Source organism: Lynx rufus, unplaced genomic scaffold (genome assembly GCF_022079265.1).
Source record: "Lynx rufus isolate CCGP_SWC_20201006 ecotype Redwood Valley unplaced genomic scaffold, mLynRuf1.p SCAF_36, whole genome shotgun sequence".
Classification (NCBI taxonomy): domain Eukaryota; kingdom Metazoa; phylum Chordata; class Mammalia; order Carnivora; family Felidae; genus Lynx; species Lynx rufus.
This window is the reverse complement of record NW_025814852.1, coordinates 932,731-1,063,883: the sequence shown is the minus strand read 5'-3', so window position 1 is coordinate 1,063,883 and position 131,153 is coordinate 932,731. Positions and strand designations below refer to the sequence as shown.

Below are 131,153 nucleotides of genomic sequence, written 5' to 3'. Positions count from 1 at the left end.
CCTCCAGCAATACCAGGCAGGGGGCCGGGGGGACCCAGCCCTTGAACGATGGCCCAGTTTGTGCTGAGAGAATGGGAGAGTCTGGGGCATGAGGAGGAGCGCAGGGAACAGCATGAGGAACAGCGCAGGAAACGGCAAGGCCGAGGAGAGCTGGCGTGCAGGGCCAGGGGGTGGTAACTGACAACAGGGCAGCGGTTCTTACCAGGAAAAGCAGGATCTCCCCAAAACATCTATTTCTGAGCCCACTATGTTTTCTGTCTCACAACTTCCTGAGCTGGAAGGGAGCAAAGGGCCCGTTAGGGAAAGGCCAGCCTGCGTTCTTTCTGCCGGGCCCATCACAGGGGTGCGGAGAGGGGAACGCGTCTTCAGAAAGGGCTCCAGCAGCAGATCCATACCCAGGAGAGCCTGGGGCAGGCTGAGGGTGGTGGAGGGGCAGAGCCGGGGCCCTGCCAGCCTCTGCCCCCCTGGGTCTGTGACCCCCAGGAGCCCTAGCACTGTTTTCTCTCTTTTCAGTTAATGGGGTTTTTTCAAAACTCTACGCTTATCTTCAGATCTAGGAGCAGATTGACTTGTGGCAGCTGTGGGAGCCTGGGGGTGCGGGGCTGGGGAAGCGGGTCAAGGTCTGGTGTTTTGGACACAGCGGGGACCGGTCCACCAAAGGGACACCGTCCAGCTCCTGCAGCTACAGCCGGTGCAGCCTGGGGCTGGCCTCACGTGCCTGTTCCTGCCGGAGCTCCCGGGAACCCGCCTGGGGCCCCTCACCTATCGTACGCAGCCTTCCCCGTCAGCTCATCTCCACTCAAGGTCAGGAACAAGGCCTCCAGCCTCTTTGGGGTCTTTAGCGCCAGGTTTTGGCTGGAGGCCACACCAGCTTCTCGCCAAAATCCTACAATCTAGACAGAGAAGCCAGAGCCCCGTCCAAGGGAGCAGAGCCCACACCACCCGGGGAAGGGTCAGGGTCAGGGTCAGGGTCAGGGAGCAGGCCCACACCACCTGGGCAGGTCTGAAAGGTCAACAAGCCCTTGTGGCAAAGCGACGGTCACCACCCTCCTGACAAGCCCCTCCGGCCCATCAGACGGCGATGCCCTGTCCTTGGGGCCAGGACGCCAGGGGCAGCGGTGGCTGGAGCCCGAAAGACAGGAGGGGGCAGCCAGCAACCGCCCCCCGCAGGAAGGGCACAGCTGGGGGAGGGGACTTCTGCCTTCAGACACCCGCCCGGAGCCCAGGACTTCCATCTGAAACTCAGAAACTGTTTTGCAAGAGAAAAGAATTCGTGTCCCCAACGTCTGTCCTCTCTGTGCCTTCTGGTGTGCTCCTGACTCAGCAGCCAACACAGACTGGCGAAGAAGCATCTAGACGGGAACCAAAGGCCCCGCGCTGGGAAAGCCTCTTCCGGGCGCCACGGGGTGTGGCGCCATGGAGGGTGGGGGCGACCCCACCGATCCGGGAGCAGGAGGTGACCACGCCGAGCCCCGGTCCCTGGAGACCCCGCAGGGCCAGCCGGCCTGCCCACAGGAAACGCTCAGGGAGGGCTCTGGCCCTGCCGGTCCCTGGGCCCTTGCTGTCACACCCCGTCTCCAGGAGAGGCTCGTGCCCTCAGCAACCTGGGTGGGCCCCGGGGCCCCCGGGGTGGCTGCTGCGGCACCGGCTGGGGGCTGGAGGGACGGAGGCGGGGCCGGCGGAGCGGACACGCAGGCCCCTCCCTGCCCGACCTGTCCACGTAAGACAGAAGAGCCACCTCGTGTAGACTGAGGTCCTGCGTGGCCGTCTCCACCCGCACTAGGACAGTGCCCAGGATGACACTCAGCAGCCCCGCGTCCATCGCCGCTCACGGAGCCTCTGCTGCCCCAGCACCTGGGTTTATATCGGGAGGGTGTTGCGCAAGCTCCCGGGACACCACGCACCTGGAGCGCGGTCCAGGCCCGGTGACACCCACGGCCCCACGGTGGGCCCGCCTGGGGTCCCCGAGAGGAGGAGGGAGGAGGCCCCCCACCCCCATGGGGCGGCTCGGGACCACAGCCCCAGGCCCGAGGGGCATGCCGGGCCCAGGCCCCACGGGCTCAGAACAGCTTTCTCTTTCTGGCTCTTTCAGATCAGCCTTGGGACAGTGAGGAAACGTCCTGACGGCCGGGTACATCCGGCCGGCGCAGCACCGAGCCGATGGGGGCCCTGCCCTCCAGGTGGGGAAATGAATGAGGGGTCCCTCTCCCCGCGGAGGTCTCCAGGGAGGAGGCACAGAGCCCCGGTGAGGGGGAGGACTCATGGGAGATTCGGTGGGGGAGGGCCGAGGCTCGGGGACCTCTGCAGACACCTTCCTATGGCCTGTGTCCTCTGCCACCGTGACAGGAACCAGGCCAGACCCCGCGCCCGTCCCCCACCGGACTCACTCAGGCCTCGGTGCACAGCCAGGTAAGACCCGGAGCCCAGAAGGCCGGCCCGAGAGCGGCCCTGTCTTGCTGACGCTGACCAGGGACACGAGCCAGGGTGGTGGGACCCAGCCCCACCTCCTCCCCATCTGGACCCCCCCAACTTCAGTTTATCCCAGTTGATGGTTTCGTGAACAGCAGCCCCGGCCCCACCAGCTGTGTGACTCGGGGCAAGGTGCGCTGCCTCGGTTTCCCCACGTGTACTGGCGACAAAGCAGAGGGACAGTGCCACGTGGCCAGGAGGGGTCTGAGGCTGCATCCTGGTTCTTGACCGGTAGGAGGGATCCTTCCCAGCTTCGGGGCCGGAAAAGCCCACCCTGGGATGGCCCCAGGCTTGGTCAGCCGAAGGGGAGGTCCCACCCACCGGGGGGACCGGCCACCTCGGGCCCCGGACACTGCCCTCCCACAGAGGCTGTCAGTTTAGGGTCAGGCAGGTGTGGAAAGGTCAAGCTAGGACGGGGCGGCCCAGGGCTGGCCGGCGCGCCTGAGACCGGGAGGGGGGTGGGGGGCATCGACACAGCGGGGGCGGCGGGGCCCCGAGGAGGCTGAGGACCGGCCGATCCGAGCCCCGGGCTGCTCCCGGCCCAGACTGACAGGAGAGGCCCCCCCAGGACGCGCTCGGCCAGGCAGGAGAGGGGGGACAGGAAGCGCGGGGGACACCGTCTGTGGATTGTCCCTCATCTGATGTGGCTGATGGCCTCCAGCTCCAGCCCGTGAGCCACGAAGCAGGACCGCCACTACCTTCCTGCCCCGCCCCCGCCCCCGCCCCTTTGAAGTGTGTTCACTGGATGCAGCTCTAGGGCGGGGGGACGGCAGCGGCCAGGGCCCCAGGGAGGCCTCTCCTGCCCCCTACGTCTCGTGGAGGCTCAGCGTGGAGCCCAGGCCCTGGAGCCCGACCCCGGGGCCCGAACCTCAGCCTGGCTCCTTGCCAGGTAAGTCACCGAGCTCTCTGTGCCTCAGTTTCCCAAACAAGGAGCGAAACAAGCTCACCGTGTGTCCGGGGATCCACTGTGGAGCATCTGGGCCGGGCCAGCGGCGAGGGCCCCGAGGGCACCAGCCATGACCGTGACCCGTCTCCAGGCCTTACTGAGGTTTGTATGACACGCCCAAGGTCAAGGTCACCCCAGCGGCAGGAGGGCGCTGTGCCTCCGGGGGTGTGCGTGCACCGCGGAGCCCCGGCTACAGGCGCCGTGAACGCGCGGGGGCCAGGCCAGTGGCGTTAGACGCTGACCGCCTACGGTGCAGCCCCTCACAGGTGCCAGACGGGCTGGAGCCTCCTGTCCCCTCAAGCCAGGAGGTGCCCAGTGGCCAGTGGCTCCTGCACGCCCGCCTCCCTGCCTCAGTTTCCCCAGGAGTTCTGGGTCAAGACGGGACTCACTGCGCCCTCCCCAGGGGCCTCTGCAAAGAGGTGAGGACCCACTAGACTGCAGAATACGTTTATTGAGCAGAAGAGGGAGGCCCAGAGATGGCCAGGAGGCAGCCACCCAAAGGCAGGGGGGCCTGGGGGGTGGGTCCAGACAGCTCAGGACGACAAGGCCGGCTGCCCCAGCTCACCCTGCAGGGACAGGAAAGGCACCGTCACCGCGTGCACCCAGTCACTCAGCAAACACTCGGGCCCCTCTCGCGGCCCCCGTCACACGTCGCCTGCCCGGCCAGGGCAAGCCAATGCCACCGCTGCTGCCCCGGAGGCCCCAGGCCGAGTCCAGCACCTTGCCGTGGCCTGGGCACCTGCCACACTCCCGGAGCCTCACTTGCTCGCTGTCAGGAGATAAGGGGCTGGCGTGGCAAGAAAGCCCCAGAACGGCCACTAAGCCGCGACGACACCCCATACTCAGCACCGGAGTGGCCCACTTGGGGCACTTTACCTTGAAAGTCAGGGTATGGCACGCAGCAGGAAGATGGGGCTCCCACGCTCCAAAGGCAGAGCCTTCCAGAAGGTGCGTGATTTGGCACAATTCCCTCCCTCCTCTCCTCCCGCCTGAAACAGCTGCACCCATGGTAGGGGCAAAGCCGGGAGGCTGGGCAGGCGTACTGCAGAACCACGGGGAGGTGAAACAGCCCGAACGCCCCCCTGGGTGCATAGCCAGGACGGCCAGGGAGAGCGGGACGACGGGCACGCAGGCTGAGGAAGAAGCACCCCCCACCACCCTCCCCTGCCAGGGCGGCCGCAGGGTGGCCTCCCACGCTGCAGGACTGTCACGTCTCACCTGTCATCTATCGTCTAACGTAGGTTCCCAAGTTTTGCACTACGAACTTGGTAAGGGGCGGCACGGGTTCCTGGTGACCCCTTTGGGGGAGGGTGTCCCCAAGAGTCCACCCGCGTCCGTGTCCCAAGGGCTCCGTGACGGCAGTGAACGAGAAGATGGCGGGCAGCGCCCACCTCATGAGACTCTCCCGGAGAGACTGAGATCCCAGGCCCAGCACCCCAGGGAGGGAGCCACACACTGTGGGGACACACAGCACACCGGACAGCGTCCCCCCAGATTCACGTCCACCCAGGACCTCAGAACGGGACCTTACTTGGAGTCTGGGTCTTTGCAGATGTGATCGGTTAAGGACCGAGACGAGACCGTCCTGGGTTGAGGGCGGGCCCCGCATCCCGTGACGGGTGTCCTCGTAAGAAGAGGGAAATTTGAACACAGACACAGAGAGGGAGGGCGGCCATGTGACAGCCGAGGCAGAGGTGGCAGGGACGGGTCTACAAGCCAAGGGACGCCAAGGACCTCCGGCACCACCAGACGCCGGGAGAGGCCAGGTTCTCCCCTGGAGCCTCCAGAAGGGGCCAGGCCTGCCGCCTCCTTGACTTTGGACCTGCGGCCTCAGAACGGCGGAGGGGATACATTTCTGTCCTTTGAAGCCACCAGTGTGTGGTGATTTGTTATGGCAGCCGTAGGAAGTCAGAGGAAGCTTCCTGGAGGAGGTAACGTGTGAGCTGAGGCCTGAACCACAAGAGTGGACGGCCAGGCCGAACAGGGGGCAGGGGGGAGTGGGGGGTGGGGCCCGCACGTGCAGAGCAGGAGGCAGGGTGACAGGCAGACAGAGGGGTGGCCAGGAGCTGCCCGGACAGGTGCCGGACAACAGGACAGAGGACGTACCCCATCTCCCTCCTACCTGGGAAGGGCCACGGTGGGTCTCCCGAGGAGTCAGGGAGCCTCTTTGTCCCCAGAGGAGCATGTGTCTGTCGGAAGGAAGACAGCGGTGAGGCTGGGCCGGCCGGGACTGCCCATGGCCTCCTGCGGCCCCTAACCCCTGGGGGCCCCGGGCCCCCAAACAGCCCCACCCTCTGAAAGACTCTCCCTTCCCAGCTGCCTGAAACCTCTTCTGCAGTGTGTGTTGTGGGGAAGGAGGGGCTGCGGGCAGGAGGGCGAGGGCCTGCCAACCTAGCGGGGAAGGGCGCTGGGGGCTGGGGACTGCGTAGACCCTGGCCCGTGTACCTGACTTGGGCAGCATGACCACCATGTCATCGGGGAGCCCCACCGTGGGGTAGAAGTCCCGGAAGGCCTTCACGGCTTGGGGACTTGCTTCCTGGGTCCGGCCTGGGGCAGAGCAGGGCCGCTGTGAGCTCTGTGGCTCACGGAGGTGGGGGGCAGGGGAGACAGAGGTCCCTTCCTTGAGAGTTGGGAGCAGGTTCGCCACCCAAGATTGCGCAGGTTGTGCACTGCACAAAAGTGCCTGCCTGGCTGAGACCCCAGTGGGGACTGGAAGCCACCCAGAGGGGTGTCCTTTCCTAATTCGCACAAGAGCGTCTGGGAGACTGGGATGGCCTGGCTGTTTCCCAGGGCCACATCCCCCTGGGCCCCACATGCCTCGGGCTCCCGAAACCAGCCTCCGGCCCTCACCCCAACCTCTGCACCTTGGGGAGCCCCTGGCCCGCTCTGCCAAGGCCCTCAGAAATTAAAGCGAAACAGGATCTCAGCCCCCGCTTAGCTCTCGGGCAGTGGGGCCGGGCAGGGGAGGGGGAGGGGGAGGGGGAGGGGGGTCCCCACCCACAGGGGGCCAGAGAGGTACCCGAGCTTCCGCCCGGGTGCCTGGGCCCCAGAGGCCCCTCGAGCCAACCTCGACCCATCCGAAGAGCTGTGGGGGCCCACCACCCCACCCCCGGTCCTCCTCGGCTTGGACTTGGGGGAGATGGCTGAGGGGAGGCCGGTCCCGAAGGGGCAGGGCCGGGGGGGGATGGGAAGGCGGGGCCTGGGTGGGGAGGAGAGGCGGGGGGGGGGGGCCTCACTATACAGCTGCACCATGGTGCTGAGTGCCCCCTCCAGCTCCTTGTAGATGTAGACCACGGCGAAGGAGCTGTAGTCGGTGTCCACGACGCGCACATCCAGGTAGCCCAAGGCTGCAGAGGAGGTAAGCCGGCCAGCCGTGGCCAAGTGCTCGGGGCCCGGGCGCTGACCCCCACCCCCATCGGCCTCCGCGTCTGGGCCCCAGGGAGGGGCGGAGGGCGGAGGGCGGAGGGCGAGGGCGCGGTCAGGAGATGGCCCCCCGGGGGGGGGGGGGGTCCGGGTCACCCCACGGAGAAGCCGCGTCAGGGGCCCCTGAAGGCGGGCGGGGCAGGACCCACCTGGGACTCTGAAGTGGCCCTGGGAGCCCACCCTCAGGTACTCGGCGTCCGCCTGGTTGCAGCCGTCAGCCCTGGGGGTGCAGGCCCGGTGTTCACTCCCGGCCGCCGGCCCGGCTCGCCCCCACCCCACCCCCACCCCGGCCCACCGCACTCACCGGGGGAACTCCATGTGGACGCTGAGGTTGCCGCCTGCCGTGGCCTTGACGACCCTGGAGGACATCAGCAGATGGCCCTTCTTGCCCAGGAAGACCTTGCAGTCGGAGACCATGGACACCACGTACCAGCGGCCTGAGAACTGTAAGGAAGCTCGGTGGCCGCCAGGCCGGACCCCCTTGCCCTGGGCCCCAGGGCCCCAAAGCCACGTGGCCACACGGGCTTGTCGGGAACCACGCGGCCGGGGGTCTCTGAGCACCTGTCTCTTGGTCCGAGCCCCTGTTCTGCCACCTACCTGGGCGGGTCGCGTGGCCTCACTTCCCCCGGCTGAGAAATGGCTCAGTAATTATCCCCACGGGGTCGTTTCAGGATGAAAGGGAGAGACGACCCCCAGGTTTGCGGGCCCAAGGCACAGAGCAGGCGCCCGTGGCCAGCAGCGGCAGCCGTCACCCCGTGGTGGAGCGTTGCCGTGGGCTCAGCCCCCACCCCACCTGTGGCACAGTGCAGCGGCCTCTGTTACCTTCTCGGCATCAAAATCGGGCTGCACCAGGACCTCGGCCCAAGCCACGGACACCCAGAGCAGCACCAGGACGCGGCCCAGGAGGACGCGCTTGGCCGCCATGTCTGCCCTCGGGCTCGGTCGGAGCCCCAGGAGGCCAGGCTTTATAGCCCGGCCCACCAGCTGGGCTCAGAAGGCACTTGGCTCTGGAAACCCCAGTCCCCTTTGTCCACTGCCTGGCAGATCCCTCAAGAGCGCCCCCCGCCCCCGCCCCCCCCAGGGGTCATTTCCTGGAGGGCCCCAGAGAGGTGAGCTCTCCCCTCTTCTGACCCCGATCTGTGCCCCAGGCCTGCCAGGCAGTCGCCGAGGACGAAGCAGAGACATCAGCCTGGCCTCCATCCACCTCCAGCCTGGCTGGGGCTCGGGACCCCCTTGGGGATGCTCCAGCCAGAGGGTCCCACTCAGGGTCTGGGCCCCCAAAGTCCTCAGTCCCTCCTCCCCACACTGCAACGGAGTCGCCATCGGCCAGGCCTCGGGGCCTCACCTAGGAGCAGAGCCTGCCCGGGCCAGCTGTGACAGAGGGGACGTCGGAGGCCTGGGTGCCCCTCACTCTAGACCCCACCGCCCCCTACCCAGCCACCAACTGGGCCTCCAGCAGCCCGTCTGGAGGGTGGAGCTGAGCCGCCAGTCTGGGTGGATTATGGTATCACAACCACCTTATCAAGGGTTGCATAAGCCTGTAGGCGTGAGCATCGCCAAGGAGGCGCCATGGGCTGGTGGGGGCTCCCCAGTGACCTCTTGTGTGCACACACGCAGAGCACCCAGAGACACTACTTGCGATCACCCTGTGTCCTCGGGGGCACAGCGCCCCGACACCTCTGATCGGGGGCAGGGGTCCCAGGGAGGGCCGACACTACTGAGTGCTTCAGAGTGGAAGGGTCCCCCCGCTGGGGTGGGTGGAGGGTGGGAGGGGGTGCTTCCGAGTGCGGCCAGGCCCCAGAGTCACTGGGCACAACACAGGAAAAGCCTTCCCATGAAAATATTTTCAAAACACACATCTGATAAAGGGCTTAAATCCTGAATGTATAAAGAACTCTCGAGACAGACGCAATGATAAGAAAAACAAACAATCCAAGTTAGAAAAAAAAAAAAAAAAACAGGCAAAAGATTTGAAAAACCACTTCACCAAAGAAAACATCAGGAGGAAAGTAAGCACGTGAAAACACGCCCATCAGTCAGGGGACAGGAAGGGGGAGCCGCTCCGAGACGCGAGACGCGCTGCGCGGCCCTCAGGTGGCAGGACCGCCTGCACATACACCCTCCTGCTGCCGCTGGGCGGGAAAAGCCAGGCGCCACCCTGGAAAACAGTGTGGCAGGTTCTCACAAAGGGAGACGGTCCTGTCCCAGGCAGTCGCGCACCTCGGCACTGACGCAAGAGAAATGAACCCGCGAACCCTCACGCGGATGTTCGGAGGGCTCTATTCACAACCACTAAAAAGCGGAGACAAGCAAATGTCTTCGTGGGTAAGTGGACAGGTGGGGTCCCTCCGTGCCGGGAGCGAATGAGAAGCCCAAACCATCCGCTCGGGTAAAGAGCTTAGACAAATCCCAGATGCATTGGCTGAGCGAGAGAAGCCTCTCCGGAAGGCCACGGACCTGACAGAGTAGGCATGTCCCCGGGGACAGAAGCTGCTCTGGTGGCAGGAACAGGGGTGGCGGGGCGGCGGAGGGCAGAGGGGCACGCGGACACTTTTGGAGCCCGGACCCTGGTGGCCATGTGCCTGCATCTGTCAAAACCCTCAGATCTGTCCCCAGAAAGTGAGCCCTACCGTACGTAAATCATACCTTGTTTAAAACACACACGCACAAGCTCCAAGATCTTCCTCAAAAACACACCCCTTGAGGGGCGCCTGGGTGGCGCAGTCGGTTAAGCGTCCGACTTCAGCCAGGACACGATCTCGCGGTCCGTGAGTTCGAGCCCCACGTCAGGCTCTGGGCTGACAGCTCAGAGCCTGGAGCCTGTTTCCGATTCTGTGTCTCCCTCTCTCTCTGCCCCTCCCCCGTTCATGCTCTGTCTCTCTCTGTCCCAAAAATAAATAAACGTTGAAAAAAAAAATTAAAAAAAAAAAAAAACACACCCCTTGGGTTGGGGGACAGGAAGGCCAAAGGAGTGCCAAGTCCCCAAGTCCCCAGGCCCCAACTCCAGAGCTCCAAGTCCCCAGGCCCCCAAGTCCCCACACCCCAAGTCCCCATGCCCCAAGTCCCCATGCCCCCAAGTCCCCAAGCCCCCAAGTCCCCAGGTCCCAAATCCCCACACCCCAAGCGCCCAAATCCCCAAGCCCCCAAGTCCCCAGGCCCCAAATCCCCACACCCCAAGTCCCCATGCCCCCAAGTCCCCAGGCCCCAAATCCCCACACCCCAAGTCCCCAAGCCCCCAAATCCCCAAGCCCCCAAGTCCCCAGGCCCCAAGTCCCCATGCCCCCAAGTCCCCAAGCCCCCAAGTCCCCAGGCCCCAAGTCCCCATGCCCCCAAGTCCCCAAGCCCCCAAGTCCCCAGGCCCCAAATCCCCACACCCCAAGTCCCCAAGCCCCCAAATCCCCAAGCCCCCAAGTCCCCAGGCCCCAAGTCCCCATGCCCCCAAGTCCCCAAGCCCCCAAGTCCCCAGGCCCCAAGTCCCCATGCCCCCAAGTCCCCAAGCCCCCAAGTCCCCAAGCCCCCAAATCCCCAAGCCCCCAAGTCCCCAGGCCCCAAGTCCCCATGCCCCCAAGTCCCCAAGCCCCCAAGTCCCCAGGCCCCAAGTCCCCATGCCCCCAAGTCCCCAAGCCCCCAAGTCCCCAGGCCCCAAATCCCCACGCCCCAAGTCCCCATGCCCCCAAGTCCCCAAGTCCCCAGGCCCTAAATCCCCACACCCCAAGTCCCCAAGCCCCCAAGTCCCCAGGCCCCAAGTCCCCAAGCCCCCAAGTCCCCATGCCCCCAAGTCCCCAAGCCCCCAAGTCCCCAGGCCCCAAATCCCCACACCCCAAGTCCCCAAGCCCCCAAGTCCCCAGGCCCCAAGTCCCCAAGCCCCCAAGTCCCCATGCCCCCAAGTCCCCAAGTCCCCAGGCCCCAAATCCCCACACCCCAAGTCCCCAAGCCCCCAAGTCCCCAGGCCCCAAGTCCCCAAGCCCCCAAGTCCCCAGGCCCCCAAGTCCCCAGGCCCCAAGTCCCCAAGCCCCCAAGTCCCCAGGCCCCAAGTCCAGAGCTCCAAGTCCCCAGGCCCCCAAGTCCCCACACCCCAAGTCCCCATGCCCCAAGTCCCCAAGTCCCCAGGCCCCAAATCCCCATACCCCAAGTCCCCAGGCCCCAAGTCCCCAAGCCCCCAAGTCCCCAGACCCCAAGTCCCCAGGCACCAAGTCCAGAGCTCCAAGGAAAGGGTGGGGGCAGGACAGACGTGACCTCCAGCCACAGGACTGCTATGCCAGGGTGGTGCGTCAGTCCTTCCTCCAGCCAGCGAGGACCAAGGGACAGACCCCCCTGAGGAGCCTCAGCGGTGTGAGGCAGCGCCCCAACCCACAGAAGACACACCTGCCACCGGTGTGCCCCTGACCGGGGTCTTGAGTGCCATTCGGCCACCCGCTGGCCCCCCTGCTCCTCGCCCCCAGGGACTTGCTCTCCACACTGTGGCCGGAGCGAACCCTGAGGGGCACAGATCTGGTGCATCCCTGCTTACGACCCTCCCGAGTCGTCCGTCCCCGAGTCCTCCGTCCCCGAGTCGTCCGCCGGGGCACCTGGGATGAAACCCAGCCTCCGGCGGCATCGGCCCCCTGGCCCTGCGGCCCTTCCGGCACCCGGGGGAGCCTGCTGCTCCCGGGGCGGCTTCCGGCCTCTGCCTCCTCCAAGCAGCCCTCGTCGCACCCCACCGTGCACCCCACCCCTGGTCTGTTTCCTCCGGGCTTTGAGCTTAACATTTTCCTCCGTGTTTATTTACTCTCCTCCTGCTGCACGTGCTATAAACTCGGTGACAGCGGGAGCTCTTGGTGGCCCTTTGGCTTCTGAGGCCCCACAGGGGGTTCTCTGTTCACAGTTGCGGATGAACGAGGAAGGAAAGTCACGTCGGCCAGCGGGGGGCGCTACACCGTGGCCTCCAGAGACACCTCAGCACTCGCGGCCGGGGCACGGGCTGTGTGGGTGGCCTCAGCCTGCCTTGTCCTTGGCCGCAGCAGGCCCTCGAGGCCGCAGCCTCGTCCCCCGAGCCCCCCAGAGTCCACGCAGGGGGCAGCTGCCGGGCCTCCCCCGTCCTGCCCGCCCAGCGCCCTGGAGGGCAGTGCTCCACAGCCACACACAGCAGGCTCTGTGCGTGGGGAGATGGGGGGGGGTGCTCCCCGCTGGCTGGACCCTGAGCTGAGGAGGGGCTCGGGCGGGGCGTCCGGCCTGCCGGGAGCGTGGTAGTCCTGGGACTGGAAACCCGCTTCAAACCGCAGGCGGGCTCGGCGGCAGTGAACGACAAACACAGAGCGGGGGACGGCGCCCAGAACAGGGAGGACCGAGGACCGACCGGCCGCGTCGCTGATGAGCCTCGAGCGCGTCGTGCAGAGACACAGAGACCCGAGCCACCCCGTTCTGCGGACCCACAGAAAGGCCATCGGTGGCTGCCGGGGCTGGGGGTCCCGAGTGACTGGTCAACGGGTCTGGGTCTCCCCCAGCTGGGGCTGCCCGGCCCCCGCGCACGCTTATGGCTGAGCTGTGGGGTCACGAAGTAAACCCCACACTGTCAGAAGCGACACATGCTGCCGGAGGCCATCCTGGCCTTCACGGAAGACACAGGTTATGACACAGACAGAGCCACAGACTTAATTCCGGGAAAAAGAAAATGCACACATGAAGCCTGCCTCTTGCCCCACCCCTACTCCAGCCGGGGTCAGGAGGGCCCGGGCACAGACAGCCCACCGGAGGCGGGGCATGCACAGACAAGGCCCAAGGCACTGAAGGGTGGCCTCCCTGGAGGCAGGGGTGCGTCCAGCTATGGCTTCTGCAGCCTCTCCCCCCTCACCTGCAGAGACACCCTGGCCCCAGGGCTGGGGCGGGGGGGGGGGGGGGCTCTTTCTTGACGATGGGTGAGCACTGAGCAGGTGGCATCGCCCTCTCAGCCCCCCGGAGCAGACCAGGGGCACAGAGGAGCGGGGCCCCAGCCCCAGTGCTGCGGGGGTGGGTGCCATCCAGGAAAGGCCAGTCTGCCCTCCAGGGCTGCCCCAGACAAGCTGAGCCCCTATGCCCTGCCCACTCTGCCAGGGCTGGTCCAGCTCCAGATGTGAAAAGATGCAGGGAAGGCGAGCTCTCCGAAACCCGGACCACACCCTGGCCTTTCCTCCGTGTGCCTTCTAGGGCCAAGTCAGACAGAGATGCCCTGTGGGCTGAGGAGGAGGCCCCACTGTGGGTCAAGGAAGCCTCTGGCCATGAAGAGGCCACCTCCTCCCCTCTCAAAGGGAAGCAGGGACTTCCAGCAGCTCCTGGTGAGAGGTAGGGAGGGGTGAGGGCGGGGGGAGCCCCTCCCCTGCAGGCTGTGTGGAGGGGTGGGCCCTGGGCCACGCCCAGCTGCAGCACAACCACCAGGAGGCAGGAACCGGGGCTCCCCCGAGCACCCTTCACCTGCTCCTGCCCTTGTGCCAAGCTCGAGCCAACAGCCACTGAGGACAGAATTGGTGGGCGAGGGGCCGTCTGGCTTCCCTGCCTCGGCCCCTCCCAGCGTCATGCTGTGAAGGCCAAGGGGACGGGTATGGGGGTTGCCACCTCGCCCAGCAGCGCCTTTGCCCCCACCCTGGGGTCTGAGCCCTGCGGGGCAGAGCCCTGGGACTCAGGGGCTGGTTGGAGCCGGTACCCCCAGCGTGGCTCAGACCCAACACTTCCCTTGGAGGTTCTTGTTCTGTCCATCTCCGCTCACCAGAGCTGTTCCAGACCCCACGGGCTCGGTTCTCCAGCTTCCTGACGATCCAGGAGCCCCAGGATCCTTCCAGTCACTTCTCACTGGTTTCGGTGGCTCAGGGCCGCTGACCGTCTCCCCCAGGCCCAGCCGTCAGGTTCGTGGCACTGCTCTCTGCCCCCAGACCTCTGCCCTCGGGGGAGAAGCAGTCTCCAGGTCTCCGTGCCTCCACCCTGCTGACCACAGAGGGAGCCCGAACTGTGCTGACGATGTCAAGGGCCCCCTGGCCCCCTGCCTAGTCAGACTCCACCCCAGGGAGCCCCTGCAGGAGCTGGGAGGGCGGAGGCCAGATCCTCCCTATGGTCACCGGGGGCCTCGCCTACACAGTTCACCTCGACCTTCTAGAACCGGTCCTCCCCTCCACCCTTTGACCTGGGTGGGTCAGCTCTGCTGCTCCCAGCTCTAGGTTCCTGCACGGGCTCTCAGGGTCCCCTGCACCCCACCCACGTGCACATAGTTTCTGTGTAAACACACGACCCACTTTCTCCTCATCTGTAGGTGCCCTCTGTGTCCCTCCAGGAAATGGGTCGGGGCTGGGCATCTCTGCCTGGGGCTTCAGGAGGGGCCCCTGCCCCCACCCTCACCTGGAATCCAAACCAGGCAGCTGCCTTCAATGTCCTGTCCCTCAGGTACCTTCAGCACCCCGATCACAGGCTGCAGGCCGCCGTGACCCTGCCCCAGCTTCAGTGTGCAGGGCGGTCAGGACGTGGGCTCTGCGGGCCTGGGTCGTCCCAGCCCCCACTGTTCAGCAGCCAGGCCCCCGTGCCTCCTCCTCTTGCCAAACCTGGTGACGTGTCAGGCACCTGGTGGCAGGCCCCGGAGCTCGCACCCGTGAGAGCGCCTGTGGGGCCAGGTGGCGACCTCAACCACCAGGTTGCCTCAAGCCAGACTCTGGCCCACTGGCAGCTGCCCACCGGGGGTCTGGAGATCCTCCCACGGGCCGGGCCTCCGGTTTTGCTGGGGCAGTCACACTAAGTATGGGAATGAGAAGAGAAGGAGGAAGAGGAGGGAAAGAGGGAGGGAAGAGGGGAGGGGGCAGCGGAGAAGGGAGGAGGAGGAGGGGAGGGGTGGGAGGACAGAAGGAGGGAGAGAGGGAGGGGAGGGGAGGGGAGGAGGGAGCAGGAGAGGGGAGGGAAGAGGGGAGGGGGAGAGAAATGGGGAAAAGGAGAGGATGAGGGGAGAGGGGGGAGGAGAGGGATGTGAGGAGGGGAGGAAGCAGAGGGGAGGAGGAAGGGGATGGTGTCCTCCAGGCCAGAAGAGGGCACAGCCAGGCAGGAGAGGCGCTGACCCCACCTCGTTAGTGAGAGGCCACTGTGGGGTACCCGACCTGGAACCAGGGAGCAGCACGCGCAGAGAAACGGGGTGGCCTGCTCTCTGGACCCTTGTGTCTCTCCGTCTCTTCCCCTCCAGGGCCCCGGGCCAGGAGGGAGGCCCCTGTCCAGGTAAGAGGGGCTCGCGCAGACATGTCAGCACACACACACACACGTGCACAGGCACACGCACACACTCTAAGGAGTGGGCATGTGGGAGGCAGGGGGTAGGAAGAGCAGAAGCCCATCCTGGCAAAGGGAGTGTGGACGGCACAGGATGGCCTCCTCGGGGTGCCGGGGAGGGGGCGGGGGCACCAGCCTGCAGCCCACCCTCCCCTGTTGTGTGCGCAAGCGAAGGTAGTGGGTCTGGGGGTGAGGGCAGGGTTACCATCCTCCGAGTCAGCCCTGCCTCTCCCGGCCCACAGAGGAGCCACGCAATACAGTGTCAATCGGGGGAAACCACGAGTTACAGGCCCCATGGGCAAAGACCCACACCACCCCTCCTACACGAAATCCAGGCCCCTGCAACTCAGCCTGTGAAAAGTCTCCATCACCCTGAACCCTTGCTTTTCTCCAGTGGGCTTTGGTTCAGGACCCCTCCCATTTCCTTCTTCTCCATAAAATAATGTTTCTCTCCTTTGTTGGACTTGTCTGTGGTTTTGCCGTTAGCTTGCATATCCCAAATTGCAATTCTGTGCTATTCCCCAATCAACCCATATCTGCTGGTAAAATAACTTTCATTCTTAAGGTCAACATGACCATTTAGTAAAGGGCCGGAGCCTCAAAGGAGGGGTCTTGCCTCACCCAGAATGCCCAGCCTTGGCCACTGGACAGGCACTGCCCCCGAGTCAGGAAAACAGCCCAGGCCTGGCCTCATCCTCAGGCCAGGAGGTAGCTTTGCTTCTCCACCGTGGCTGGGGCATACAGGTAAGCTAGACCTGCCCACATGTCACACAGGACCCAATAGCCCAGGGAATCTGTCCATTCCCAGGTCCCTGTGCCAGCCGGGACTTCAACGTTCTGACCAGCGACCTAAACTGATGGTCAATCTCCCCCAGAAGACCTGGCCAGGACCCAGCCTCACTCCCCTTCTACTTCAAAGGCCACCTGAGTCCCATCGCCCAGACTATCCACCATCACCCCCCACCCTTTCCCACCTTCTCACAGGACCCTAGCCACCCCCCCCCCCGCCTCCCCCTTCCGACACAGGCTCCGCCCCTCCTCTCGCTCCCGCCCCCTCCGCGTGTCCTGCGCAGGCCCGCCCCTCTGTTCGGCCCCGCCCCCTCCGCCGGGTCCGGCGCAGGCCCCGCCCTCCCCGCCGGGTCCTGCGCAGGCCCGCCCCTCTGTTCGGCCCCGCCCCCTCCGCCGGGTCCGGCGCAGGCCCCGCCCTCCCCGCCGGGTCCTGCGCAGGCCCGCCCCTCTGTTCGGCCCCGCCCCCTCCGCCGGGTCCGGCGCAGGCCCCGCCCTTCTGTTCGGCCCCGCCCTCTCCGCCGGGTCCTGCGCAGGCTCGCCCGCTGGCTCCCGGTGACCCGCCAGACATGGTGAACCTGGGCCTGTCCCGAGTGGACGACGCCGTGGCCGCCAAGCACCCGGTGAGAAGACCGCCTGGAACGCGGGCCCCCGACCTCAGCAGCTGACCTGAGCGGAGCGGGTAGAGGATCCGTGGGGGGGGGGGGGAGGGGTCCTCGTCAGGGAAGAGGGACAGGGACGGGGGGGGGGGGGGTGGAGCCTCCTGCTCTGGGGACCGGGGCATCCTGGGTGGACATGCAGGCAGGTGGGATGTGTCCAAGCCCTCAGGGCCTCACGATGAGGTCTCCTTCCTTACGGCCCGAAGGAGGGACGGGAGGGACGGTAAAAGAAGCGGGAGGGGAACTGAGCCCTCAACCCCCTCCCTCATCCCAGGGACTCCGGGAGTATGCCGCGTGCCAGTCGAGCGCCTTCGTGAAGGGCATTTTCACCTTTGTCACAGGTAGGCTGGGTCCCCGTGTCCTGGGGTATGGAGAGACCTCGCCCTCCTGTCTCACCCTGACTCCCCGGCAGGTGGCGTCAGGTGCTGGGAGCCTGACAGGTGCCGGGGGCGCTCAGCACCTCGTGGACAGGCTGGCTGACGGGGACCTTGGCTCTTGGCAGGCACCGGTGCAACCTTCGGCCTGCAGATGTACCTCCAGAGGAAGTTTCCGTACCCCTTCCAGTGGAAGGTGCTGGTGGCCGTAGGTGGGTACTCCGGGGCCTGTGCCTATGGCCTTGGAAATGCACCTGATTGCCAGAGGGGATGCTGGCTCTTCCGCAGGGGTGGGAGGCATGCCTCCTGGGATGGGGTCCCAGTTCTCAGTGGGCGTCCTGCCGAGTCCACCACCACCATCTGCCCAGGTCCCCTTTCCCTGAGAAGTGCAGAGACCCAGGCCCACAGCCCACTGGCCCCTGCCCCTGTCCCCAGTCACAGGCTCAGTGGCCAGCTATTGGGTGACCCGAGTGGAGTCGCACAGGTGCAGCAACCTCTGGCTCTTCCTGGAGACGGGGCGGCTCCCCAAAGACCTGGGCACAGGTGAGAGGCTTCTAGAGACGGGCGGCTCCCCAAAGACCTGGGCACAGGTGAGAGGCTTCTAGAGATGGGCGGCTCCCCAAAGACCTGGGCACAGGTGAGAGGCTTCTAGAGACGGGCGGCTCCCCAAAGACCTGGGCACAGGTGAGAGGCTTCTAGAGATGGGCGGCTCCCCAGAGACCTGGGCACAGGTGAGAGGCTTCTAGAGACGGGCGGCTCCCCAGAGACCTGGGCACAGGTGAGAGGCTTCTAGAGATGGGCGGCTCCCCAAAGACCTGGGCACAGGTGAGAGGCTTCTAGAGACGGGCGGCTCCCCAAAGACCTGGGCACAGGTGAGAGGCTTCTAGAGATGGGCGGCTCCCCAGAGACCTGGGCACAGGTGAGAGGCTTCTAGAGACGGGCGGCTCCCCAGAGACCTGGGCACAGGTGAGAGGCTTCTAGAGACGGGCGGCTCCCCAAAGACCTGGGCACAGGTGAGAGGCTTCTAGAGATGGGCGGCTCCCCAGAGACCTGGGCACAGGTGAGAGGCTTCTAGAGACGGGCGGCTCCCCAGAGACCTGGGCACAGGTGAGAGGCTTCTAGAGATGGGCGGCTCCCCAGAGACCTGGGCACAGGTGAGAGGCTTCTAGAGACGGGCGGCTCCCCAAAGACCTGGGCACAGGTGAGAGGCTTCTAGAGACGGGCGGCTCCCCAAAGACCTGGGCACAGGTGAGAGGCTTCTAGAGATGGGCGGCTCCCCAGAGACCTGGGCACAGGTGAGAGGCTTCTAGAGACGGGCGGCTCCCCAGAGACCTGGGCACAGGTGAGAGGCTTCTAGAGACGGGCGGCTCCCCAAAGACCTCAGGCACAAGGGAGAGGCTGGGGGCAGTGGGAAGCAGAACCTGAGGGCCCAGTGCCAGGGGCTGAGGCAGGCAAGCCCAGGGTCCAACGTGCCGGCCGGACAGGGCCTCTCCCTGCTGGCCTGTCCCTCCTGCAAGGGCGGGAGTGGGAGGCACGCCAGACCTTCCTGAGCCCTTCGTGCAGGAGGGGTCGGGGGCCCTGAGGTGGGGGGAGTGCAGAATGAGGAGTGTGGGCACCCCGAGAAGGGTGGCCAGACACCAAGCCGACTGGTCTCAGGCCTGGTCAGCAGCTTCGGGTGCGGTTCTAGCCGGCTCCCTTTATCTCCTGCAGATCGGCGCAGCTAGGAGAGCTCCAGCTGGGGCGCAGAAGACCTGGGCCAAAGACTTCCGGAACACAGCCCTCGGGGCGTCTGCACCCCAAACTGGCCCTCTCCCCCCACAAAGACCCTCCCCACACCCTAAGGTGACCCAGCGGGTGTCCCCTGCACACAGGCGTGGCCAGATCTGCCAAACCTGTGCAAACTGCTTCCACGCCGGCCCAGGAGGTCAGACCAGAGGGGCTGTCCCCTATGGTGGTTGGCTCCCATAGGGCAGTGAGAAACACGGTGGCCACCGAGAGCTGCAGAGGGTCAGAGAGGCTCTGGGCACTTGGCGGAAGGGCCATCTGCATGCTCTGGTGCTCTGACACTCCCTGTCCGGCCCCGGCGTCCCCCACAGTCAGAGGTGACAGCTGCTGCTGGGGGTCGCTGGACAAATAAATGCCTTGCCCTTCTCCAGCCTGAGTTCTGCAGCCATCGGGAAGCACGTCAAAGCAGCAAGATGAGAGACAGATGTCACCTTCGCATCATACACGGGAGGACCTGCCAGGGCAGTTCCTAACACTGAGCCCCAGAATCAGGCCCTGCGGGCACTGGAAGGCCACCACCACGGCCTTGTCCTATGGGCCCCACTTCCACACAACCAGTCCCGGAGGGGCAGAGCAGAAGGTGTTTGGCCAATCAGCGCCTGACTCCCAAGAGACGAGGGGCAGGAAGCGGCTGTGCCTGCCTGCCTGCCATTCCAAACCCACCTATCAGATTCCGTCCTTCTCTCCAGGGGAGGAGGAAGTGGGGGGGGGGGGGGGGCAGGCCAGAGCTAGCTTGCAGAAGCTCCGCCCGCCCGCACGGCAGGCAAGTTCTGGAGTGGGTAAGATGACACATCCCACCCCCACCCCCCAGCAGAGGAAGAGGCAGAGATCACATAAAACCTGGGCAAGTCCACCTTCCCAGTAACGCTGAGGACACACAGGCACAGGGCCACGCCGCCCCAGCCCCGGCTCAGCTCCCGTACCTCTCGGCCTAGCCAGTCGTTCGAAAGAATATTGTGCACCTACTGTGCAGCAGGGAATCTGTTAGCGGGAAGGCACAATGATGGGAAGCCCGGGATAACCACGGGGAGAGCAGGCCGGGGTTTGAGTTTTCTTTCGTGTCCAAGTGGGTGGTCCGGGACCCACAGGCCGTCAGGGGCCCGGGCTCCGTTTGGCCCGCTCCCTGCTGTGACGGCCTCTGTTCCAGACCCACCTCGTGGTCCGAGACGGTGACAGCGGTGCTAGTTCCAGTCCCTGGGGAGGAGGACAGCTCCCTCCCACTTATGCTTACACTCCATTGGCCAAAACAGAGTCCCATGATATCCCTGGTGCCAAGGCGCCTAGGGGACAGCCTTGCTCTGGGCCACCACGTGCCCCACTAAAATTCAGAGGGTGTACATCTGCGGAAGAAGGGAGAAGCAATATTGAGGGACAGTGAGCAGCCTGGCCTCAGGCCCTGGGAGAACAGGGGGCAGAATTGGCAGTGTAGGGACCAGACCAGGCCCTTGACGGGTCCTTCCAGCCCCCTGAGGTCTCAGAGGGAGGGCAGAAGCTGAGCTTGGAGTTTTAAATGGGTCTGCGCTCCCCTTTTAAAAACTGGCAATGACTTGGGGCGCCTGGGTGGCTCAGTCGGTTGAGCGTCCGACTTCGGCTCAGGTCATGATCTCGCGGTTCGTGGGTTTGAGCCCCACATCAGGCTCTGTGCTGACCGCTTGCTCAGAGCCTGGAGCCTCCTTCGGATTCTGTGTCTCCTTCTCTCTCTGCCCCTCCCCCACTCACACTGCCTCACTCTGTTTCTCAAAAATAAATAAATGTGTAAAAAAAAAGAAAAAAAAAACTGGCAATGACCAGAAAGCCGAAAAGGTCTGTGTGAGGTCGTGGAGGACCTGCACGTGACAATATCTGAGTGAAGGCCATGGTCATGAGTGGGGTCCCCAGATTTACATGTTGGACCCCTAACCCCCAGGACCTCAGAACATGACTGCACTGGGAGATCAGGCCTTTAAAGAAATGGTCGTGTTGAAACGAAGTGGGCCCTGATCCACTCCGGCCTGTGTCCCTGTTAGGAGGGGAGGTCACAGACACGCACGGAGGGACGGCCATGTGGGGACACAGCGAGAAGATGACCACCTACAAGCTGAGGAGGAGCCAGCTCTGCTAACACCTGGCCTCCAGGATGTGAGACGAGCAACTGCCATTGTTTCAGCCACCTGCCACTTGGCTGTGGCGGCCCCTGCAAATCCATGCGGCGCCGCTGGAAAAAGCAACCCATCCGGTGTGCCTCCCTCAGGGTCCCAGGCTGGCAGGTGTTCGGAGCGCTTAACCCCACGGGAAGCTTGGGCTGCACACGACCCCGCCTGAAGTAAGCGGCATCGGAACTAGACCCGGGAATTGCCCCAGGAACGTGGAGGTGGAGCAGGGCGGGCTCCAGGCAGCAGGTGGAGGTCAGGGCGGGGTGAGGTCGTCGGGGCTGACAGCTGAGGTCTCGTGAGCCAGGTCGCCCCGGGTGTGGAATGTGAGCTTGGGGTGCGGTGAAGCAATGGAGATCCCATAAGGCAGAGATTAGAGGTTTTAGGAGGCTCAACGGAGGACAGCCTTGGTGTATGGAGGGGATGGGGAGGGTACAGGGGGCTGGCGCGGGGTGCCATGCCAAATCACCACAAATCACTTCCCTATGGAAAGTGCCTTGACCCCAGCAGTGCTCCTGAGCAGACAGCAGCTGACCCGAGCACGCAGGGGGCAACCCCAAGGCTGGCGGGGGGCACAGAAAGGGGGCAGGGAGGGCCGGGATCTCCAGGGCCCCGTGGTTGAGAATCTCGGCCCCTGTCACAATGGGCTGAGATTCCGGGGACGTGAGCTGCTTGCGGCTCTGTTGAACAGGCCCAGGACAGGGAGGGCGGGAGCTGCACGGGGACCTGGAGGACCCTGACGGCCACCATGAAGGCATGCAGCGAGGCGGATGTGGAGGGGCAGATCCAGGAGCTGAAGACAATCACTCGGCTCCAGGGTGAGCCCTCCACGCCCCCCCCCCCGCCCCCCACTGGACCAGCCTGCCTGGCCCCATGCAGGGCCCAGGGGCTTTCAGATCTAACACAGGGCCGGTCCAGGGCAAACAAGGGCTAGCGGCCACCCTCCCCCCCCCCCCAACAGACCTGAGAGGAGGGATCAAAAGGGTCTGCCATGCAGGGGGCTTCACGGAGATTTGTGAGCACAGTGAGCCCCAAAGCCAGAGGGGACGTTCTCTGGCCATTGGGTCTGGAAGGGATCACAGGACGCGCCCACCTCTGGCTGCCACCTCACGTCCCCCACTGCGCAGCACAGTCATCACTAAGAGCCATCCAGATAAGCACTGCTGGGCAGTGAAGCCTGTGGCCCTCGAGTGGGGGCAGGAAGGAGCATCTCCGTGCCCCGCCCCTCCCCCCACCAGAGCAATGCCGGGCACTGCAGATCCAGGCCGTAAAGGAGAAGACGGTCAAGAACAGAGCCACGCTGGCTCTCCTGCACAGCACCATCCGCCGTGGGGCCCAGGACTGGGCTTTGGCCAAGAAGGTGAGCAGCCCTGCTCCCCCTCCCTGCTGACCACGGGCACATGCTGAAACAGGCCCACACACAAGGGGACAACAAGGACCTCCCCCTTTTCCCGCTCTTACCTCTCAGGAGCCAGGGGGCATCTTGGGGAGGGGCTCCCCAGGACCTGTCACTCCAGCAAGCCCGATGGGCAGGTTCCCCACCGCCCACCCCAGATGGCAGGGTGGGCCTGATGGGGAGCTTTTCCTGGGCTCCCCCTACAGCAGGGGCCCCTCTCGCTCTCTGGCCATGTAGGGGAGACCTGGGTCCTCTTCTCCTGACTCCCATCACTTCTGAGCTGGGATAGCCTGGATGGGCCCTCGCTGCTGGGCTAGCACAGGCTAGAGAGGCCCGGGGAGAATGCCTGGAGGGAGGGACTGGTGGCTGGGGGTACACAGGGAGACCGGGGTCCCAGCTCAGCCACCACCGCTCTGCAGTATGACCAGCAGACCATCTCCAAGGCCTGCGGGAAGGACGTGCCCATGAGGTTGGCACACTGCCGCTGCTCCATGGAGGTAAGGTGGCAGGAGGGATCCCTCCGCCTCGCCCGGCCAGCGCACCGCCCCCCCCCCACCCCGACCACCACCACTAAACCACGTTGCGGAGCCGGTGGCGGGCAGAGCGAGTTCCCAATCCCAGGGGTCCCGCCCCGCCAGCCCCGCTGTGCGCGGTCCCCGCGGCCCCTTGCGCACCCACGCGCGGGCCGTGCCCTCCCCGACCCAGGTGGCGCGGGAGAAGCTGCGAAAGTACGTCTTCGACCGCGTGAACGTGCACAACGTACTGATCCACCTGGTGCGACGGCGGGAGCAGAAGCTGGAGAGCATGAAGCTGGAGCTGGCTAGTTTGCGGAGGCAGCCCGACGACACCAAGGAGGAGCAGCGCCTGCGGCAGGTGGCGGGCGGGGCGGGGCCTCCGGTGGGAGGGGCGAAGCTCCTCCGGGAGGCGGGGCCCCGGGAGAGAGGGATGGGACTCCGTTGGGCGGCGGGGCCGGGAGAAAGCCAGGCGGGCAAACCCTCCCTGGAAGAAAGCGCAGCCTCCCCGGTCGGCCTCCAGGTGGGCATCCACGCGGTCTGTCCCAAAGCACCGTGTGCCCTCGGGCGACCCCCAGGTCATCCGCCAGCTGGAGAACAACATTGAAAAGACCGTGATCAAGATCACCGCAAGCCAGAACATCTACCTGCTGTACGTGGACCTGCTGGATTATCTGAAGAAAGTGAGCCCCCCTCGCCCCACACCTCAGCCCAGGGAGGTCATCTCGCCCGGAGGGCGGGAGTGTCAGGCCCCAGCCTGCACGCAGGGCTAGGATCTCAGTGGGGACCTCAGCCTCCGGGGCAGGGCCACCCCTGCCACCACCACCCCCTCCCGTGGGGAGGGGGCTGCAACTCTCCTCCAGGCCGGTTTGCCTCTGGGACAGAGCCCTGCTTGAGGCCCCAGCTGAGCAGGGACACCCTGCACCTGTAGGTGGAAAACATTCCATCAAGAACGTGTAATTTGCTGTTTCAAAAAGGCATACTATGGGACACATCAGAATTGTTTGGGTTTTCTTGCACGTACTTGATGGTTCGGTTTCCATATTGCCCCATCCTTTATCGCTGCCTGGCCTCCGAGGGCAAAAGATGGGCCCTGAGCCTTCAGAAGGTCCCTCATCCCAGAGGGACTTCATAGACGGCAGGCCAGTAACCTGGAGCTTGCTGCCCAGCTCTTTTAAGCGAGCCGCCCTGCCCCCAGCAGAGGAGGCCTGGAGGAGGCCCCCAGGGGCCACAAGTCCCACCGGGAGGGAAGGCCTCTTCATGGGGAGGAAGAGGACCAGAAGATGGGAGGGCTGGACGGTGGGGGCCCTGGTGCCGAGAGGAGGAGGGGCACAGGGAGAATGAGGAAGTTGTCCACACTCCCTCACCCCAAGGCTGGGGCAGGGGGAGTCCTGGAGGGCAGCGCAGCGAGCCAGGTGACAGGTAGAGAGATGCGGTGGGATGGGCAGACACCGGCACTCTTCCTGGCTGGGGTCGCAGCCCCCCAGGCTCTGCCCAAGCTGCACAGGCAGGTGTCACGGTCCTCCTGCCTGTCCCTCTTGCCTCAGCCCCCTGTTCCTAGACTCAGCCGAGGCCCTGCACACCTCGCCTTCCTAGGCCCACCACCCCACTCCGGCTGTTACCTGGGGTCCAGACCTCCTTCATGTGGCCAATTATGTCCCCCGGGGGGCATGTTCTTTTCAGAACATACGCAGTTTTTAAAAATAACTCCTGGGGTCATCTGTATTTTTTTTAAAAACTAGGGAAATTCTACATGTAGTTATTAACAACAAACGACTAAGGGTCAAGATATATTAGATATTGGGGCACCTGGGTGGCTCAGTCGGTTGAGCGTCCGACTTTAGCTCAGGTCATGATCTCACAGCTCATGAGTTTGAGCCCCGCGTCAGGCTCTGTGCTGACAGCTCGGAGCCTGGAGCCTGGAGCCTGCTTCAGATTCTGTGCCTTCCTCTCTCTCTGCCCCAACCCACTCACATTCTGTCTCTGTCTCCATCAAAAATAAACATTAAAAAAAAATTTTTTTAAGATATATTAGATATATATGAGCCTGGCTCTGAGCTTAATACTTCATTACATATAGATTCTGACAGCAGCCTTGTGAAAGAACCAATTATCAATAGGTGGGCACACTCAGAAGTGAAGTGGCTTTCCCAAGTCCCCCTAGCCCGCTGGTCAGGGCAGCCTTGGCCTTGAGCCCTAGTCTCTGACCCCACGTCCGCGTTTCGTCCACGTTCGAGCCCCTCTGCTATGCTTCAGACAGCAGCCACTCCCCAGTCGCAGGCTCCCCCAGGGTGGGGCACAGTCACCGCTCACCCGGTGCCACACCCCCAACACAGCCTCCTTGGAAGTGTGTCTGAGTGTCCTGGGCAGTGGGAAGGCCCACCAGGGAAATGCCGTCTGCCCTCCTGAAACGGTGCTTTCCCTGCTCTGTGCCTGGTGGGGGCTGGGGCCCCAGGCCGGACCCTCCAGTGTCCTCAGGGCCCACACTGTCTGGGGTAAGGAGTGAGGGGCAGCATCTGCTTGGCCTGGAGCCCCGGGGCCATCGGTTTCTGTGCCCACCTGCTCCCGCCCCTTTCGATGCAGGAGCTGGCCAGCTACCCCACAGGGCTGGACAAGCTGCAGAATCTCGTGGGTGACTACTGCTCAGAACTGTCAGACATGACCGTCATGTCCCAGGATGCCATGACGATTACAGATGAGGTCAAGGTGAGCTCAAGTCCCAGGCCTGGGGATCCCGCAGGTCCCTGTCTCTGACCCGTCTGGCCCAGGGTCTGCAGGGACACTCACAGCCTGCCCTGCCCACCATCACTGGAGGGACCCAGCAGCCACCTCACTGGCCTGCTCTGCTCACACACTAGGCCCCTGGACGGAAAGAGTCGCCCCTGGGCATGGAAGCCAAGAGGTAGACACAGGGGGGAGAGAGTTAGCCCGGTGCAGGCAGAGGCCATCCATTCACCAGGTCTGCACCAAGGCCTCCTCGAAGCCCTTGTAAGTCAGGCGTGCATCCTCCTCCTGATGGGGGCAGTGTAAGGAACCATCCAGCGGTCCAGGAAGAAATGTCACACAACCACTGGGCCGTGCTGCAGAGACGAGTGCGTGATGTGGGGCCACTGTGGGGCCCTTAGCTGCTAAGGGAGGCAGGGCTCAAGTAGGGCTCTGCATATAACCGAGCGGTCCCAACCCTAGAGGACGAAGGACAACCAAGGTCCTGGGGCATAACGGGGCCAAAGGAGGCACGGCTGGCTGGAACAGAGCAGGTGCAGAGGAAGGGAGCCTTTGAACCAGTGGAGGCAGTGGGGTGGGGGGGGGGGGTTAGGTGCTGGCCCCCCACCCAACCTGGAGCTCTGGGAGGAGAAATGTGCGTTTCAAAAGCGGCCATGCTCTGGCTGCAGAGGCTAAGGGTGGGCAGAGTCCAGATCCTGGTTGCATGGAACAGACCAGCGGTAGAGCTGGGTGCCTGGTCATCACCGGGGCCCCAAAGCCTCTAAAGGTCACCCGATGACGTGTGGGGCCAAGTCAGATGTGGACGGGGGTGGGGAGGGCAGCGTGCAGGACGCAAGGGCAGGTGTGGAGGGATGATAGATTTAGCCACCAAAGCAGGACACTCGGGAAGAGACGGGGCCTGGGGGAAGATGCTGACTTCCTTTTTAGACCGGGGCATCACTCCAGTGAGTTGTCAGTGGAGCCGGCTGAGGCAGCGGGGGGCCCAGGCTACAGAGAGAAACGGGGTCCCTGAGCCGAGGCTGCAGTTGCAGAAGGCAGCACCCCCAGGGGCCAGGTGGGAGAGGCGTCCAGAGAGGAGAGCGGAGGGCCGGAAGGACTACGAAAGCCGCAGGCCTGGGCACGTTAGAACGAAGGGGACAGCCGAGAGCTTCCAACACTAGTCCCAAACCTAGAAGATCGGGACTGAAACCGCCGGCCGGCCGGACTTAGCACCACGGAAGCCGTGGTGAGACGTACCCCCGCCCCACCGCCTGCGTCCCCAGATGAACATGAGGCAAGCGGAGGCGACTTTCATCGAGGAACGCAGGGCCCGGGAGAACCGGCTCAACCAGCAGAAGAAGCTGATCGACAAGATCCACACGAAGGAGACCACCGAGAAGTTCCGCAGGGTGAGTCCCTGCAGGACCCTGGGACCGCAGGGCGGGCGGGAGGCCCCGCCCCCGCAGAAGACGTCGCTCATCCCCTCCTCCCCCTCCTCCCAGGGCCGGCGGGACTTGGACTTCCCCTCCAGTCTCATGGGTGCAGAAACCGTGAAAGGTAACCTGAAAGGTAACCGCTCAGCTCTCTGCCCGCCCCCAGCCGGGGTCCCAAAAGGCCGGCAGGGACTCAGGTCTCTGCGAGGGCTGCCGGGGCGAGGGAGACAGACGGGCCCCTGCCTGTCCCCACTAACCTGCAGAGGCTGAGTGCCAGCAGCCACAGCCCACTCTGCAAGGCACTGCTCCCAACCTTGGGCTTGCTGCTGAGTGTGCTCGAGCCCCCAGTTTTCTCAGCCGTGAAATGCACGTAACGGTGCGGTCCCCTGGCTCCCCAAGGCTCGACCACCCAGTGATTCCTCAGAAGGGTTGTGTCAAGCCCCCCGGGTCCCCGTGCTGCCTCTGAGAAGTGCCAGGAAGCACCCGTGCCAGGCACCCGCCGGATGGAGCTGCCCTGGGGCGTCCCTGAAGGGCCAGCTGAGGGGGCGGGGGGAGCAGGGCAAAATGCAGGGAACTCCGACAGCCACCCGCTCAGCTGGGCACGCAAGGAGATGTCTGATGGCCTCGGGCAAAGCTCCCGTGACCCTCCTGCATGCTGGCCACCCTCCCCCTCTGCTCTGCCCAGTGAGGAAAAGAGAGACCTCCCAGGCTGATATCCAATACCGGACAGACGTGACTGCTTTGGTGGAGAAAGTGAAGATGGCCGTGCAATGCTCCCACCTCTGGGTACTGCCCCCTGGCACTCCTGGGGTGTGGGTGGAAGGCAGGGGGCCCCCGCCCCAGCCCAAAGCCTGCCGCGGGTACCTCTTGAATGAACGTGGGCACAGAGCCGCGGCTTCACGGCTGAGAGTGGAGAGCACGCCGGGACAGGGTTGGCACATCCGAGCCACATTCCAAGGGCCACACAGGGCCCGCTGGGACTGGAGGGAGGACCCAAATGCCGAGACCTTCACCTACGATCCTGTCCCTTCCTAAACTGCCAGGACCACAATGAGAGGCTGACACTGCCTGGCCCTCCCGTTTAATCCGATCTGGCTTTATTATTAGTAAGCTTAGCTCCCATCCACGGCCCTGACTTTGGACGAGTGGCTCAGAGCCCCCGGCAGTCTCTCAGGGGTGATCTCCTTGCCTCTGCCTTGGGGTGTCTGCCCTCTCTGCTCGTGCTGTGAGCGACACGCGGGGCCTCACATAAAGCGCTTCACCCAGTGCCTGGCCGCGGTCAGCATCGTTCCTGACCGCTGGGGGGGGACCCGGAGGAAACCAGTTCTGGGGGGGCCCATGCCTGCCCGGCCCACACCCGCTTCTCTCCCCACGGGCCCGGCCAGGACATCGCCGGCCGCTTCCTGGCTCAGAGGACCACCGAAGAGAACCTCGGGCTGCAGGTGGAGGGCTGCGAGCGGCGGCGGGTGCAGCTGGAGGCCCTGATGAAGAGGCTGGAAGCGGAGGAGACCGCGCTCAAGTTCCGCCAGACGCCCAGCTCGGCCAGGTACCCCGGGAGGCCCCTGCCTTCCGCCGGGGCCACCCAGTGGGGCCCTCGTGAACAGCCCGTGTGGGCGGGGCCCGGCTCAGAGCCCAGTGTGTCGGCTGCCAACGGGCCCGTGGGTAGCCTGGCAGGTGGGCCGCGAAGGCCCAGCCGGGCGGTGCCACGTGCCCACAGCTGAGCTCTCGAGCCCCCGAGTTTAGCACGACACCCGACGCGGGTCTGTGGCCGCCTGCCCTCGACTCTGTGCCGCCTCGCTCCCCACCGTCCTCAACAGCTTTAAGTCTGTCGAGAAGAAAATGAAGGACATGCTGAGAGAGGAGGAAGAAAGGCTCCAGCTGGCCTACTCCAACGTGACCAAGGGCCAGAAGCTGCTGCTGACCGTCCAGATGGGCATTGACCACCTCTACGCCCGGCTGATCGGCATCGCGCTGCCCACGGCCCGGGTACCAGCCGCGGTGGGGCGGAGCCGTCTGCACGGAGGGTCCCTGGGAGAAGCCAGGGTAGAGATGAGACCCTTCTCCGGGCCTACAGAAAGAAGTGCTCTCCAACACCCTCGACGTGTCCAGCAAGCTGGCATACTGTGAGGGAAAGCTCCTGTACCTGGCCGACAGACTGCAGGCGCTGTCCAGGACCGAGGAGGTAGCCCGAGGCTGCGGGTGCCTATTCGTCCCAGGTACCCTTGGAGCTGACAGTGCCCTGTGCCCTGCAGGTCAACGCAAAGGTGAGGGATACCCTGGAGTCCTCGACTCTGAAGGAGAAGCAGAACCAGAGGATCAGCTTTGAAGACCTGGAGGACGATGTGATAGGTACAGGCTCGGGGCTGGGGGCCAGGCCGCCCGGCATTGGGGAGGGGGCGTGTGGCAGATGGTTCTTTCTGGCCAGGACAGCCTAGAGGCACAGGGGGGCTACGAGGACGGACAGGTGTGTCTCTTGTACCCATGGGATTTTAATTCACGGAAGGGACTTAGTGAGGACATGGAGAGGCTGCTGCTGTCAAAAGGAGAATTTACTAACTTTCCTGACACGTGGGAGCATCACTGCCCGCGAGGCGGCGGAGAGGAGCAGGGGGAAGGCCGAGGCCAGAGCCTTTATGGGGGTTTCTGTGGGAAAGGCAAGGGAGGGCAGGGTAAACAGCTTCGGATGGGCTTTTGGAATAATTCCAGTGGGCTTGCCGTGTAGGGGCCGTCCCCAGTTGTCTGGTGCCTGGGCCTGGGTTGATTCAGGCGGAGGATTATTGACCTGGTGTGAGAGTGTGACATAGAAAGGGGGCCGGGGGGTGTGGGCTCTGGATCGCTCGGTTTGCAGGAGAGACGCTCCCAGCGGGCGAGGCTTCTGCTGTCTCTAAGGATTGGCTAGCCCTGCGAGGGGACAGCCTGTCCCCGGGTCTGTGAGACCCCACATGCCAGGGCATCAGGAAGATAGAAAATAAGAAAAAATTGCTAATAGCTGGCCGGGTGATGGATGCAGGCCAACAAAGCCCGCCCTGTAAGCGAGTTCGCTGGAGCAGAGGGGCTGCAGAGTGCAGCTGCCCTCCTCCTGGACCTCCTTTCTAGAAACCTTCCAGTTCGCAGACGTGGACCACAGCTACGTCCCCTCGCGGGCCGAGATCAAGAGGCAGGCCCGGCGGCTGATCGAGGGGAGGCTCAAGGTGGCCAAGAAAAAGAAGAAGTAACCCGGAGGAGGAGCCCCTGCCCCGCCCCGCAGCCCCCGCCCCCCCGCCGGCGCTTTGTTACACAAATAAACATTTTTCCAGGACTGCCGGGGGGAACCGCGGGAGAGGAGTCTCGGAAATGAACCCTGCGGGGACGCAGACGTGGGGGGATCACGTTGGGAAGTCTGCGGAAACGCGTGGTGCTGGGTGAGGGGCCAGGGTTAGGGGGTGAACGGCGGTGGGGGGGAGGGGGCCGGCGAGGAAGCGGACAGGTGTCAAGCGCCTTCTGCGAGCCCGGGGACCGCCCCGAAGGCCGGCCGGCCGGCTGGCTGACGTGGCTCCGCGCGCACCTCCGGCCCACTGCCCCGCGCATGCGCACACCCCCATCCCGCCGCACAGCCGGGGCACTCGCGGCGCCCCTCAGAGGCGCGCCCGGCCAAGTCCGCTTCCGCTCGCCTTCCGCCGCGCATGCGCGCACCCTCTTGGCCCTCGCGGCACCCCGTAGCCGCGCGCCCAGCCGAGCCGACGCCAAGATGGCGGTTCTGACAGACGGAGGGCGGCCGCGCCGGGGGTCCCCGGGGCTGGAGCGGAACCGCCGCGGCTGAGCCCCTGAGCTGCCCTCGAAGCAGGCGCCCGGCCGCCGGGACCCGGGACATGGTGCGATCCGCGCCGGGTCGCCGTCGTCGCCGCCGCCGCTGAGCTCGCGGGCCGCGCCGGGCTCGGACGTGGGAGCGGGAAGATGTTTTCCGCGCTCAAGAAGCTGGTGGGGTCGGAGCAGGCTCCCGGCCGCGACAAGAATATCCCCGCCGGGCTGCAATCCATGAACCAGGCGCTGCAGAGGCGCTTCGCCAAAGGGGTGCAGTACAACAGTGAGTGCAGGCCGGGCGCGCTGGGTTCCTGCCAGGGGACGTGGAAAGGGGGGTCCGAGGGCACGGGTGGAGGAGGGCGCTGCCCCGCAGGGTCCGCAGGTCCGGGCTTTGGCGACTGGGACTTGGCAGAGACCAGGGCCCTGTCGCGCCCCCGGGGCCTGGCGGTCTGCGGGGAGATGTGGCAAGTCCTGTTGCTCCGTGTGAGATGTGCTGAGCCCTTACCTGTGGCAGGTACCCTAGGGGTGTTCACTTGGGCTCAGGAGGTGATGTCGGGAGGTGATGCCAGGCTGGAGACGAGGTCCTGGAGGACCCCAGGGCCGGAGTGGGGGCGCCTGGGCCCGTGGCGTTCCCCTCTGACCGGTGGGTCATTCCCGAGGAATACGGGCACGTTAAGAAATCTGTGCGTTTAGTTTGCACGGTAAAATTCGTCCAGGCGGTTCCTGGTGCGTTCTGCGGTGCCCTGATTGGCCCGGATAACCTCGTCCAAGAGTGATTCTTATATAACGTGGGGAGAGCTCTGTGGTCTGTGACGCTTGAAGGGGTGATGGGCTCCCCGTCAATGAACCACGTGACAACCTGCCCAGGGGCGGTGAGATCCAGCTGGATGTGGTGGTTTGAGCTTTGGGATTTTTCTTTGTAGACTTCGCATTCAGTTTGAAGAGAATATCATCTACGCCACGCGTTCCTGCCCCCCTCTTCTTTTTTTTCAAGAAGCATTTGTAAGGGATATATTTGGAAAAAGCTCCAGAAGGCACAGAGACTCTTATTGTAGGAGACTTCTCTTCCCCCGAGGGAAGGAGGAGTTATTTTCAGACGCCCTCGGAGCCCAGGACGTTTCCAGTCCTGTCATAAATTATGTAAAATGTATAGCTCCTGAGGCTAATGGTCCTCTTGGCCTCTTTTAAGGTTTTCCATCTGGCTGGCCTTTTCCTAGCATTACTTAAAGGACTTTTATGTTCTCTGGTTTTAAATTGTTTTCCTTTCAAGTATTTGCATATATTGCTACAAGATTTTGGGTTCCTCCCTACCCCCGCCCCCTTTGCCACTTTCAGGGGAACTTTCTGGTCCCTATGATGACATATTGAGGTGGTACCATGCAATATTAAACTAATTAGAAAGACCTTTGTGCAGGTTTAATTTCTTTACATTTATTTATTTTTGAGAGACGGTGCACGAGTGGGGGAGGGGCAGAGAGAGCGAGGGAGACACAGAATCTGAAACAGGCTCCAGGCTCCGAGCTGTCAGCACAGAACCCGACGCGGGGCTCGAACCTGTGAACCACGAGATCATGACCTGAGCCAAAGTAGGATGCTTCACCAACTGAGCCAACCAGGGCCCCTAAAGACCTCCGTGCAGGTTTTAAAGAGAGATATTTTAGATGTAGGTGTATTCAACTCTCAATTTTATATGCATTTGTCACATTCAGAGAAGAGAATGGTACGTCGAGTTACTCATTTGTACAAAGCTTTAGAATTTCCATTTGGCTCCCTTATTTACTTTTATTACTTAGAGTATTATTTTAAGCTTAATTCTAGTTGTGTGGAAATCAGAGCTGGAAACTGTAAACTTTTCACCTTCTGAAAAGCACTCCCTGACGGGCACATCCCCTGGCGAGGGTGGTTAGGAAAAAGGGGGAGGTGCCATAGAGTTGTTCCAGAGAGGTGAACCCAGCCTCGGGTGGTTGAGGGACAGGCTGTGACTCCCTACAACTGCAGCAAAGGTGGAGAGATGGAGAGAAATCTCATTTAGAGGGAGATTGGCCCAGTAGGTGAACAGTGTGCAACTTGGAAACTTTGATTTCCTTCATTTATTTATTTTCCAAAATACCTTATTTAGGGGAAACCAGCCAGCAATCTGATGGCTGTAGGTTCAAGATATTTACACGCAAGGGTTGATGGTTTCCAAGTGTATCTGTTGCCTCTTACGGAACCTTGTCCTCCTAGGGCAAAGTTTTCTTTTAAATTGCTGTGATAATAGAAGTGATTCATGTCACATATGCAAGAGCCCCAGCACACACATCAAACTTAGAATCAAACCCGAATGAGACGTTGGACCATAATTATAGTTTGAAAGTTAATTGCATTCAAAGTGGAAGAAAGGATGTTACCTGACTTGGTCTATCCTTTCTACTCTGGACACGATTTACTGGCCGCGTTTAGTGAAGAAGCTTGAACTGGGGCACCTTCCCAGGTCAGGAAACGCCAGTCGTAATGGAACTTGTCAGGACTGCACTCCTCACAAAGACAGCGTCCAGACACTGGGACAGCCAGAGTCCTGGCCAGTTGGATCTCAGTGCTAGAATTTAGAAATGGACTTAAACACTTTCTCACTGGAAAACCTTCTGAAAGGCTGATTTCAGGGTGAGAGCTTTTCCAGGGTAAGAAGGAAACGGCTTTCAAATCATATCAAGACTGTATGAACAGACAAGTCATGTTTGAAAAAGAACCAAAAAGAACAGCTAGGAATGAGAAACACGGCCGTTAAAAGCAAGAAGCCAGCAGTCAGGTGAATCAGCGTAATAACCACACTAAGGAGAGAATTCACGCCTGGAAGAGAGCTGTGTGGCACAGGAATGGAGCACACGTGGGGTACGAGTTTCACACAAGATTAGCAAGAACGGGGAAGAAGCAATATTTGAGGGAACGAAGGCAGGGTTTTCCAGAATCCATGAAGTACGTGAAACTCCCAAGAAGTCCCAGTCCAGGGTTTTAAAAACATCCTGCGAGCGTTTCAACATCGAAGTCCACGAAGTAGCCAGAGCCCAGCCCGCCTTCAGAGGAGCAGCCCACACGCCACCGAAGCAGCAGTCCCGTTTGCGGCCTGAGGGAGGTCCTCACCCGAGGAAGCAGTTACTCGCGAGTGTGTGTGCTTCAGCTCGTTTGCAGTCTGAGCCGGACCGTTTGCTGTGCACAGGCGCCCGCTGAAATAATACCAAGGTTGTGCGCCGGGCCGATGGAAACGGCGCTCGGGACACGGGGGTGGGGTTCAGAAGGCTAAGGTGAGCGCCGAGACCGGTGAATATGTGGGGCGAGATCCAAGCAAGCGCTGGTCGTGGCCATCACCGCGATGGTGACTAACGTGGTCCAGGTGGAAGGAGGGACTGAACCCCTGGAGAGACTCACGGAGCCCGGGACCCATCCGATCCGAGTTAAGACATTGGAAAGGCCTTGTGCTGTTTACAAGGAAGATAAAGAGATTAATTAACTTGAGATGTATCACAGCAAATGTGAATGACTGTTAAAAATTTAAGTTACTGGGCGGGAGCGCCTGGATGGCTCAGTCCGTTGAGCATTCCACTCTTGATTTCGGCTCAGATCACGATCCCAGGGTTGTGGGATCAAGCTCCGTGTCAGGCTCCGCACTGGGCATGGGGCCTGCTGAAGATTCTCTCTCCCTCTGCCCCTCTCCCCGGTGCTTGCTCGCTCGCTCTCCCTGTCTCTCAATGAATGAATGAGTGAATAAAAATAAATTTAAAACAATACAATTCAGTGATCATGAACACCCCACGTACTTGTGGTCACTGACTTAGGAATACAGTTTGAAAATTTAGGAAAAACACAATAAACCCCAAGAAAGGAGAAGGAAGGAAATGACCAAGAAAAAAGCAAAAACCGGTGACTCTTTTTTAAAAGAATCAATTGAAATGTTCACCAGAATAGAACATGGTGTGTGTCTGGTAAAGCAGATTCTGGAGAGATTGATAAAGAAAAAAGACAAATGTCACGAGTGATCAAGAGTACACAACTATAACTACAAGGTTTTAAAATACATAACGTTCTGAATAATTTTGCGCCAGTAGAACGGAAAACTTAGAGTGGGCAGTGTCCTAGAGAATGGCCCCTAAAGCCGACCCTGAGAAATAACAAAATCTGAGATCAGAGAGCCGAGCATCACACTGATGGAGAAGACGCAGAGGGCAGGGGCACTCAGCCTGCTTCCTGCACTTGGTAAATCCTGCTGCCAAGACAGAGGAGGACAGTACCAAAAGGGTAACCGTCCGGTCCTGTCCATGAGCACAGAGGGAATAGCCCAGTGAGAAGCCAGGAAATCGGATCTAGAAAGTCATCAAAATATTCATACCAAACCATTGTATCGAGACCAAGTAGGACTGCCCAGGAGTGCACAGATTAATAGAAAAGAGACATTCTACGCTTTACCAGCGGGTTAAAGGAGAAAAAGCATCATAATCTCAGTAGGTGCAAGAAGGTCTGATAAAATTCAACGCCCATTCGTGATTTACAGAAAATAAAAAGCGAAAACCCACTTTTTTTTTTAAAGATTTTTATTTTTTAGCAATCTCTACACCAACATAGAACTCGACCCCACAACCCCAAGATCAAGAGTCACATGCTCCACCATGTGAGCCAGCTGGGTACCCTGAGACAACCCACTTCTTAAGAAGCAAACTAGGAACAGAAGGAACTTCTTCTACCTGTTCAAGAGTATTTACCAAAACCTGCGTCCGTATATACTAATGAGACATAGGAAGCGTTTCTTTTCAAATCAGGACCAAGGCAAGGACTCCCCTCTTTCACTGAGCTTTCCACTAGGACATAGAATTCCACCCAGCACAAGAAAAAATACAAGTGTGGAGCAGGGGCAGATACGTGCTCTTCTAAAGGGAAAAAATTAACATAAAAATAATGAATTTTCCCAGGGTGCCTGGATGGCTCAGTCAATTAAGCGTTGACTCTTGATCTCAGCTAGGGTCTTGATCTCGGGTCATGAGTTCAAGCCCCACGTTGGGCTCTGCGGTGGGCATGGAGCCTACTTTAAAAAGGTGTGTGTGTGTGTGTGTGTGTGTGTGTGTGTGTGTGTGAAGTCTCCCTTTGTTGGGACACTGTTCTGTGTAGGAAATGGACTTCTCACGCCTTCTTTACCACAGCGCCCAACCTCTGTTTCTGGCAGCGTGATAAAGTTAGTGAGCTGAACAGCCCTTCCCTTAAAAAACTTAAAAAAAAAATTTTTTTTTAATGTTTATTTTTGAAGGAGAGAGAGAGTGTGAGTGGGGGAGGGGCAGAGAGACAGGGAGACACAGAATCCCAAGCAGGCCCCAGGCTCTGAGCCATCAGCGCAGAGCCCGATGTGGGGCTCGAACCCACGAATGCGAGATCATGACCTGAACTGAAATCGGACGCTCAACCGACTGAGCCACCCAGGCTCCCCAGAAAGCATTTTCAAAGTTGGAATAAAACATTCAGGAAAACGTCGACGCATCACTCAGTTCTGAACTCGGATAAAGGTTGTGCAGCTGTCTAGTGCACGTTTCTTAAAAGCAAAGGGGATGATGTTGGGAGGGAAGCCAGCTCTGAAGCCGCCTTCTCCCTGAGGCACCTGCCTGACCCTGGCTGGGTGCTGGTCCCCGTGGGGCAGGAGGGAAAACCCTGAACCCATTCTAGAAGGGGCCTCTCCCAGGAGAGCCCCGCCCAAAGCCAGGTCTGTGCAAGCCCAGTGGGTGACCTCCGAGAGGGTTTGCCTCTGCATCATCAGTGTGGTCCCAAAGTCTGAAATGGAAGATTTACTTAAGGTCTTCCCAGGTTGTTAGCATTCCGAACAACGGGCAGAAATACCACAGGTGCCTTCCGACGGCGGCTCCAGCCCGGACCTTGGAGAGGCTCCGGGGATAAAGTTCCAAGAAACTGGAGCTGCTGGTGGTAGATCAGGAAACCGGCAGACAGCAGCGGGAGCAGGGCAGGCTGACAGCAGGCCCTGGCGGCTTCGGGGCTCGGGCTTCAGGGGATCCGGTCGTGCACGTCAGTAGCACCGTAACGGCTCTGAGTGGTGAGGTCGCGACGCGGAGCGCGGGAGCGTTCTGTGGTGTATACGGCGTCGGGTCCGCTGCACGCCTGAAACTAACGACGTGTTGTGTGCCGACTGCCCCTCAGTGACAAAGTCAGTATGCAGAGTGTGTTTAAAGAAGTGGAAGAGGTTTCGGGAAGTAAGCGGAATCCGAAGAGCGTAGAAAAAGGCCAAGTAGGTTTGAAAAGGAGCCTGCCTGGGGAAGCTAAGACCAGGGAAAGCGCGACCATGAAGTGAGAGTCTGACGCCATCAAAAGCAACATCCGGAGAGTGAAGGACGACCAGCTCCTGGCCCGCCGCCGGGACGCGCTGGGGGCTCCGCGCTCGTGCTCCCGCCCTCGGGGTGAGCTGCGCGTGGCCTCTGTCCACCCACCCTCACCGAACGCGTGTCTCGTGTGGGTCCTTAACGTGGGGGCTGCTCTCCTAAAGCGACACGCTTCCTGCAGGGTGTTCAGGCTCGTGACAGGGACCCAGGGCATCCCCAGGGCTGCGCTGACAGCACAGACACGTCCTGGTGGCTCTCCCCGGTTCTGCCGGGTGTTTGGCTTCTGGCTGGAATCGCGTCTAGACTGCCCGCGGCCTTGAGGGCAGTGGCTTGTTGTGTCCCATCTGGTGATGGGATAAAGTGGGAGCAAGAGGAACGCCCCTGGTCTGACTGGAGGTGCTTCAAGTTGAAAACAACTACCACGTCCTGATGGCGGAAGCTGGGGAGGGTGGTGGGGGGGGGGGGGAGTTGATGTCCTGATGGTGGAAGCTGGGGAGGGTGGCGGGGGGGGGGAGCTGACGTGGTGACCACGCTTCGCGGGATGAGTAGCGAGTGTCCGAGACCAGGGGGCCTTGGAGCAGGACGGGTTGCAGGAGAAAAAAGCCGGGCGGCTGTGGGGCCAGGCCAGGGCTCTGGACAAGCCCCTGCTGGCCTCACCCAGCCCCAGGCTGTGAAGCACCATCCACCGTCCACACTGCTGTGCCGGGCACCTGCGCGGGGCCCAGGAGCATCGCGGGGTCCTGGCGCGGGCTGCCCATCTCATCCACGGCTGCCCCGCCTGCCCCTCGTGTCCCCGCGCTCGCTGCCTGCGGGCTCGCTCACTGCCGCGTGCGCACTCCTGGCACACGGGCCGCCACGTAAATCCACGTTGGACCGGTACGGCACAGAACACGGGCTTGCTGCCGTAACCCCACGCGTGCGGCCTGGAAAGTGCTGGCGCTCTACAAAATCGTGTGCTAAAAATACCAGGGCTGTGAGAAAGTGGGTTAAGAGCAAACTACCAAAACCTAGGGAGCCTCCTAAGAACATCAGCTGCCGCCCAACCCCTCCGGCAGCCTGACCCTGAGCCTGACCCTGGGAGTCAGGGGTCCCCAGGACATCTGGCTGTAGGCGAGACCGCTCTCCGGCAGGTGTAAAGTCTGAGCCCGGTTTGACTCCATCAGCGCGGGGGGGGGGGGGGGGTGGGGAATGTTTCGGGGTCGTGGACAGGGAGGGAGAGCAGAGGGGCCGGGCTGCCGGGACACGGACGGTGTGGTCTCGTCCACGGGCCGAGCAGGGGCCCGACCCCTTGCGGGGGGTCTCCCAGCCAGGCCGCTCCCCGGCGCTGGGCTCCTCCCTGCTCGCCAGCCACGCGGGCCACGCTCCGTGTGGAAGGAACGTGGGTGGCAAGTGGGCTCCTGTCGGTGAAGGTAAAGTCTGCCGTTGGTTTGATTTGTTTACCCGATCTGTCCTCCCCCACCCCCCCACCCCCCCCCCCCAGTGAAGATTGTGATCCGAGGAGACAGGAACACGGGCAAGACCGCGCTGTGGCACCGGCTGCAGGGCAAGCAGTTCGTGGAGGAGTACATCCCCACGCAGGAGATCCGGGTCACCAGCATCCACTGGAACTACAAAAGTGAGGGCAGGCTGGGGCAGGGGGGCGGGTCGAGGGTCCGCCCTCCTGAGTTGGGGGGCAGGTACCGCACCCTTTGTGCGGTCGGGGCTTCTATTGAGGCTCCCTAGGCCTCGGTCCCTCGGAGACGCCTCCCCGGCTGTGGTGTCCTCACAGAAACCCTGTAGACCTTGAACGCAGAGGGCCGCGGTGGGGGCACCCGTTAAAGCCGTGCTTGGGTTGTCCTGAAATCCCCTCCCGCGGGAAGCTGCTCCAGAGACACAGACGAGGCAGTGGTGGGGGCACCTCGTGGGGGGCTGTGCCAAGTCCCCCTCAGTTCTGAGACCCTAGAGACCACCAGAGGGCTCAAGTTCCAGGTTTACCACATGTGACGCATCAGGGAGTGCCCGGGGGGGGGGGGGGCTGCTCCCATTACAGCCGGCACTGCGCCCACATATGCTCCACCAGCAGGGAGGACCCCTCTGTCCCTTTGAGCCCCGCCCCTTCACCTTTGCAAGGTCGAGGTCACACGACAGACAGAGCACGGGGCACCTCGAGGCCCCTGGTTGCAGCTGAGCTGCAGGTGCTGTTGCCGCCGGGACGGTACGGCGGCCCCGTGGGTGGCAGGGCAGTGGCTTTGCGGGTTCAGAAATCATGAAACCAAAGTCCTTTGAACCATTTTAAACATCCGTTTTTATTGAAAAAAAAAAAATGTAGTTGTCAACACACGGGGTCTTTGTGGAAGTTCCCGCTTCCCGCCACATCCCAGGACGGCTGCGTGGATCGGCACCACCCCAGTCATCAGCTGGGGCTGGCGGGGCCTGAGGGCAGCCACCCACGGCACCCCCTCCCAGCGGGGGTGAAGCTGGCCGTGCCCCTCAGCCTGGGGCAGGTGTGTGGCAGTTCCCCACCTCTCCCTTTTCCCCTCGGAACCCGGGGTGGAGCGGCGAGCCACCGTCCTGCCCTTGGGCCCTGGGCCCGGACTGGCCATTCGCGGGGTCGCCCCCTGGGTCCCCCGCACCCCTCCCAGGTCGAGCACCGCCAAGGAGGATCTGAGGGTCTCTTCCCTGTGAGGAAAAGGCAGAGCACAGAAAGGCCAGTAGTTCTGAGCAAGCCTGGCAGAGGTGTCCCGACGGCCTGCACGAGGGCCCCCTCCCCTCAGGGGCCTGTCCTGGACCAGCTCCACCCACGGGTTGGGTGGAAACTTGATGCCGGGGGGCCAGCTAGAGTGGGCCCACGTCCTGGGGAGTGAAGTTGAGGCCGGTTGCTGGGTGAGAGTCGGGCCTGAGCACCATCAGGCCCACCGAGGCCTGACCCAGCACCCAGAACCTGCTCCCCAGGTGCACCTGCAAAGAGCACCTGGCCATGTGGACCCGGGGCAGGGACAAGCCCGCCCCAGGGACACCCGCCGGAAAGGGGTGGCATGTCAGCTGAAGACAGGCCAGGATTGCTCACTGCGCCTTAAGCAGGAGCCTGAAGGAACGATGAGTCTCCCTGCCGTCCGGGGAGGGGGGAGGGGCCGTGGCTCCTACAGAGGCCGTGGGGGGGGGGGTGGGGGGGGCTGTCCTTGGAGAAGGTGCTGAGGGAGGAGCGCAGTGCCTCCTGGCGGGGGGACCCACCCTTGAAGAGTGGGAACAAACCTGGAGACCTGGGCAGCCCCTAAAAGCCCCTCTGCCCAGAAGGTCGACGGTCATGTCGGGCACTAATCTTTGTATCCCCCCGTTGTAGCCACTGACGACATCGTGAAGGTTGAGGTCTGGGACGTAGTTGACAAAGGTAAGTCCTGCCTCTTTATTACAAGTACATTTTCCCGATGCTTCGTCCATTCTGCGGAGCAGATGTCCCCCCTCCCCCATGCTCACGCTTTGGGCGTGTCCTTGTGTGAGTCACGGGAACCTCTGGGAACCTCTGGGTTCTCCGCAGCCGCAGGGCGGACACAGGAGTGTGTGACCAGAAGGTCTGCCCCCAGGAACAGCCAGGGGCTGTAGGAGGTCTGGGCTTGTGCTGCTTCCCTGAGTTTCTGCATCTGAGGCCGCTCCCTCCTGCATCCAGGGGGCGGGGCGGACGCACAGCAGTGACCTGTAGGGACCTCGGCCTCTGCTGCTTAAATGCACATTTCACGCACTGGGACAGAGCACGTGGCCGTGGGGCAGACACGGACCGGCAGCGGGTGGGCCCCAAAGCCAGAGGCCTGCACGAGGCTGTTCCAGAAGCCCTTCCTGCAGCAGTGCCCCTCATGTAGTGCCCTGGGCCCGGAGCTGAGGACCAGCTCCTGGGCTTCTGAAGCTGCCACCGTCCAGGGGCATGCGCCCACGTGACTGCTGCCCCACGGTCGCTGACGGCGGTGGTGTCTCTGTGCTCTCACAGGGAAGCGCTCCAGCTGTCAGGACCACACCCCAGTGCGCCTGGTGAGGGGGGCGGGCATGCTCCCCCTTCGGAGCCCTCTCCTTCCCTCCTCTGTGTTTCTGGGCAAGAGCCCCTGTTCCTCCCTGGTGCCGGTGCCCCATGTGTGCCCTGTGCTCCCGAGCACGGTGTCACCCCTGGCCTGGGAGGCTTGCCGTAGCCACAGGTGTCCTCAGCAAGAAAGGACGGTCTGTCTTCTGTGAGCTCTGGGTTCTGGCGCCGAAAGTGCAACCCCTGTCCCCTCACCATCGTCTTCGGGTTTAGGTGGGTGTAGGTTCCCAGGCCCGACTCGGCTGCTGTAGGACAGCCTGAGGGTGAGCGGGAGCTCCAGGCAGGCCAGGAGGCTTAAGCCGCGGGGCCCCGGGTGAGTGCTCAGCATCCCTGCAGCTGCGTGTCGCCTGGTCCCCTCCACCACCCCAGCCTGTTGCTTGTGGGACAGGGTGTGAGTATGCACAGCAGCAGAGGGCGTCGGGTTTGAGAGTCTGGTGGGAAGTGCAGAGTGGCAAGGAGGCGAGGCCCGGCGAGTCTTGGAGCGCCCCGAGAAGGGAGGGCACCTGGGAGCAGCCTTGTACCCCAGGGCAGCGGAAGCTCACCGAGAGTGTCGGTGGTGCTGGGATGCGGCCCTGTGGCCCGGGAGCGGCCACCAGGAGGGCGCAACGTGGCCAGCTGCCGTCAGACAGGGACTGCCCGCTGCGCCCCATGGGCCCCAAAGGCGGTTAGAGGGTCAAAAAGAAGCTGTGGGGACAGGCAGCAGCTGGTGTGAACGCGCCCAGTCTATAACGGTGATGGTGTGGAACTCTTTATTCCTCAGGACCTGCTGGAGTTGGCTTTAGCTCCTTGGGGCCGCTCAGGGCCGGGCCCAGCTCGGCCGGCACCAGCACCAGCTCGGGGAGCCTCTCTGGCCTCCAGTGCAGCACCTGACAGGCCGGGCCGTGCCAGCCTGTGCCAGCCGGCAGCGCCCTTTCAGGGCTGGGACCTCTGTCGATCCGGGAAGGAAGTGCCCGAGTTCGAACCAGAGCCCGGGTGGGGGCGTTAGGGCGATCTTGCTGAGCGGCCCCGAGCCCTGCCGGACGTCCCTCCAGTCTAGGCCAAGCTCTTGGAGCCCCTCAGGGCCTCTCCTGGTGAGGTCGGCAGCTACAACTGCCAGGAAGGTCTCTGTAGGGTTGCGGCCGCTTCCTGGCGCTGGTGGGTTTGCTCCAGTGCCCGCTGTGGGGGCGTGGCTCCCCGGGCCTCCTCCTCAGTAGAGTACGGCGCCTGCTGGAGGTGGGGGCCGGGCACAGGGTGGGATGTGGGGAGCCGCGTCCCTCCCTGGAGCCACAGTTCCCTCTGTGACTTGTCTGTCTTCTGACCAGGGAAGTGCAGGCGGCGAGGTGACGGCCTGAAGGTGGAGAACGACCCCCAGGAGGTGGGTAGGCCGTGTCCGGCCACGGGGCCCACCGCTCAGATGGGGGTTGGGACCCTCCCCGGGACTCCAGTGGCACCAGTCGGCCCCACTCCTCGTGCGAGCCTGCGCCGCCCACGGCTGTATTTTGGGATGGCCGGGCCTGCCTAAGCTGCTGGCCTGCAGGGAGTTTGAGCTGAGGGCTGTCGAGATGCACTGGTCAAACCGCGTGGCCCCACGCACACGTGGGCACGAGTGTGGCTCTGAATAGGCTCTCGCTGTGGCCACCACTCTTGACACAAAGAAGTCGGGCAAACCGGCACCCCTTCCCTTCGAGGGAGGCCTTCACGTTGTTCCCAAGGGCCCTGCTCTCTGTGTCCTCCTGCCCGTAGATGGTCTCACGATTGGCAGGCAGCCTCCTTGATCCCCTCTAGGGCAGGAGGGTTAAGTGACCACCTGGTCCAGGTCTGTCTGGCCCTTTGTGTGACACTTTGCCCCTGGCCCCAGCACCGCAGCCTGTGTGCGTGCAGCCCGCGGCCCTGTCTGTGTGCTCTAGAAGGTTCTTGGCAAGTGTCTTCCTCAGTTCTGGAATGTACACCTTGCAATGGGGCGCCGGCTGCTCCAGCCCGCCCGTCCCTCTGTGTGGCGTGAAGTCTGTGAGGCCTGCAGGTGGGATGCTGTTGGCCAGTGGAGAAGGCCCTGATCAGGGGCGGAGCTGATGTGGCCCCGGGGCCTGAACTGTTCACTACTAGACCTTTTGATGCAAAGTTTTCTGACCCCCACCCTGGATAATCTCGTCTACGTGGTTTTTTTTTCCCAAAACGAAAATAGCTGTTGTCTTTTCAGATTGTGAAAGTCCTGTTCAGCCATTTCCAGGAGGAGACCGGGTTCTCGCCCCTGGGACTCCGCCCGGAGCACCCTCTCTTATGCCCGGTTCTCTCCTGTCCCTAGGCGGAGTCCGAGATGGCCCTGGACGCCGAGTTCCTGGACGTGTACAAGAACTGTAACGGGGTGGTCATGATGTTCGACATCACCAAGCAGTGGTAAGGGGGCACTGGCCGGCAGCGGCCGTCGAGGCTCCTAGGGCCTCGCCACCCGGAGGGCTCCCCCTGCAGCCCAGCGGGCGGTGGTTACGCCGGCATCGCGGCTGGTGCCAGACCACGGGAGCCTGTCCGTGGGCGTCGTGCGCTCCAGCAGTTCAGCCGCCGGGAAGCGGAGGCCCAGCCGTCTCTGGACGTCTCTGTGTGGCGGGCGGGCCGGGTGGGGGGCACGGCCCCGGGGGAGGCGCACCTCCCACAGCCCACGGCCTTCCCTGAAAGGACCACGCGGCGTCTGGCGGGATCGAGCGGCCGCTTGTTTGGGGCTCCCTGAGGACACGCCCCACATCCTTTGATCACGAGGGGGCGCGTAGCTAGAATCCCAGCGAAACGCTACAGAGCAGGCTGCCGGGAGGAGCGTGGGAGCGGGCCACACGGGCGACACGAGCGGACTCCCCGGTCCCGCCTCTGCATCAGCCCAAGGTGGGGGCTGGCGAAAATGGCCTGTGGGGTCTAGCTCCGCCTTGAAATTCTCATCACCGCATACGTAATCCCGCCGTGAGAGGCTGGCCCAGGCGTCACTCGGTGCCGGCCAGGTTTTCCTCAGGGCGCCGCACACACAGATTCCGTCTTCGGGACACAGGCTCTTATACACGCATCCGCAGACGCTGCGTTTATCTGAGGGCACGTTCGCGCACGGTCGGAGGCGCCGGCCTTGCGCAGGTCAAGCTTTCACTCTCGGGAACCCGGAGGGTTCAGGCCCAAGGGATCTGACGGGGCCTCCCGTCAGCCCTCCCGGCCCGCAGGGATGCGGTCCCTCCCGCCGGGGACCCATCACTAGCACGTGCGCGGGAGGCCCCTGGGTGGCAGCAGGCGCACCTCGGAAGCGTGCAGAGCAGGGCGGTGGCCCCCACGGACAGACGTGCCTGTGCGAGAGGCGGCCATCCTGCTCTCCCGGGGTCGGCGCCAGGGAAGGCCGGCGTGTCTCCCGAATGAGCTGCAGCGGTCCCTGCCGCCAAGGCACCTAGAGGTGGTTTCCCCGCCTAGAATCTGCGAGGGCGCAGCTCTGGGTAGGCCCTCGGCATCCCCGAAGCTCCCCGCGGCCTTTGCCCAAGGCCAGGAAGGACCACTGGCGGAGCGAGGGGGGAGGGGGGAGGTGCCGTGTGTGAGGGGCAGCAGGAGCCCGCCCGCGGGCCTGGGGCAGGGACGGCAGGGGCAGGTCAGCCCGGACGGGAGCAGCCGCGGCACCCTGCCGGTGGTGCCACTCTGTCTGGAGCCTTCCCACGGCGAACGAGAATGGCTCCTCTGAGCCCTCGTCGGCCGGAGCCAGGCCCGAGTCGCTGGGCCCCGTGGCCTCGGACAGAATGCTGGAGACGGGCCCCAGGGCGGGAGGCGGACCCTTTGGTCCTTTGATAACAGTTTCGGTTACTGTGCCTCCCAGGAAAATGAAGTCCAGTCTGTCAGCACGGGCGTGCGTGTCCGCATCGTGCCCGGTGGCGGTCTCTGGGTCGGGACGCGCTTCGCACCACGTGTTGGCCCCACGGGGCAGCCGTGTCCCACAGGGGGTGCAGAGACGCCTCACCCAAGGGACTCCCAGGAAAGGAGGTCGAGAGAGGCGGGAACCAGCGGAACCGAGGGCTCGGCCCTCCCGGCTCCGTGCGCTCCGGGTGAAGTGGCGGGTGGGGGTGTCACAGCTGACCCTGAGGACGTCTCTCCTCACCTGTACCCCCTCAGGACCTTCAACTACATTCTCCGGGAGCTTCCCAAGGTGCCGGCCCACGTGCCGGTGTGCGTGCTGGGGAACTACCGCGACATGGGCGAGCACCGAGTCGTCCTGCCCGACGACGTGCGTGACTTCATCGACAACCTGGACAGGTGGGTGGGTGGCCGGGAGACCTGGCACCTGGGACGCCCTCCTGCCCTCCCTCCTGCTCCTCGGACTCGAGGCCCAGCCGCATCCCAAGGGGCTCAGACTCCTCCCCCCTGCTCCAGCAGGGGCCCTGCTGCGGGCAGCGAGGGTCAGAGAGTGACTGGCAGAGGGTCTGCAGAGGGCAGAGTGGCTTCCTGGCACCAGGCAGGCCGGGTCGGGGCTGGGTGTCGGGGTGATGCAGTGAGGCCCCCCTCGGGGGCGTGGAGGGCTGGCTGGCCCGGGTGTGGTCCGCGTTCCAGAGGGGCTGAACCACCCCCCCCCCAAGCCTCTAGAACCTTCTGTTCCTCCTGCACACAGGCCCCCGGGCTCCTCCTACTTCCGCTACGCCGAGTCCTCCATGAAAAACAGCTTTGGCCTGAAATACCTTCACAAATTCTTCAACATCCCGTTCCTGCAGCTCCAGGTGAGCCCATCCCCGGGGGCAGAGCGGCAGCGCTGCTGCCCACGGGTGCCGTCCCAGTGCAGGGGCAGGGCCACCCTCCCGAGCAGAGCCAGAGCCGTCTGCCTGGAATGCGGCCGCCGTGAGGGCTCACTGTGCCGGTGCCAGCGGCCCCGTGACGCCCACTCCCTCGCCCTCCGTCCCCCTCCGTCCCCTTCCTCTGCTCTGCTGCTAGCCTGAGACCCAGGCCTTTCTAGAATTTTCACGGATGTGGCTGCAGGAGAATGCAGGGATCCTTAAGATGTGTCAGGCCGTCTCTGACCGACAAGCCAGGAACTAGACGTGTGGGCCGGCGGGTGCCCCAGCCCCTCTCCCCCTGGACCCACCCTGACCCCTGCCATGGGCTTCACCGGGCCTGCTCGGGTGCCTCTTCCCCGTGTGGGCACAGCCTGCCCCCAAAGGCCCACAGGAGGGCTCTGCTCCCCGGCTCCTCTGACCCCCGCCTCGTGGCGGGGTGGCCCCCGCTAGTGCATAGCTGCGGGGAGAGCCCCGCCATGTCTCACCCCCACACACACTGTGCAGGCACAGTGCCTGGTATGCGGCCTGCTGAGTCCAGGTAGCACGCCTGCCCTGTCTCGTTTCCTTCCTCCCTCCTCCCTTCCTCCCTTCCTCCCTTCCTTCCTTCCTTCCTTCCTTCCTTCCTTCCTTCCTTCCTTCCTTCTTCTCCTCCCTCCCTCCCTTTCTCCCTTCCTTCCTCCTTCCTTCCTTCCTTTCTCCTTCCTTTCCTTCCTCCCTTCCTCCTTCCTTCCTTCCTTCCTTCTTTCCTCCTTCCTCCCTCCCTTCCTTCCTCTCCTCCCTCCCTCCCTTCCTTCCTTCTTCCTTCCTTCCCCCCTCCTTCCTTTCCTTCCCCCCTCCCTCCCTTCCTCCTCCCTCCCTCCCTCCCTTCCTCTCCTCCCTCCCTCCCTCCCTCCCTCCCTTCCTCCCTCCCTCCCTCCCTCCCTCTACTCCCTCCCTCCCTTCCTCTCCTTCCTCCCTCCCTCCCTTCCTCTCCTTCCTCCCTCCCTCCCTTCCTCTCCTTCCTCCCTCCCTCCCTTCCTCTCCTTCCTCCCTCCCTCCCTTCCTCTCCTTCCTCCCTCCCTCCCTTCCTCTCCTTCCTCCCTCCCTCCCTTCCTCTCCTCCCTCCCTCCCTTCTTCTCCTCCCTCCCTCCCTTCCTCTCCTCCCTCCCTCCCTCACTTCCTTCCTTCCTTCCTTCCTTCCTTCCTTCCTTCCCAGACTGAGAGTAAGTGGGGGAGAGAGAGAGAGAATCCCAAGCAGGCTCCACACTGAGCACAGAGCCTGACATGGAGCTTGATCTACGACCCTGGGATCATTACCTGAGCTGAAATCAAGAGTCAGATCCTTGGGGCCCCTGGGGGGCTCAGTCGGTTAGGTGTCCAACTTCAGCTCAGGTCGTGATCTCGCGGTTCGTGAGTTCAAGCCCCGCGTCGGACTCTGTGCGGACGGTTCAGAGCCTGGGGCCTGCTTCTGGTTATCTCTCTGTCTCTCTTTCAAAAGTAAAACAACATTTTTTAAAAATTAAAAATAAGTAAATAAAAGAGAGAGGGACACTCAACCAACTGAGGCACCCAGGTGTCCCTCTGTTTTCTTAATAAACGTTTTACTCTGGAGCAATGTTAGGTTTACACAGAAGGGACAGGGACGGCGCAGAGGGCTCTCACTGCCCGCTCAGCTTCTTCGGTACCTCCCTCCAAACCACAAGCAGCGAGGGTCCGCCGACTGCCACACGCTGCCCCCCGAGGTGTCCCGCTCAGGCCCGGCCCCACCTCCCACGTACTCCTGAGCCTGCCCTGGGTTGTGCGATCGCCATGAGCCCCGTTCAGGGTCGAGCCTCTGGGCTTTCAGGGAGAAGCCCGCAGAGGCGACTGCCCTTCTGGGCACATCGCGGCAGGACTCGTGACATCTTGTCCCTGGGATGCTGGCCCGCGGCCCCTCTGCAGCCACAGTGGTTTCCATTCTTTGTCCAGAAAGGCGTGGGCTTGCCCGGGGAGGTGGTGGTCTTTCCTCTCCTGTCCTTCTGTCTTTGGAAGGAAACCAGGGCCCTGCAGACAGGGTGGTTGCCATTTGCGGCTGGAGGGAAGGCTGGCGTGGGCCCATTTCAAGGCAGTGTCCGCGGTCACTGCACCCTGCCCTTCCTTCGGGGAACCCGCATCGTTGTCGTAGATCCCTGTAGCTACGACCCGCACACCGATGCGGAGGTGTCCCCTGTACCTGGCGGGCCACACCGCGTGTCGTGTCGCTGGAGCAAGCGGCAGAAGGCTGTGCGGCTGATGCGCGGAGGCGCTGAGGCGCTGAGCTCCGGCCCCACGGCCGCGTTCGCACATCGGGGCCGCCTGGACCTCTGGGGCCGCGTGTGGGCGGGGCGCCGTCTTCGGGGGTGGGGGGGGGGTGCTAACATCAACGACCTCGTCCTCGGAGCCACAGCGAACCGCCTGGGTGTCGGTCGAGGCCTTGGGCGCCATGCCCCGTGCTCAGCGGCTGCTTAATTCCTCGAGGGCTGGCCGAGCAGGGACACGAGGCTGAAGGGGTCTGCTTCCCCCGTAGAGAGAGACGCTGCTCCGGCAGCTGGAGACGAACCAGCTGGACGTGGACGCCACGCTGGAGGAACTGTCGGTGCAGCAGGAGACAGAGGACCAGAACTACGACATGTACGTCAGCCCGGGGGCCGCCTCGGGTCAGACCTGCGGGCAGGCTCTGCGGGAGCACCGAGGGCGGGCCCGCCACGCACGCCTCTGAGCGGGGGTCTGCCTAGGAGACGGCAGCGAGGAGAGCCCCCACCCGGGTAGACCCGGCAGCTCGGGCCGGTCGTGTTGCTCACAAAAACCCGAGTCACTTCCTCCTCAGATGTGGCCGTGCACAGACTGGAGCGAGGCAGGGGGAGTCCAGGCCCCCGAGGGGAGGGAGAGGAGGGCGGCCCTCCCCGTTCCCTGTATCGGGGTTCTTTATCGTTAACGCGCAGCGACACCCTCGCTTCCTAGAACAGGCAGCTTATGTGTCAGGTGGAGCCCACCTCACCTCGGGAAGCAGACGCTCCCTGGGGACGGACACCCTGAGGCCCCGCCCGCTCCCCATGTCCACCCTGCAGATCGGGGCCAGGCCTTAATTGACCTGACGGGCCCCCAGGGGGCCCCAAGCTGACAGGGGTAACCGGGGTACAGCTGACCGTCCGTTTGCCAGACACGGTTGCCCTTCTGGGCCACGGTTCCCGCTACCCCGGGCCGAGTGTCCGCCTGAGCCCCTGGCGAGACCGGCCGTCCCCGATCTCTTTCGCTGGGGCTGCCGTGGGTTTGAGTTCGGTTTCCCAGATCGATGGCGATGTAGAGTAGGGCTCTCGGAGGCCTGACCTTGGGGAGGCTTGTGGGGCAGGAGTGGGAGCTCGGTCCTCGGCAGCGGAGGGAGAACGGTTCAGAGCAGAGCGTGTGCCTGCCAGCGGCACGGCCGAGTGGTGCTGAGCGCCCCTGGCCGCTGCGTGCTCGGGGTCCCGTCCGCCCTCCACAGTTCCCCGGGGAGGCACGCGCTCTCTCGGGCAGGTGTGACCTGAGCTGCCCCCGAACAGACAGGTGCTCGCGTTTTGTTTGGTGCGCAGAGAAGGCACGTAAACGTGGGAGCTGAGGCGGGACACGCTGCTTCCCGGCCTGGGCTCCTGTCCTGGGAGCGCCGGCACCCCAGTAGGTGCCTGTCCCCCCCGGGAACTCCGAAGGGCCTTAGGGTCTCCCTGGAGCCAGATCCGCTAGTTGGTTCTGGAACCGGCTCCAGCGGTTCTGGGGGAGTGAGTTTTCACACACTTGGGCTGCTTGGCCGGTCCCGGTGGGAGCCCCACCCTGGCGAGCAACTGCCCTCACCGTGGAGCCCGTCCCGGGTTGACCCGCTTCCGTCAGCTCCTCTGGCCGAGAGCGCGGGCACCCGGCACCACCCGGCCCCCTGCCCCCTGCCCCCTGGGGTGATGGCAGCTGGAGAGTCCCCTGCGCTCACCCCACAGCCAGCCCCGGCATCAGGCAGCACTGCCAGGGGCCTGGCGGAGACGTCTCCGCGACGCTTCCTGGAACATGGGGGATAGGCCGCCGCAGACGTGGGCGGGCAGCCGGGTTCCGCCCTCGCACTGCCCTTCTTTCTCACCTGCCCCGGAAATCCTAAGTCGGAGGTGCCGGTGCCCAGGGAGCTCAGCCAGCAAACGGGCCAGCTCTTCGCTGCAGACCTCCTGTGGGGAAGCCTCCACGGGGAAGGCGATGCCACGGGCTGGTGGCACTCCCCACGGTGGCCCACGAGCGGTGGGGCTCGTCACTGACCTCCAGTGGGACTTGGAGCCCCCTGGTCTTGGCTGCTGCCTGTCTCGGGGGTTGGGGGCCTCCCCACCGCAGGTCCTGTGTCACGGGTGGAGAGCTCAGGGCGTGAGCCAGGGGACTGCCACACCTGCCTATCAGCACCCGCCGGCACCTTCCCTGTGGTGCTCTGCTTGAGGCCTGGGGGGCAGGAGGACCGATAAGCCCGAGGGTGAGGACTCTGCTGTCACCCGCAGCTCAGAGGAAGAGCCCCAGGGGAAGGCAGGTTGCTCACTGCCTGCCCTGTGTCCCCCCAGCTTCCTCGAGATGATGGAGGCACGCAGCCGTGGCCACGCGTCCCCACTGGCCGCCAACGGGCAGAGCCCGTCCTCGGGCTCCCAGTCTCCGGTGGTGCCTCCGAGCACCATGTCCACGGGCAGCTCCAGCCCCAGCACGCCCCAGCCGGCCCCACAGCTGCCCCTCCAACCCCCCTCGGCCTGCCCCTGCCCCCCACCCCCCGTGGAGGCCCCACCGCCTCCCGCAGCCCCCGCCCCGCGGCGCAGCATCATCTCGAGGCTGTTCGGGACGTCGCCAGCTGCCGAGGCGGCCCCTTCGTCCCCAGGTAAGCCCGGGAGCAGCTCTTCGGGGTGGGCGTGACGGGCGATGTGGCGGGGCGCCCGGCCTCCCTGGCCCCGTGAGCTTGGAGACCGGGAGGGGGTCCCCGTCCTTCCTCCTGGCCAGGCAGCCCCGTGGCCGGTCACCTACATACAGCCTGGGATGGGCCCGGCGGGGGCAGGCGTCGGACAAGCAGGAACCGGCCTGTGCTGTCCACAGAGCCAGCCCCGGCCTCAGAGGCCCCGGCAAAAGTCCAGAACGTGGAGGATTTTGTTCCCGAAGATGGCCTTGACCGCAGCTTCCTGGATGACACGGCCCCCCGGAAGGAGGAGAAGAAAGTCGAAGCCAAGGTCTCACAGGACAGTGACAGGTGAGAGCAGGGGCCAGGCAGGTCGGGGCCCTCAGCCTCCCCTCTGCCTTCCACACCCCTGGGTGAGCAAAGAGGACGGGCCTCACCGGTCCAGCAGGACCTCGAGGGAAGGGCTCAGGGAAGCTTCCACGCTCCAGGAGGAAGCCCGCTCAGACCAGCCATCGGGCTGCTGACTGGCGGCTGGACCTGGGGCTCGTCCCCCTGCCACAGGGAGGGAGCAGGGGCAGCGAGGCTGGCCCGTAACACAGGTGGCCCGACCTGGCATATCTGTGGTGCCCCGTGACCTGCCTGTCCACACGTTCTTGGGCCGATGCCATTTGAGAGCACTGGCGGAGGGCCAGCCTGTGAGGGCTCCCTGGGAGGTTGGGCCCAGCAGGGGGAGAGAGAGAGAGAGAGCAGTTCGGGCCTGGCCGCCCCACCCCTGCCGCTCACCCTTGTCACGGGTCCCGGGCCTGTCCTGCGCGGGCTCCCCCGCGCCACACTGACCCCAGGTCAGACCCGCCGGTCCCTCCGGGAGTGAGAGTAACAGAACTGAGCCGGCAGCCGAGCCCCTCCACACCCACACCCTTCACCCCGCCTTCGTGCAGGAGGGCGCCCACACTGCACGTAAACGGAGCAGGCCCCCCCCCCCACGGCTTCCCGGTGTGTGGTGGTATCCCTGCCCCTCCCCCGGGCCCCCACCTCGCGCCCCCCCCTTCCGCCAGCTTGTGCCACTTTCCTGCCACACCGGTGGGTCCCCTCCGTGGCCCGCGTCCTCACGCAAGTGCCGAGCGCCAGCGGTAGAGTGGCTCCCGGCCCGGTGCCCACACCCGGCAGAGAGGACATCCAGAGGTGTCCGGGGCGCAGGGTGGGAAGTCGGATTCTCCGTACCCGCCTTGTGTCCTCTGACCGCCCTGCCCCTCCTCTGCAGCGATGGGGAGGCCCCGGGGGGGAACCCACTGGTGGCAGGCTTCCAGGATGACGTGGGCCTTGAAGACAGGCCGCCCGCGGGCCCTGTCCCCAGGAGAGACACCACTGCCAGCGAGGAGGAAGCAGCGGGGATGGCGGGGCACACCAAGGCCACTGCCGCGACCCCCCAAAAGTGCGCCGAGCCAGAGACCAAACGGTACGTGGAGGGGATGCGCCCTGGGGTGGGGGCGGCCGAGAGCCCCCTGACCTCGTCCTTGTCCCGAAGGCCATCCACGCAGGCCTCGAGGCCACCTAGGGCCGTGGAGTCCCGCCGTCCAGGTGTCCGCAAGTCCCACCGCCAGGACCCCTCAGGAGGCCGCGAGGAGAAGAGGGGTGAGCAGGTGGCGTCATCATCGTCATCAAGTGACCCCGAGGGGCCCATCGCCGCCCAGATGCTGTCCTTCGTCATGGACGACCCTGACTTCGAGAGCGACTCAGACACTCAGCGGAAAGCGGTGAGGAGGGGACGGTCTCGGTGGGAATGGCAGGATGGAGCAGAGAGGGCCAGGTGACGACATCCTGGGTTGAGAGCCCCAGACCAGCATGTGACCCCAGGGCGGGGTGCTGGGGCCCAATCCCATGACAGCAACCACAGAAGGGCTGCGGTGTCCGGGCTGCCACACCCGGGCCCCGCTGGCCACCCCAAGTCCAGGCTGGGCGTGGGGGCCCCTGAGGTGGCTGTCACCTGCCCAAGAAGCACAGGAGCCATCCCACAAGGGTCACGTGACAGGTGGCCACCCAACCTGCCCCCCACTCCAGGAGGAGTTCCCGGTGCGAGAGGACCTCTCTGACGACACGGACGAGGACGCCCGCCCTGCCCAGCCGCCCCCGCCCTCCAAGCCCCCCGTGTCCTCCTTCAGACTGAAGAATGACTCGGACCTCTTTGGCCTGGGACTGGAGGAGACGGGCCACAAGGAGATCAGTGACGAAGGTAGTTGAGGGGCTAGGGGTCCCACCGCCACCTGCCGAGTGCTTGCCCGGGAGGTACCTGGCGGCCGGGAGAGCTGGCCTGCTGTGTAAGCCCCTGGAGCACCCATGGCTCCCTGTGGCCCTGGCCCTGCCCTCCATCCTGGGCCCCGACCTGCAGTGTCACCTGGGACACGTCCCGGAAGTTCCTCGTCCCCCAAAGCGGAGGAGTGGGGGTTGTGGTGGGTCGGCCCCACGGCGAGAGAGCGCCCCGGCCGCCCGCATAGCCTGGTAGTGCCCCCGTGTGCTCTCCAGCCGGTGCGGCCCAGCCCTGGGGTGCACTGGGGTGCACTGGGGAGGCTGCGGGGCCCACGCGGTGTCTCCTCTGTGCAGAGAAGGAGGGCAAGCCTCCCTCGAAGGAGAAGAAGAAGAAGAAGAAGAAAAGCAAAGAGGTAGGAGCCCTGCCTCCCACCTCCGGGCGCCCGCTGGGCAGCGTGGGGTCCCGGCGTCCACACGGCCTGAGCCACCCCCCTTCCCAGGAGGAAGAAAAGGCCGCGAGGAAGAAAAGCAAGCATAAGAAGACCAGGGACAAGGAGGAGGGCAGGCAGGAGCGGCGGCGGCGGCCCAGGGGCACCACCGAGAGGACCGCGGCCGACGAGCTGGAAGCCTTCCTGGGGGGTGCGGCCCCGAGCGGCCACCTCCGCGGGGGCGGGGACTACGAGGAGCTCTAGGCCTGGCTCCGCCCACGGCGGCCCGGCGCGGGGATGGCCGCGGGCCTGCTCCACACTCGCTGGGGAGGCTGGGCCCGCCCTGCACCGAGCCGGCCAGCGGGCAGCGGGCAGCGGGCAGCGGGCTGGGCCGTGCGGGGAGCCGGCCCCCAGCGCTTCTCAGGGATGGGACTGAGGCCGAGGAGGCCGCAAGGCTGTTTACAGGGCGGGGCGCGTCCTCGTCACCGGCCGGCCCCTGCTTGCCCCTGGCCCGCCGCGCTCGCTCTCCCCGGGCCCCCCACGCGCGGGCGGGCTCCGCTTCCTGCCCCTTTCGGCATGGGGGGCAGACGCCAGGCGGCACTGGCGCCTTTTCCCGGGCCCAGGGTCCAGCTTTGCACCTGCGCTCGGGCTCGCTGCCGGCCAGGCCGGGAGGTCGTCAGACACTGTTTCTCTCGTGTTCCTCCACCACTCCACTCTGACCATAAAGCTCTCCTGTTTTACTGCGTCTGTGTGTGCTTCTCCCTGTGAGCCGCCCCGCCTGTCCCGGGTGGCCCTGGGTTGGTGGACAGGTCCTCAGTTCCCTGCCCTTCTCCCGGAGAGGCAGCTGCCCCCGTCCCCAACCCATCGGAGGCCTTCTGGCACCACGTGGCCCAGGGAGCTGACCTGCAGGAGACTTCCCGGCAGGCCCGGCCCCACGTGTGCCCCGTCTTGTGCAGGCTGGCCAATACAGCCATTGTCCTTCACGCCGGTCCCAGCCCCCCCCAGGCCAGGGCTGGGCGGCTGCACCCAGGAACACCCGAGGGCCTCTGGCCTGCCGAGGGCAAGCGTGCATCTGCTCTGCCGGCCTCTGGAAGGCGCTGTCCTGTCCCAGCCACCGTTCTGCCTCTAGCCCTGCTGCTCTCCGCATACCCCGGCCCCTCTAGCTGCCAGCAGCGCCCACCCCCCACCCCACGGTTGCCATGAGAACCAGGCACACATCGGGAGGCGGGGGTGGAAGCCAGGCCATCCCCCTTTCGGTCTGGAAAGCCTCCCCTTCCCCAGTTCCTGTGCCTAGACTAGTCGGTTTCTCACCCTGGAGGCTGCGGGCAGGGGCTGGGGACCAGGCACCAAGCTGACGTGGTGGGGACTTCCTTCAGCCCACAGCCTACAAGATCTCCTGTCCTCGTGGAGCCCAGTAAATGTGCGGATCGGGCCGACACGAAACGAACTTGCCCAGGGCCCTGGATCTAACGGACCTACGCGGGGCAGGTGTTGGCCTTTGGAGCCAAGGGCATCCATGACTCAACCCTCCGCAGTTAGACGGTTCCCCGGCTCAGCATCTGGTTTGGGAGGGGCTGGTGGGACTGGAGAATGGAGATCATGTGGTTTGTAAGTGGCCCACGTGCAAACCTGCCCAGGGCAGTGACAGTCTCCACGCACCTCCACTCTGATCCCAGGGAGCCTAGGAGCGTGCCCTTGCCCTGTAGAGCCCCGGCAGCCTGGGGACAGGAGGGCTGCAGGCCCCGCTCAGCCGTGCCCATCTGGCCCCAGGAACCTTCAGAGCTTGGCACCTCCAGCCTGGCAGAGCGGAGCAGGGCCCAGCGGGGCTGGGAGCAGCCCATCTGCTCCTGCGAGGCCTCAGCGGAGGTGTGAATTCCGGAGCTTGGGGCTCCTCCAGGGTCCTGCTCTGAGGCCACCGCCAAGCCACCAGCTGCCCCCGGGGTGGGGGCTGGCGGGACCGGCAGGCTGCTCCCTGGGTGTGGGTACCCCGGTTGGAGCCCAGGCCCGCACCCTGAGAACGAGGGAGCGCTTGTCAGCTGGCGCTCGGCACAGCCCAACCAACTGCCAGCAGGCCACACGGGTCCCAGGCCCACCGCACGGCCCCTTTAAATGCGGCCCCGCCGGCCGCCGCCAGGGGCAGCACTGAGCAGCCGGCGGCCTCCGCGCCGCTGCCTCGAAGCTTCTGCCGGTGCCGGGGACGCCGCGGAGCGGAGAAGGCGGAGCGGGCGCAGGCCTGCGCAGCCCACCGGGCGCGCGCGGCGGGGAAGCAGCGCCCAGGTAAGGGATGGGGGGCCGCTGCCCCACGGGCCCTGTCATGGGGGGAGGGGGGGCACCCGCAAGGATGGGGTCCTACTTCAGAGCTACACCGGCGGGTCCTCACTCCGGGCGCTCGGGGCGGGGGCGGGGGCAGGGCTGGGCCGCGGGGAGACCCGCGGGAGGGGCGCGTTAGGCCTGGGGCCCCTGCAAGGGCCGACCGCCCCCGTGCCCACGGGGAGGGATGTCACCCAGCCCAGCTCCATCCTTACCGCTGCAGAGGCGAAGCGGAGCTGTCACCTCCCTGGGGCGGAGCTTCATGCCCTGTCATCGGACCCCCAATTCCAGCCTGGCTTTGAGCTTAGGATGGAAGGGAGTGGGAAGGGGACAGTCCTATGAGCAGGGACAGAATTGGGGTGGGCGCAAGGCTGCGATGGGACGGGCCGCTGGGACTTCATGGCCCTGACCCAGAAGGGCAGCCCTGCCGGCAGAAAGCCCCTGGCACACCTGGGACACAGGGTCGGCCTGACCAGAGACCCTGGCAGGTGAGGCCCCCCCCCCCGCCCCCCGTCCCCCGTCCCCCGCCCCGGGCTTCCCCCAGCTCGGCCAGGAGCACGCTTCCCCAGCCTGTGTGAGGTGGGGGCCCTGTCAGCACCGTCTGAGACCCTACACAACCTGTCCAGGCCCCGGGTACCACAGAGGGGCCGGTGGCCCAAGTCTCAGCATGAGCCCAGTGCAGAGGGGTGGACCCCCGCCCAGCCCCCATCGCGGGGGCAGCAGAACCTCAGGTTGCCATGGAGCCTTCCTGAGCTGCTGTGGAGAGGGCTCTCTCCTGAGGAGAAGCAGTGAGGGGGGGGGGGCTTTACCCGCCCCCCACCCTGCCTCCCCTGCTTGCGGCCTCCTGGCCCCATGCTGCTCTGGGGAAGAGGGGTCGCCCTGAGCTGGTGGCTCCCGCCCCCACATGGTCCTGCGGCCGGCACGGGTTTCTGAGCTGCAGAGCACAGGCCGCAAAGCTGGGGAGGCTGCTCCCCGGGCCTTGTCACGACGGCCCCAACAAGCTTAATGGGTTCCAACCACCCTAAGACACCAGGGATCAAAAGAGGTTTCTGCAAGGGAAAGGGGGCTCTAGGGCCAAGGGATGTTGTTTGTGGCGTGTGCTGGCCTGGGCCACACAGAAGGGCGAGGGTGGGGCAGGCCAGTCCGTCAGCCTAGGGGCGGTGCCTGGACCTGATGGGGCCATCTCCATGTCTCCTGGGGCCTCAGGGCTGGGGCTTGGTTCCGGGGACTGTTCCCAGGGCAGCCACCACTGCCGTACTGGGGGAGGGTCTCCATGTCCCACCCGGGCGGCAGGTGGCCAGGGAGACTCAGCAACTTTGTCACGGTCCAGGGACTCCCCCTCAGACCACACCATCAGAGGGCTTGCTCTGCACTGGGCGTGAGGACGGGGCTTAAGTCACCCGTGAGTGTTGTGAGGCAAACACCCATAAAGAAATTTGTAAATAAGGTTTCGCAGGAGCCTACCGTCATCCCAGCTGGGAACACACCCCCGTTCTTCCTGCCCCAGGACACGGCTTCTACCCAAACCCGCCGATGGTAGTGGGGGGAGGGGGAGGCCCCCCGGGGCACGGGCCTGGCCGCAGGAGCTCGGGAACCACAGCGACGGCCATTGCCTTTCTGCCTGATTGGCTACATCCCAGCAGAAAGTGGCCCAGAAAGGGTGGCCCGGGGCAGGGGACAGACCCTGAGTGGCTGGACGGCTGGGTTCCTCCCGCAGGTGCTTCTGACGCCGGCATGGAGCAAGTGCCTGGGGCCTCGGCCACCGCGGGCAGCCAGGACTGCTCCGCCCACTGGGTCCCAGGTAAGTCAGGCCAGCGTAGGGGTGTAGCCAGCTCTGGGTTACAGAGGGGTCACCCTGACCCGCATCTCCCACCAGGGCAAAAGCCCGGAAAGGCAGAGTGAGCTGCGACCGCCAGCCTGGGGACCTCTTTTAAAATGACCCGCACGGACCCGCCGGACCTGTTGGTGTCGACCGTGTACCAGGACATCAAGGTGGCGGCCCCCGGGCCCGCGTCGCGGCGCCCGCCATGTGAGCGCCCCGTGCCCCCGCCAGCTGCGCCCGCGCCTTTCAACAAGCGCCACTGTCGCAGCTTCGACTTCCTGGAGGCGCTGGACGGGGAGGCCATGGAGGCCCGCCCCGAGCCGCCGCCCCCGGAGCCGGCCATGCCGCGCGCCCGACCCCGCGATGGCGAGCCCCGGCGCCGCGCCCGCTCCAAGAGCGCGCCCCGCGCGACCCCGGGCCTGGCGCCTGCGCCCGCCTCGCCGCCGGTGCTGCCGCGCCGAGGCCGGGAGGCCCAACGGACAGCGCGGGGCGAGGCGTCGCCGCATCGGGAGCCCGCGTACCCGGCGCTGCGCGCGCTCGCCAACGAATTGCACCCCATCAAGCTGCAGCCGCAGCGGGGCGGCCCCGGCCGCATCGCGCCCCTCTGCGCCGCCACCGGCCGCTGCGCGCCCCCCGAGCCGCCCGCCGGGCCTGCACCCCACGTCCGCTGCCGCCTGGACATCAAGCCGGACGACGCGGTGCTGCAACACACCGCCCGGGGCTCACGGTCCTGCGGGCCCGCGGAGACCATGCCCTGGGCACGCCCTGCCCCGCAGCTCCACGGCCTCACGGTGCCCGGACCTCGCCACGTGGCGCTGTCGCGCACCCCCACCCCCAGTGACACGTACTGCGCGGATCCGCGAGCGCTGTACTGCGACGGTCCCCTGCCTGGGCCCCGGGACTATACGGAGCGCCGAAGTCTGCCCTTCACCACGCCGCCGGGTCCCACCCAATTCTTCTACACCGAGGAGCCCGAGGGCCACGCTGGTGGCTTTACGGCCAGCCCTGGGCTGCCCTTCGACGGCTACTATGCCAGGCCCTTCCCGTCGGAGGAGCCCCCTGTGCCCAGCCCAAGGCGCGGCGGCGGCGGCTACTACGCAGGGGAAGCGCGCACCTTCCCGGTCCAGGAGCCGCCCTCCCGTTCCTACTATGGGGAGGCCGCTCGAGCCTTCGGCCCGCCCTACGGCCCGCCCTGTGGCCCCCGCTATGTTCCCGAGGAGCCGCGGGCCCACCCCGCTCTCCGCCCCTTTTACACAGAAGACTTCGGGCGGTACCGCGATCGCGACGTTCTAGCTCGGACTTACCCACACCCACGAGGCAGCCCCGCCTGGGGTGACTGGGGCCTGCGGCCTTACCGCACCCTGCAGGTGGTGCCTCCCCCGGACCCTGGCCCATTGCTCGCCTCTTGGCACGGCGGCACCGGCACCAGCCCGCCCCGGTTGGTCACTGACAGCCGCCACTACTCGCGCTCCTGGGACAACATCCTGGCGCCAGGGCCGCGCCGGGAGGACCCCCTGGGCCGCGGCCGCAGCTACGAAAACCTGCTGGGGCGAGAGGCGCGGGAGCCGCGAGGCGCATCCCCCGAAGGCCGGCGACCGCCCGTCGTCGTGAACCTCTCCACCTCGCCCAGACGCTATGCGGCGCTGTCTCTGTCCGAGACGTCGCTGTCGGAGAAGGGCCGCGCGGGCGAGGGCCCGGGCCGCAACTGGTATGTCACGCCTGAGATCACCATCACCGACAACGACCTTCGAGCCGGGGAGCGACCGCCAGCCAGGGCCTGGGAGCTGCCCGGAGGGCGACCCCGGCCGTCTCCGCCCGCCGCCCCAGATGGGCCCACTGGTGGCCGCCAGCGCAGCCTCGAGCAACTGGATGAGCTCATCACCGACCTGGTCATCGACTCTCGGCCCCCCGCGGGCCAAGCCCCGGAGCCCGCGGCCGATGCACTGGGCCGCCAGCTGCGCCGCCTTCTGGACTCCAGGCCCGCGGGCTCCGGGGCACCCGCGCTGGCGCCGCGCTCGCCACCCGCGTCCGCCGGCAGCGCCGAGGAGCCGGCCGGCCAGGGGCAGGCTGCCGACGCGTCCCCGGAGCCCAGCGCCGACGAGGACGACCTGATGACGTGCTCCAACGCACGCTGCCGGCGCACCGAGACCATGTTCAACGCCTGCCTCTACTTCAAGTCCTGCCACAGCTGCTACACCTACTACTGCTCGCGCCTGTGTCGCCGCGAAGACTGGGACGCGCACAAGGCACGCTGCGTGTACGGCCGCGTGGGCAGCGTGTGCCGCCACGTGCTGCAGTTCTGTCGCGACAGCGGCCCCGTTCACCGCGCCTTCTCGCGCATCGCGCGTGTCGGCTTCTTGTCGCGCGGTCGCGGCGTGCTCTTCCTGGGCTTCCCGAGCCCTGGCTCTGCAGACAACTTCCTGCGCTTCGGCCTCGAGGGGCTGCTGCTGTCGCCCACCTACCTGTCGCTGCGCGAGCTGGCCACGCACGCGGCGCCCCTGGGCAGCTACGCGCGCGAGCTGGCCGCCGCCGGGCGCCTCTACGAGCCGGCCGAGTGCTTCTTGCTCAGTGTGTCGGTGGCCGTGGGCCCCGGCGCCACGCCCCCCGGCACCTCCGCCCGGCCAGTCCCCGCACCGCGCAGCCCCGGGCCCACGGTGCGTAAGTTCGCCAAGGTGGCGTTGGCGGCCGGCAGCCCGGCTCGACCGCCCCCGGCTCGAGGTCGCGAGGCCGACATGGAGACGCTGATCCTGACTCCGCCGCCAGGCACCGCAGGCCTGGACCAAGAAGGCGAGGCAGGCCGGCGCGCGCGCGAGGTGGCCTTCATCCACATCCAGCGCGAGCTGCGGCTGCGCGGCGTCTTCCTGCGCCACGAGTTCCCGCGCGTCTACGAACAGCTCTGCGAGTTCGTCGAGGCCAACCGGCGCTTCACGCCCACCACCATCTACCCCACGGACCGGCGCACCGGCCGCCCCTTCATGTGCATGATCATGGCTGCCTCCGAGCCGCGCGCACTCGACTGGGTGGCCAGCGCCAACCTGCTGGACGACATCATGTGAGCGGTGGGGTCACCCCCGGCCTCCGCCCAGCCCACTCAAACCCCGCCCAGTCCACATTGGGCCCACCCCGGGCTCCACCCAGCCCGCTCAGGCCCCGCCCAGCCCACGTTGGGTCCACCTCCGGGCTCCGCCCAGCCCGCTCAGGCCCCCGCCCAGTCCACATTGGGCCCACCCCCCCGGGCTCCGCCCAGCCCGCTCAGGCCCCGCCCAGTCCACACTGGGCCCACCCCCGAGCTCCGCTCAGGCCCCGCCCAGTCCACATTGGGCCCACCCCCGGCCCCACCCAGCCCGCTCAGGCCCCGCCCAGTCCACATTGGGCCCACCCCCCCGGGCTCCGCCCAGTCCACACTGGGCCCACCCCTGGGCTCCGCCCAGCCCATTCCACATTGGGGCCTCCCCGGGCTCCGCCCAGTCCGCCTAGGGCCCACCCCCGAGCTCTGCTCCGCCTACTCAGACACCGACCAGTCCACCCAAGGCCCACCCGGAGCCCCACGCAGCCCTCTCTGGGCCTGCGCAGTCCACCTAGGGCCCACCCCTAAGCTTTGCCTGCCCACCCAGACCCCGCCCAGCCCACCGGGAGCCCAGCCCAACCCCTCAGGCCAGGCCGTGCTCCTCTCGTCTTTCTTCTGTTCGCCACAAGCTCTGCCCAGGTCCTGCCCCATTAAGTTCTCCACAGGCCCCGCCTTTCATTCCCCCTCCTCCGGCTCCCAGCTCCCAGCCAGCCCTGGGGCCTCCCCGGAGGTCGGTCCTCAGCCGCTTGGTGCTCCCCGCTGGGAGGCGGGGTGGGCCTGAGGACCGCCCGACCCTGCCTTCACGCGGAGGGGTCACTACTGCAGACCCCACCGCGAAGATCCGGTCAGTCCATTTCCTGACGTCCGCAAAGCCTCCCTGCAACCTCCCCAACCCTGGTTCGCCCTGATCCAGGAGCCCCGGTTGCCCAAAGCCTCGTCCCGTCGCTTCAACGGTCCCCCCACCTGCCTTCTGTGGTTTAGGGTGCATCCTGCTCAGAGGCCTTTCCTCTCTGGCGGACACCCTGATTAGTCCCAGTGTGTTCGTGTCCCGAGATGACAAGGCTGGAGGGGGCCCCAGCAAGATAAGAGCAGGCCGGACCCTGAGCCCGCACACTGGCGACGGAGTCCACACACTGGCGACGCTACCCGCCCTCCGGTCCTCTCACCTCCAGCCGCCCTAACATGGGTCCTACAGGAGGGTTTGGAACAAGCAGCAGTGGAGGGGGATAGTCATAGTCGGAGGTCTTCAACCAAGGCACAACACACCCAGACAGAGAGAGGGGCCTGGGCGGGGTGGGCGAGAGGATGTGGGTGGGGGCGCCGGCAGGATCCGGCCCAGAGCTGAGAGGTGAGGAGTCCTGGCTGCGTGTGAGTCGGCTGCCGGCCCACACCGACAGGAGGCCCCTAGGTGGGTGCCAGAACAGAGCGGGCGGGGGTGAAACCGGCAGCGCAGGCCCTAACCTCACAGGGAGGAGGGAAGCAAATGCAGAGGGCGGATGAACAGGAGGAACCACGCATGCCCAGAAGGGGCTCGTACCCACTAACGTAGGGAGGACAAGAAGATTGGACTGCGGGGAAAGGGTGCGGAGCGAGCCAGTTGACCAGGGCAGGGGACGACTGGAGGTGTGGGGGCTTGACTACACGAACATCCCGCGTGTGCTCGCTCTGGCCTTGCCCCGTGCTGAGGCCTAGAGACCCGAGACAGGGGACTGGGCTCTGTTCCCGGGAGCGCACACTCATTGGCCCACGGCCCTAGCTCCATAAGGACAAAGTGAGAGGGGACTAGGCCGGCCTGGCAAGCTCCTCCTGGGGCTCCCAGCACTCCCTAACGGGGCCAGGAGAGGACATCAATTGAATTGTGAACGTCCCCCACACCTCTGTTCCCGGCTCTCCTTCCGTGCCATGCACCCTAGCCCATCCCACAACGTCTGCGCGCCAACCTTGGCCTATCAGCCTAGCGCATTTGCATCGGCCACGTGCCCCGCTTGCCCTACCCGCCTTCGTGGCCTCCCAAGTCCAGCCGCCATGCCCCCTGCCCTAGGGCCTCAGCTTTCAGCCCCACGCCTGAGGGCCGGCTGGCCAGGAATGATCCTGGCTGGACTGGGATTATATCCAGGGGGCGAATGCTTTCGAACCAAGTAAAACAACTCGAATGTAGCCATTGCTTCCTCCTTGATGGCGGGGCGGGGGCGGTCCGTGGGTGGGACTGGTGGTACTGGTGGGACTGGGAGAAAGGCCCTTGACCACCCTGAGCTGGGCAGGCGCGGGAGGGAAGGGAAGAGGGCCTTGAGGCCTTGGGACGCCTTGGGAGGGAGGGGAGGCCTTGGGATGTGGTGGGGGACAGGGAGGGAGGCCTTGGGACGCCTTGGGAAGGAGAGGGAGGGAGGCCTTGGGACGCCTTGGGAGGGAGAGGGAGGCCTTGGGACGCGGTGGGGGACAGGGAGGGAGGCCTTGGGAGGGAGGGGGAGGCCTTGGGACGCGGTGGGAGGAGGGAGAGGGAGGCCTTGGGACGCGGTGGGGAGGGAGGCCTTGGGACGCGGTGGGGGACAGGGAGGGAGGCCTTGGGAGGGAGGGGGAGGCCTTGGGACGCGGTGGGGGACAGGGAGGGAGGCCTTGGGACGAGGTGGGAGGAGGGAGAGGGAGGCCTTGGGACGCGGTGGGGGACAGGGAGGGAGGCCTTGGGACGCCTTGGGAGGGAGAGGGAGGCCTTGGAACGCGCGTGGGGAAGACGGAGGGGGAGGTCTTGGGACGCGGTGGGGGAGGGGTCGGGACGGGCGCTGGGCGCTTGTCGCTTGGGCCTCATGAGCCGCCCAGCCCCTCTAAAGGAGCCTGCCACCGTTCCCGCTACCCACTCCGCCTCCCAGTCCCCACTAAAAAAGAACTGCTAAGTTAGCTTGATTTAATCACCGCCCACTCCCGCGTCCCTGTTCCCCTGTAAGCGGGACCAGCGTGGCCTCAGAGTGGCAAGGAGCTAGGTTGCCATTGGCCAGTCTGTGTTGTGGGTCGGCGACACGATTGGCTGAAGCTCCGGGCCCGGGCAGCAAGGCCCCGCGGGATTGGGCCCGGGCTCCCAGGGCCCGCCTCCCGCACGGTCGACTCGACCCAGGGTCGCTGCGGGAAGGGCCGCGGGCTGCCGCGGCGGGCGGGCTGTGGGAAACATGGCGGCGGCGGACCTCGCCCAGATAGCCGATGTGGACATCGATCCCGACGGCGTCTTCAAGTACGTGCTAATCCGAGTTCACGCGGCGCCGCCCTCCGAGGCCCCGGCCGGGAAGAGCAAGGAGATCGTGCGGGGCTATAAGTGGGCCGAGTACCACGGTGAGGGCGGGGCCGGCCGGCGTTTTCGGGGCGGGGCTGAGGGCCCTGGGCGGGGAATGAGGCGGCGTCGAGAGAGGCGGTCCTGTACCCGGTCTGAGGGCAAGGGTCCTGGAGGGCGAGGGGCCGCCAAGGCGCGACCCGTGTCTCCTAGTCCCAGGACTCCTGCCCGGGTGCACGCCTTCCTCTTTTCATGGCGTCCCAGCCTGGAGGGGCTCCTCTCCTGGGGAAGGAGCTGCCCAGAGCCGGAGCTCCAGATCCCCCGGGCCTCCGCGGGCCGTGGCACGTGCTGAGCCGCCTTCCCTGTCCCAGCCGACATCTATGACAAGGTATCGGGCGAGATGCAGAAGAAGGGCTATAGCTGTGAGTGCCTGGGAGGCGGGCGCATCTCCCACCAGAGCCAGGACAAGAAGATCCACGTGTATGGCTACTCCATGGTGAGCCCCCGGCCCGCGGAGGGGGGCGGGGCGGGGGGGAGGGACGAGCTCTCACAAGCCCTCACTGCCCTGCGCTGAGGACACCTGCGGCACTGGGGGTTCTCTGGCTGTCTGGGCCGCGGACCCCTCCCGCCAGTGGCTTCCCCATCTGCCACGAGCAGTGGGAGGGAGGCCACTGCCTGCCCCTCAGCCACAGTGGGCCTCGTCCCGTTCCTCCACGAGGCCTGGCTGGGCCATCCCCCCGTCCCGTCACCAGGCCACAGTGGAGACCCAGGGGCATTCACACAGCCTCTCTCGGCACCTAGGATAGGCTGCGCCCTGGGCTGGAGGGCCCACGCACAAGGACTGCTCACCTTGGCGGCCAGCTTACCCTGGGCGGTCAGGGAGGGCTGGCCACGTCCGGCTCCAGCGGGCCCCCTCCGTAGCCGCCTCCTGGGTGCTGCTGCCGATGGACGCCCAGAGCCAGGACGGGGCTGTGAGCGTCGGCTTCTGTCTTCAGGGTTATGGTCGTGCCCAGCACTCGGTCTCCACTGAGAAGATCAAAGCCGTGTACCCGGACTACGAGGTCACCTGGGCCGACGACGGTTACTGAGGCCTGCCCGAGCGACCCACTATACCCCCTGGCGCTATGCACCCCGGGCCAGGCCTTGGAGACCAACAGCAGCCGGGCCGAGCGCCCAGGTTTACCTCACCTGCAGAATTAAAAACGTTATCACCCCTGCTCTTCCTCAGATGTGTGTGTGTCTTGATCTGTCTGCTTCCCGGTCACCCCTGGGGACCCCTGGCCGGAGGGTGTGGGTGACAGAGAGCTGGAGGCGGCCCTGGTAGCCGCAGGGCCCCTACTGGCTGTCCCTCACCTGGCTGCACATCTGGGGGCCCCGGGGGGTGGGGGGGTGGCGTGCACACTCAGCCCTTTGTGCTCTGATAAGGGGGCCCCTGGGCTGCTGCCCCCATTTATGGCCTGATTGCTCCTCTCCACCCCTCCTGTGTCCAAGGACATCTGGGAGGAAACTCTTTGATGAGCCCTTGCGCAAGGAGTTAGCACCAGGTCCCCCAGGGCCAGCTGACATCAGTGTCCCCTCGTGATCTGCCGTTTGAAGTCACGTGAAGTTTCCCAGACCCCTTGTGAGACCGGGTCCCATGGCACCCGCCCTGCAGCCACAGGCTCTGAGGGTTCAGGCTTGGAGCCGGGAGCCCCCCCCCCAGGACCCCCTCCTCTCCTCCCAGTGCAGGGCTGAGGGGGGACGAGCTGTGGCAAGTGGATGTGTGGATGAGGGGACAGCCGAGCACAGCTGTCTCTGTGGCTCCCCGTGAGCACGGGTGCCATCTTGGCGCAGGCCTTCCGTGAGCTCACGGTGGCCTCTCCAGGCTGTTGTGACCACATCTTAGTGATGAGGAGACAGGATCTGGTAAGACCGAGGTCACATGGTGGTAAATGCCCTGTGCCCGGCAGCACCCGGCCACGCTAATCAGAACAGTTGTTGAGGAATAAATGATCGTCCCTTACAAAGGAATAAGCGAACAGGCAGCCACAGACTGTGGTGGGGAAGGACGAAGTCCCTGGTCACTTGGGGCCGGGAGGCACGGAACGTGGGGCTGGGGGCACAGGTGGGGGGGTGCGTGCTGGGCTCCTGCCCCAGCTCTGGGAGACAAAGCCCGAGTGGGTGCTTCCTCTGGTGGGGCGTCCGCCAGGCAGGGCTGGGGCGGTGGGCGTGATGACTGAGGCCCGACCTTTGGTCGGAAGGATCCGGGCGGGTGGGAGCCTACCTGGGCCAGGGGCCCCTCTCCCGGACGCTTTTACAGTCGGACGTTCGTCCTCGTCAACACAGGGCGGGGCCTGCTGACGGGCAGCGGGTACAGAAGGGGCCAGGGCCCCCCTCCAAGCAGAGCAGACTCAGCCTGCGGGGCCACAGGCAGATAACCGGGCGAAATCCCCGCGAGGCCGCCTGGAGTGCGCGGTCCCTCGGCCTCACTCCCGCGGCCCAACCATGCGTCTGCCCCGCCACCTCCTGCTGGCCTTGCTCCTGGGTGAGTGTCAGGTCTCCTCCCCAGGAGAGGGGCAAGGCCCTGGGTGGCCTTCGGGGGGTGCCCAGGACAAGCCTTTGGGGCCTGGGGGTTGCCCCGTCGGGGAAGGGGCACGAATTCTGCTTTACCTGGCCCCAGTGTAAAGAGGGCAAGAGGGCCCTGGAAGCAGAGCCTAGTCTGCCACTCTTGGGCCAAATGGAGCCTGAGGGGGCCGGGGGCATTTCCTTGTTGGGTTCCTGCTCCCTTCCTCGGGGGGCGTCCCATGTCGGGGACCGTTGGTCCCATGCTCACAACCCCCACCCCCATCCTGACGTGCAGCCCGCCTCTCCCGGGCCAGGTGTGCCCTGCCTGGCCCTGACCGGGAGCCCCCAGCTGGCAGGACCCAGCCCCCTCCCTCCCTGACCTCTCGGCCTAGGCCTCAGAGCAGGTGAACAGTATCCTGGGCCGCCTGGGATTGGGGGGGGGGTCACCCCGCCCCAGGCCACCCGCCTGTCTCTCTCCTAGCAGCAGGGCCCCCAGGCCGGGCCTGGGTCCCCAACGACTGCAGGGCCCCCAGCGAGGCCGCATGCAACTTCGTGTGTGACTGCCCAGACTGCTCCGACGAGGCCCAGTGCGGTGAGCTGGGGCCCGGTGGGGCGGGCAGGGGGCGGGCAGGCCAGCCCTCTGCAGACAGCCCTGAGCCCCCCGCTTTCCAGGTTACCACGGGGTCTCGCCCGCCCCGGGCGCCCCCTTCGCCTGTGACTTCGAGCGAGACTCCTGCGGCTGGCGGGACATCAGCACCTCAGGCTACAGGTGGCTGCGAGACCGGGCAGGAGCCACACTGGAGCCTCTGGGGCCGCGCTCAGACCACACTCTCGGCACAGACCTCGGTGAGGCCCTGGCGGGTGTCCGTGACGCCCCCTCCCCCCTTCACTTCCAGCCCCATTTCCTGACCTCTCTGCCGGCCAGGCTGGTACACGGCTGTTGGCACGCACCGCGGGAAAGAGGCGTCCACGGCAGCCCTGCGCTCCCCTGTCCTGCGTGACGCCGCCTCCACCTGTGAGCTGAGGCTCTGGCACCACACGGCCACCGGAGGTGGGTGCCCAGGACTCCTCCACCAGGGTGGGGCGCCCCGAGGGGAGGGACTGGGAAAGGACGGAGGGCCGCCGCAGACACCGGGAAGGTACCTCAAGGGAGGGACAAGGGTCCTAGGGCAGGGCTGCGGGAAGCAGCGGGGCCCAAGCCGCCCCAGGACCCCCCGCCCCCCACTTACAGATGTGGCTGAGCTGCGGCTAGAGCTGACCCACAGGGCCGAGACGCTGACCCTGTGGCAGAGCTCTGGGCCCTGGGGCCCAGGCTGGCAGGAGCTGGTGGTGGCCACTGGCCGCATCCGGGGCGACTTCTGGGTGAGCTGGGGGTGGTCTGGATGTGGAGGGAGCAGGGAGGGTCTGAGCCCTGACTTAAGTCCTGAGGACCCCACTCTTTTCAGGTGACCTTCTCTGCCACCCGAAATGCCACCCACAGGGGCACCGTGGCCTTGGACGACGTGGTCTTCCGGGGCTGCGGGCTGCCCAGTAAGGCCCCCGTGCCGCGGACCCACACACCTGGGGGGCAGTGGGTTAGCAGGACCCAGATGGCCTTGAGCCTCTCCCCCAGCTGCCCCGGCCCCCGGGGTCTTGGGGTCACGGTGACGGGCTGCCCCTCCCCCATGTCAGCCCCCCAGGCACGCTGCCCCCTGGGGTACCACCACTGTGGGAACATGGCCTGCGTGGAGCCCCACCAGCTGTGCGACGGAGAGGACAACTGTGGGGACGGCTCAGATGAGGACACGCCCACCTGCCGTGAGCTGGAGGGGCTGCTGGGGGTCACCAGGGAGCGTGACGGAGCGGGAACGGGGGGAGGGAGGGTACGGGCCCTGCCGGCAGCCTGACCCTGCTTCCCCCACAGGCCGCCACACGGCCACCGACTTCGAGACGGGCCTGGGCCCGTGGAACCACTCGGAGGGCTGGGCCCGGAACCACAGCGCCGGCCCCAGGCCGCCAGCCTGGCCGCGCCGGGACCACAGCCGCAATAGCGCGCAGGGTGAGGCCCACGGGGGACCGCCGGGGAGCGCCCACCGGGGCCCCGCCCGGCCACCCCGGCCCACGTCTGGTGTCTCCCCAGGCTCCTTCCTGGTCTCCGTGGCCGAGCCCAGCGCCCCCGCTGTCCTCTCCAGCCCCGAGTTCCAAGCCTCAGGCCCCCACAACTGCTCGGTGAGGTGGGTGGGGGACACGGGGCCGCCCGACCTGGCTGCCCAGGCCCGGGGTCTCCCTGACCTTCCCTGGCCTCTTCTCAGCTTATCTTCTACCACTACCTGCACGGGTCTGAGGGTGGCTGCCTCCAGCTGTTCCTGCAGATTCAGAGCCCAGGCTCCCCTCAGGGCCCCGTCCTGCTGCGCAGGCGCCACGGGGAGCTGGGGGCCGCCTGGGTCCGAGACCGGGTCGACATCCAGAGCGAGCACCCCTTCCGGGTGAGGCCCGAGGGGGGCGGCGGCCAGGGAGGGGTGGGCGAGCAGGAGGTCCCAGAGGGCCCCCCGCCCCCCGGAAAGCTGGGCAGGGGAGATCAGGGCCCCCCCACCCCCAGGCTGTGTCAGCAGGAAGCTCTGGGAGCAGGCCCAGGGAAGGAGGGGTCGCTTTCAAGGCCTGCGTGGGGGTGGTGACAGGGGAGGGTATCCGGTGACACGAGGCGAGGCCAGGCAGGGGGAGGGCTGGCGGAGCCGACCTGGGGATGACAGAAGGGTGCCGGGGGGGGGGGGAGCGGGCACACCCTGAGTCCCCTGTGCCCTCAGATTCTGCTCACTGGGCACACAGGCCCAGGCGGTGTCGTGAGTTTGGATGACCTCATCCTGTCGGACCACTGCCAGCCAGTCCCAGGTGGGCCCGCTGAGCCCCTCCCTCTCCAGGAGAAGCACAACCCACCCCCCTGACCCCTGTTCTGTCCCCACAGAGGTGTCTGGATCACCTCTTGGGCTCTGGGCCGCAGCCCCCTGGCGCCAGCCATCCAGCCTGCGGCCCCGGGACTTCTGCGAGCCGGGACATCTTTCCTGCGGGGACCTGTGCGTCCCCCCAGAGCAGCTCTGTGACTTCCAGCAACAGTGCGAGGGGGGCGAGGATGAGCAGGACTGTGGTGAGGGGCGGCCGGAGCTGGCGGGAGGCGGGGGGGCCCTCTCTTCCTCCAGACCCTCCCCGACCCTCCCTGCTACTGCCCTTCCAGGCACCACGGACTTCGAGCCCCTCACAGCGGGGGGCTGGGAGGATGCCAGCGTGGGGCGGCTGCAGTGGGGGCGTCTCCTGGCCCAGGAGAGCCGGGGCCCTGGCGCAGGCGCCCGCAGGACCGCTGCTGGTGAGGCCCAAGTCCCCCCATCTGCGAACTGCACCCCCAGAGGGGACCTCGCTGTGCCTCCTCTCACCAGGGAGTGTGCCTGCCCGGGGCGGCAGGGTGAGTGGGGCGGGGGGGGGGGGCCCTGGCAGGAATTGGCTCTGAGAGGCCTTGCTCTTCCTCAGGGCACTTCCTGGCCCTGCAGAGGGCCTGGGGACAGCTCGCGGCAGAGGCCCGGGTCCTCACACCTCCCCTGGGTCCCTCGGGCCCCCGCTGTGAGCTCCACATGGCTTACTATTTCCAGAGTCACCCCCAAGGTACCCCTCCCCCCCCCTCCCTCTGGCCCACCCCGCCCCGAGGCACCCTGCGGGAGGGTGGGGGAGGAGGGCTGGGCAGACCCACAGTGACCCCCTCGGCCAGGCTTCCTGGCCCTGGTCGTGGTGGAGGACAGCAACCGTGAGCTGGTGTGGCAGGCCCCGGGCAGCAGCCAGGGCTGGAGGATGGACAGAGTCCTTCTTGGGGCACGCCGCCGGCCTTTCCGCGTAAGGAGGGCCGCCTGGGGGGCGGGGGGGGGGGTGGGTCACGGAGCCAGCGCTGACTCGACAGCCCCCTCCCTTGTGCTCCTCGCGAAGCTGGAGTTTGTCGGCCTGGTGGACTTGGACGGCCCTGGCCGGCAGGGCGCTGGAGTGGACGATGTGACCTTGAAGGACTGCAGCCCCGTGACAGCCACTGAGAAGGACTCAGGTCCTTCTGCCCGCTCCCAGCCCCTACCCGGGGGCCTCTCCCCCCCGCCCCCCGTCACCACCTCGAGGGACCCTGGGAGCCCCCACCCCGGAGAGAAATTCTCACACCCTCTAGGGACACAGGGCGGGTGTGAGGGTGCTCGGGGCATGCTGAGCCCACCACGGCCCCGCCCTCAGAGGTCTCCTGTAACTTCGAGCGGGACACGTGCGGCTGGTACACCGGCCACCTCACCGATGCCCACTGGCGCCGGATCCAGAGCCACGGCCCCGGGTACGACCACACCACAGGCCGAGGTAGGGCAGGGGCACCCAGGCCCGGGGGGCGGCTCTCGGTCTGGGCCAAGCCCCTCCTGGAACCCGGGGTCTCTGCAGCTCAGCCCGGTGTCCCTGCCGCAGGCTACTTCTTGCTCCTGGACCCCACGGACCCCCCAGCCCGGGGCCCTGGTGCCCACCTGCTCACCCAGCCCCAGGTGCCCACAGCTCCTCAGGAGTGCCTTTCCTTCTGGTATCACCTCCACGGGCCCCAGATCGGTGAGCGACCCTGGTGCCGGGCAGGGCCTCCCGGGTCCGGGGCTCTGCAGGGGCGGAAGCCTTCAAGAGTCGGGCTCTGGTCCCCTCCTACCCCCGCCCCCTGTCTAGGGACACTGCGCCTGGTGCTGAGGCAGGAAGGAGAGGCAGACACGCTCCTGTGGTCTCGGACCGGCACCCACGGCAACCACTGGCACGAGGCCTGGGCCACCCTCCACCACCAGCCGGGCTCTGGCACCAAGTACCAAGTGAGGCCCCGCGCCAGGGCGGTGGGGGGCAGGGCCAGCCCACAGCCGCTCACCCCCTCTGCCCCCAGCTGCTGTTCGAGGGCTCCCGGGACGGCTACCACGGCACGATGGGCCTGGACGACGTGGCCCTGCGGCCCGGGCCCTGCTGGGCCCCCAGGCGGTGCTCCTTCGAGGACTCAGCCTGTGGCTTCTCCAGCGGGGGCCAAGGCCTCTGGACGCGCCAGCCCGACGCCACGGGCCACGCCGCCTGGGGCCCCCGCGCTGACCACACCACGGGGACGGCTCAAGGTTCGCATCGGGGGTGACGGAGGGGTGGGCAGAGGGGGCCACGTGGGGGCTGACGCTGGCGCCTCCCAGGGCACTACATGGTGGTGGACACGAGCCCCCAGGCCCTGCCCCCCCGGCCACGTGGCCTCCCTGACCTCAGAGGAGCACCAGCCTCTGGCCCGGCCTGCCTGCCTGACCTTCTGGTACCACCTGAGCCTCAGAAACCCAGGTGAGGGGTCTGCAGCCCGGGGCCCCCCGAGCGGCCATCACCCCCCCCCCCCCGCCCCCGCTGCTGCTGACCCGGGCTGGTCACTCGGCGTGGCAGGCGCCCTGCAGGTCCACGTGGGGGAGGCCGAGAGGCAGCAGGTGCTCAGCATCAGTGCCCACGGAGGGTCCGCCTGGCGCCTGGGGAGTGTGGACGTGCAGGCCGAGAGGGCCTGGAGGGTGAGTGCTGGGGGCAGGTGACCTTTCGCTTCCGGGGCCCGCCCGGACCACGCACGAGGCTGCCCTGCCCTGTCCCTGCCCAGGTGGTGTTCGAGGCGGTAGCCGCCGGCATGGAGCACTCCTATATCGCGCTGGACGACCTGCTCCTCCAGGACGGGCCCTGCCCTCGGCCAGGTGGGAGCCCCGCGGCCGGGCCCCGGGCCCCCTCGTGACTGACCCGCGGCTGGTACCAGCTCCCGTGCGGACCGGCAGATGCCTGGCCTGGCCCCCCCGGCCCCCCGGCCCCAGCAGGACACAGAGGGGGGGCAGCGGCGCTCACTGGCCGGGCTCCCCGGGGGCGTGGGGGCACCCCTGCTCACTGCCCAGGTCTCCCGCAGCTTCCTGTGACTTTGAGGCTGGCCTGTGTGGCTGGAGTCATCTGGCCTGGCCTGGCCTGGGAGGGTACAGCTGGGACTGGAGCAGTGGGGCCGCACCTTCCCGCTACCCCCAGCCCCTGGCGGATCACACTCTGGGCACAGAGACAGGTGGGTCCGAGGTGGGCAAGGGGCCCCGGGGCCACACACACACACACACACACACACACCCCGGGGGCGCACGCACCCCACCCCGCCGCAGGCCGACCGGCCCAGCCCGTGGGGGCTCCCATCAGAATCAAGGGCCACGGCCGGTGAGCCAGGCACCCTGTCCCTCTCACCTCCAGGACACTTCGTGCTCTTTGAAACCCACATGCTGGGCCCGGGGGGCCAGGCGGCCTGGCTGCACAGCCAGCCTCTGCCCGCCACCGAGGCCTCCTGCCTCCGCTTCTGGTACCACATGGGCTTCCCGGAGCACTTCCGTGAGTGGGGCCGGGCCGGTAGCGACGGGTGCCGGAAGCAGCGGGGGCGGGTGGGGGCGGCCCTGCCCCACCGGGCTGGGGACCTGAGCCGCCCCGGCCCCCTTCTTGCAGACAAGGGCCAGCTGCGGGTGCTCCTGAACAGCGCCCGGGGCCAGCTGGCCGTGTGGAGCATGGGCGGGCGCCTGCGGCACCGGTGGCTGCTGGGCCAGGTGGAGGTGGCCAGCGCAGAGGAGTTCCAGGTGAGGCCGGGCCGCCCGGAGCCTGGCGGTTGCGGAGGCCCCGGGCCCCGCCCTCCTCCTCCAGCCGGCGCAGCCTCCTCCAGCCAGCCCCCTCTCCCTCTGGTCAGATCGTGTTTGAAGCCACTCTGAGCGGCCAGCCAGCCGTGGGGCCCATCGCCCTGGACGACGTCGAGTATCTGGACGGACGGCACTGCCAGCTGCCTGCACCCGGCCGGGGTAAGCGCTGCCCAGGTCACCCAGCCCCGCCCCAGATCCGCGACTCCATCAGGCTTGGCAGCCCGTGGCCTGCACGGCTGCCCGAGGAGCCAGGAGAGCCACCGAGGCGGGACCTGCCCCGCCCCTCCCCCTGCCCACCGTCCCCTCCCTTTCTGGGCCGGGCCACCCCTGCCCTCGGTCCCTCAGGAGCTGAGTCGGCTCTCAGCCGGCCTCTGCGCTCCGCGCCCTCACTCCCAGACCCTGGAGGAGGTGCCCGGCGGGCCGGCGGCCGTGGCCCGCCTGCCCGTGGAGCCCACGCGGCCCACTGTCTCTTTGTGATGGAGGGCGGCTCTAGCTTGAGGCCGTGACCCCCGCCAGGTCTGGAGCCTCGTGCTGGCACGACCCGCCGGGGTTTCAAGGATGGGCCGTCCCAAGTGCCGCCTCAGGGGACAGGGCCGACAGGCAGGGCTTGAGTCCTCGGGCTCACACGGCCCTCGGACCACAGGGGACACGGTAGTGGCCACATCGGTGCCGGCTGCGGTCGGCGGTGCCCTCGTCGTCCTTGTCCTCCTCGTCCTGCTAGGACTGGCAGGACGACGCTGGCTGCAGAAGGGGGGCTGCCCGTCGCGGGGCGAGACGGCGGCTGTGGCCCCCGGCTTTGACAACATCGTCTTCAATGCGGTAGGAGCCCCGGGGTAGGGACAGGTGGGCAGGGCTGACTGGGGAGAAGCCCCCTGGTCCGCTCTCCCTGGCCAGGGCCGTCCACACGCGCAGCGGCCACCCGGCAGTCAGAGGCCCCTCTCCTTCCTCCTAGGACGGTGTCACCCTGCCGGCCTCGCTCACCGACAGCCAGTAGATGACACAGAGAAGACTCTGGCTCCTCACAAGAGGGTCGCCCCCTGCCCCCTTCCCCCAATCCCTGGCAGACAGAGCCCAAGGAACAACCCCTGCCCCTCCCCCAGGACGCACTGAGCCCCCACGCGGTCACCCAGCACCGAGACTGTCACCCACGTACCTGGGTACGGTCCCCACCCCGACAATAAACGCCCTGGCCCCCGAGGGCAGCCCCGACTTATTGGCTGAGGTCTGTGCACCCTGCTCTGTCAGCGGGAAGGTGGGCTCTTGGGGATCCCCAGAACTGACCCAACCTGCCTGAAAGGATGCGCTTGGGGGCACCTCCCACAGGTCTCAATGACTCAGCTGACAGGTAACAGGCAGGCCACACGGGACGGGGCCGAGGGCTAGAGGCACCAGAGGCAGATACAGCGGGACCCCGAGAAGCCCCTGCCCCGGGCCGGGCGGGCATCCCAGCACTCAGGCCGTCCAGCCCAGCCTGTGGGAATCTGACCCAGGCCCGGTCCAGCCCCTGCCTCGCTGGGTGATTCTAATTCAGGACAGGGAGAAACCCCGGACACGGACTGACCAGCAAACGCTGAAGCGGCTGTCAGGGACATAAAGCTGGTCTGGTGAGGAAACGCCCTGCTTTGTCCGTGATTCCACATAAAGGTCCCACGTCCACTGTCCCATGGTAAAGGGTCCGTGCCATAAGTGTCCCCGAGCTCACCATCCCGTGGGCAAATCCGAGTGGTCCCCAGAATGATGTGTCTCAGAGGTCACTCGGTGCCCTGGGGATGCTGCTGAGGTCACTGGAAGGCAAACCCAAGGCTCCCGCCCTCCTGACCTCACGGGGTCCAAGGATGAAGGCAACCCCCCCTCGGAGGTGTCAAGGCCCGTGGTGTGCCTACGTTCCCCCCTTGCCTAGTAAAACGGAGTCGAATCTTCCTAACCCAGGGAGGGTCCCCGGCTCTGCTCTTCCACAAGGGAAATTTTTTTTTTAAATTACTTATTCATTAAGTAAGCTCCAACCAAACCCAACGTGGGGCCTGAACCCACGACCCCTGAGACCAAGAGCCTCACGCTCTGGGGCACCTGGGTGGCTCAGTCAGTTAAGCATCCAACTCTTGGTTTCTGCTCGGGTCACGATCTGCCATGGCCTCATGAGTTCGAGCTCTGGGTCAGGCTCTGTGCTGACAGCGTGGCGCCTCCTTGGGATCCTCCCTCCCCGCTTCATTCTCTCTCAAAATTAATAAATAAACTTTAAAAAAAATCACACGCTCCACTGACCGAGCCAGCCAGGCACCCCCACAGGAAGTTTTGACACGGCCCTGCCTGGGCCTGGAAGGTCCCACTGGGCACGGCCGTCCTGGGGAAGGGGAGACAGCCACACCTGCACAGCCAAGTGCCCCCTCCTGCCTGGGGTGAGACCACGTTGCCGTCCAGCCCACTGGAGACTCCACGCCAGGGGAGGGCACGGGTCCGGGATCAAGGGGCTGACTAAAGCCCGTGGCCTGTCCCAGCAGACGGTGACGAGGAAGCGGCACCGCAGAGGGTGACCTTCAGGGTCCCTCAAGTACTCCCCAGGGCGTGGGTCAGGAGAACCCTTTCTTCCCTACGTCGTGGGCCAGAGAGAGACACACGCGGGGACCCGGCAGATCAGACCGGACACCAGCAGGAAGGGCAACACGTTTATTAGCTTCTCTAAAAGCCAACTGGAGAAGACATCTTCTCTTCTGGGTCAGGCCACCCCACCCCACAGCCCCGCCAGCGTGAGGTGGTCCCGCTCAGAGCTCCCCGGGGAGCCGCCCCGAGGCTGGGCAGACACCGGGGATGGGAAGGAAAAAAAATCAGGAGAAGCAATACTTTGCAAGGTTTTGTTTGACAGCAGGGTAGAGGGGGTTCCCGGGCAGGGCTGACGCCCCGCGTTCCGCTCGGCCACGTGAAGAGACCACGCTGGCACCGGTGGTCAAGGGGAACCAGCCAGGCGAGATCAGCCGAACGCACTGATTTCGAGGCTTTGTGTTCATTTCGCCCTGGGCCCCTTCTCAATCGGCTTCCCGATATCCTTCCCCCGGAGCTTCAGGCCTGAAAGAGCCATTGGCCCGCTCACCGCCACGGCGCCCCGTCTGGGACCCAAGAGGCGGGGCGGCGCCACAGCGTCCCCACCCATCCGCCCTGACACGGCAGCACTGCCCGCACGACCTTCTCCATGGGAAGGAGGGAAGGAGGGAAGGAGGCGGGAGAGAGCAGGGAGGCGGAGGATCACCAGCAGGCCTGGCTGGGCTTAGCTCCCCACGTGCACCTGCCAGCCCCCCAGCGGACAGGGCCGACGCCCCTCCCAGAACCAGAACCGGGACTCCAGCGTTCTGGGAGCTCCCCGTGCTGGGGGCCATGCTGACACCAGAAAGGAAGTCAATGCCCATGGCGGCAGGGGAGGGGGGGACACAAGTGCCTGAACAGGAGGGCCACTGAGCCCTCTGTCCACAGGCCCAGAGGGCGCTGGCCAGCAGCAGAGGGAGGAGTAGACAGGATGTGAAAGGTGAAAGCAGGGGAAGGCGCCCAAGACGGTGCCCTCATGAGCTTCTTAGGGGTCTGGAGAATTCCACGGCCTCAGGGGCCATCCTGTGCTCAGTGAGGGCACCTGGTCAGAGGGCAGCAGCGGAGACCCAATAAGGGACCTAAAGACACTCACCGATAGCTCTCTCGATCTTGCCCAGAACCTGGTTATTAGGAATGGCCCGTCCGCTTTCATAGTCCGCGATGACCTGTGGCTTTTCGTTGATTTTCTAAAGAAACGTATCACACGCATAGCGGTTCGGTAAGAAGAGGCCACGAAGCTAGCACACGGCCAAGGGAGTCGCCACAAGCACCACCTTCCAGGCAGCACGCGGCCGAGGGCCTTACTGAGCAGCTGGGGCTACACGTGCTGGAAGCCACCTCGTGCTGGAAAGGAACTTACATCCGCCCTGACCCGGCTTCCAGAGAGAATCCCAGGGCCAAGGGCAAACAAGGCCTTGAGTCCCGGCCCCCTCCCCCCGCCAAGCCTGGGAGGACGACCCTGCCGCGCTCACCGTGGCCAAGTCCTTCTGAGTCAGCCCCTTGCTCTGCCGGCCTTGCTGGATCACCTTGCCCACCTCCAGGGTCACCCGGTCGTGGTGCAGCTCCTCAGTCTCCCGGTCCAGCTTGGCCGTGTTCTTGGTGATCGAATGCTGTTTGTTCTGGCCGGCGGCCCCTGGACCAGCATGCGACAAAAACAGAGGACAGGGTTTGCAACAAACCCAAAACCAAGCCGTTTCAAGACGGGAACCAGGCATGACAAGCGAGCTGTGCCAGGGAGACACGGGAAGCCAGGTATCCAAACACGGGGAAGTCACAGGCATGGAGTCCAGAATTCTGTCCTCACTACAGGAAGTGAGCACAGCTGCTCAGCTAAGACCCCAGGCGTCCCCCAGCCCCGCAGCGGCCCCAGCTGCCGGCAGCCGCCCCGACACCCCTGGGGGCAGCACAGGCGAGGCGGGCACCTGTCACAGAGATGCCCGGACAGCGCACCCTCGTTTTGTGAGGTAGCACAAGTACTCACACTTCTTGGAAGTCTCCACATCTTCTCCCCGTCTCTGAGCTGCTAGGATAGCCTAGAACGTCCAGAAAAGGGTTCTGGTCAAAATCGGCTTTGGCAGGGTCTGGCAAACACCGGCTGAGGCCGCTGTTAGCCGGACAGCACGCGTGCGCACAGCAGGTGCCTCTGGAGCCCCGGGAAGCCCGGCTCGGAGCTCACGGCCCCAGGCACCGCTGCACTTCCAGACTGACAAGCTCGGCTGGTGCGAAACCCAAGCTCACCTCGCAAAACCCTCCCTCTGCTATCAGGTACGAGGTACCCCCGCGCCCGCCACCCCCACCCCTCGCTTCCTCACTGCGGACAAGCACAGGCTGACGGGTTCCTCTGAGAAATCCGTGCTCACGGCGGACCTACTCCTCCACTAGGCTCTCCTGCAAAACCAGGAAGGAAGGTCAAGCGCTGGCCTGGTGCAACCTTCCTCCGTGGACCTGACTCCTGAGAGGAGAGCCCAGCCCCCAGACATCACCAACGAGAGCAATACCCTTCTGTCTACGTTTGCCAAAAGTTAACGCAACGTATTTCTTGACAATTCTGACGCTTCGGAGAAGTGACCGGGGCCCTTCTGAGTGTGATACGTTCAGAGATGCTTTCTAGACATGTTCGGGTGACTCCTAGCTTATGGCTATGAAATTTCCTCTGGGGAAAAAAAAAAGGAACAGCGAATTTGGTGTTGACCATGCAAATGATAAGGTCAGGGCAGGTCAGCGACTGCCAGGTGCTAGGGCTGCACCCAGTCCCGGCCCAGACCGGGCACCAGGGCGCAGGCCCCAGGCCCGGCAGAGGTGGTCACTGAAGCTCACAGGTGAATTCCGCATAGATTAACCAAGCTAGAGACCGGTTACCAAGTACCTCCCAGGGCGTGTCATCTACACTTGAAAGACCCAGAAGGACTGGGTCTCTAGGCCACCTCAGCCCAGTCACAGGGACCCCCGATGGCCTGAAACGCGCCTCCGCGATGCTCCACAGGCAGCGTCAGGCTGCCCAGGCATCTGCGGGAGAGACCCTGGGGGCGTCCGTACCGCCTCCGCCCCCTATCTGCACCGCGGCCCCCAGTCCCCGCCCCCAGGTCCACCTCTTCAACCTCACCTGGTCCCCCATCCCCCCCATCCCGGCTGTCAGAGGCCGCAAGTCCACCCTGTCCCCGTCCCTATTTACAGCCTCACCCCCGGACCTGTGTCCCTGGCTCCAAAGACTGCTGGGCCCTTCCGGACCCACCCCAGCGCAGCCGGTCCACGCCCCCACCATCTCCCTCACCCCTCCGTCCTCCCACCACGCCGACCTGTCGTCCCATACCCTGCGGCCGGGCCCTGGCCCTTGCCCGCACCCCGCCTCCGTCGTAACTGTCCGAGCCCGGCCATTTTCCTCACGCCGGTCTCCTGTCTCCTAGCCCCGGCGCCATCCCCTCACGCAGGCCCCTTGCTGATCCGCCGCCCCCTGGCCCACCCAGCCCCGGTCCCCACCCTGCCCCTAGTCCCCGTCCCCACCGGGTCCCCCATCCCCGGGCTCCCCGCCCCGCGGCCGCCCCGCCCGCGCGGCCGCCCCTGAGTCCCGAGGCCCACACGGCGCCGCACCTGCTTGGACTTGGCCTGGGCGGCCGTGGGGCCCTTCTTGCGCAGCACCGTCACCGTGTCCCAGTCGCTCTCGGCCATGGCGGGCAGGCAGGTCCGGCGGTCCGTCCGGCGGCTCCGCGGCAGCTGCTCGAGACCCGGCGACGCGACGTCCCCTCGTCGCTCGGCCGCTTCCGGCGCCCGCCGCCGGCCCGCCCCCGCCTCCCCATTGGCCGGCGGCTCGGGGGGCGGGCACTTCCCTCTTCTCAAGGCCAATCCGCGCCCGGCTCGTCCGAGGGATCGGCGGGCGGCGCGCGACGTGGGGAGGGAGGCGTCGGGGCCGTGCGCGGCCCGGGCGCGGAGGGTGCTCTGACGGCGCCCTGGGCTAGGCCCGGGGACGCTGGCGGCAGGGCGAGGGGACGCGCGGTGGGGACAGCGGATCCCCGCTGGGGGGAAAGTGGGGAGGGGCGACTCGGGGAGGAGAGGGGGCACCGGTGTGCGGGGGAGACCAGGGCCCCTAGGAGGCGGAGGGGTGCGGTGGGGCGATGCGCAGGAAGAGCAGGGGTGCTGTGGGGGAGAGGGCGCCAATAGGAGGGATGGCGTGAGTGGGGAGGGTGCCGGGGCCCGCCGAGAGGACAGGACCGCGGAGCCCCGACCCCAGTGGGGGACTGGCGGCCCCGCAGGCGCTCGGTGGGCCCACACCTAGCTCTCTGGTCCACCTTTGGGCACGGGGAGGGACCACCCCCTTCCCGGTCACGTGCGCGGTGGGGATGCGGAAAACTGGATGCCAAGGGACACGTTGCCTCCTGAGCTTTTCTGTATTTGAGCTCAGTTTCTGTTTCGTGCTTTTTATTTCGTCACCCTGCACGCAGTTTGAAGTTCAGTTTCCCTGGAGTTGCGGTCACGTGTTGCGAAGATGTTGGGGACGAGGGTGGATCCGGGTTTGGTGGGGCCTAAAGCATATGCAATTTGGGGAGGGTCTCTCAAAAAAAAAAAAAAAGTAAAATGATAAAATAAGCTTAGTTACAAAAGTTAATATTCTTGTATAACGTGTATATTTTGTATGATGTTAAAAATGGATGCTTTATTTTACAGTAATTACTAGTTTACAGATAACTTACATAATGAGAAGTCAGTACGTTTTCAAAAGCCGACAAACTCCTCGAGCATCACAAAGTTTGGAAAAATAACATTTGTACGAAGTATCAAATGCATCTCTTTAATGCTTTTGCTTACATTTTTGGCCGTATTCTCTTGGCCACCTCATGACTTTGCAGAATGGTTTTATGAAAACAGCAGAAAGACTCCTCAGACATTTCCCTAGGCCGTTTGACAGAATTTGTACCTCATCTTTGGTATTGACGTTGGTTTGGGTAACACTTGGGGCTTTGCATAGATGCGCTCACCCTTGGTGGCATTGCTATGGCTCCCTGCTCCACAGACGGGAATTCTGACAAATGCAGTCCCCGTCTAAAAGAAAAAAGATATACGGTACGTAAAATTGTGTCTACTGTGTTATGGAATACATTTATCGGAGAAGATAAACGTATCGGGTGCGCGCCCCGGCACCTTCCCCACTCACGCCCTTTATCCAGATGTTGGGGAGAACCAGGTCCTCTGCTCCCAATTTGCAGACTCACTTCTGGTTCAGAGCACAAATCTTGTTTTCTTCCTCACTTCCCCGTGCCTAGACTGTGGGGGTGGGCAATTCGCAGCCATAGAGGACGTACCCACCCGGGGAAGGCAAGCAAAACAACATCATAAAAATCTCCCATAAACCCAACTAAATGCATCCCAACTCGAGATCGCCATAGTGGGGTCCCAAAAATGCCGTGGTCTCCCCAGTGGGCCCCAGAAAGAGTGTGATGAAGGAACAGCCTACCTGGAAAGAGGCAGCGGCCTTAACCGATCGTTAACATGAGGTCCGTGGATTTCGCCAACATTTGACCACGTGAACCCACTACAGGGCCCTCGGGAGTCGTGGCTGGGATCCCGGCAAGAGAAGTTGCATCAGCTCCGCGGCGTGGCAACTGCCCTGGGTGGCTCAGGCCCAGAGGACGGCCATCCAGACCTAGGTGTCCTCTGTCTGCGCGGGCATCTGCCGGTATCCGCACAGCCCCATCCAGCCTTTGGTCAGGAGTCCAGGCCTGAAGCCGCAAAGATTTCCGGTGCCCCTGTCCTTGTGGCGTGCCCTCCTACAAGGACGCGGGTGGTGCAGGTGTCTGCGCCTCCTCCCGCTCACCGGCGCACAGCCCCTCCGGGCTCTGGGTGCTTCCAGTTGACTCAGGGTCCAGGGAAGAGTAGCGTTGGGGACGGAGCCGGAGCGGGTGTCACACAACCAGCTTTAGGAGGCCTGGTAAGCAGTGCGTAAGCAGTGACTGGCTCTCAGCAGTGCCCTCAAGGCTCCCTCATCGCACAGCGTGTGTCCGAAGTTCCTTCCTTTTTAAGGTTGAATACTATTCCGTCGTGTGCCCCTACCAAAATTGGCCATTCACCCAGTCAGCCAGCCAGCTGCGGACGTGGGTTGCTTCCGCCATTAGCCGTTATGAATGATGTCATGGGTAATCCTGCTATGAACACAGATGTACACGTAGCTTTTCGCCACCCTGCTTTCAATCCTTTGGACATAAGGAAGTGGAATTGTTGGGTCGTATGGTATTTCTGTTTTCGAGTCCCACCATCTTCGGACTTCCCTTGCTTCCAAATGAGAAGTCAGGGGTGGGTACCGTCGTTGGTAACATCGTCCTCTGCAAGTCATGTGACATGTTCTCCACTTTCAAGATTTTCTCTTGATTTTTGGATTTTCCTTTCAAGTGCCCAGGTACACATTTGGTTTTTTATTTGGGGGAGAGACAAGAGTGTGGAGGCAGTGGAGGAGGGGCGGAAGGAGAGGAGGGAGACAGGATCCTAAGCAGGCTCTGCACTGACAGCTTCAAGCTTGACCCGGGGCTCGAACTTGTGAACTGAGAGATCATGACCTGAGCCAAAGTCGGAGGCTTAGCCCCCCAGGTGCTCACTTTTGTTTTTATTTATCCTACTCGGGTTTCCTGAGCTTCTTGGATACATAACGTTAATGTTGTTCGTCACGTTGGGATGATTTGGGGGCGCCTGGGTGGCTCAGTCGGTTAAGCGCCAGACTTCAGCTCAAGTCACGATCTCACGGTTTGTGGGTTCGAGCCCCACATCGGGCTCTGGGAGCCTGGAGCTGCTTCGGATTCTGCGTCTCCCTCTCTCTCTGCCCTTCCCCCACTTGCACTCCGTCTCTGTCTCTCAAAAATGAATAAGTATTAAAAAAAAAAGGGGACGATTTTTACTAGTGTTTAGATATCTTAATTTCTCTGTCCCACTCTTTGTCTTGTCTTTCTCTGGGATGTGATCCTGGTAGTTCTGTCCGTCCCACCGTTCTTTTTTCAACCTTTATTTGCCCTGCTCTTCAGATTGGATAATATCTCCGGCTATTTTCAGGGGCCCTCAGCCTATTTTCTGCTTCTCTGATATGGTATTTAGCCCAGAGAAATTTTCCCTCCAGCTGCTATATCCAGGCTGTCTCCACTGTAGGCGTCACAGGAGGTGACATCTGGGCTTCACCCCCAGTGCACAAGGTGTCGTGGGTCTGACGGTTCCAGACAGACGCCTGCAAAGAAGAGGCCTCTTCGAGATTTGAACACGAACGACCCACTGAGTTTGCCTTTGGCAAAGAGCACTGTGCCCACAGTGTGGAGAGCGGGGGCCTGTACGTGGGGCTGGGGCGGTGTCCAGGGGACAGTGCTTTGGACTGGCCAGGGCCTAAGGAGTGGACAGGTGCCTGGAAGGGGCGGAACACCCTATGGAAGCCGATGATGTCAGGTTGGATCCACACACCGACGTGCCTCTTGCTGATTGTTGACTTAAAAGTTACTGGTTATTTCCTTTGTCAGCATTTCGATGGATATTGTTAATAGCAGATCCCCGTAATACACTATGATTGTATTTCCTTTCCCAGGAAAGCTCCAGTAGCTTTCAGACCAGGATTACGTGGGAGGCACATGTTTTGAGACACAGCACGTTTGAAAGTGTCTTTATTACATGAATTATAGATTGGAATACGTTTTGTCTTGGATTTCAAAAGCGTGTTCCCTTGTCTTCTAGTGTCCACCTTTCTGTTGAGATGTCCCATGCTTTCCTGGCTGTCAGTCCTTCCTGAATGATCGGCTTTGTGTGGGTGCATCCTCTCTCGCTCTCGCTCTCACTCTCTGAAAGTTTTCAGAATCTTTTATCCTCCCTCCTTTTTCCTGCAATTTCATGATGTGGCTTTCTTTCTTTTTTTTTTTTCTTCCATTTTTTTCAATGTTTATTTTTGAGACACACACACACACACACACACACACACACAGCACAAGCAGGGAAGAGGTAGAGAGAGAGGGAAACACAGAATCCGAAGCAGGCTCCAGGCTCTGAGTTGTCAGTGCAGAGCCCGATGTGGGGCTTGAACTCAGGAATCACAAAAGATCATGACCCGAGCGGAAGTCGGGGCTTAACCGACTGAGCCCCCCAGGTGCCCTCTTGTGCTATTCCTTTTATAACTTCTTCCTCTCTATTGTCTGTTTCCACTCTCTGAAACCACTGTTACTAAGATGTTAGAGTCTGGCATTAAGAGTCTAACGCTCGGGGCGCCTGGGGGGCTCAGTCGGTTGAGCGTCTGACTTGGGCTCAGGTCATGATCTCACGGTTCATGGGTTGGAGCCCCGCATCGGGCCCTGTGCTGACAGCTCAGAGCCCGGACCCTGCTCCGGATTCTGTGTCTGCCCCTCCTCCCCTCACTCTCTGTCTCACTCTGTCTCTCAAAACTAAATCAATGTTAAAAAAACATTTAAATTCCTTTTCTTTCTGTTCTACTTTTGGGAGAGTTTCGAAATTTATAATTGTTCTACAGACATTTTTCTCTAACCCGATGGCACATCTTGCATTTCTAAGTGCTCCCTGCTTTGTTCCGTGTGCCCCGGCGGGGCCCCCCGTCTCACGGGGCTTTCGCTCTTCTCCTGTGCGGGTGCTGATTTCAGCTCTGTTCGCGTTTTCCTGTGGCACCCGCAGCGCCCCTGCTCTCCTCCCGTCAGGTCTGGTGTCTGTGTCTCACTCAAGTGTGCGACAACCCTCCGCTGTCTGTCACACTGCAGAGGAGCAGCTGGGAGCCTTGTGGCGTGCCGGGGTCTTCCAGGGTGGGCTCTCGTTCAGGGTGATCTCGCTGGGATGCAGCGCTTTCTTCCGAGGGTCCCAAAGAGCAGTATCTCGCTGACCCACTGTCTCCTGCTTAGCCTTACTGCCAGCTTCAAGGGAGCCCGGCGGCCCTGAGGCCGGAGAACCACCGGATTCACCGCCCACTGCCCGCCAGTGAGGAAGGGAAAGTCACCCGGATGTGCTGGCTGGGGAGGAGATCGGGGGTCCGGCTGTCCTTGCACGGATTTCCGGCCAGTCCTGCAGCGTGCAGCCCCTGCCCGCAGGCCCGCCTCCGCTGACACCACCTCGTCCTGCGGCCCAAAGGCTAGATCGTAACAACACTAGCTAAAAGTTCTGCTGCGTGCTACCAATTCCGGATAACGTCAGTGATAAAATACCGCTCCAGATACCTCTTGACTTCAGCACAAGTGGGTAGACTTCGCATCAGCACACTGATGGAGACCTATCTTTGGACACGCGCTGCATGCGTGCAAATCAGCTACAACTTTGTTTCTAGGGGGAGCTCCTAAACGTTGGGTGCACCGTGTTTCCAGCCCCGATGGGATTTTGTTGTCCTGTGTTTAAATAGAAAACCAGAGCACATCGGTGCAGCCACTAATGCGCTTGAGTTATTTGAGTCCTGTCATTCCGGGTGGCCACTTGGAGTTTTCGTTTGAATTCACAGTTTTTCAGCAGCAGAGATGTCCAAAAGCCACTAGGATTGCTTGCGGTCGAGTCACAATTTCCAGAAGGTGACGTAAAGTGGGATTTTTATGACTCTTTGCCAAATGTATCCTGTTTCAAGTTCCCCCTAATCTGTGGCTTCGAGCGAAAGAAAATTACCCAAATTAAGGTTAGGAAAAAGTTGGACCATCTGTGAGCAAAAATAGACAAATACGGCCGGGCTGTCTCTTGAACGTGAGAAGAAAAAGGAGATCAGTCCTGACAAGTTTATCATCAAATTTGCAGATATTGAGGCGGAAAAACGGACTGGATTATAACATCAATCACTACAGCAAAAGACTTGTACGTTGGTGTAAGTATTCCCTTGCTCATGAAAAAATACAACAATGGAGAGAAACTTCTAATCCATCATTTTTTCCTTGTTTGTATGTTTTTAATGTTTATTTATTTGTGAGACAGAGCGTGAGTGGGGGAGGGGCAAAGAGCGAGGGAGACGCAGCATCCAAAGCAGGCTCCAGGCTCCGAGCTGTCAGCACAGAGCCCGACGGAGGACGAACCATGAGATCATGACCCGAGCCAAAGTCGGACGCTTAGCCGACTGAGCCACCCAGGCGCCCCTATCCTTGTTCGTATTTTCTGTCGAACGCATTTCCCTTTCTTACCAGCATGATTGTTTACGTGAGGTTCAGCCAAGGAACATTTGTACTGCTTGCCATCACTGACTATTCTTCGGTTCTGTGCAGGAGGGAGATTAAAAAGGATCCCACCAGTGTCCGGTTCCCCAGCAGGCCGGGAGGACTGGAAAGGCCCCGTGTGCAGGAGGACAAGGCAGGGAGGTCACTCTGTGAGGGAGCACGGGCACCGGGGAGCGACTCCCTTCAGCCCCGGTCAGCGTCAGAGGGTAGGACCACCTAGACCAAGCGGGGACAGGGCATCGGCAGATGGTCACTGGGAGAGAGAGATGCCAGCTGGCTGGAGAGGGTGGGGGCTGACAGGTGTGGCCTGGGGTCTGGGGAAGCAAGGAAGGACGGTGGACAGGTGGGAGGACCAGGGTTGGAGGTCCCATTTGGGCTGAAGAATGCTGGGGTTCAGGGTTACAGCTGAACAGGGGGAGCCCCACTGCAGAGGGCAGCGGCGGTGGGCCAAGGAGAGCCCGCTGTGGCAGGGCGGAGAGACCCTGGGAGGGCCACTTGGAGCCTCCCAGAGACGGGGCTGCGGACCTTGGCCGGGTGATCAACTTGGTGGGTGCGAGTGTGAGCAAAGCCACCTCACGGTCTGCACGTTTGAAATGAGGCAATCAGAGCAAGGTCCCTGGAGAGAGCAGGTGCTCGCGGCGCCCTCAGGGCCCGGGCTGCAGTTCCGGCTGGGCCCGGCAGAGGGCGGCTGCGGACCTGCTGCTGTGCCCGTTGGGGAGGGGCGAGGTGGGCCAGGAGGAGGGCGGTGGCATCAGGCTCCAAAGACGGCCCTGGGGACCCGAACTCTGGAACTCTGTCCAGCCATTAGTTACCGGATCGTGCCTTCATCCATCCAACAAAAACGAGCCAGGAACTGAGCCCCGAATGTGGCCAAAGGGACCACTGCCAAACAGGGACCCATATCTGGGGAAGAGACATACGACCTGATTTGAGTTACATGGGATGTGGGGAGGAGGATCCCTCTTAACTCAAGGCCACCAGGAGAGAGACTCCTCTATCTGGAGACCTTCTAAGGCCTGCAGAGGGCTCAGGGGGTTGCCAAGTGCCTGGGAGAGGAAGGGAGCTGGTCCCGGTAAGGGCCTGGCTGGTGCAAATGCCCTGGGGCTAGACCTGCCCAGTGAGCGGAGGCTAGAGATGCCCCGGGCAGCCTGGGCTGTTTTTTGTTTTTTGGTTTTTGTTTTAAGGTAATCTCTATGCTCAAACTCACAACCCTGAGATCAAGAGTTGCATGCTCTCCTGGATGAACCAGCCAGGTGCGCCCAGACTGGGCATTTTAAATTCTGCCCGTGAGGTTGTGGCCTGGGCCTTTGGCTCTGGGGTATGGTGTGGCATTTCTGTTCTGAGGTTGGCTGGAGGGAGGTGGGTGCTAAACGGAGTAGGGAACCTCTGCGGAGTGTGCTTCCGGGTGGGAGAATCGGGGGTGATCTTTGTTTTCTCCGTGGTACTTTTCTGTGTTTTCCAGAGCTTCTGAAGTGACCTTCTGTTGCTTAAAACACACACGGTTTTCAACTGGTAATATCCTCGGGTGGGTTTTAAAACGTGGGGTGGTGTAGAGTGAACGTGTCCCCTCCTCTTCCCCCCTCACCACTCTTATGACTTTCTGCATCTCTTTCCGAGTCTACAGGGAATTGAGGTGGGCGTGGAAGCTGTCGCCCGCCTCTGCTCCCAGAGGACGCTGTGTTCTGCACATGTGGGTCACCACGAGTGACTTCGGCACGGGGTCACTGCTGGGGGCCAGCCCTGGGCTGACCCTTCAGGATGCCGGCTTCTCCTCCTCCTCTCTGCAGCTCTGGGACGCCCCCACCCTGCTGCTAAGTTAGCACGAGGCTCACCACCCGTGCGTTTCTCCTTTCTGAAGGGGTTGCCCTGGGAGAGGGACTGCGGCAGGTGTGCACTTTGTTGGGGGGGGGGCGGGGGGCGCCCCTCCCGGCCGGCCTTTCTAGAAAGGTTCTGTCAGATGACGGTACAGTGAGAGCAAACCCGGTGTCTTTCGGAAGCTGCTGCCCAGGGGGAGCCTTCTCATGTCTGAGAAACGAGACAGGACAGAAACTGGGTTGTGTTTGGTAAGGGAGCCCGTCCTTAGTGGGGGGCCTTTCCTCTGGGGACAGTGCTGGGCACAGGAGGGACCTCCCGTGTCCGGATCCCGAGCGGGGGCCTGGGTCAGCCCTCCTGCCTCAGGCCCCACCACACAAGCCCGAGTAAAGGACATGAGGCCTCTGAGAGGAGCACCCTGTTGGGAGAGGAGGTGCCGCATTCACAGGTGTCCCTGGGCACAGATGACCCCGGGGGAAAGGAGAACAGAGGGGCTGCCTGCCCTCTGGAGCTCGGGCCATCGAGTGGAGTGAGCGCGGGAGTCCAGAGACTCACTAGCAGCCGATGGACCCTCCTGCCCCGGAGCAGCCAGTGTTCACGCCGCAGCACGAACCCCAATCTGCAGCCGGCCCATGCCTCTCTCTGGGGGGCGCTGAGGTCCATGACGGTGGCCTTCTGCGGCCTCCCAGACCCCAGCCTTCAGGGAGCAGGGCGAGCACGGTGCGGGCCTTCCTGGGGCTGCTTGGGGCTGTCCCGGGCCCTCCCTGGGCCCTCCCACCATGGCTGCCTCGGGTGGAGTTTTGCTTTCCTTTCGGCAGGAAGGAACCTGAGTGGGAATCCCCTGAGCCGCCCGACGACCAAAGTGACTCACCCCTTTCCAGCAAGCCGGGACTGAGGTGTCCCCAGACCGAGCAGGCCGGTGGGGGCGGGTCGGCCACTTCCCAGTCGGGGCTGGGCCAGGGCTTCCTCCCCCTGTTCTTAGCGCTGCAAGCCCCAAAGGCCTGCTTTCATCAGAATCCAAGGTTTTAAAAACGTGTGTGTGAAAATCCCTGGAAACAGCCAAGTCTAAAAGCACCTTCAGGCTAAAACCACCGGCAGGTACTTTAAGATTGCTCAGCCCTTTGGGCACCAAGGTCTGCAGGGGGTTGCCTGCCCAGGAGGCAAGAGCTTGGCCGGGGACGTCTCTCCTGGACTCTGGGGCCTCTCTCAGGCTTCTGCGCTGTCCCCGATCCTGCAAGAGTGAGGTCTGACAGTCTCTGGAACCTGCTGCAGAAAGTAGCCAATTAGGACAGCTTCCTGATCTTACCCTTAAGGAAGGGGGTGGGGGTATACCGCTGCAGGCGAACCTCCTCTTTACAACAAGAGCCATTTCCTGCCGGGCAGCTGGTGGGTACACAGCTCGGCCTTGGCCTCCCAGACGCCAGGAGGAGCTCACTAGGTGACGGTGATGGGACTTGAATGAAACCTCCACTGAACCTGTAGTTTGAACGGGGAGTTGCCTGTGGCAAACTCAGCCCGGAAACTCACGGAACCCGGCCGCTATCCGAGCTCTATCAGAGGCAGGACAGCCTTGCTGCCGTGTCCGAGGATGTGGCATTTTAGAAAGGGGACTCCAGACCGCACAGAGCGTAGAGCACTTAAATCGAGTAACTTCAAAGCCAGCCTGTTTTTTGGTTTGGACTGTTCCCATTGCTCAGATGACCCCCTCAGAGTGGGGGTGCTGAATGTGCTGTGTGACTTGGGGGAAGGAATCTCACCTCTCTGAGTCTCTATTTCTTTTTCTGCAAAATGGAGTGAGCAGTTGCCACCTCTGAACACTGGCATGAGACAAACGAGATGTTTGTCACATATTTGGCAAAAGCTGTGTTTGGTGAGAGATAATCCGCTTTATCCCAACTGTCCTTTGGCAGATCAAGAAACAGACTGGCCTCAGGTCACACACGTGGAGGAAGTGATGGGGTCAACATTCGTATCCCCCCTCCCCCCGGCGCTGCCCCCCTTTTCTGCTAAGGCCACCGCCTTGTTTCTAGATGCTGCGTGTTCCACATTTCCATGTGTCAGGAGGCCCTCCGTTTTTGGCTTTGTTTGCTGGTGAAATTCCCACAACATAAAATTCACCATTGAAATCATTTTAAAGGGTACGATTCAGTGGCATTTGTACATTCATAATGTTGGGCAACCATCGCCGCCATGTGGTTGTAGAACATTTCACAACCCCGACAGCCGACCTTATGTGCTTCATACTCTTTAAGTGAGCAGGGTGTTTTTGTATTTTTTTTTTTTTTTCAGAGTTGTGACCCAAACCGGGGCCCAGCTGTGAGCAGGACTCCGGGGAGGGGGGAGGTGCCGCCGCCGTGCCCGCGGCCCGGGCTGACCCTTCGCGGGCATCGGCCAGGCTCTCAGGAGGTTAGAAGCACGGAAGACCTTCGCGCAGGCCGGCCCCGCACCGCGCGACGAAGACACGACGCCCGGCACCCACCTGCTCTGCTCGGACAGAGCCTGGGCTGGGCTCAACTTAAGTACCCACGCAGCGGCGGCTCTGACCAATCGGCGCCCGCTGCGGCTCCGGCGCGCTCCTGGTTGGGTCCCGTGTCAGTCTGTCAGGGGGGCGGGCCAACGCGGCGGGCGGGGGGAGATAACTGGCCAATCGGAGCCAGCTGCGGCTGGCTGAGCGCTCCTGGTAGGGCCCCGCGTCAGTCAGTCAGGCGGGCTCGGGGGCGGGCCCGCAGCGGCTGTGGCGGCGGCGGCGGCGGCGGCGGCGGCGGCGGCTGGGCGGGCGTGCAGTTCCGGGCGCGCGGCGACCGTTGGTGAGTCCAGCTGGTGGGGTCGGGGTCGGGGTCGCGGTGGGGGTCGCGGTGGGGGTTGGGGTCGGGGGGCGGCGGCGGTAGCCAGGGCGGCGGCGGGCGGCTCCGGGGAGTCAGGGCCCCGGCGGCAGGGTCGCCGCCCCGCGGGCCTGAGGGGATTTTTTCGGAGCCGGGCAGCCGGAAACTGAAAGTCGGAGCGGGGCCGGCGCAGGAAAGTTCGCGAACGCCCGCGGGCGTCCACGGCGGCTCCGGCCGGGGGCCGTGGCGCGGGGTCCCCACGCGGTGACATGCGGTCCGCAACGCCCCGGCCCACTGTGCGAGGTCACGGCCGGGGGGCCACGACCCGGGGTCACAGCGTTCCACCCACCAGCCTGGCTGCCTTGAACTTTGGTTGCTGGCCTGTGCGCCGCGCACCCCTTGCCTTGACCCCAGCTGTGGGCTCCCCTGCGCCTACCTGGTGCTCCCTTCTTCCTCCGAGAGGCGAGTTCTCACCTGTTTCAGATCTGGACGAGCTCCCTGAACTTCAGGGTGGTGGGTGGACCTCTGGGGTCACCTTTTCTCACCCTGTTGCGCCCTCGCCCCTGCGACTTGTCCCGGAGGTATCAGTGTCTCCTGCCGCCTGTCTTCCTCACCTGCTCTCTCGTTCCCTGCCCTCAGCCCCCCCACCTCCTGTGGCTCCGGAGCCTTCACACTTGACCCTTGAACATACAAGGGGGGTGGGGCGCCAACCCCCTCCCTGCGCAGTTGAAAATCTGCGTGTAACGTTTTTTCTTCCTTTCATTTTTTGAAATGGGAACGCTTCCCAAATTTTCGGGTCATCGTGCAGAGGCCACACTAAATGCTGTCTCGTTCCAGTTTTCGGACGTGTGCTGCGGAGTGAGCACGCCTGTGACTCCCGCCTTCACTTAGCTAGCAGCCTGCGGTTGGGCAGAAGCCCTGGCGATCGTGCGAAGAGCCGGCTGCCCCAGACCTCCTTGTGTGTGGTGTGCCGGATTCTGACCGTGCGTGCGTTAGAGGAAAATGGTAAACTCGTAGGGAGGAGAAAGCACGTTTACTGGAACGGGCTGTAAACAGTCTGTGCAGAAGCGGATCCGAGCGGTTCAGACCCACGTTCAAAGATCAGCTGTCACACTAGGGTGCCAGTCACAGACAGCACTGTCGCGTCCTGCAGCCTGTGAGTAGAGGTGGGGTGTCCCGTGTGTGGGCAGGAGCCCGGTGAGCGTCCCCGTGATGAAGGTGAGGCCCAGATCCTGGAGTGGGGCCGCTCGGAACTGTCCGTGGAGGAGCCTGGGACAGAGAGGGTGTGTGTGAGAGAGAGAGAGTGCACGCCAGCGAGCGAGTGAGCAAGCCAGCGAGTGTGGGGCAGAGCACAGGGGGGGGCGTGCTGGGCCAGCGCAGCAGCTCTCAGCAGAGGGGGCATCTGGAGGGCAGTGGCGTCTGTCGACTCGGTTGCTGGTTTTAGGTGCAGGTCTCAGTCAACCCGAAATTTTTGCTCGAGTTTTATTTTTCTTGAATAGCTTAATTGCAGCGTGATTTACGCACCACGGTGTTCGCCAGTGCTTGAATCAAGAAACAAGGGGCGCCTGGGTGGCTCAGTCGGTTGAGCGTCCGACTTCGGTCCAGGTCATGATCTCGCGGTTCGTGGGTTCGAGCCCCGCGTCAGGCTCTGTGCTGACAGCTCAGAGCCTGGAGCCTGCTTCGGATTCTGTGTCTCCTCTGTCTCTGTCTCTGTCTCTGTCTCTCCCCTGCTCACACACTGTCTCTCTCTCTCTCTCTCTCTCTCTCTCTCTCAAAAATCTTAAAAAAACAAAAATGCTAAGAGTTGATTTGTTTAAGCCCTTTGGAAGCCACAGAGCCCCTCGGTGCTTCTAGAAGTGGCGTCTCCACGCATCTGAGCAGACGCAGATCTCTCCCCTCTCCCCGGACACCTGGTTCTCAGAATAGAGCCCAATCCCCGTGGCCGCAGTTCCCGAACGCATGCACTGTGACCTCGGGCCTCTGTGCTGGTCCTGTGCCTCCGGTGCCCTGCTGTGTTGTGTCACAGATCTCTGCATCCTGTGGTCCTGTCCTGTTACCTGCCTCAGTGTCCTGGGAGGGGGGACGGCAGGCTGTAAACACCCGTGCCGTGTGATGGAGAGAGCCTTGCTGGCTCCCTCGGAGGGGGCTCCCAGGGGAGGGGGCTTTCAGCTAGGGGTTCTCTCTCTCGAGGGGTTTCTAAACTTCCCAGGGAAATAAATGCGAATGTCACTCGGGGACCATGTTCGTCCTGCAGTATTGGTCATGCTCTGGGTGCTAGAGCACAGGATGTGCCGTACTCGCTGGTCGCTGGAGAACGCATTTTCTCCGGGAGGATAAAGGCCTTTTCGCTTTGTGTTTTGAGGGCCGCATCTGGGTCCCTCTCTGGCGGTGGGCAGTTGCCAGGTGGGTTTCCACGGCGGGACATCACGAACATGCCCAGAGGCCAGGGCGGGAAGGTCCAGAGAAGAAAACCCGGAAGAAATTACCCACACACCCCGCAGGCGACGCCCAGAACGGGGAGCACATCTTCGTCGTGTTCTGGAGGCCAGGCCCGTGGGCGGTGTGCCATTCTCCTTTCACTGGGCCCGCTCCTTCATGGGGATGCGTGAGGACCACTCTCAAGGCCTGGTTCTTGTGTCCACAGGGAGGACATGTCCCTGTCCCGCCACAGGGCCTCACCCCTGCACAGAGGGTGCTGAGCCTGGGAGGAGGGTGCAGGAGGCAGGCTCAGCGGCAGCCGTCCGGGGTCTGAGCTGCGATGTGCGAGCTCTGAGTGGGAACGGCATCGAGGCCGCGGCCCCTGCAGGGCCCAGTGGGCAGCGGAGCAGGTGACCTGGTTGTGGTTTAGGGAGGTGAGGACTCAGCGGGCGGGGGGTAGGAGGAGAATAGGGGCATGACCCCGAAGGGACACTTCATCCCGGTTCCGGGCTCGGCGTGCCCCACTTTGGAATGGTGTGGAGGAAGGGCTGGCTTCACCGGTACCGGAGTCCGTGGATGAGCAGAAGCCTGGAAAGCCCGGAGGGCGCTCCTGCACCCTGTGCCCAGGCCCGGGTCCCTCCTCCTGCCCTCCCAGTCCCTGCCTCCTGGCGCTTCGCTTTCATTCCAGAGGGACAGGCCCACACAAGGAGGCCAGCACGGTGCGGTGTCGGTGACAGGTGACAGGGAAGGCCTTGCTGAGAAAGAGATGCTCGGACGGGCAGGGTGGAGGAAGGGTGGAGGCTCAGGACACGGTGGGTGGTGGCCAAGGCCTGACTGCAGCAACGTGGTCAGATTCCAGGGGTCTGTGGAGGGCAGAGCCAGCGGATCTACTGATGCGTTGGAGACGGTGGATGAGAGGGAGAGAGAGTGGTCTCTGAGGATTCCACTGGAGCGACCGAAGGGGGGCCCAGCTCTCCAGGGGGCTGCGGATGTGCAGGCACTCACACTCAGAGGTCAGGGAGAGGGGAGGGGAGCGGGGTGGTCAGCTGGGTCAGGTGGAACGAAGGGACAGTCGCTGCATCGTGACTGATCACCTTGTCCCTGCCGAGGGCCCTGGTTTTTAGTCAGAGAGACTCAAGATCAACATTTAGGTGGTACGAAGGCTCGCGCGCGCCAGCACCTAGGACCAGAAACACGTAGGAGCGCCTGGGTGGCTCAGGTCACAAACTCACTGTTCATGAGTTTGAGCCCCGTGTCGGGCTCTGTCCTGACACCCGGGAGCCTGGAGCCTGCTTCGGATTCTGTGTCACCCTCTCCCTCTGCCCCTCCCCTGCTCGCACTCTGTCTCTCTCTCTCTCTCTCTCAAAAGTAAATATTAAACACACACTCGCTCACCCGCAACGTCTGCTCATAATGCCTTAGTTTAGAGCGTCGGTGCACGTGAAGGTGTCCCCGTGCTCTGCACCCAGGCCGGGCCCCGGGCTTGTGAACGGGCTGCCGCCAGCTCCACCTGCAGCAGAGGAAACGGCAGGGCAGCACACGGTGCCAGATGCACCGCTCTTTCGGGGCTTCTTCCTGTCAGAACCTGACTTTCGGGTTCTCTGCAATTAAAAACTATTTTTTTACTATTTATTTATTTTTGAAATAGCGTGCGAGGGGGGAGGGGCAGAGAGGGGCCAGAGGGTCCGAAGCGGGATCCACGCTGACGACGTAGAGCCCAGTGTGGGGCTCGAACTCACGGACCGCGAGATCATGAGCCGAGCCAAAGTCGGGTGCTTCGCGGACTGAGCCACCTAGGCGCCCTGCTCTACCGTTTTTAGTATCGTGAGACAGAGTTATTTTGGATAAACGTGTATGGGTATACGTAATTAGAGATTTACATCTTTTTCTTAATCTTTAGAATTTATTTAAGTAGTCTCTACACCCGGTGTGGGGCTCGAACTCACGACCTTGAGATTGAGTTGCACCTCCTCGACTGAGCCAGCCAGGCTTCCCGAAACTCCATCTTTTTCTTTGAAAGTTGAGGCGCACGTACAGCAAAATATACAGATCCTGAGGGTACAGCTCGGCGCGCGGTCGTCTGCGTACCCGGGCCTCTCCGGCACGTCTGCGTTTCTGTACTCAGCGCTTCTGACGCCAAACGTGGCATTCCCGTGACCTCTCCTTGGGTTCACTGAGTCTAGAGTGGCTCACAGAACTCAGGGAGACACTGATTCCGTGCAGAGCCAGGTGGGAAGATGCACAGGGCAGGTGTGGGGCAGGGCTGCCAGGCCCCCACGCCCTCCGGCGCGCCAGCCTCTCGGCACGGTGACGGGTCACCAGTCCGGGAGCGCTCTGAACCTCCCTGGTCCGGGTGTTACGGGGGCTCCTTCATGAAAGTACGATCGATTGCCTTATTGGTCATGGGTGGTTAGGTCAGTCTCCGGCCCCTCTCCTCCCTCACAGGGGGCGGGCGTGAAAGGGGCTTATGAGTCACAGAAGATGCTCCCTTGGCCTCGTTGCTCTGGAAATCCCAGGGGTTTTAGGAGCTCTGTGCCAGGAACCGGGAAGGAGAGCAGACGTCTCGTGTGCCACAGGCTCGTGCAGCCGGACGTCATCACTTCCCAGCTCGTGTTGTCGTGGGCTGGTTTGCCTGTTCTCAAACGTCACATAACTGGAACTATTCTGTAAATGCTGTCTCGTCTCTGATAGAGATGCCCTTTTAACAAAATGTGAATCTGTCGTACGGACGTTAACTGGAGCTTGTTTTTGGGGAATCAGTTAGTGTGAGATCCGGGGCAGACTGCATGGGAGTCCTCGTTCACACGTTCATTGCCAGTGGAGTTGCTCTGGTTATGAGCAACTTACCCGAGAGAGTCAGTATTTGGGAAATAGGCGGGAAGCTTGAAAGGGCCAGCAGGATGTTGAGGTTCCGGGTTGGGGTGCCCACGAGCCCTGAGTCCTGTTCTCCGGTGGCCGCCCCGCCCACCATCCTTCGTGCCTGTGTCGGGGCTGCTGACTGCGCTGGTCATCTGGGGAGACCCAGATGGGTGGACATGTGCAGGCCACCAGGGAGTCAGAAGTCCAGGCGCGGGGATGGGGAAGTTTTCTTCTGTGGTCGGGGCAGGCAGCCCGCCACAGCGGCGGGACTTGATGTATTGATGGCCTTCAAAGCGTTACATTTTGGGGCAGTGCTTTTGAGTCTCTGTGATGTCTTTCGTTGTGGTTTGTAAAAGTTAAAACGCATTATAAACGAGATTTGAACACAGCGTTTAAGGTCGTGAGCACCGAGAACTCCCCAGGCGTGGCATGGGCTGCGGCGGGACCCGGGGGCTGGTGCCGTGGCGCTGGGTGGAATCCGTGGGTCCTCCAGGGCCTGTCTCCGCATTTAGGACAGAAATACCGATCCCCGCCGTCCAGCTGTGTCGGGTAGTAGTGACCGCTGACCAGGCTGTGTTCGCGAGGTCATTGAGGCCTGGCCAGAGCTGACGGAGGTCAAGGCCAGAAAGAGACCGCCCGTGTGGGTCTTGTACGTCTAATGGGAGCATAAGCTGATGGGCTAGGTCTGGTTTCGAGAAGACAGAGTGTCGGTGCCAGAATAAGGCTCTGTCTCACAGACTGTAGGGGAGGCTGCTCGGTGAGCTTTTCAAAAGAAAGCATCGCCGTAATCCTCATACTGTCACGGGGCTGTTGGTTTCTTACTTTAGTCTCCTCTGCCCCCGTGTAACACGGTCGTGTGCTTTCACTCCTTTACTTTTGATGTTGGATTTCATTTAAGGTAATAAATACAGAATAGAGATCTAAAGTGTGGCTTTTTTTTTTTTTTTACCAGTGATTTTTAAAATTTTTTTAGTGTTTATTTTTGAGAGAGAGTGAGTGCGTTCGTGTGTGTGTGTGTGTGTGTATGTGTGTGTGTGTGTGCGTGTGTGTGTGTGTGTGTGTGTGTGTGTGTGAGCAGGGGAGGGGCAGAGAGAGAGGGAGACGTAGAATCCGAAGCAGGCTCCAGGCTCTGAGCCATCGGCACAGAGCCCGATGCGGGGCTCGAACCCACGAACCGCGAGATCGTGACCTGAGCGGAAGTCAGACACTTAACCGACTGAGCCACCCAGGCGCGCCCCCGCTAACGTAGTTTAGAGCATTGATTTGTACGTCGTTGATGGCTCGTGAAATCACCTCGTGAGAGTAAGTGGACTTTCACGAGCCCTTCGCTCTTGGTAGTGCTTCTGTGTAGCACATCCGGACGTGGCCTTGAGAGGCGTGGGCTGAGGGTCCTCCCTCCTCGGCTGCCCTGGCCTGCACTGTCGGTGTCTACCGAAAGGCTTTAGTAAGTGGCGCCTCGTAGCGCTTCTGTGTGCCGTCGGACTCGAGAGAGGGAACTCCCCCGCTTGTCAGAGGGACAGATGGATGGGGCAGGGGCCCAGACACACCCACACGTGCTGAGAGTGTGTGGACCAGTGAGAGGGCGCCGTGGCCTCCTGCCAAGTGGCCTCGGGCACGACACCTCATATGTCCTGTGGTCGGAGGAGCAAATGCCTGTGTGCTCTGGCACGCGGCCCAAGCGAGGCCTCGCCGACTACGAGTCCAGAAGCCTTGGTTGAAAGTGGCTGTGCCCGGCAGATGGGAGGCAGGGGCACACCGTCTGTTGCTGCTTCCTGTGGTGTCACACCAGCTTAGGACAGGGAAGACAGCCCCACGAACACTGGAAAGAGGTGTCATTTCAGACCATCCTGGTTCGAAAGTTGGCGTGTTCCCCACGCACATCCATGAGAAGACACGGGGGTGTGTTTCCAGGGGCGTTTGGGGAAGAAAGCTCTTTGGAGCGACTGCAAACGGGCCAGGGTGGCTCTGAGGTCAAAGTGCTGCGTGTTCAGGTGGCACCTGGGTACTTGTCCAGCTTGGAGGGTTAGCAGGTACGGTTCCCTCTGGCTTTTTGAGATGGTGGTTGTTGATCTGTGCGTCCCACGCAAGGGGTCAGAACACTGTGGGAGCCTCTCCCCTGTCCAGCTCGTGTGTCCTGGGGGCCTTGGCAAGGCCTGGTGCACAGCAGCGGGCAGCTCTCTAGAGGGGGCACCCTGGTGATGGTGGCCAGGGAGCAGAGCGGTGGTGCCCGGCAGGCTGCGTGCCTGCTGTCAGGGGTGACGTTGCAGAGGCCGACGCGTGGGGTGGCCGCGTCCTGGGGGCTGCCTAGGGCCCGAGCACCGGCAGGTCAGAATTTCCTGCCCGCCAGGCTGATCTGTAGGAGGTCTGGGGGAGACAGGAAGGCACGAGGATAAGGGCTGCCGACGGCTGTGCAGCCAGAAGGTGGCCTCCCCGGATGCCGGCACTCGCTCTGTCCGCGGGTCAGCGAGCCGGACCAGGTGACCTTGAGGACGGCCTGTTGGCCTGGGGGCTTTGGAGTGGGCGTGCTGGCGCAGCTGTGCGGCGTGGGCAGAGCGCCACCCTGGCCGAGCCTCGATTTCCGTGTTTGTGGTGGGAGATGGGACTAGATTGTCTGCAGGGCTCCCCGTGGTGCTGAAATCCTGGTTCTCCGATTCTAGACCACTGTTCGGCTTGGCGACCCGACCCCTCACCGCCGGGCGAGGGCCATTTTCCGCGGGGGGTTATTCTGCAGTCGAGGCGGCTCTTAGGCCCCTGCGTGACCCTCTCCTGCTCTGTGCTCTTCCTTAGGACGTGGCGGTTCGCGGCTCCCATGGCTGCGGCCAGCGTGACCCCTCCCGGCTCCCTAGACGTGTTGCAGCCCGGCTTCTCAAAGACCCTGCTGGGGACCAAGCCAGAGGACAAGTACCTGTGCTCGGCCTGCAGGAACGTCCTGCGCAGGCCCTTCCAGGCACAGTGCGGCCACCGCTACTGCTCCTACTGCCTGACCAGCATCCTGAGGTACTGGGGGCCGGTGGCGGGTGGCGGGTTTGGCCTCGGGTCGGGCCGTGCTCCCGGCGACACCCCCCGAAGGCAGAGGCGCACTGCAGATAGGAAAGTGAAGTTAGCGACCGAAGAGGAGGAGTCGCGGGTTGCCGGGGCAGCGTGGACACAGGGAGTGAAACGAACACCACGAGAGCCCGTCTGCTGCCACTGCTCCGTGGGTGTCCGTGCGTGTCATGTGGGCACAAGGCAGCTGAAAATCACACTTGGGGTTCATGTTGCGTGTGCCTTGGAGGCACATGTCCCCAGGAGCTTGTGAAGTCTGGTCTGAGGGCCACTGGCATGTCGAGGGCCGGTGGGTGGGCTCAGGGAGCCAGCACCTCACGCCTGGGCGCCCGGCTGAGCCACCAGAGAGCACCTTTGTTCACAGCGGGAGGGTCACCGGTAGAGGATTGGAATCCTCTCCCCTGTTTTAAGTATTTTGTTTTTATTTATGTGTTTCCTTCTTAAGGTTTGTTTTTGAGAGACAGCATGAGCAGGGGAGGGGCAGAGAGAGAGAGGGAGACCCAGAATCCGAAGCGGGCTCCAGGCTCCGAGCTGTCAGCGCAGAGCCTGATGCGGGGCTCAAACCCACAAACTGTGAGATTGTGACCTGAGCCAAAGTCGGACACAACCCACTGAGCCACCCAGGCACCCCTAAATGTCTGAAACATTGGACGTCGACGCGTGCTCCTCCCTGATTCCATCTCAGTCTAGAAAGTGCAGAATGGGGGCGAGGAGTGGCGCTGGGCGGGCGGCCTAGTGCTCTCTGCTCTTTGCGGCGGGTTTGATGGCCGGCCCCTCGCTTCTCCCCCCAGCTCCGGGCCTCAGAACTGTGCCGCCTGTGTTCACGAAGGCATATACGAAGAGGGCATTTCTATTTTGGAAAGCGGTTCGGTAAGTGAAAGTCTTTAAGCAAAAAACGTCAAAACACAGAAAACGTTTTGATGTTTCTTTTAGTGACACCAGTGGCCTCATGGCGTTCTGGCAGCTAGGACCCGCCCTCGCTGCCCCGGTGGCCGCTAGAGCTTGGAGCTGCTGCGTCTGCCGCTGGGCCTCGTTCTGGAAGGCTGGCGGCGGGGCAGGCAGGGGGCAGCGGGTGGAGGCCTAACCTAGGAATGCTCTCCTCAGGCGTTCCCGGACAACGCTGCGCGCAGGGAGGTGGAGAGCCTGCCGGCCGTGTGTCCCAGTGACGGCTGCACCTGGAAGGGGACCCTTAAAGAGTATGAGGTAGGGTCCCCCGCACCGGCTCGGCCTCGAGCCTGGACCCCGTCCCCAAAGCAGCCCGCAGAGCCCTCGGTGAGCCTGCCGGCTGCAAGCCTGGCTGACGTCTGCAGAGGAGGCGGCGGCTGCTGACGACCCGCGTGTGGACCCAGGGGCCTGGGGACTGTGGCCTCGGGTGGGGCTTGCACCTGACCGGGCCCGGTGTCCTCAGCTGTGGAGGGCTGTGGCGGGTGGCAGCGAGGCGGCCGGGTGCGCTAGGACCTTGTGCTGGCTCTGCAGGGCTGAACGTGCAGGAAAGTAGCTTTCTTGCTCGGTGGGATTTTTCCGTGAGTCTTCAGACTAGGGCTTTCTTTTCTCGAACTGTCTAGACGTTGGACATTGCAGGAGTAGCCACGTTCGATCTGCGGTCACAGAAAGGCATCTGGCCAGTGGCAGGGCGGTGGCTGCTGTTCCCATCTTGCCGTGGCCTGTCCCAGCCAGGCAAGGCTAGTGTGCGTCCCTGCGTTGGTACAGCGGGGCCTCTGTGTGACCGGACCTGCCCGCCCTCGTGCAGCGTCCACAGCTCGCTCGCTCGCTCGGCCGTCCTCTTAACTGGCGCAGCCCACTTATTTGTACACAAATGTCATGGCAGCCGAGCGTCCGCCAGCTGACGGTGGGACAGACAAGACGTGGTCAGTCCACACCACGGAGTAGGATTCAGCCGTAAAAGGGAGGGAACAAAATGGTGACACGTATGAACAGACCTTGAGGGTACTCCGTTCAGTGAGAGGAGCCCAACTTAGGGGACCGGTCCTGTGGCCATCCACTCCCTGAAACAGCGCAACCCAGAGAGGCAAGAGGCGGCCAGGCCGCCGCCAGGACAAGAGGTTGGGACTGGCATGGAGCGGCAGGTGGGGCTCTCAGATGGGCAGCCCCGTAGGCGAGGCTGGAGAGGCTGTGGGTACGGAAGCCTGGCTCTCCTAGGCTCAGGCTCAGGAGCTAGGCCTGCCCCGGGCCCCGGGACAGCCCCGTCGTGGGGTGGGCCCTGGGCACTGAGTCGTGACGGTGAGGGAGGGCCCATCGGGTCTGAAACTGGGACCCGGGCTCCCGGCCTGTGTGCCGTCCTTCCCTTGTTCTCTTGACCCACTAGCCTTTTTGGTCTTCGGGCTCTCAGCCGCGTGTTTCCAGGGGAGCGGCTTGGCCGTGCCCAGGGAGGAGCCTCTGGTGGGGAAGGTGAGACGTGCTGTCCATCCAGCAGGCGCCTGGGGCCTCGAGTGGAGCAGCTCTCGGCTCCCTGCACCCTCACTGCTGCCTTCCTGGGAGTGAGACCCAGAGGCTCCCGGCCGTTCCCGCACAGCGGGGCGGCCCTGCTCAGCACCACAGGCCTGCAGCCGTTACTGCCCGGGGCTGTCCCGACAGCAGGCCTTGGGGTTTGGGGTCTCTCCCGGGAGGGTGGGAAGCCCGAGCAGGCTCTGGGGGCTGGTGGGCCCAGGAAGTAGGCACAGTGGGCTGTGCTGCCTTCTGCAGGGACCCAGAGACCCCCTGGGGACAGGTGGAATACCTCCCCCCCCCCCCACCTCCTGGTCTGGAAGGCCGGTTTCTGCTGCCTCCAGGCCCGCGGTGTGGGTGGGCGGTGGCTTCGTGGGCCTCCGGCTGAGGGCCAGGGACCGCAGCCAGCCTGTGGGCTCGGCCACGGCCCTGCAGGCATGCAGGCTGGAAAGTCCCTGGCTGGCCCGGAGAGCCCCGGAAAGTCCCTGAGAGGGTGGGTTTGGTCATGTGGGAGGGCGGGCGCTGCTCTGGGACACTGGGCCTGGCCTTTGGTAAACCCTGTCCCTGGCTGTGAACGTCACGGGCCTGGGTGAGATCAAGGCCTCTGTGCACACCGCCCTCCTCTCTGAGCCAGCTCGCTGCCCTTTGCGGGGCTGGGACTGGTGGTGTTGTGAAATGCTGGCGCTGTGGCTGAGCTGTTCGGAGAGTCCCGGTTAGCCTCTGAATGTGTTTTTCCTTTGCAACAACGCCTGGTATTTTCTAAGAACCCAATAATTTAAAACTCCAGTTCAAAGATGTTAGTGGGGCGCCTGCCAGGTGCCAGAGGTGCCCGTGTGCACAGCCCCAGGGCCGCTTCTCTGGGGGCGGGTGCAGGAGCCTGGGGCTGGAGGCAGAGGAGGGGCCGGCCGGCAGCGGGGAAGCTCTCCGCTGAAGGCGGGATGGGGGACAGGGGTGACTAGTGGTCACAGTAGAAAGGTGAGACCGAGTCGAGCCTGCTTGATGTCCCGCACGTCCCTGTGAATTCAGAGTCAGCACAGCTCTTTTCACCGAGACACTTAGTTTGAATTCTGGCTGAATAAAGGCTGATTTCTCCAAGGCGTGTGCTTCTCCCTGAGTGACGTGAAGGTGGTCCCTCTGATCCCTCGAGGGCGGTGGTGCCGAGTGCCTGCTCCACAGAGGCCCTGGGATGATGAACTCAGGCCTCCACCGTCAGCCGGGCCCAGGGGCGGCCGTCAGCAGGGGGCTGCATGCCCTCAGCCCTCCCGGGGGTGCCTGCTTGCTCTGTGCTTCCCTTGGGGACTCCCACGTTATGTGTTAACACTCCTTTAATGAAATCCAAGCACCTCAGCTGTGGCCGCTGTATCTTTTCCACTCTGAGCCGTGATCATTTCGGAGACTTGTCCTTGGTTCATTTCGAGTGTTTATGGTGTACCTGGTGTGGCCCCGGGCGCTGCCTGTTGTTGGATCGTGGCGGGGTATGTGACATCCACCTGCCAGCGCCCCAGGGACCCTGCGGCAAGTGCGGATGGATGGCGGGGGACCGGGCCGTGTGCCCAGCCGGGAGCCTTCGAGCAGCTGTGGGCAGGCAGTGGAGGAGCCCAGGGGCTGTGGGGGCGCTTCAGGGAGGCGGGCGCAGGCTGTGAGGACCCGGGCTTTGTGCAGCCAGGCAGTCCACGACGTGTTCTTTGGACAGGCTGGGACCTCACCTGGCAGCATATGGGGTGCTCTGTTGCGCTGCCGCGGGGTCACCAGGGAGGCTTGCTGGGAATGTAGCATCTGGTCTGTATGTGTCCCCGTGGGGAGTCAGAGGGCAGGGGTGCCTGCCCCGGGAGACTGGTGATGTGGGGTCCGCGAGGAGGCGTGGGCGCCACCGGACGTGACATCCAGAGTTTCCACGCCGTGCGGGAAGGACACCGCACGCGTTCCGCCTCCCCGGGGCCCACCCGTGGCCTCTGCCCTGTACACGCTGGGCTTTGGCGCCAACAGCCAAGGCCCCTGGCACGGGATGGAGACACGACCACCCTGTTCCCCAGTCGGGAAGAGCAGGTCGGAGGCTCCCCTGCTCCCCTCAGGTACCCCACAACCGGGATTCTGCAGGGAAACCCCAAAGACCACACCCCTCGGGCATCGCAGCCCGGAGCTGCCCAGCCTGAACCTCGCTGGAGTGGCTGAGCCTGCTTCTGCTCTAGCTGGTCCAGAACTTTCCTCTCGCAGCCACCTCTGCCTCCCTGCCCAGCAGGCCCCACGTTGTCCCTGATGTGGCCTCGTGTGTCCCACCTACAACTTAGCACCGTGCTGAGAGTAGCCCATCGCAGGGGACACGTTCTGTAGGAGCGGACGCTTACCGGAGGCACTGGAGGCGGCGGATCCGCGGGGGCGGGGGAGGGGAGGGGCCGTGTGTCACAGGACAGAGTCCAGTCTGGGAAGGTGAATACGTTCTGGGGACGGACGCACAACAATGTGAATGTGCTCGATGCCCTTAAAAGCAGTTAAGATGATAAATTTGTGTCGTGCGTGTTTTGACACGACAAAAAGGACAGCAGACAAACCTAGAGGTCTCTCCACCCGGCACCCCTCTGCTGTTCCCCTTGCTGGGAACCTCGCGCCACACCCGCAGGGAGTGCCAGGCTGGTCAGGGACTGGCGCCCTGGGGGCACTCCTGCCTCTCCCACCTTCCCCCCACCCACGGCTTCTCTGCCCCAAGCCCCTCCCACAGCGTCGTTCAGCCGGGAGGTTCAGCCGGGTTCCAACCGGGTTCGACTCTCCCCTGCCCCCTGCTCGTGGCTCTGTGGCTCCAGCCTGGAGACAGCACATCCCGCCCTCCTCACTGCACCTTCCTCCTACGCGCTGGGGGACCCCGGGCCGGGCCCTGCCTCCCTGGGTCGGCACGTGCCCTCCCCGGGCCCACTGCCTGTGGGCTATCAGCGCGGGCGTGGGATGAGCGGGTGGGCTCCCCGTCCTCTTCTGCTCGGTCTGGCCGCTGTGGTCCGTCCTCCCAGCACATTAGCCCTCATCGCTCCTGTGCCTCCTGTCCACCGAGAACCTGCCCCACTCCGGGCCTGGCCGCCCTGCACCCAGCAAGCCGGCTTCGTCCCTCCGCCCTCCCGGCCCTCCGCCTCGGCCTGGGCTCCGTGGCCCTTCTCGCTCTCTGGCCAGTGATCCTGTTGTCCCTGAATGTCAGTCTGGAGCCTCGACGGGGTGGGATGTCCCTGGGGTGTCACGTGGGTGGGTGCAGCCAGCTAGCGTGGAGTCCCCCGCCCTCCCCTATCCGGTCTCACCTGGAGCACGGGCGTCGGAGCGGATGAGTGCCCGGTGCTCGCGGCTTCGGGACGGGGCCCGGCGCCTGGCGTCGGAGCCTGAGCGGAGCCTCAGCCGGGACGGCCGGCTGTGTGCGCACCGTGTCCGCCGCATGCCCTGCTGACGCCGTGCTCCCTTTGTTGCCAGAGCTGCCACGAAGGACACTGCCCGTTCATGCTGACCGAGTGCCCGGCGTGCAGAGGCCTGGTTCGCCTCGGGGAGAAGGAGCGGCACTCGGAACAGGAGTGCCCGGAGAGGAGCCTCAGCTGCAGGCACTGCCGGGCGCCCTGCTGCTGGGCCGACCTGAAGGTGAGGGCGTCCGGCAGGGCTCCCCTCGCTCCTCGAGCCCCAACGCTGAGCCTGCCGGCCTGCTGTCGCGGCCGCTGTGGCGTTTTCGCCGCGTCCCACCAGTCCGTCGCTCGCAGCCAGCTGGGTGGAAGGTGCCTGGCAGGAACTCGGGCGGATCTGAAGGCAGAGCCGAGTGGTTTTAAAAACCCGTTTTATTTTAGAAAAACTCACACGGAGGGAGCCGCAGCGCCAGGCCTGGGCCACCCTCCCTGGAGCGTGCCCGTGTCCCCACGCGCCTGGCGCCACGTGGCTCCCCCGCCACGTGGCTCCCCCTGCTTGCTGGGGGGGGGGGTCCCAGGCTTTGTGTCGTGTCTTCTGGAAACTTTGAGAATGTGTTTCTGAGCACGTTTGCTCTTAGACCGCTGCACATGCCACCGTCCCTTCCGGGTCTCAGCGGCGACTCCCCGCCATCCCCGGGGAGTCACTTGGTGACTTGGTGTCTCCCGACATCTGATTTGTCGGGATCGGGGTCCAGACGGTCCCCACGCTGCATCTTGATGATGTGTCTGCAAGGTCTCTTGAATTGTGCTCTGCGGGGCTGCTTGGTTTTTTTTTGGTTGTTTTTTTTTTGCCGCTGTTCCTTGAAGAAGCTGGGCTGCACGTCTGTCCTTGCTGTGCCCCTCAGACCCCCGTTCTGTAGACCATTCGGTCCAGAGGCCCGAGTGCGTCCACTCGCGGGGCATCTGGCCGCTCACAGGGCCAGGGTCTCAGCGTCCCACGGCCTTGCTCCTCAGTGGCCTGGTTTCAGTGCGGGTGACCAGCAGCGGTGCTCTGCCCTGGTCGCCGTGGATTGCTTGTCCTCATGTGGCCCCGAGCTGCCAGATGGAGAAGAGGGGGTTCTGCTCTGACCCTCCCAAGTGACACTTGCGAGTGCCTGTGGGAGCTGCCCCGTCAGGGGTCTCGGGAGCCACGACCCCGGAACGAGGCCACGAGGTGGCAAGGGTGACCTCACGCACGCCCCGGCTCCTGACCGCTGTCTTTCAGGCGCACCACGAAGTCTGCCCCAAGTTCCCCCTGACCTGTGACGGCTGTGGCAAGAAGAAGATCTCCCGCGAGAAAGTAAGTGGTTTCCTGGCGCCTGTGACGACGGGGCGGGGGCGTGCGCGTTGTGCCCCGTGCTCAGTGGTGGCCCGTGGGCCGCTGTTCTGTTACGCTTCCCACGATGGAAGCGACCCGGCCCGGGAGAAGTCGCACACGCCTGAGATCCTGGCCGCCGCTCAGTCTCACCCCTGCGCACACGCTCACCTGCATCCAGAACCCTGCAGGGCTGGGGGCGGGCTCCGAGCTCCCTGTAAAGACAGAACGTACTGCGGGTTCATACTGACGCTTCCAGTTCGGATTTTTGCCTGATTCCATGTGATCTCGGCCCTCTTGCCGCGGAGCATCTCGGTGCCGGATCCCCTCGGCCTGGTGGCTTACGTGTGCCGCCCCGGCCTACAGCTGCTTTCACAGCATCGGTCGTGGACCACGCTGGCGGCCTCGTTTCTGGGACTCACGTGCACGCCTCTGCTCTGGTGGCCCCGGGAGGTCGTCTCGGTGCTGAGCTGCCGTCCGCCTCGGCTTTCTAGTCTGAGATCGCCCTTTACAGACGGAGTGGGGTTCGAGTTTTGTAAACCGGTCGTGCGGGTGCCTAGTGGAAACCGGGGAAAGTGTGCTGACTGGCCGAGCGCAGGCCCCGCCCACAGGCACCGTGACAGACCCCCGCGGTGGCGGCAGATAGGGGCTCTCGGGACTCCCAGTTCCCCTCTCTCCCGGCGTGAGCCAGGCTGGGAGCTGTTCGCTCCGGGCTGGCCCGCATCCCTGACCGGGAACATCGGGACTCCCGCCCGCCTCTTGCAACGGGGGGAGACTCCGTGCTCCTTTTCTCTGTGTTTGACGCCCTAAGTGTCAGCGGTGGTTTGGGCCACGGTCCCCTGTCCTTTTTCTTAGTTTAACGTTTCATTTATTTTTATCTGGCATTCGTAGCTCTGACGGTCTCTTTCTTCCACGGTCCTGGCAGATGGAGGCAGGACCTGGCAGATGGAGGCCCACTTACGAGTGCCCCCCTCCACCCTGGTCTTTGCTGGCGGAACATGCCGCCCGTGTCAGTGCCCGGCGTGTGCACGGCCGGGCTCTCTGGGTTCCGCGCCTGTCGGCGTCGGCGTTGGCGTTGTCGTGTGCCAGCACCGCACTGGTCCGTCGTGGGCGTCTGACCCCCGGTCAGGCCGGCCCCTCCTCGCTCCCAAGGGCCCGGGGGCCCTCGACACAATGTGTCCTACGAGCTGTGGTGGAGAGACTGGGGTGCAGAGGCCCGAGCACGGGACTGGGCGCCTGCGCGTGTTCTGAAGCCCTTGGCCTGCACCCACCTCCCTTCGTTGACACGCACAGGCCACGTGGCCACGTGTGCGTGCGCGTGTACGTGCACACCTGTGGTGGGTTGTGGGCCGTGTTCGGCCTGAGACCGCAGGGGCCGGGCCGGTGGGGGGTGGGGTCCGGGGGGGGGGCGGTGGCAGGGAGGAGAGAGTAAGGGCACCGACGGCGTCCGTCCTCCCAGTTCCAGGACCACGTCCGGGCATGTGGCAGATGCCGAGTCCCGTGCAGGTTCCGTGCTGTCGGCTGCCCCGAGATGGTGAGTCCCGTGGGCCCTCGGTCCGTCCGCTGGGGGCTGGGCGGGTGCCCGTCGATCCTCGTGAGTGGGCGGAGCCTGCAGAAGCGTGCCGCGTGCCCTCTCCCCGAATGCCGGATCTGCCGAGCCTTCGGACTGGCCTCCTGGTTTCCCTCCCGTTTCTGCTGCCTTGTCCACCTGCTCGGCCGTCAGGTGTCCCAGCCTCAGTCAGGGCTCACGTCCCTCTGCTGAAAATGCCCAGGGCCTTGTACCTCCCTGGTGTCTGGTGGGCGTTTCTGGCCTCGGCCGCACACTGTGAAACGTGCCCACCCCCCCACCCTGTTTTTCTACCTTCCCAAAAAGATCACCTCGTGTCACCGGCCTCACATCCAGGGCAGCCAGAGATCCGTGCTGCCTGCACACAGGTCCTGGACCCACCTGCCTCCCCTACTTCCGTGCCTGTGTGGCCCTGGCTGCCTCTGACGTCGTCTCTGCACCAGTCACTGGCTTGGCCGTCCTTGGGCACACTGACCCGTTCCCGCCTCAGGACCTTGACCTGTCAGCTTCCGTGCAGCTCCCTCAGGCCTGGGCGGTTCTCCGTCCACTTGGCCTCTACCGTTTTCCCTGACCGTCTGTCCCCCAAGGGGCTCTCTGAGGGCCTGGGGAACGGCCGGTGCTCTGTTCCTCAGAAACTTCCAGGGGTGGTAGCCCCGGCTGTGCTGTCACCTGGTGCCTTGACACCCGGTGTCTGGTGTCCCCTCCCACCGTTGCTCATTGTCTGGTGACGTGGTGGCGGTCCGTCCCCACGCAGGCCCTGGGCCCCCTGCCCTGGGCGCCGCCCGAGGCCAGGCCTGGCCCCGGGTGCCGCAGCCACCGTCCTTCCAGCGGCCAGAGCCCACCGCGGCCTGAGTGCGATTGCCGCTGAGGGCGCGTGTCGTCTTGAGCCTGTTGAGCTCATCCTGACCTGAGGCCTCACACACGCCCCTCCGGATTGGCAGGGGCGTCCCGTCAGAGCCCCGCTGGGGAGCTGCGCCCTGGGCGCTGTGCCTCACGGGGCCTCTGTTCTTTCCTTCGTTTGGTGTTTCGGGAGCGTTTAACTTTTTTAAATTTGTCGTGAAGTCTCAGGAGAAATTGGCTGCCGGGTTAGAACCGTACGATAAAGAGGATTTGAAGAAGCTTCGCTTTACTGGTCCCCCCCACCCTCCACCCCGGGCAGTTTTAAACCGTGTCTTCTTTCCTGTTACTTCACATAAAAGCAGACGAGTCACCAGGAAGGTTTGGATTTTGGAGAGACAGTGATACCAGCGACAGGTGACGTGCCGGCAAGTGAATGACGCGGAGGCGTCGCCGCACCTTGCGGCACGTCCGTGGGGCTCTGGCTCCGAGCCGAGTGCCGGTGCGGCGCCGTGAGCCTCCCCGTCTTCCCTCTGCAGGTGGAGAGTGAGAAGCAGCAGCAGCACGAGGCCCAGTGGCTCCGGGAGCACCTGGCCATGCTGCTGGGCGGCCTCCTGGAGGCCAGGCACCCGTCGGGGGCCGATGGCCGCTTCCTGGGCCAAGGCGAGGTCGGGGGCTGGGAAGCCGGCACGCTGCACCCCGAGGCCGAGCTCCCCAAGGCCGCGGAGCTCCGGCAGCGGTGTGAGGCCCTGGAGAGGAAGACGGCCACCTTCGAGAACATCGTCTGCGTCCTGAACCGGGAGGTGGAGAGGGTGGCCATGACCGCCGAGGCCTGTGGCCGGCAGCACCGACTGGACCAGGACAGGATCGAGGCCCTGAGTAACAAGGTCTGGGCCTGGGGCCTCCAGGGCTAGTCTGGGCGGGCCCCAGGGCATCACGGGGCCTCGGAGCTGGGATTTCAGGGATGGCACCTTGAGTTCCAGCGTGACGCTTCTCCGCTTCTGTGTCTGAGCCGGAGTCCCTCTCAGAGCCGTGTGCACCGATGGGCCTGACGTGGGGGTGCTGGAGGCCTCTGGGAGGTGGCCCCTTCTCTCGGGCCTGTGGGTTCCACAAGTGCGTTTCCTGACACTGAGCTCTCGAGTCTCGGGCGCAGGTGGGGTCGGGGGTGTTGTGAGGACGGAGCTCCCCTACGAGCTGAGCCCAGTCAAGCCCCGGGCACTGGGAGAAGCCGTCCTGCTCGAAGTCGGTGGAAAGGTGGGCGTGGGGGCACTTCCCTAAGCGCCGTCCTGCGAAATGCAAGGTGGACTCTGAGGCCCGCAGCCCCTCCCGCCGGCACCCTCACGGGGCCCTCTGCGCCCCCAGGTGCAGCAGCTGGAGAGGAGCATCGGCCTGAAGGACCTGGCCATGGCCGAGCTGGAGCAGAAGGTCCACGAGATGGAGGCGTCCACCTTCGACGGCGTGTTTATCTGGAAGATCTCGGATTTCGCCAGGAAGCGCCAGGAAGCTGTGGCTGGCCGCACGCCCGCCATCTTCTCTCCAGGTGCCGTTCTGGAACCTGTCCTCAGAGCTGCTGGTGTCCGAGCTACTCGCGCACCCTCGGGCTGGAGGCCCCTGCTGTGCCGGCAGCACCTCTGCGGGAGGACGCGGGGTGGGCGGGTGGCCGCCTGGGCCGGGACTCCCCTCACGCACAGAACTTCGGGCGGGTACTCGCAGGGGTGTTCCCTGGAAGGCACCGCTGGGGAGAAGGGGGCGCTCGTCCACGCGGCGGGCTCCCTTGCTCTGCCAGGGCCACATGCGGCCCATGGCCCTTCCTGCCGAGCCCGGCCCCCCACCCCACGGGCGCCCTTTACCGTTTACTTCGGTGAAGTTGCTGCCGTGGTTATGTGTTCGGAGCCCGGGCGAGCGGGGGCAGGGGCGGGGCGCCTCTCCTGCTGGCGGGTACAGGGCCGCAGGCAGGCCCACCCGCGACCGCGCCGTCCCCTGTGCGGAACCGGACGCTCACGCTCTGTCTTCCTGGCTGGGACAGGCGACTGCCGCGTGGGGAGTGGCGTGTTCGGGAGGCCGGCCCCTCTGCACTGGATGCGAGCAGGCACCTCCTTTTGCTAACGCGTTTCCTCGGGAGTGGGAGCGTGCCTGCCGATCAGCTTTCCTCCGGGTCCAGCTCTGGCGGAACCTGATAGAGAACTGAGCGTGAGCTCCAGCTGGGGTGGCCCTGTGACACGCCCCCAGGAGACGCTCGTCTGTGCTCAGGCAGAGCTGCACAGCCGGAGCGGGCTGGTGTCCGGGGAGCCGAGGGAGGGTGGTTTCCGGGGCCACGGGCAGGAAGGCCGTGAGGGCCGCTCCTGGGGGTGCCCGGCCTCGTGCCGTGTCTGGGCTCCTGCGTGTCTCTGGGCGCCATGCTGGATATTGGGAATGTCGCCTCTGGCTTGTCCCAGGGTCTCCCCCACTGTGCCCTTTCCAGGCCCCGGCTTAGGTCTGACCACGGCCTTTTGACCGGAGCCAAGCCCCCCCCCCCCCCCCCGAACTTCACGGCTGGTTCTGTTTTGGGGTTACATTTAGGGTTTTTAGAAATGCTGTTTTTTAATGTTTACTTTTGAGAGCAGGTGTGAGTGGGGGAGAGACAGAGTCGGGAGGGCGGACAGAGGCTCTGAAGCGGGCTCTGTGCTGAGAGCAGCGAGTCTGACGCGGGGCTCAGATCTGTGCACGAACTGTGAGATCATGACCTGAGCTGAAATTAAGACTTGGACGCTCGACCAGCTGAGCCACCCAGGCGCCCCTAAAAACACTTCTTCTGATAAGCTATTTTTCTTTTGGGCGTTTGTTCTCGCTAGGAACTAACTGCGTCCTTAGAGGAGAAGTATGTGCCCCCAACCTGGGTGTTGTCCCTGCGTTTCTGTTCCTTGCGGGGAGCACGAGCCCTCGGCCTGGCTTCACTGACGCTCCCTCCCGTCCCCCCTGCAGCCTTCTACACGAGCAGGTACGGCTACAAGATGTGTCTGCGCATCTACCTGAACGGAGATGGCACCGGGCGCGGGACGCACCTGTCTCTCTTCTTTGTGGTGATGAAGGGCCCCAACGACGCCCTCCTGCGGTGGCCCTTCAACCAAAAGGTACGCGAGGCTGTCCCAGCGGCTGCTCTGGGGACCCCAGTGGGCAGCAGGCTGTCAGGATGGGCCCTCAGGCTCCTGGGCCCAGGGCCTCCACGTGGCTCTGTCGCTGCAGTGGAGCTGGGGCGCCACCCAGTCGGCCCCGGGGCTTCCGGCCACTTAGGGCCAGCGGTTGCAGATGCCGCCTCGGGGCTGGTTTCAGAGGAAGGGCCACGGCTGGAGGCCGCACCTGAGGCTCTTGTGTCATAGTTGGGCTGAGGGATTGGAGGTGCCGGTGCCATTGTCCTTCCCCTTCGCCGGGCCGGGCCAGCCCCGTGGTCTTCCTGGTGGAGGCAGCGCATCTGAAAAGTGCTGTTCCTCGGGGAGGGCGGCAGGTATTCTGTGAGCCCTCTGGTAAGGAAACGTTTGCCACGTGAACATAAGAAAAGGCACCAACGATGCAGCTCCACGTAGCCCGAACTGTAGCCTTGGGTCCCAGGGGTTGGTCCCAGAAAGTGCCGGAGCGCAGATCACCCAGATGGGGTTGACACCCGGTAGCCGTGGAGCGGGGGGGCCGTGACTCAGCGTTGTCCCTCCGCGGGGCGCTCTCCCCCAGGTGACCTTAATGCTGCTTGACCAGAACAACCGGGAGCATGTGATCGACGCCTTTAGACCCGACGTGACCTCGTCCTCCTTCCAGAGGCCAGTCAGTGACATGAACATCGCGAGCGGCTGCCCCCTCTTCTGCCCCGTTTCCAAGATGGAGGCCAAGAATTCCTACGTGCGCGATGACGCCATCTTCATCAAGGCCATTGTGGACCTGACGGGGCTCTAGCCGCCTCCCCCCAGGGTCAAGGGTCAGGAGCAGCTGGGCCCGGCGGCTCGGTGAGGAGCCACCACGCTGGGCCTAAGCCTCGCTGCAGGTGGACGCCTGCCGCCTTCGTGGCCCACCGGGACGGGGCCGCCTCCTGGGAGAGGCCGCTCGGCCCGGGCTGCGTGGGGTGGGCTGCAGGCCCGTCGGTCCCTCCGAGGGCTGTCCGTGTAGGTGCTCGGGGCGGAGTGAGCGGAGCGGGCAAGGTGGGCCGGCACCTTGTCCTGCCCTTCGGCCCCCGGAGAGAAGGGACGCGCTCAGGCCTGGCCGCTGCTCTGAGGAGAGGTCCTGCTGTGCAGGCCAGCGGGCAGGGAGGGCGCTCTGTGTCCTCAGGGCCTCCCGTCAGCCGCCCCCGGGGCAAGCGTGGGGTGCACGTTGGGCCCTGCTGTGAGACGTGGTGCGGTAGCTGCCCCGTCGGGCTGTGGAGGAGTCGTTATTAAACTGTTAAATCTCTGTGGTGAGTGGTATCCGTTTGCCTCTGGCCTCGGTGGCATTGACCCTCACAGGGGCCTCCTGGCTCTCTGCCGTCCCTCGGTCCCTTCCCTACAAGTGCCCTGTCCCTTCCTGCGTCACCAAGTCCCTGAGCAGTTACGTGGGTTCCCTGACACTCCATGCTTGTTCCTGCAGGCCTTGCAGAAGCCAGCCGTTCTCCTTTCTGGAATCTTCTTTGCTGGCCGGCTCCTCTCCCTCAGGCCTCCCCAGGGGCTGCCTTGAGAGCAGGTCCACATGTGGCTCCACCCCTCCCCTCCCCTCCCCTCCCCTCCCCGCAGGGACCTCTGGCCGTGGAAGAATGGCCAGTAGCTTTTGCATTTGGGGATCCGACAAGCTGTGTTGCCTCCCCGGAACCAGGTCTCCTCCAGAACCAGGTGTTTCCTCCAGTCGGCAGCCAGTGGTGCCAGCCCCCAACCGCAGACCCGAATCTCAGTTTGAGCGGGGGCCTCGGCCCCACGAGGTGCAGCGCTGGGGCAGACTTGGGGTCCTGGCTGCCAGCTGTGTGCACCCGGGTGGTTCCAGAGGGCCAGGCTGGGGGCTGCCCCGGGGGCCTCTGTAGAGAACATGTGACGTGTCGGACTCCCCCTGACGTCCCTGAGAAGTGACGAGACACAAGCGCCAAGAGGAAAGAAACCGGCCCCTGCGGCCACCTCCGAGGACACAAGTGCACACGTCCCGCGTCGAGTGCAGTGGTGTCGAAACGTGGCGGAGAAGCTGACGTCCTCCGAGGCCCTTCCCGCTGAGCGGCGAGCGGCGTCCTCATGAGTTTGTGTCTTTGTTTTCTCACAGCCGAGACCTCAACGCCGTCTTCGCCGTGTGAGCCCCCTGCTTGCCCCCGCCGCCCCCAAGCTCCCCGGCAGGCCACCCACGTCCACGGCCCGACCCCCCCCCGGTGCCGGGCTCCCCGAGGTGCGCAGGCTGTCGTGGGCGAGAGGCCTGTGGGCCGCGGGCCGCGTCTACGCTGCTCCTGCAGAATGCAGAGCATCGCCTGCCCTTGTCCACTTGTCTACTGGGCTGTCGGTCTCGTTTTCCTGCCGGTTGGCGAGAGTGCCCGATGCTCCCGGAGGCCGGTCATTAACCGTGTCAGGAGCGTGTTTGCGACGGGAACCTAAGGTGTAGAATTTCCTTGGTGAACCGTGCTTCTGACCAGCTTATTCAAGAAGTCCTGTCTTCCCAAGGAAACGTTCGGGTATTGTTTCTGATGGTTTTTAAAGCTTCGTCTTCAACACGTTGGGCTTTACTCGGGAATTTGTTTATGGGGTGTGTACATACGTTTCGTTTTCCGTTAGGCCGGCTGGGTTCGATCAAGTGCATTAGTGAGTTTCCTTCCTTTTCCTCAAACCAGAACTGTAAGGCGAGAGGATTGGAAAGGTTTTTGCCCACAGGGACAGGGTGAGGGAGAAGTGAACGGCAGAAGGAAGGTGTGACCTTGTTTTGGAAGGGGGAGGGCGGGTTGGGGGGTGGCCAGCGAGCAGACGAGGGCCCTGCCAGGGTGCCGGCCCCGCGGCCGCCTGCTGGTCCTCCCTTCCCTCCAGGGCAGCTCGGCCCCTGCGACCTCGCCCAGACCTCAGCCACCCACCCACCGGGGGCCCCGGGCTGTGGGTCTGGAGAGCTTGCTGGACGAGCTCCGGACCAGGAGCGGGGTGCAGGGTGGGGCTCCGGGAGGAGCGGGTACGAGTCTTTGCCGGACCGAGGGCGCCATCCCCTCTCCCTTGCAGGGTGCTGCTGCTGTGGGGACACGCTCCTGCGGGGAGACCGGGGTCCCCCGGAGACAGCACGTGCTCTAGAGAGACACCGTGAGAGGCCTGGCCCCACCCCTTGTCCCGCAGCAGCCTTCCACGCCTGCCGTTGGGGCAGCCCCCTCCCCTGCCCTGCCGCTGGCAGGCAGGCGGTTTTCTGTCTCTGCGGACCGCCCGTTCTGGACGCGCACCCGCTCGCGGCTGCGCACACGGCCTTCGGCCCTCGCGTTGGGCTTGCTTGCGTGTGAAGTTGGCCAGGTTCCGCGGCAGGCATCGGGACTTCTTTTCTTCTGAGGCCGAAAGAGACTCCACGTACGGACAGACCACGTTTCATTGACGTGTCCGTTGACGGACCTCAGGCTGTCCCCACGTCGGCCGTCTTGAGCCACGCTGCCGTGGGCGTCGTGTGCGGTTTGCGTGTGGACGCGGCCCGCCGGCGGAAATGGAGGGCTGCGTGTTGAACTGCCCGGTGGCCCGATACTCCTCGTGGCATACTTTCCACGTAACGCCTTCGTCTCGCCTCCTGCTCCTCCCACGGTCTCTAGAATTTCGGACCCTTGCTAGTCTTTAATACAAAAAGCATTTATTTAAAAACAGTAGCGGCCACCGTGCCGCGTGTGTGGGTTTGGCTCACCGGTGCCTTGTGTCCTCCCGTGTCCCGTCCTGAGGGCCTGTGGCTTCCCGTGTCCGGGTGTATTTTGATGCTGACTGGGTTTAGCATTGGGTTGACGGTTCTTGTTCCCGTCACCTGGAAGCCAGCCTTGCGCGCGGCCCGGGCCTGCACAGGTGAAGTCTGCTGCGGGTCGGTTCAGGTAAAGCACACTCTCTCGCGGCTTTTTACACCTGTCACGTAAGGTTGATCTACCGTGTGTTTTGGGTGCAGTTCCGTCCATCTTGCCACGTGTACGGATTGATGGCCAGAATATGGGATAGCGCCGTCGTCCCTGTAGACGCCGCTGCGCTGCGGCCCCCCCACCTGTGACTCCCCAGCCAGTGCCCTGCTCTCGTCACCGTGGCTTGTCCGAGGGTGCCGTCAGCGCGGCACGTAGAACCGCGTACGACAGCGTAGAACCTTCTGAGGCTGGTGCCGCTCAGCAGAATGAATGCCTCGGAGCTTCAGATGTCGTGTGGATCAGAGGTCTGTCTTGTCTGTTTGCTGAGGAGCGTTCCGGTGCTCAGACGACCCGTCTGTCTGAGCATACACGTGTTGAGGGGAGTGCGAGTGGTTTCCAGATTTCTGTGGTCCTGCGTAGAGCTGCGCACGTTCGCACACAGGCTGCCGGGGAGCCCGCTTCCGTTTTCCCGGAGGGCCGGCCTGGCTGTTCGTAAAAGATACTTTGGAAGTTCCCGATCGTATGTCCCCAGTGTTTAGACACGGTTGATTTTCGGGTGTTGTCTTTATGTCCCATGAGCTCGATGAACACACTTACTGGTCCAGGAGGTTGCTCAAGTGTGTGTTTTTGTAGCTTTGGGGGGATTTTTCACATAAACGGTCGTGGCATCTGTGAACAAGGACAGTTGTGTTGTCCTCTAGTCGGTATGTCCTTCACGCCTCTTGCCCACCGTGGCCCACCTGCAGAGTCCCCCGCTGGGAGACGGAGCCTGGGTACCAGAAGGGGCTGCCTGGGCCTCGTTCCCGCTCTCGGGAAGGTTCCCTCTTTCACCACCAGGTACGATGTGACCTGCGGCCTGGAGCGATGCCTCCGTCAGGCTGCCGCAGCTCCCGTCCGCTATTCCTGCTTCGCAGAGAACTTTGTCATGACTTGGGTGCTTTGTGAAATGCTCTATGGCAGGTGTTCCGCCCAAGTGTTTTCCTCTGTTTTGCTGCCGTAGGAGCCGACGTTGACTGGTCTCTGAGTGTGGAAGCAGCCTTGCATTTCGGGATTAAATCCCACTGGGTTGTGGCATACTCTTCATTTTATGTTTCTGGATTTGGTTTCATAATCTCTTGATTTTGCAAGTCCACTCGCCAAGGATGTTGAGCTATAATTGTCTTGCTTGTAGTCTGTGGTTTCCATGTCGGGGCGACGGTGGTCTTAGGGAGAAGGCGTCTGGAAGCATTGACGTTGAGGTTTGTTTCGTGACTCGGGCTGTGGTCTGTCTTGGTGGGTCGTCCGTGTCCACCAAGAATGTGTGTCCTGCTCTTGCTGAGTGGAAGGTTCTCCGCAGCTCAGGTAAATCGAGTTAGTTGGTGGTTCTTACAGGCCCACTTCCATCTCCCCCAAAAAGACACGTTGAATCCCCAGTAACAGAATGTGATCTTAACTGGAAACAGGGTCTTTATAGTGATAAACAGCTTAAAAGCAGGCATAGGGTGGGCCCAGTGCAGTGTGATTGGGTAGCCGTATAAAAAGGGGAGGCCCAGGGGCACCTGGGTGGCTCAGTCGGGCAGGCACCTGGCTTCGGCTCAGATCGTGATCTCACGGTGTGTGGGTCCCGGCCCCACGTTGGGCTCTCTGCTGTCAGTGCGGAACCTGCTTGGGATTCTCTCTCCCCCTCTCTGCCCTCCCCCACCCTCTCTCTGTCTCTCACACGTTAAAAAAAAGTTCTTTAATAAAAAAAGGAGTGGGGAGATTTGGACACAGACACACACAGAGGGACGGTGGTGGGAAGGGACCCAGGGGGAGGCCAAGTGAGGACGGAAGGTCGGACCGCAGAGTCAACAGACGAGGACACCCGAGGACGGCCGGCCCCCCGGCAGCTGGAAGAGGTGAGGGGGGTCTCCCTGCAGTGAGCACGCGGACTCATGGCCTCCAGAACCAACAGGCTGTCCCCCCCCCCCCCCCCCGGCGCGGGGTTCCCGGTCACAGCAGCCCCGCAGGTGCGTACGGTGGCCGTTCGGTTCGGCCCCGAGGCAGGACGCCGGCTCCCGCTGCCGGCGGCCTCTGCTCTCTGTCCCGCCGCGTCGCTCCGGCTGTGCTGAGGCTCTTTTGCGAGCCACGCACACGTTGGGGGAATGTCTTTCATCCATGGGCGGCGTCCGGCTTCCCCGGGAGGCCCCCTCTCCGTGGAGGCCAGTGCAGCCGGTCGGGTTTCCTTCGCGGAGGGTTTTTATGGCTTGTCTCCCCCGTCCTCTTGCGTCCCACCCCCTGACAGCGTGTTTGATGTGCTTGGTGAGCGGCGGGTGGGGCCGGGGGCTCGTGTGTGTGGGTTTCCCCGGTGCTGAGCGAGGTGGGGGGGGGGTCCTTTACGTCGGTCCTCCGTCTGTCCCTCCGTTTCCTCTCTCCTGCCTGGAAGGACAGGATTTGAACATTTTTTAGTGCTGTTTTAGTGGTGGTTCTAAGGAGCACACCACTCTTTTTTTTTCCATGTTTATTTTTGAGAGAGGGAGCGAGCGAGCTCAGGGGAGGAGCAGAGAGAATCCCAAGCAGGCTCCGTGCCGTGCTGTCGGCGCACGGCCCGATGTGGGGCTCTGTCCCACAAACCGTGAGACCGTGACCTGAGCCGAGACACAAGAGTCAGACGCTCAACCAGCTGAGCCCCCCAGGCGCCCCGCGACACGCTCAACTCCTAACGGTTTACTCACGGACTCGATAGTTTGCACTGTGACTGGGGTGTAGGCACCTTACCCCCAGAGGTCCTTTATCATCCCCCACGGGGCACCTGTCTAGACTAAAAACCCCCATCAGGCAACACTACCGCCTTCCTTTCAGCTGTCAGACGTGTCTTGAAGAACCCAGGAGGACAGGGGTCAGTCTGTGTCTGTGCCCTCATTGCTGGCGGCCCAGCCTCGTTCTGATGGCACTTACCTCTTGTCGGAGAAGCTTCCGTCGCTGGCTGTGGAGTCTCTCCATCTTCTTTCATTTGAGAACCTTTTTTCGCCTGTGTTCGTGAAGGATGTTTCACCGGACACGGCACTCTGGGCTGCCAGCCTTTCCGTCTTTAACTGTGTCGCGGCTCCTCGAGGCCTCCGGGGCTGCCGGTGAGGGGCCTGTAGGGCAAGCACGGTCCTTCCCCACCGGTCAGGGTTAGTCTGTCCTCGGTTTTCAGAAGCTCGGTGAGATGTGCCTGGTGGGGACGTCTTTGGCTTTATCCTGTTTTGGGCTCACTGAGCTTCTCAAATCTGTGGGTGTGGGCCTTCTGCCACATGGGACAAGTTTGCAGCCCTTACTTCTTCGGACCCCCGTGCTCTTTTCCTTTTGGGCCCCCAGCGGTACGAGTGCAAGACCTTTAGTTCTGTCCCCCAGGTCCCTGGGGCCTGAATCTCCTCCTGACGGATTTTCTTTCTTTGTTCAGGTTGCCTAACTTCTGTTGACCTGTCGTCAGTCAAGTTCGCAGACTCTTCTGTCGTCTCCATTCTGCTAGTCTGTCTAGTGAGTTTTAACGGTTTGGTGATTTTGACTTTCAGGCCTAACATTTCCAGACGACTCCTCTTGTGTCTTGTTTCTTTGCTGAGACTGTGAATATCTTTACATTTATCGCAAAATGTCTGTGATTGCTTCTTCGAGTGTTTTTCTGACCTTTACTTTAGAGAATTTCAACACCTATGTTTTTTCACCCTTGGCGTCCGCTGAAGGTCTTTTCCTCTGAGTTGGCATCTCGATGGCTCCTCGCAGACCAAGTAATTGTGGGTTACATCATGGACATTTCGAACGTCGCTTGAGCGGGTCTGGGTGTCGTCTGGATCCTGGGCGGCTGGGGCGTCTGCTCCACGGGCACTGGCTCTCGTCAGGTTTGGGCCCTCACCCACAGCGGTCTGTGGCCCGGCCGGTGTCGGCCCAGCTTCCAGGCCCCGGCTCTCTGGACCTGCCCTTCGGCCGGGATTGGGCGGGCCCGCAAGCTCTTGTGTGTGGGTGTGCGGCTGGGTGGTCAGCCTTAGCGGTCACGGCCACCTCCGCCTCCACTCGGCGGCCGTGACCTCCCTCTCGCCTGGGTGCCAGCACCGCCCACTGCTCCAGCCAGAGGCTCGGGGCTCTTGCTACCCCGCTCTGTCGCGCCCCTCCTGGGTCAGTCCACGCCGGGGTCCCCCCAGCGGCAGCCAGAAAGGGCACAGCAACGGGGGTTCTCTCAGAGCCACGGCTGTGCTCCGCGCTCAACACTGGGGGCTCCCGCAGCTGCCAGGCTTGGTGCCACTGCTTGGTGCCACCGGGGGTCACCCGGGGCGTGAAGAGAAGAGAAGAGGCCCGGGCATTTCCGCTCCGTGAGCACCAGGGGCTGAGGCCACTAGGAGTCCGGGCCGGCACGGACACTGAGCGCGTGTTCTGCTCTCACTTCCCCTTGCCCGCTGCTGCTGTCGCCGTGCCACAGGAGGGCCGGGGTCTGCGTGCCTGTACCCTCTCACTGGGACCCACGACCTCCCCCACAGAGCTGTAGGGTCTCAGGATCCTCGCCGGCCCGCATCCTGTGTGTCCGCTGCTGCCTCCGGCCGGACTTCGGCACGCGTGTCCCGAGGACGTGCGCGAGGACGCTCTCAGGCCACCTTCTGTCTCCCTGCGCGCCCGCCCCACGACCCTGCTGCCTGCCCAGCCTTCTGCACCCGCCCGCGGACTGAGCCTCATTTCAGGCTCACGCCCACTTTTCTCCGTCCGGCTCCTTTACGGTCCGTGTGCTTTTCTTACCCCGTGTTTTTGTTCTACAGATTTTACTGTTTCCGTGAGGAGTTTAACTTGGATGTATTTTAAGTCCTCTTCAGAAAACCGCCCGCGTTTATGGCTTATCGGGAGCACCCGTCCACTTGTGGGGCTCACTGGAGACTCTTCGTGGCAGAAGCCTCGTGGCTCTGACTGCTCGGTCTCGGGCACGCGCGCGTGGGCAGTTCCGGGTTCTGTTCTTCTGCCCTTGCCTCCGGTCTCCCTCCCTGTACTGTGTCCGGTGGTTCTGAGATGGGTCCCTGTTGTTTCCACGGGCTGGAGCGCCCACTTTGGCTGTGCGGCCCGCGCCGGTGGACGCTGGGCCCTCCGCCTCCCCAGCCGAGCCCCTCACGGGCGCTGCCCGGCTCTCTCCCTGTGGCCGGTGTGGCTCCAGCCCCGGCAGCCTCTGGCCGGCACCACCTCTGGCCCGGAGGGACATCAGTTCCCAAGGGCCTGTCCGCATCTGCCGGCTTTGTCTTCTCAACGGTGGCAGAGGTGGCCGTGCACCGAGCGGCCGACAGCTCAACACGAGCTCCAGGTGCAGCCAGGCGCAGAAATCAGGCCCCTGCCGCATCGGCGCCCCCACCCGTCTGCCACCCGTCACCCAGGACATCCGCTGGTGAACCCCCAGGTCGGGCCAGCTCTGCCCCATGTCCCCATCCCGCGTGCCGTGCCCGCAGAACTCGCCCCCATCCCTGCCCTGCCTGGGCTTCCCCAGCGCTTCCCCAGCGTACTGGTCGGGCGCCCCCTGTACGTCTCCCTGCTGGGGGCACGCACACGTGGTGGGCGCGCTCTGGCGTTTTCTGCACGCCGGTGACCTCGTCTGCTCAGAGGTTGTGGGGCACGGCCGCCAAGGAGGCAGCCTTGAGCCACACTGCCGCCACCAAAGCCTCGAGTGTCCTGCTGGCCGTCAGGCAGGCACGAGAGTCACGTAGACACCACCGGGCCCCTCCCTGCACACAGAGGTCGGACGGCGGTGTGCTGTTGCCAGCTGTTTATTTGGGCCCCAAACGGGTGATCGGTGACATGCAGTTTGCCTGGGCCCACGGCGGACTGACCCGTGCTGTCGGCCCCGCTGCCGCACAGACCGACTCCCTGAGGAAACACCGCTCCGGGCGCATGGGGCGAGCCACGGGTCATGTGTGGTGCTGACGGCCCCAGGACCCAGGCCCTGGGGAAAAAGAGTGGGTGAAGGGTGGGGCCCCCAGCGTCCGGTGCATCCCACGCCAGCCAGGAGGCTGCCCCGGTGCTGGAGGTCATGGCCGTGGGAGGTGGCGTGGGGCGTGAGCGTGGCGGGCGGGGGTCAGGCTGCCCGGTCCGCAGCCCCGCCGAACCCCCTCCCTGAGGCAGTTCTGTTCCCGGCTTCTCTGCCCACCACACGGTCTGGGCGGCGTCCGGACCCTCGGGAAGGGGCTGTAGGCCTCTGGCGTCTTCGGCGGGTCCCGGCGGCCCAAGGACACCCGGGACGCTCCGGTCGGCCAGCGCCCCCCTCAGCGCCTCTGGCTGGCAAACCAGGAGAAAAACGGGTGGGGACGAGGACGCGGGGCCTGGTGGATGCGCACGGTGCGCGGCGAACGCCAGGCTTTGATGGTGGCGTCGTCGCTGGCCGTCAGCAGCAGCTCCTGCTCCTGGGGGCTGAAGACCACAGAGTTGACCACGTCCTGGTGCCGCAGCTTCGCCAGGCAGATGTTGTAGTGCCGGTCCCAGATGTAGCCGTGCCGGTCTTCGGCCCCGCTGCGGGAGAGCCTGGCGTGAGCCCCCTGCCCGCCACACCCGGCCCGGCCCCGGCCCCGGCCCGCGCCACTACCTGGCCACGAAGTCCCTGCTGACATCCAGGAAGATGAAGAAGCACTGGTCGTTGGGTGTGTAGGCGCGGTGGGCCCGCAGAGCCCGCTTCACCTCCCGCATGGTCTTGAGGTCAAACACCAGCAGGTCGATCTCCTCTGCGATGGGCGGTGGCTGCATGGGGTCGGCCACCACAGAACCGCTCGGCCAGGCTCGGCTGTTCACGTACAGATACCTGGGCAAGGGGCACCCTGCTTGGTACCAGGGGCCTGCAGAGCACCCCTCGCCCCAGGACACTCTCGGGGGCCCACCTGTTGTCCGGGGACAAGCCCATGCCGATGATGTGTCCGTGCACGTCGATGACGTGGTCCAGGGCATCAAAGAAGGCATCTGAGCCCCGCCCCTCACCCAGCACAGGCCCGGCTGTGGTCATCTGGTGTGGCAGGATCTGCTTAATGCCTGCGGGGGCGCCGGGTGAGGGGAGCAGCGTCACCTCGGCACCGGGAGCACATCTGAATCAGAGGCCCCCACGGAACACACCGTCCGGGAGGCTGAAGCGCGGCTGGGCCCCCCAGTCTCGCTCCCTGCGTGGCCACGGGACCCTGGCCTCCCCCCTCCCCCCCAGTCTGCAGGGAAGCCTCGCCGTCCCTCCCCCCGCCCCGGCTCCAGCGGCTGGGGAGGGCCTGCCCCCACTACCGATCTGGTGCGGCGAGTAGGTGAGGCAGCCCGTGGTGAAGACGAGGAGCTTGCGGGCAGCGGCTGTGCTGTGCTCGGGGGGCTTGGTGCGGCCCTGGGCCAGCAGCTCGGCCACCTGTGTCTCCAGCGCGTGCTCTGACAGCTGGGGCTGCGCCCGCCCGTCCAGGAGCCCGTCCAGGAAGCGCCGCAAGCCCTCCTTGGTGCGGGCCGGAGCCGGCCCCGGGCCCACCGCCTCGTCCTCACTGTCGCCGCCCAGGTCGAAGACGCGGCCGGGGGTGGCACCGTCATCCAGCAGGAGGTCCGGGCTGTCGAAGCGGCTGCAGTCGGCCACCATCACTGTGCGGATGGTGCTGGCGTTAAGGTTCTGGATCTTGAAGAGCCGCTTTACCACGTTGACGTTCTCGGACTCCACGTCCTGGGGGTGGGAGACAGCAGGTGGGCAGCAGGCCGAGGAGGCGACAGCCGCAGGGGGCACACGCGCCCGCACCTGGAACGCGTTGTTGAGCCAGAGCACTGAGCAGGAGGTAATGTCTCCGATGCGGTGCAGGTTCCCCGAGATCAGGCTGGTCTCCGTGAGCCAGCAGCCAAACACGTCGTATGGCTTGTTGCGCACTCGGGACAGCAGGGCGAAGTTGTCTGGGAGGGGCGGAAGCGGGGACGGGGCTGTGAGGCGCGGGGCCTCGTGGGGGCGGGGCCTCGTGGGGGCGGGGCGGGGTTGGCCGAGACAGCCCGCCCACCGCAGGCCGGCTCTCACCTAGGCTGATGACTGCGATCTCACCAGACGAGGAGTTGTGGGGCCCCAGGAACACCCCGGACGCCAGCAGCAGCGAGTCGTCCTGGTTGAACTGGGAGAACTGGGTGTAGCTCCAGTTATAGGGCCGCATGTCCGCGCTGTGCAGCAGCGAGACGGTCAGGTCGTTGTTCCAGATCTGCGTGGGGGCTCAGTCATCTAGGGGCCTCTTGTGCCCACCCTGCCCGTGACACGGGGGCCCATGCTGCAGGCCCCTCTCCCAGCTGAGCTCGTGCCCAGAAACCACCACTGGGATGTGTTGCCCCTTGCCCCAGGCTGCCAGCAGACCCGAGGTGTGTGGGTCCACAGGGTCGGGCTCCTCACTCTCCATTAGCAGTGAGGGCCCCCCACCCGGCCTCGGTCCTATGAGCCCCAGGTCCTGGCGGAGATGCTGCTCCCTGGCGGGCTGGGCTCACCTTCACCGTGCAGTCCTTGGAGCAGGAAGCAAACTGGTAGCCCGAGTGCGAGAAGCTGAGGTGCAGGACCTGGTCCGTGTGCTCCTTGAGCGTCTGCACTTCCACGCAGGGCACCGTGTCGTAGAGCCGCCGAAACTCTTCATACCAGGATGTGGCCGCTGGGGGCGGGGGGGGAGGGGGCAGTCACTGCTGGGGCCCTGAGCCTCCTTTCCCACAGAGGCCAGCCACCCAGACAGCATGGGGGCCAGCCCTGCTCCTGGAGGACGCTAGTCACCTCAGCTGCAGGGCTGTCCCCCCCCCCCACCGCCCCCCACCAGGCCCTGTGCTCAGGCATGGACTGGCTGTCCCCCGTCCGCGTGCGGGCCACACGGTGCCTTGGTGACCGCTGTGCAGATCTGGGCGGTGGGGGGCCAGCGTGGTGGCTTCAGATGGTCCACATGGCAGCATGTGGTCCAGATGGCAGCATGTGAATGGCCCTGTCTCCCGCCCAGCCAGCCTGGTGGACCATGGGGCCACGTGCAGGCCCTGACCTGGGTGCCGGGGCACGTCGCGGGCCACCTGGTAGTAGCGGTAGAACTGCTCCCTCCACAGGAACTCATCCCGGGACACGGCATGCCACTGGCGGCACACCAGCCCAGCAGCAAGCACGTCGGCCGGACCCAAGCTCAGGAAGATCTGGTAGACGAGGCTGTCAGGGAGCAGGGGCGCACCCCCCTCGTCCATTGTGACATTCTGCCCGGGCAGCCCTGAAACCCACACGCGGTCCCCTTAGTTGCCAGTCGCACTGTGGGAAGGGACCCGGGCTGGGGCGACTGCCCTGCTGGGAATCCCACGGCACTGACAGTGTGCCAGGGGGCCAGCTGACACTGCCCACCTGGCTAAGGATCCGACAGCTTCCCCAAGCCCCCTGGCCCCACACTCGTGACGGGCCCCCCGCAAGTCCTAGTGATCCTCTGGAACAGGCGGCTTCTGGGAGGGCAGCACACCCCTCCCAGCACCTCCTGGCCTGGTCCAGCCTGAAGTGGGAGTATGGGGCGGCCCCTCTGGGCCCCAGATCTGATCTCAACCCCAGAAGGGTCCTGGTCTGGGGCACTGGCCTTCTGGGTGGGGCCTTCTGACGACCTCCCGCTCATGGGCCCAGAGAGACATGTGGACGCCTAGGCCGGTGACTGTTCAGAGGCCAAGAAACGAAGAACCGGTGACCCGCACGCACTCCAGTCACTCTGACCTTGTAGACCCAAGGCTTCAGAGCTGTCAGCTTGGGACAGAGATCCTTCCGAGAAGCAGCTGGGGCCGGTGGGACGAGGACCAGACAGCCCGCCCCAGACGCCGCCAGGGGCACCAGCCGGCCCTTGGCCTGTGCCTTGTGGTCTAAGGGAGCCCTGCCAGGCGGTCAGCGGGCCAGCGCGGCCACTGCCCGGAGAGCTGTGGGCGGGGCGGGGGCTGCCAACGTCCCCTCCCACCCTCCTTCCGAGGGGCTGCCGGGGGCGGGGCCTCGGCTCGGCCCCCGGTCCCGGCGCGGCAGCTTCTGCGACACATTCATCGGCAGAGGGCGCGGCCGAGGCCGAGGGGCCGGAGACTGGGGGATGGGGGGGCGGGGGAGGGCGAGGAGCCGGAGACCGGACGCGGCCGGTTTGCGACTCTCCTCGGGGCCGGAGAGACGGGGTTCGGGGGCCGGGGCCGGATGACGACGCTCCCCGGGGCCGGGCGCACTCACCGCGGCCGCCTCTGCCCGGCTGTGCAGCCCCCGGCCCGGCGCCCGGCCTCGGCCGGCGGACCCGCTTCCGCCCCGCCGCTCCTGCCGCCGCGTCTCTATGATGGAGCCCGCCAGGCTGACGCCTCGAGCCCTGAGGCATCGATAGCCGCCGAACGCCGAGCACCCGGCAGCCTGCATCGGCAGTTGCTGCGCCTGCGCGCACCGAGCTCGCTCGAAACAGCGCCCCAGGCGGCCGGGAGGGGCGGCGGCCTTGCACGGCAGCCAGTGGGCGGGGCCGAGACCTACGCTCGCTGTAGAACGCGGGTTCGAGACCTGGCGCTGCCGCTGGCAGCGGCTGGGGCCCTGGGTTAGGGGGTCATGGACGAAGAACCAGAGGCCAACTAGGACTCTGTAAGCAGGATATGGAGCCAGGGCCCTCCCAGGAAGTGCAGAGTCGAGGAGGCTAGGGGTGGACTCTTGCTGGGGGCGAGGGGGAGGGCAGGGTGCTTGGTACGGCTGGAGGTGGGCCGACGCGGACTTCCTGTGCCAGGCTTCCGGGCGACACTGGTCAGTGGACTCTGACCCAGGGCTTGGCCGTCCTGCCCTGGGCCTCCCCCACTCTGGTCACTGCCACTGCCATGCTGACCCCCAGGACTGCTCTCCTCTTGACTCTGCTCCTGGCTGGGGGCTCCCTGAGCAGGAGGGCTCGGAGACCCCCTCGACCCGCGTCTCCCATCAGCACTATCCAGCCGGAGGCCAACTTTGATGTTCAGCAGGTAGAGGGACAGGTGGGTGGGCGGGAACTCATCTCGCTTTTCAGGGGTCATCGCCTTGTGTTCTCACGTGACCTGCCCCTAGTTTGCAGGGACGTGGCTCCTTGTGGCGGTGGCCTCCTCGTGCCGCTTCCTGCAGGAGCAGGGCCACCGGGCTGAGGCCACCGCACTGCGTGTGGCTCCCCAGGGTGCAGCCATGGCCGTCAGCACCTTCCGGAAGCTGTGAGTCCCCGGGACAGACCCCTGACCCTGATCCCAGCTTTTCTCTGGCCTGGACCAGAGTCCTGTGAGGCGCTGCCCGGGTTGGGGTCCTTAATCCTGCCCTGCTAACTGCCCCCCTTCCCCCCCCCCCCCCCCAGGGATGGGATGTGCTGGCAGGTACGGCAGCTCTACAGAGACACAGGAGTCGCGGGGCATTTCCTGCTCCAAGGTGAGGGGAGGGCATGGGAGGGGGCGCAGGGCTGGGCGTCAGAAGCTGCCTCAGCTGACTCAGCATTGCCCAGCCCGAGGTGCCCGTGGGCCGGTAGACGTGGTCGTCGGGGAGACAGACTACCGAGGCTTCGCCATCCTGTACCTGGAGCGGGCGCGGCAGCTGTCGGTGAAGCTGTACGGTGCGTCCACGCGGGAGCCCGAGCTTTGCGCACGCTCGGGGCCATCCGTGTGGGGCGGCCCAGATGGACACACGGACCCTCCCTGCCTCCCTGTATTCTGATTCTCTCCAGCTGAGCAGGGGTCGAGGGAGGAGCCCCCGCACATAGGCCCGCGTGTGCGGACAGAGGGGACCGGGAGGAGGGGTGGGTGGGTGCGCCCCGCCCCAAGCACACAGACCCTAGGCCCGGCGTGCCCTGCCTGCTCCCTCACCACGTGCCCAGGAGCCCCGTGTGCCCCACAGCCCGCTCACTCCCCCCGAGTGACGCGGCCCTGAGTGCATTCGAGCAGCGGATCCAGAGGGTCAACCTGACCGAGGACCAGATCTTGTTCTTTCCCAAGTATGGTAAGCCTCCCTCCGGGCCCCCAGTGGCCTGCCTCGCCCTCCCGCCCTGTGCCCTGCCCCAGCCACTCCTGACCCCTGCCTGGGCCCTCAGGTTTCTGCGAGGCCGCAGACCAGTTCCACGTCCTGGATGGTGAGTGGGCAGTGCTGGTGGGTGGTGAGGGGAGGGCACCCGCACCCGCCCCTCCCTCTCTGGCTGAGTCTCGTCTCTGTGCCCCAGAAGTGAGGAGGTGAGTCCAGGGGGCAGCCCTGAACTCGAAGGGAGTGAAGACCCTGAAGGTGACGGCCCCCGCTGCCCCGTTCACTGAGCCCCGGCACCCCGCGGGGCAGGGCCACCCAGGGGGGACTGGAGCTGCGCACCGCCCACGGGAGCGCAGGGGCGCTGCTTTCATTAAACGCTGTCTGTCCTGGCCCCTGATTCCTTCCTTTCCTTCCTTTCCATGTCGGACCTGGACCCGGGCCTCCCTCTGCCCGTCATCTCGTGGGCAAGTGGCACTGCTCCCCGGGGTGGGCTGGAGAGGAGAGCGCCGTGCCCTGCTGTCCCTGTGCCCTGGTCTCCTCTGCTTCGTTGGGCCCCCTGCATCGCCGTCCCAGCTCCCCTTCCCTGGTCCCTGTGTCTAAGCGCTCGTGCCCTGCTGGTCTTACTGGGCTGCCCTGGGTGGGCCCAGGTCCTGAGCCTGCCCCCCGCTCAGATGTTGGGGAGCCTTTTCTAGAGGGCTGAGGAGCTCTGTCCACAGGTTCTCCTACTCGTGCTGACCCGGAGCTCCCTCCTGGGACAGGACAGCCACCGCAGAGGCGCAGGCAGACCCCCTCCGGGTTCCTGGATGTGGTGCCTGGGTCTGGGATGAGCTGGTATCCGTCTTAGTCGGGAGGCGGGGCTGTCCCCGTGGCTGCCCGCTGAGGGCTGGCAAGCGTAGATGGGGCACAGCACGGACCACCTGGGGCCGAGTCCTGGCATCGGGCAGCTAGGCGCCCGGGGTTGGGGGGGGGGGGGCGGAGATCACGAGGGTGGCCGGGCAGGGAGAATGAGGAGTGGGAAACGGAGAAAGCAGGCCAGCCTGATTCGTGTGCTAGGATTGGGGTGAGCCCGGGAGCTTGGCGTACAAGGGAGGGAGCCCACACCCAGGGTCTGAGCACGGTCACCAGGAACCAGGAGGATGGGTGGGCTTTGCTCTGTAGGGAAGATCTTTCCGGAATGTGGGAACTCCAAGGCCAGTGGGAGATTTAGGCAGGGGGAGGGAGGGGCTGAAAATGGGGTAACGATGTGTCCCCCACACAATGGCTGCCTGCAGGGGCCCTTCCGAGCGATGCCAGACTGTCAGGGGGGACGTCGAGCCCTGAGGAGGGTCTGCCTCCTCGCTGCCCCCCAGGGTAGACTGCGCATCCTTTCCACACACCAGGGCGTCTCTCACTGCGGGTTCTCAGAAGTGAGGACATCCCTGAAAGAGAAGAATCGGGACTGGGAAAACTGACCCTCGAGGTCAGTTCAGGAAGCCACAGGGCACTCGAAAGAAAAGGAAGTGTTGAGTCACCCCACATGCAGCTCTCCCCCCAGGCCAGGACCCCGGGGGTGGGGGCGTAGGTCCCACGGGGCTGGGGGACAGGTGCCCTGCGGCTAAGGGAGGGAGCTGTGGATACCACCCGGTGCCAGGGGCCTAGCGGGCTGGGCCTAGACTCTGCTCTGCCCCTGCTGGTGAGAACAGTGTCCGGATTATTACAGCCGCATTCAGCACCCCCTCCCCCCATGTTGCTAAACCGTCTTCTCCTTTTGCTGGAGGACACTGGCCAATTTCAGCAGCTCAAATGACTTGGGGGAGGGTGCTGTGGCCTCACACATGCCTACCCTGTGCCTGAGGGGTCTGTGGGCGTCCTGCTCCGGGATGGTGTCTCTGGGCTCTGAGGACACCTCCTCCGTGGGAGGCCGGCTTTCTCCTTCTACTCCCCTCGGTGGGCGGCCTCCCTAAGCTTCACTGGGCGAGATCCAGGCCCCCGTGTCTGTGAGTCAGCACCCTGGGGTGCTTCCGGCTGAACATTTCCCATCCCGGAGAAACGTGCCCCCCTCACCCCTCTGCCCCCCACAGTCCCCTGGGAACAAGGACAGCGTGGGAGGGGGCACCCCTCGAGTACTTGGCGGGGGGGGGGGTCTGAGGGCAAATGGCAGCCCCAGGCTGGAGCCAGGCTGGGGCTGGAAAGTCAGGAAAACGGGCATTAACTTGGCCAAAGCTGGGCCTGGAACCAGTGCCAAGCCCCCCGTCTTGGGACCCTCGAGGCGTCCACCTGATGAGTGCTTCTGAAGTACCCGCCCGGCCCCGGGCACAGAGGCAGGGCGGCGCCCTGTCTAGAGCTTGCCACTGGCTGATGGTGAGGCTGAGGGGGCACCTGGGAGCTGGGCCCCCCACCCTAGCCCCCCTTTCCTCCCTTCGCCCCCAGTGGCCTCCTTCCCCGGGCTGCCGGGAACTGGGGCTGGGGACCAGGCCATCCCAGGTGAGCTGTAGGCCACAGAGCAGGAGGACCACTGTCCGGTCCCATCTCTACATGCCCACTCGGTCCACTGGCCCAGTCCAGACCAGGAGGGTGGGCAGTTACTGGGAGGAGCCAGCCGCAGCCCTCTGGGGGCTCCATGTCTGCAGTGGGTGGGGACCATGCCCGACTCCGCAGACTGGGGGTTGCCCACCCAATGTGTCTTGATGCCAGACTCCCAGGAAGACAGACAGGGCTGGGAGAAGAGGGGGAAGCGGGGAGCCCCGGCCCCCAGGATTTTGAGGGAGAAGGGCAAAGGAAACTGTAGCCTCCCCACATGCCCCACATCCCAGAGATCCACAGCAAAGAGCTGGATACAGTGCACCTGTATCACATGGGCCGTAGCTCGGAGCTGGCGTTACCCCAGAGAGTACCCTGCATGCCTCACCCCACGTCCCCCGGACAGAAAATGAGGGGCTCTGCTCTGGGGTGTGGGAGGGTTCAAACAGATCTCCCTCCAGGGTTTCTGGGAGGGCTGCACGTCCAGAGGGCGGCGCCAGAGACCCTCCCGAGTGACCCCAGGGCTGAGGTCCCACAGAGCCCGGGCTGTCCCTCCGGGTCTCCGACAGCAGGTCTGCGGGGGCGGGAGCGGGGGTTTGGGGAGTGGTGGTTTCAGTTGTCATGAATTTTATTTCCAAAAAAAAAAAAAAAGTTTAATGCACCCTAATTGTCACAAAGCACGGGAAATAATTGTAGTTCTGAGTGAATTGTTTTTATGTAAAATAATGTTAATTATAATTTGTATTTTGCCTTTTGATTCTAAAAGAGGATTTTTAATAACTTAGAAGAAAAAAAATACCTTTAAAAGACGTATATAAACTAAATTGGCAGCCGCGGTTGGGGGCCTCGAGGAGGAGCACTGTCCTGGGAGCCCACCGGCCTTGCCGGGACTGGGGCGTGCTGTGTCCCAGGCCCCCAGCGCCCGCGGTCCCACAGGCAGGTACACCGTTGGCCCTGTGGGGGGGACTGTTGACGCTCTGTGCTTGGCTCCGCTCGCCGGGCCTCACAAGGCAGCTCGGGGGGGGGGGGGGGCGCAGATGGGCCAGGTCCCTGCCTGTGGGGACACGGCTGGACATGGCTCGCTGCGGAGGGGACCGTCCACCTCCCTCCAGCTCACGGCAGGGGCGTCACACGGGGTCGTTCCGCGCGTCCTGCTCCTGCCCAGCACTGCTCCCACCCCAGCCCGCGGCCGGGGTGAGGACCTCGGGGATCCCCGGACTCCAGCATCCCTCCCCGGTGTCCCTGTCGCCCGGGACCGCGTCCTCGGGAAGAGCGAGCCCAGAGCACCACGTCCGAGGTTTCGGGGAGAGAGGAAAGAAGATGGGAGCAGCTGGGGGCGCTCCTGCTGTGGAAGAGAGGACGGGACGGGGACGGGGGGCGGCAGGAGGGCTCCTGGGGAGGCCGGCGGGGAGGGGGGCTGCCGCGAGGGGGACCCGCGGACCCTGCCGCCTCTCGGGGCCGGCTGCGGGGACGGCGGTCGGTTCC

At 64.1% G+C, this 131,153-nt stretch overlaps 12 protein-coding genes across 19 annotated transcripts in view; 8 read left to right on the top strand and 4 right to left on the bottom strand.

Moving 5' to 3' along the window:
- The window catches only part of LCN8 (lipocalin 8), a 2,377-nt gene extending 555 nt beyond the window's left edge, over positions 1-1,822 (bottom strand). The window contains 4 exon segments of the mRNA XM_047093705.1: positions 209-274; positions 763-893; positions 940-1,003; positions 1,713-1,822. Of these exon segments, the coding sequence (XP_046949661.1) occupies positions 209-274; positions 763-893; positions 940-1,003; positions 1,713-1,822 (371 nt within the window).
- Positions 1,823-5,569: 3,747 nt separating this feature from the next.
- On the bottom strand, positions 5,570-7,762 carry LCN15 (lipocalin 15). Its single transcript, XM_047093764.1, has 6 exons — positions 7,661-7,762; positions 7,143-7,282; positions 6,988-7,058; positions 6,652-6,762; positions 5,861-5,962; positions 5,570-5,604 (listed from the first exon to the last, which is right to left on the bottom strand). Exons 1-6 carry the CDS (start codon positions 7,760-7,762, stop codon positions 5,570-5,572), a joined length of 561 nt encoding a protein of 186 aa, XP_046949720.1.
- Positions 7,763-16,395: 8,633 nt separating this feature from the next.
- Positions 16,396-19,062, top strand: TMEM141 (transmembrane protein 141). Its single transcript, XM_047093863.1, has 5 exons — positions 16,396-16,497; positions 16,808-16,874; positions 17,036-17,119; positions 17,343-17,450; positions 18,618-19,062. Exons 1-5 carry the CDS (start codon positions 16,444-16,446, stop codon positions 18,629-18,631), a joined length of 327 nt encoding a protein of 108 aa, XP_046949819.1. The 5' UTR covers positions 16,396-16,443; the 3' UTR covers positions 18,632-19,062.
- Positions 19,063-20,420: 1,358 nt separating this feature from the next.
- Positions 20,421-30,260, top strand: CCDC183 (coiled-coil domain containing 183). The gene is made up of 15 exons (XM_047093908.1): positions 20,421-20,994; positions 21,513-21,639; positions 22,060-22,181; positions 22,637-22,714; positions 22,923-23,090; positions 23,308-23,412; positions 25,313-25,435; positions 26,716-26,841; positions 26,935-27,001; positions 27,551-27,651; positions 28,251-28,411; positions 28,683-28,851; positions 28,940-29,047; positions 29,118-29,214; positions 29,962-30,260. Exons 2-15 carry the CDS (start codon positions 21,570-21,572, stop codon positions 30,078-30,080), a joined length of 1,614 nt encoding a protein of 537 aa, XP_046949864.1. The 5' UTR covers positions 20,421-20,994; positions 21,513-21,569; the 3' UTR covers positions 30,081-30,260.
- Positions 30,261-30,575: 315 nt separating this feature from the next.
- RABL6 (RAB, member RAS oncogene family like 6) lies at positions 30,576-54,081 on the top strand. 3 transcript variants are annotated; one of them, XM_047093798.1, is made up of 15 exons: positions 30,577-30,928; positions 38,473-38,607; positions 40,312-40,359; positions 42,339-42,391; positions 43,319-43,410; positions 45,139-45,279; positions 45,632-45,737; positions 48,316-48,419; positions 50,348-50,652; positions 50,865-51,015; positions 51,926-52,120; positions 52,190-52,418; positions 52,723-52,894; positions 53,263-53,321; positions 53,409-54,081. In XM_047093798.1, exons 1-15 carry the CDS (start codon positions 30,799-30,801, stop codon positions 53,598-53,600), a joined length of 2,112 nt encoding a protein of 703 aa, XP_046949754.1. In that variant the 5' UTR covers positions 30,577-30,798; the 3' UTR covers positions 53,601-54,081. The 3 variants fall into 3 exon arrangements, with proteins under 3 accessions (XP_046949753.1, XP_046949754.1, XP_046949755.1); XM_047093797.1 differs by having other exon boundaries at positions 30,576-30,928; positions 51,926-52,418; XM_047093799.1 differs by lacking the exon at positions 38,473-38,607.
- A 3,500-nt stretch (positions 54,082-57,581) lies between these two features.
- Positions 57,582-60,524, top strand: AJM1 (apical junction component 1 homolog). The gene has a single exon (XM_047093783.1). The coding sequence runs from the start codon at positions 57,582-57,584 to the stop codon at positions 60,522-60,524; it is 2,943 nt and encodes a 980-aa protein (XP_046949739.1).
- Positions 60,525-63,633: 3,109 nt separating this feature from the next.
- Positions 63,634-65,018, top strand: PHPT1 (phosphohistidine phosphatase 1). The gene is made up of 3 exons (XM_047093865.1): positions 63,634-63,853; positions 64,163-64,287; positions 64,787-65,018. Exons 1-3 carry the CDS (start codon positions 63,694-63,696, stop codon positions 64,877-64,879), a joined length of 378 nt encoding a protein of 125 aa, XP_046949821.1. The 5' UTR covers positions 63,634-63,693; the 3' UTR covers positions 64,880-65,018.
- Positions 65,019-66,275: 1,257 nt separating this feature from the next.
- On the top strand, positions 66,276-74,218 carry MAMDC4 (MAM domain containing 4). Its single transcript, XM_047093704.1, is given in 29 exon segments — positions 66,276-66,315; positions 66,817-66,927; positions 67,008-67,181; positions 67,261-67,386; positions 67,567-67,697; positions 67,781-67,865; positions 68,007-68,132; positions 68,239-68,373; positions 68,455-68,543; positions 68,627-68,800; positions 69,119-69,203; positions 69,277-69,456; positions 69,544-69,672; positions 69,834-69,965; positions 70,069-70,392; positions 70,569-70,685; positions 70,788-70,922; positions 71,031-71,167; positions 71,236-71,455; positions 71,525-71,562; positions 71,564-71,663; positions 71,760-71,878; positions 71,962-72,052; positions 72,256-72,402; positions 72,579-72,713; positions 72,825-72,952; positions 73,060-73,168; positions 73,653-73,828; positions 73,962-74,218. Coding segments are annotated over 29 exon segments (3,735 nt in total). The 3' UTR covers positions 74,004-74,218.
- Positions 74,219-75,659: 1,441 nt separating this feature from the next.
- Positions 75,660-79,340, bottom strand: EDF1 (endothelial differentiation related factor 1). The gene is made up of 5 exons (XM_047093857.1): positions 79,172-79,340; positions 77,565-77,616; positions 77,056-77,216; positions 76,677-76,770; positions 75,660-76,069 (listed from the first exon to the last, which is right to left on the bottom strand). The coding sequence occupies exons 1-5, from the start codon at positions 79,247-79,249 to the stop codon at positions 76,008-76,010; spliced, it is 447 nt and encodes a 148-aa protein (XP_046949813.1). The 5' UTR covers positions 79,250-79,340; the 3' UTR covers positions 75,660-76,007.
- Positions 79,341-90,304: 10,964 nt separating this feature from the next.
- On the top strand, positions 90,305-115,025 carry TRAF2 (TNF receptor associated factor 2). 3 transcript variants are annotated; one of them, XM_047093743.1, is made up of 11 exons: positions 90,305-90,338; positions 98,418-98,627; positions 99,467-99,545; positions 99,780-99,878; positions 104,565-104,726; positions 105,750-105,824; positions 107,299-107,373; positions 108,783-109,130; positions 109,606-109,783; positions 111,205-111,353; positions 111,946-112,653. In XM_047093743.1, exons 2-11 carry the CDS (start codon positions 98,440-98,442, stop codon positions 112,162-112,164), a joined length of 1,572 nt encoding a protein of 523 aa, XP_046949699.1. In that variant the 5' UTR covers positions 90,305-90,338; positions 98,418-98,439; the 3' UTR covers positions 112,165-112,653. The 3 variants fall into 3 exon arrangements, 2 of the variants coding, with proteins under 2 accessions (XP_046949699.1, XP_046949700.1); XM_047093744.1 differs by lacking the exon at positions 90,305-90,338 and adding an exon at positions 90,475-91,509; XR_006964760.1 differs by lacking the exon at positions 90,305-90,338 and adding an exon at positions 114,411-115,025 and having other exon boundaries at positions 96,796-98,627; positions 111,946-113,881.
- Positions 115,026-120,980: 5,955 nt separating this feature from the next.
- Positions 120,981-125,491, bottom strand: FBXW5 (F-box and WD repeat domain containing 5). Of its 4 annotated transcripts, XM_047093739.1 has the most exons (9): positions 125,406-125,490; positions 124,219-124,434; positions 123,689-123,846; positions 123,237-123,411; positions 122,970-123,118; positions 122,483-122,897; positions 122,098-122,245; positions 121,809-122,021; positions 120,981-121,735 (listed from the first exon to the last, which is right to left on the bottom strand). In XM_047093739.1, the coding sequence occupies exons 2-9, from the start codon at positions 124,409-124,411 to the stop codon at positions 121,492-121,494; spliced, it is 1,695 nt and encodes a 564-aa protein (XP_046949695.1). In that variant the 5' UTR covers positions 124,412-124,434; positions 125,406-125,490; the 3' UTR covers positions 120,981-121,491. The 4 variants fall into 4 exon arrangements, with proteins under 4 accessions (XP_046949695.1, XP_046949694.1, XP_046949697.1 ...); XM_047093738.1 differs by having other exon boundaries at positions 122,483-123,118; positions 125,406-125,491; XM_047093741.1 differs by lacking the exon at positions 125,406-125,490 and adding an exon at positions 124,917-125,279 and having other exon boundaries at positions 122,483-123,118.
- Positions 125,492-125,560: 69 nt separating this feature from the next.
- C8G (complement C8 gamma chain) lies at positions 125,561-127,629 on the top strand. The gene is made up of 7 exons (XM_047093745.1): positions 125,561-126,160; positions 126,243-126,379; positions 126,517-126,587; positions 126,661-126,768; positions 127,050-127,151; positions 127,243-127,281; positions 127,369-127,629. Exons 1-7 carry the CDS (start codon positions 126,023-126,025, stop codon positions 127,380-127,382), a joined length of 609 nt encoding a protein of 202 aa, XP_046949701.1. The 5' UTR covers positions 125,561-126,022; the 3' UTR covers positions 127,383-127,629.
- The last annotated feature ends 3,524 nt before the right edge of the window (positions 127,630-131,153 follow it).

What these genes read in the sequence shown, in the direction of transcription:
- LCN15 (XM_047093764.1), bottom strand. Translation starts at nt 7,762, where the DNA reads ATGGCGGCCAAGCGCGTCCTCCTGGGCCGCGTCCTGGTGCTGCTCTGG. An exon ending in CCGATTTTGATGCCGAGAAG is followed by an intron (nt 7,283 to 7,660) that starts GTAACAGAGGCC and finishes GCTTCCTTACAG; the next exon opens with TTCTCAGGCCGCTGGTACGT. An exon ending in GGTCATGCTGCCCAAGTCAG is followed by an intron (nt 5,605 to 5,860) that starts GTACACGGGCCA and finishes TCCTTCCGACAG; the next exon opens with ACACATGCTCCTCTGGGGAC.
- TMEM141 (XM_047093863.1), top strand. Translation starts at nt 16,444, where the DNA reads ATGGTGAACCTGGGCCTGTCCCGAGTGGACGACGCCGTGGCCGCCAAG. An exon ending in CATTTTCACCTTTGTCACAG is followed by an intron (nt 16,875 to 17,035) that starts GTAGGCTGGGTC and finishes GGCTCTTGGCAG; the next exon opens with GCACCGGTGCAACCTTCGGC. An exon ending in GAAGGTGCTGGTGGCCGTAG is followed by an intron (nt 17,120 to 17,342) that starts GTGGGTACTCCG and finishes CCCTGTCCCCAG; the next exon opens with TCACAGGCTCAGTGGCCAGC.
- CCDC183 (XM_047093908.1), top strand. Translation starts at nt 21,570, where the DNA reads ATGAAGGCATGCAGCGAGGCGGATGTGGAGGGGCAGATCCAGGAGCTG. An exon ending in CGATTACAGATGAGGTCAAG is followed by an intron (nt 25,436 to 26,715) that starts GTGAGCTCAAGT and finishes CTGCGTCCCCAG; the next exon opens with ATGAACATGAGGCAAGCGGA. An exon ending in CGTGAAAGGTAACCTGAAAG is followed by an intron (nt 27,002 to 27,550) that starts GTAACCGCTCAG and finishes TGCTCTGCCCAG; the next exon opens with TGAGGAAAAGAGAGACCTCC.
- RABL6 (XM_047093797.1), top strand. Translation starts at nt 30,799, where the DNA reads ATGTTTTCCGCGCTCAAGAAGCTGGTGGGGTCGGAGCAGGCTCCCGGC. An exon ending in TGGAGAACGACCCCCAGGAG is followed by an intron (nt 42,392 to 43,318) that starts GTGGGTAGGCCG and finishes TCCTGTCCCTAG; the next exon opens with GCGGAGTCCGAGATGGCCCT. An exon ending in AGAAGAAGAAAAGCAAAGAG is followed by an intron (nt 53,322 to 53,408) that starts GTAGGAGCCCTG and finishes CCCCCTTCCCAG; the next exon opens with GAGGAAGAAAAGGCCGCGAG.
- AJM1 (XM_047093783.1), top strand. Translation starts at nt 57,582, where the DNA reads ATGACCCGCACGGACCCGCCGGACCTGTTGGTGTCGACCGTGTACCAG.
- PHPT1 (XM_047093865.1), top strand. Translation starts at nt 63,694, where the DNA reads ATGGCGGCGGCGGACCTCGCCCAGATAGCCGATGTGGACATCGATCCC. An exon ending in TAAGTGGGCCGAGTACCACG is followed by an intron (nt 63,854 to 64,162) that starts GTGAGGGCGGGG and finishes TCCCTGTCCCAG; the next exon opens with CCGACATCTATGACAAGGTA. An exon ending in ACGTGTATGGCTACTCCATG is followed by an intron (nt 64,288 to 64,786) that starts GTGAGCCCCCGG and finishes TTCTGTCTTCAG; the next exon opens with GGTTATGGTCGTGCCCAGCA.
- EDF1 (XM_047093857.1), bottom strand. Translation starts at nt 79,249, where the DNA reads ATGGCCGAGAGCGACTGGGACACGGTGACGGTGCTGCGCAAGAAGGGC. An exon ending in TGTGGAGACTTCCAAGAAGT is followed by an intron (nt 77,217 to 77,564) that starts GTGAGTACTTGT and finishes ATGCTGGTCCAG; the next exon opens with GGGCCGCCGGCCAGAACAAA. An exon ending in CTCAGAAGGACTTGGCCACG is followed by an intron (nt 76,771 to 77,055) that starts GTGAGCGCGGCA and finishes ACGTTTCTTTAG; the next exon opens with AAAATCAACGAAAAGCCACA.
- TRAF2 (XM_047093743.1), top strand. Translation starts at nt 98,440, where the DNA reads ATGGCTGCGGCCAGCGTGACCCCTCCCGGCTCCCTAGACGTGTTGCAG. An exon ending in GGACCCTTAAAGAGTATGAG is followed by an intron (nt 99,879 to 104,564) that starts GTAGGGTCCCCC and finishes CTTTGTTGCCAG; the next exon opens with AGCTGCCACGAAGGACACTG. An exon ending in GCTGCTGGGCCGACCTGAAG is followed by an intron (nt 104,727 to 105,749) that starts GTGAGGGCGTCC and finishes GCTGTCTTTCAG; the next exon opens with GCGCACCACGAAGTCTGCCC.
- FBXW5 (XM_047093738.1), bottom strand. Translation starts at nt 124,411, where the DNA reads ATGGACGAGGGGGGTGCGCCCCTGCTCCCTGACAGCCTCGTCTACCAG. An exon ending in CTACTCGCCGCACCAGATCG is followed by an intron (nt 122,246 to 122,482) that starts GTAGTGGGGGCA and finishes GCGCCCCCGCAG; the next exon opens with GCATTAAGCAGATCCTGCCA. An exon ending in GGCTTGTCCCCGGACAACAG is followed by an intron (nt 122,022 to 122,097) that starts GTGGGCCCCCGA and finishes CCCCTTGCCCAG; the next exon opens with GTATCTGTACGTGAACAGCC.
- C8G (XM_047093745.1), top strand. Translation starts at nt 126,023, where the DNA reads ATGCTGACCCCCAGGACTGCTCTCCTCTTGACTCTGCTCCTGGCTGGG. An exon ending in GTCAGCACCTTCCGGAAGCT is followed by an intron (nt 126,380 to 126,516) that starts GTGAGTCCCCGG and finishes CCCCCCCCCCAG; the next exon opens with GGATGGGATGTGCTGGCAGG. An exon ending in GCTGTCGGTGAAGCTGTACG is followed by an intron (nt 126,769 to 127,049) that starts GTGCGTCCACGC and finishes TGTGCCCCACAG; the next exon opens with CCCGCTCACTCCCCCCGAGT.